General features: G+C 44.9%; 1 protein-coding gene across 3 annotated transcripts; it reads left to right on the forward strand.

Annotated features, from left to right (window-relative positions):
• Positions 1–25,414: 25,414 nt before the first annotated feature.
• dph5 (diphthamide biosynthesis 5) lies at positions 25,415–94,101 on the forward strand. 3 transcript variants are annotated; one of them, XM_079580977.1, is made up of 7 exons: positions 25,415–25,692; positions 29,544–29,668; positions 33,311–33,419; positions 37,990–38,110; positions 43,638–43,677; positions 45,397–45,500; positions 93,841–94,101. In XM_079580977.1, exons 1-7 carry the CDS (start codon positions 25,555–25,557, stop codon positions 94,071–94,073), a joined length of 870 nt encoding a protein of 289 aa, XP_079437103.1. In that variant the 5' UTR covers positions 25,415–25,554; the 3' UTR covers positions 94,074–94,101. The 3 variants fall into 3 exon arrangements, with proteins under 3 accessions (XP_079437103.1, XP_079437102.1, XP_079437101.1); XM_079580976.1 differs by lacking the exon at positions 93,841–94,101 and adding an exon at positions 76,620–76,880; XM_079580975.1 differs by lacking the exon at positions 93,841–94,101 and adding an exon at positions 45,919–46,179.
• Positions 94,102–112,500: the final 18,399 nt, after the last annotated feature.

Genomic DNA, 112,500 nt, shown 5'->3' on the forward strand with positions numbered 1-112,500 from the left:
GAGCTCAATAACAAATAAACATGAATCCACTGTTCCACATGAGCTCACTGTCACTTTAGAAACAAACATCTTAAACATGAACGTTTCTTTGCAGCTTTTTGACACATGACATATATGTGTGCACTTTAAAAGCTCAGTTAACTACAGACTTAGCCTAGTAAATCATATCAAACTAGTAGAACACGAGCAGAGCAGTCGAAGCTGACCGAGGTGCCCCCATTCAGGCAAACACAGCGCAGGTTTTACGCACAATTTCGCCCCAAAAGTGACCAAAAAGTGTGTGGAAAACATGGCGAAACACTGGAGGTGAGGGTTATTTCTCCTCCAGGTTTCAGCCGGGGTGAACGCGAGCTAAACCCCAGTGGTCAGCGGGAGACTGGTGGGTGAATGGATGAGGAAAAAGGCGAGAGTTCGGGGTTTGACAGAGAGGAACGCGCCGCTGGTGATGCCTCTGTCCGGGACCTGCAGCTCGCTCTGAACTGCGCTGAAAACCAGACCGACCTGACCGTGTTTTCAGAGAGCACGGACCCGGAGGCTGAACCGGGCGGGGAGAGGGGGAGAGTTTGCAGAAGTTAAGTTTAAAGGCAGAAAAACAGACTTACCTTGAGGGAGAGCGCGGAGACTGAGTGTGCCACAGCGGAGCGCAGGGGACTGGCTGAGGCGCATGCGCACTGGCGAAGGTCCCGTTACGATCCACAGTCAGGACTCATCCCGTTCAGAAGTGTCCTCAAAACGCCGACACTTGGATGGAAAGTAGCACAGGGGTATGCAACGTCAGGCCCGGGGGCCACAGAACCTCTGGCCCCCAGTAGAAATATTATTATGCAAATAAAGGGTCAAATACCTGTTTTTACTCTAACAATGTGAGAAATACTGTCTTTTTGTAGTGTGTTTTTCCCACTTGGTCATATATAATGTAAAACAGTGATTCTCAACTGGTGGGTCGTGAGCCAACAGGGAACGTTTTTTTTCTTCAATATTTTCCATCTGAGACACACTGGAGTCTGATAAAATGAATAATATTGGGTTATGTTGATCATAATTTCAGTCTTAAAATAAAATCTATGGCTTGTGCAATAAAAACACCTGTTAACGATATATGACAAATGATAGTTTTATTTGGGTCGCAGCTTGTCATTAAAGGGACTAAAAGGAGTTTAAAAATGTTAAAATTAAGTATTTTCCTCCCCCTACATGTTCCAGCCATGTCCTAATGTGTAGAATGAGCTCAGACCTGTTCACCACAACTGCCTCTAAAATCCTGTACGGTCACTCAAAAATGTGTCACTTCGGCCCGAATTGCCGTCATGCACAAGCTTAAAGGTCCTATATCATGCAAAATCGACTTTTTGGAGCTTTTAGCCATGTTGTTACGCTATTTCCTTATCAAAAACACCCCCAGAGTGGTTTGTGGCTTCATTCACGCAGCTCTCAGTAATCCTCCTGAATCCTGCTCTCTGAGGCTCCGCCCTCTCCTGGTGAACGACTGAGTGTTCAGTTGTGTCGTAACAACGGAACGGAAGTGCTCGACTTCTGTAATGTAATGTCTTAATTCAATGCTTACGGCCTGATTTTAATTTGTAAAACAGCGTTTTCATTATTTCTGTCGTAAGAGAGAAACAAAAAGAAAAAAAAAAAAAAGAAAAAAAAAGAAAAAAAAGGATGTGCCCGAGGTGCTTCCAGGTCAGCTGTGGCCAAAACAAACACATCGCGTCTGAACAGATCAGTCATGTTTGCGCTGCTGCTGTGAAGATGGAGCTCGTTACCTACTCTGGACACCTGTTTTTTATTCTTAACTAACGATAATGTCACGGACGGAGAAAAAGAAGCGCGTTTGGCTACGAGGACGAGGAGTTTATATTCAACCCTTTTCAGGAAGAGGCCACTCAGCTGTTTTTTTCTCCGGGATTCAGCGACTATCAGCCAAAATATTGTTTTTCTGTGACTGTCTCTGATGGATGTTTGGTGAACCTTCACCAGAACCAAAGTGGATTAACTTTTATAACCAACGCGAATCCCATAATGCAAACAGCGATGGAGCAGAGGGTGAGTCAGTCCAAACGCGGGTTAGCTTGTGTGTTAGCATATTAGCATGTGTGTTAGCCATTTATGAAGCTGTGTTGCAGATGTCAACTCCGTATAACTGCATCGTGAAGTGACTTCACTTATTGCTGTTTATTTATATTACGGTAAAGTTGTATGCGCGGAGAGAGGGGGCGGAGTTAACTGAATCGAAGCGTTGTGTCTTCCGGGTTTGAAAAATACCTCCAGAAAACACTTATATTTATCACAAAAATGAGTGCTCCATAATGGTAGAGGTACAATATATCATATACATGCCTATACTTAACTCTGGAATGGCTAAAATAGCATGATATAGCTCCTTTAAGATAGAAGCTGCAGTTACACATATGGCCTGAGGTGGCAGTAGTGAGTATAAAATGGCGAACTTGCTTCCAGCCCCTTTAAGGTAATGGTGTGTCTCGGAGCCGAACCTCTTTGAACCACTGATGTAAAACATTGGCATTTGTAGAAAATGGTTCTTAACTTTAGGCTACACTGGTGAGGTTTGGTCTTTGGTGTTTTGGCGATGATGGTGACGCAAACTTGCCTAACCCGGCCTTTCCACATCCGACCGGTCTCTGAGACCCGGGGACTTCACCTGGAGACTCGCCTCATCTCCAAGGGTCGTCTCTGAGACATCTCCGTGACCAGCAGCATCTCCAGTGAAATAATGTGAAAATCCTAATATTTAAAAAAAAAAAACAATTAACACATATAAAAAGTAACAAAATAAGAAATATTTTTTATGTCTCAAAATGAAAATGATTCCCTTCAGGATTCACTCAGAGGCAAAAAAAAAAATACTTTCAAAACTGTAGTTACTTCAAAAAGAGACAAGATGCAAGTTTGTCATTTTATGCTCACTACTGCCACCTCAGGTAATACATGAAACTGCAGTCTCTATATTAAGCTCGTGCATGACGGCAATTCGGACCCGAAGTAACAACTTTTGAGTGACAGGGCAGGATTTTAGAGGCAGTTTTGGTCATTCTACGATATGGCTGGAACATGTAGGAGGAAAGACTTCATTTTAACATTTTTAAACTCCGTATAGTCCCTGTAAGTACATGAGTGCTTGAGTAAATGTAACTAAGTACGACCCACTTTCTTGACATTTCTATAAAGGCTCCATTTATCCGTGTATTTGGTTCGTGTTCAAAGCCTAATAAATCACACTCCAGAACAGTAGGTGGCGCTGTGCAGATGTTCTGTCAAATTGGACTAGTCCATGACCAGTATGAAATGACCACAACTATTCAACAATATACTCGTTTTGGGCCTTTAAGTGTCGTCTAAACCAGGGACCAGACGAGCCACAGGCTCATCGAGCGTCTCTCCAGGGGCGCAGATGATTGATCGAATATATGTAATATATCAAATAGAAAAATCTGTCTCTAAATGGAGTCTAAACCGAGGGCCGAGCCGAGAGTCCAAGGTGCAGGACAGATTATGAAACAGATCATATCAATAAAGTATACGAGCGTCCGCGCGGCGTCTTCAGAGTAAACACACCTGACTGTGTTTGTGCTGATACAGAAGACGAGGATTTTCCTTATTGGAACCAAAGCCAAATATGGGCATTTCCTTTGTGGGAGACGGCAGCGGCTAAAGACAGCAGGAATATACACGCATGTGCTCCGATCCGATACTGGTTTTGGATATCGGAGCCGATACCAGTGGCACGGTGGCACAGCGCTTCACAGCAAGATGGTCCCAGGTTCGATTCCCACCTGGACAGGGCTTTGTGTGGAGTTTGCATGTTCTCCCCGTGTCTGTACAGGTCTCCTCCGGTTTCCCCTACCACTAAAAACATGTACAATAGGCCAGGATGAATGGGAGTGTGACTGTGGGACAACCAGGCACTGTCCCCACCAAATGAACCAATAAATATATAAAATACTGGAACAAATACGATATCGGGTATCGGCTACAAATATCCAACCCTGTTTTAAAAACACAACTTTCACCATCTAAATCCTAATCTGAAGCTCTGAACCTGGGCCAAATGCCGCCGCTAGCAACAGCATGCTAATGCTAATGTCATCAAAGCTTTGACAGAAATCATGATTGATCACAGAAAGTAATACAATAACCACAGCAAGAGCGGCCAAGTGTTTGTGGAACTGTTTTGGTTTATGAAATGCTGTTTGGAATAACTATAACATAGATATTTGTACTTTATAATGATCTGCTCACAGTTGTTAAATAGCACGTTACATAATATCATGTCACACATCATGACAAGAAAAGATAAGACATTATATTATTAAAAACCAGGACACGTTTTCATTTTTGCAGATTTTTTTCCTCTAATAACAAGTTATTTCAAACTAAAGAAAATCCTGCTGAGCAAATCTTTGTAATAAAACATTTAACAAAATGAAACCATGTACTTTAACCAGGCTCAAGCCATTTATCATTTTCCGTATCAAAATGTTTTGTTTTTCATATGAAAACATAAAAAAGAGAAAACCTGCAACACATTTTTCCTCATATTCATATTCATCATTACATTATTGCCCTGCAGCATCTCGCCTTCATTTAAACATGATCTAAGTGTTCCCCTCATCGCTGCTCATTTTCCCAGTCTTTATGAATGGCATGATGGGAGGGCATCTGACTGAGCGCATGAGTGCACGTGTGTGAGCTGGAACACCCTGTGCTGAACAGCCTGATAAATGTGCTGCTTTTGTTGTCGGGGGGCTGTTATTAGATAAATATTAGTGTCTTCCTGGTCCGGTCCCAGTGGGAACGTCCCAGATGCCCTCCCCCCGCGTGGCCTCTCACCCCCGCCTCCGGGGGGTTTAAAGCCGGGGGTCGGGGCTGGTTCGGGGTCAGATGAAGCAGGTGCGTCGTGTCTCATGGACCTTTAATAAAGATAATAAGAACAACATGGAGGAAACATCAGCCTGTGCTGAGTTCATGGGCTCCTCTGGAACGTGGGAGAACTTTTCCCCATGAACGCTCGCTCAACTTCAGCACCTGACGCGGATATCAGCTGATTCTTTTATCGTCTAATGTCTGCTTTTTACTCAAACACTGCTATTTCTTTAGTTTAGTGTGAACTGTCGTCCTTCGAAGTACATTAATGAGATAAATGCCCCACAACTACGTTTGGTATCCACGTGTAGCATGAAAGGCTGTGACCCAGATGACGCTGTAATCCAAATATGGTCATTTCCTTTGTGGGAGACAGCAGCGGCTAAAGACAGGACAAATATACACACGTGCAGACAAAGAGACTAACCTTGAGTCGCTCCATCAGACTCCACACTTTACAGGCTTTTCAAACATCCTGCCTGGTTTATTTTGCTGAAAAACTAAACAGAGACAAATGATCAAACTTCACAATGAACTGTCCCTGTTTTGTCATGGGGTTTTAGTCTGTCTAAAAGCTGCTAACCCTGTAGTTTAAAGCTCTACAAGCATGTTCTGAAATACACATGATCAGCTCATATTTCAGTCTTTATCAAACCGTAATGAAATAGAAATATCTCTGCAGTGTGGGGGTTTAAAGTCGGGGCCCGGGGCCGGTTTGAGGTCAGATGAAGCAGGTGCGTTGTGTCTCGTGACCTTTAATGCGTCTGTGCATAATAACAACATGATTACAGAGAGAGGGCGGGGCCACATGACCACGAAGCAGGCACTAGAAGAATGATAGTTATTACAATATTAGGAGACTCAATATCCATACGATACAGTTTAGAAATCACTGAGTTTATCCTTATGACAGAGATTCACACATGGGAACTAAGGAATCATTCAAAATGTGCAATGTTTCACTTTGATTTTCCTTGTTTTGTTTTGTCTGGCCGATATTGACATTTCTCCGTCAAACCAGCCCATGTTTTGGAAAGTATGATTTTTGCGGGGTATCTGGCACGCGACCTCACTTCCACACTGCGCACTGTGTCTCAAACGGGGGTGACCTGTTTCCACGGTAACAGAGGCCCCTCCTGACCCCGATCAGCTGATCACAGGGAGGTCATCACGGAGGCCGAGAGGAAAACAAACTGGAGCCACTTCATCAGCGTAATGCCCTTTTCAGCTGAGAAGCTCACTCTGCTTCAGAACCTCAGTGATGAACAGTGTCCTCTGAGCTAAAGGCTAGCTTAGTCTGTCTGTCTACTCGGCTCCCGTTAGTGCACTACATCGTGCTCATGTCATTGGTGTCTGAATCATTAGAAATAAAAAGGTGAAATTCCCTTGGTGACTTCGTTCCATTGTCGCAATACGGACAACGCGCCGCCATCTTGGTCCAGCCAATGTAATGTGATGGCACTGGCATAATGACTGTTAGCCTTTCTCTGATAAAACAACAACAAATGCACATTTGATCATAAGGATTAAGGGTTGCTACTAATCACGGCCGAAACAGGCTGTAGTTGACCCACACAAACAAACATGACTTACATCAACATCACATTCAATCATCATGTTAACCATTTTTTTTACATTAATCCATCCATCCATTTTCTTCCACTTGTCCGTTGCCGGGTCGTGGGGGCAGTAGTTGGAGCTGCCCAAATCACATTGCACCTGCCCCTTACGGCGCCCCCTGCAGGTGGTGGGTCCACAGAAGGACGGCCTCATGATCCAGACCGGGCCTGTTGGTCTCTCATAAGGGGCTTCTGAACCGCTCTATGTCTGACCCGTCGCTTAGGACCTGTTTGCCCTGGGAGACCCTACAGGGGCACGAAGACAACAGAGCTCCAGGATCATCATTCAGGTGCTCAAACCCTCCACCACGTGAAGGTGGCGGCTCCAGGAGGGATGCTTTATATGAATAATTATTCCTTTTTCCTAATTTTGATTATCAGTAAACATATCAGCGACACAAACTGCCGTTGATGTTTTGTCAAACGAATGTTAACCAAATTTGAGTGTAAGAAAGAACCTTTAAATGATAAGAAAGGTCATTCCCTGCTCTTTCGCAGTGACTGTCCCAAAGTGCACAGGATTACGAGGTCCGCGGTTAAACCGCAGAATTGGGTGTTTTTTTAAGCCATTCCATGGGTGAAAAAAAACGGTCCGCAGGTTTTTGCAAAGTAAAATTGGCTATTTCTGTGTTTTATTCTGTCTATTTTTTATGAAAATCACTATTTTTAATAATAAAATGGGCTCTGTTCACTAGTAAACAATATATGTCCACGGGTTTTCCGCGTTTTTTGGCTGCTCAGACCTGGCAACCCTGCTCCTGCTTCTAACCAGTTCAGTGAAGTTTCTGCTTTATGTGGGTCGGATACACATCCAATGACCACTGAACATCATCTAATAATATGTTCATGATAAAATAAACAAAACAAACTATAACTGCCATAAAACGGACATGTCATACTGGGCCATACTTTAAAATGGTGCCAGGCTTCTCCATTCATTTGTTTGGGAAGAGAACACTCAAGTCAAACAGCTCCGAGAACCAGATCACATTATAGGAGCAGAGAGCCAGACCGGTCCACAAAACCACAAAAACAGCGCCTCCATTTCCATTAACATGCAAGAATTTGGGACGAATACTTCCACATACAGTGAGAGGAGGGGGGGGGAGGGGTCAGGGGAGTTTGGGGAAAGTTGGGGGAGATTTGGGGGAGAGTTGGGGTTACAGGGGAGAGAGAGAATGAGCGGAGGACAAAAGCCTCTTTCCTTCGGCCCGAGGATCCACATAACTGAGCGTCTCCATGGTGACGCCCAGGGAAAAAACAGTGAACAGAACTTCCAGGCACTGACAGCACAGTTACGATTACTCCCATGTACTCGAGTAGCAGTGTGAAGTAACTGTGCTTCTAAGAGGAGTTCTTGTGTGAGGAAAAGTAACACAAACATGTCGCCCGCATTCAGCCTCAAAACCTTCTTTCTTGTTGTGAGTCAGTGGCATTGGACCTTACACCTGCACAGCGCCACCTCCTGTTCAGACAGTGAGCATTATTAGGCTTTTAAAACAAACACAACTCGTGGACAAATGGACTTTTTGCTTTGGATTCTTTACATGTACAGTCATTATATTAATCTTTTAAATGTAGTGGAGCCACAAAATAGAAGACAAATCAACTAACCTTACAAACATGGTTTATGTGGATAAGATCAACGGTCCTGAGACCTTCATCAGGCAAATTGCTGGAGAGCTCCAGGGCACCAGCATTGTAGGGTGTGGCTGGCACCCAAGGGTGACCATCTTAAAAGGACAGTGTGCTAAAAATGGCCAACCCATTTACACACACTAAACAGACAATAGAAAAAGTGAATGGAAAAACATATTTCTATTCTATAAACATTATATAAACAGCAGTTCATCTGATGACGGCTGCCTCCATCCTAACATGTAAACCACATGGTCCCAGTGCAAAGTGAAGTCCAGCACAGTCAGGTTACAGTCGTCATGGAGGACGTTTGTAAAGTGTGGATCCAAAAAGACTCTCTGAGCTTGAGCAGTTTGTCATGGTCTCCCTCTCTGAGTGGAGGGGGGACATGTTCAGTCCCATAGAACAGACATCATCATGGTCATCATTAAAATGTATTAGCAACTGGGTCATCCTGATCGTTCCTCTGGATGGAGTGCTTCTGCTATGTGGTTTTTATACACTGTCCTTTGAAGAAGGTCACCCTTAGGTGCAAACCAGATCCTACTTAAGGCTGGTCACCTGGAGCTCTTCAGCTATTTTCCTGATGAAGGTCTCAGGACTGAAACCTTGATTTTATCCAACCCTAGTGGAGTAAAAGTATAGCTGTTTAGCCAGACTCAAAGGTGTGCGATGTTTGTTTATCGGGCTGTGGTGCAGGTTGACGTCTGTGTTTGTAAGTTTTTGTTGCTTTGCCGTTTGATTTACGTGACGTGCGTGTGAACCATGTGATTGTTTCTATCGTTTGGGTTGAAGGTGCCTGATGTCCATGTTGCATAGAGATGCCTACAGCCCAACCTTTGACCTGATGTGGTGGTGACACTAAGGTACGTTATATGTAAATATCCTGGCTACATATATGCAATATAAATGTTAAGAGTGTGCTAATGGTGTATATTTTGATTTAGCAGTCAGCCACTATTGTGCTCTCAACATAACACATGTGCTCTAAACAAACTGTGTGTAGGCCAAAGGAAACAAATCTGATTATGGGCAAGTAGTGCACGTGTACTTAGTGTTGGCTTTAATAGCCTGGTGAGTTAGCCGGTAAAGTCAAAGTGCGAGTAGTATTGTAAATCAGCTGTCCATGACTCAAACTTTGTGTTGAGAACTTCTCTCAATCTACATCTCTCCAATTATAAGAAGTATTTTTAATATTGTGAAACTAAAATAAAATTGTAATCCTTTTCTACTTGTCTTGCCTTTGTACATGTTTTCAGCCAGACTTACCTGTTGCACAAATTAAAGGGGAGCCTTGACCGCTCGGTTACATAATGAAAGAACAACGACGAGAGACAGAAAACAGCTCCAAATCCAAACATAAAGCTGAGGAGACGATGGAGACGTGGTTTCACTTCACACTGGGGCTGTTTTTGAAGCCATATTTAATGGATTTGTACTTTCTACTTTGCCACAGCCACTATCACTTGCATTGAAGTAATATTTGGCCGGTGGCATCTGAACTTTTCCTCTTTGACCACCGCTGCTGTCGTTTTCCGGATGTGAGCGAGTTTTGGAGAATGCAGTGAGTAACAGGAAGTCATTATGTCCCTCTTCCTCCTCACTTCCTCCAAAACGACTCCTTTGTTCCACAGCTGGGCCCGAGCCAGGACTAAACAGGTTTTATTATCCTGTTTGGAATGGTAGTAAATGTCCCTCTCTCAGACGAAGCGCTGATGTCTGAGCTGTGGCGTGGTGTGGGGAATACGCAGCAGACTTTACTGTAAAGGCACAGATATGAGTCTAATCTGTTTTCACAACAACCCGGGGAAATCTGAAAGTCCCATCAGCCGCAGGTTGTTCTACAGCAGCGGCGCTCATCCCCGGCATACGTGGACTTTCGGCAACTCGACGACTCGGTATATTACTTTATGGAGGTTCATACCCTGAATAGAGAGGTGCAATTCTAAAGTATGGCCAGGTATGTGTTTGACCTTTTGTGGCGTCTTTATCATTAACATCTTATATAATGATGTTTAGTGGCCATAGACATGTTTCCGACCTACAAAAAGCAGAAATGTAACTGAATTTGGTTTAGCTTTTATCTCGGGGGACACTTGTAGACGCTTATTCCTATCTAAGGAAATTCTCCAAAGGTCTGTACATTCATTAATGATTTCAAACAAGGCGGTGACCTAAATGTGGTCGATGGTGGACACCTGAAAACATCTGGATCGTTCGTAATTGCAATGTTTGAGGCTAATGGTAACGGCTATAGGAAAAGTACATTAAGCAGGCTAATGCTAACGGACTCTGAAAGTCTCCTGGACTAGCCTGCTTGCAAATCTATACGTTATCTATACGTATTGATGATGGGACAGCGTGATCACTGTGTAAAGCCTTCTCCAGCACATGCCAAGGATTCTCAATGGGGTTAAGATGAACGCTCCCTGAACCACTCTTTCACAATCATATCATAACAATAATAATGCATTGGTTTTCTCACAGAGCTTTACATTGCATTATTCATTCACTCTGGACTTGGTGGAGGTAAGCTACTATTTTGGCCACTGCTGCCCTGGGGTAGACTGACAGAAGCGAGGCTTGCAATTCTACACCATGGGCCCCTCCCACCACCACCACTCACACACAACAGTCACCCAGGCTTCCAGGTCCAACAGGTATGGCATTGTCATCTTGGAATATGCCCGTGCATCATTGAAGAAGAAATCCACTGATGGAATAACCCGGTCATTCAAGATGTTCAGCTCGTTCTTTGGGCTCTTTAGTGTTTCTGAGCTTAGACCTGACCAACTGCAGCGCCCCCAGATCAGAACAGTCACATCCAGGCAAACCTTTTGTTCTCAGGTCTGCCCTGACCAAGACCCAATAGCAAGCAATGTTTCAATCTTTTACCATTTGTTTTCTTTGAGTGCCTCAGTTTTGCATCTTTATATTTAGGAGTCGTGTTTAAAGGAATAGGCCACCGTTTTTACATACCAAGATATGTTCTTACCTTAGTCGAGTTAATATATCCCCGTCTGGTCTTTGTCCGTGCGCTCTGTCACGCAAACGGAGCACATACGCAGCCTCTCCCACATGTCACATAGCTCCAAAAAAGCTCACGATAGAAGCTACCAAGCTCTTCCACGTGTTCCCTATTTAAATAAAGTTACGTGAAGTGTTTTCATGCGAAGTATATTTACACAGAAATGTAGCATGTCGATTTTATAAGCAAATAAAAAGGGGGACTATATTGTGAGGCGTAATGATACAGGAGCACAGCGTCCGCGCAGTAACTCCTAAAGACTTCCCCCGCTCACTTCCTTCAGTAGAAGCTGTGTGACTTGTAGAGAGCTATGAAATGGTGTGAAAAAATACCCTCATGGTTCCACTTTAAAGAATCTGATTTAAAAATGTATTTGGCCTCCCTTGAGAAAATGAATGTAAATAATAAAAAACTAATTAAATCCATCACTCTTCTTGAAAAATACAATCTTATTGTAAAGTAGCAGACCCCTGTGTGTTTTGTTGTTGTTGTTTTGTCTTATAGATTGTTTATTTGAACATGAACATGTTACATCTATGTGTAAGATGAATTTGATTGAAAATAACCATATTGTCGTAAATTGTCTAAATTTGCACTGATGTTAAATAAATAAAAAAATAAAATAAAATAAAAACTTGTAGAGAGCTCGCAGAGAACAGTTGAAGAAGCGTCGATAACTTGTGAACAATGCCTTTTACGTGCATCGTGCCGGGCTGTGATAACAAGCAGAAAGTATATAGTGTAGTAATGTTTCACAGATTTCCAACTCACCCCGGACGACGACACAGGACTCAGGAGCTCCACCATGAGGTAGGAATGCGAGAGCACTTTCCCAAAATATATTTTCTGCTTGTTGTAAAAGGCTCTCTACAAGTCACGCAGCTTCTATTGACGGAAGTGAGCGGGGAAGTCTTTAGGAGTTACTGCGCGGACGTTTTGCTCCTCGTATCATTACGCCTCACAATATAGTCCCCCTTTTTATCTGCTTATAAAATCGACACGCTACATTTCTGTGTAAATATACTTCGCATGAAAACACTTCACGTAACTTTATTTAAATAGGGAACACGTGGAAGAGCTTGGTAGCTTCAATCGTGAGCTTTTTTGGAGCTATGTGACATGTGGGAGAGGCTGCGTATGTGCTCCGTTTGCGTGACAGAGCGCACGGACAAAGACCAGACGGGGATATATTAACTCGACTAAGGTTAGGTAAGAACATATCTCAGTATGTGAAAACGGTGGCCTATTCCTTTAACTTTAACTTTATATCTTTGCTCTACTGAAGTAAAGGTGTGTAAAGGTGTGTTGCCAATACAGGAGTGCTCCTAATGAGCTGCAGAGGTTAATCACAGAATGGATTTAGCTGAGGACCTAACCTGTTTGAATCTCATATCTGGCATAAATCAAACCTGTAATTACAATGGTGACAGTGCAGTTAGAAAAGGCTCAGAGGAATCTTTATTCTCCTTCTACAGCGCATTAGCAGCTCCTGTCTCCAACTTTAAACCAGAGCCGTGATTCAGCGCGTCCACAAACCTCACGGAGCCTCACGATTGGACAACGAGCTCCCACGGCCGACTCTGATTGGACGAGAGCTCCAAGTCATTAAAGATTTATGAACTTCACGTGAGTCGGAGACAGGAAAGGCACTGATGGATCGGAGGAAGACGGTGCATTAGACCCACAGCTGCTGGTTCTCTGCTGAGGGCGGGTGTGTGGGTGTTCAGACGCCGCGGTGCCCCGCTCATGGGGCACATTCGGGGGGTTACAGTGCGGGTTTGGAGGAGGAGGGGGGGGGTCACATTCATCTCATTGAGCAGAGCCTCTGATGCCGCTCTCAATGAGGTCCTTTTGTGCAGTAATTGGAGACAACCCCCCCCCCTCCCTCCCACACACTCACCCACTTTCCCTTTCTCCATCCCGCTTTCCCGTTCATTACGCTCTCCTCAACCCAAAACATGTACAATAATCACCCCGTGAGCCAGGGAGCAGGACATTACAGCCACTACAATTTAAAGCCTTTTTGGTGCTTCTAGGTATAGGCAATATATCTTCTAGAAGTTCATATCTCGATGTCAGGAAATGTGGAAAAATGTTGGAAAAAAGAGAAAATATAACAAGAAAAAAATAAATAAAAATGAGATAAAAATGAAAAAATAAAATGGAAAAAAAAATGAAAATTGGGGGAAATTTGGGTTATGTTATTGTACAAAAAATTAAATAAAAAATGGGAAAAATGTGGATGTAAAAGTGTAAAAAGTTTGTTTTCTGTCCCTTGTCTCTGTTCTCTGTTCAGGACAGTGGCGTGTCCAGGGGTGTAATGAGGACTGGCCTTTTGAAGCACATGTTGAAGGACTTTTTATCTCTTTCTTTTAAGTGATGCACTATCATGCACAACATACAGTCTGAGGAACACCAAATGACAGATTTCAGGTTATTTTACAGCTTTGTTTGCTACAGGTATGTGCTGAATAAAAAGGGAAAAAGAAACAAGCAGCACAATAAAGATTGAAACAAATGCCACTTCATATTTCTGAGGTCAAATCTCCACTGGACCGACCCAAATCCAAGCAGGACAGTAACTGAGTAATGTGATTTTGTGACTGTCAGCATTAATATTTGCTTCGTAGTGTTCACTGGGCCTGATCTTGTGCCTGGTGCAAGAGCAGTGCAAACTCTAAAGGCTGTGGAGATCCTCCATGTGGTGAGGATGTTTCTAAAAGAGAGATGGTTTATTCCAGCAGCACTGAGAGCAGCAGCACTGAGAGCGCTCTGTGAAGTCAGCCTCACATTGATTTGCTCGTTTACTGTACATGGCGCTGCCTTTTGTTCTTCCTTAAAGGGACTATACAGAGTTTAAAAGTGTTAAAATTAAGTGTTTTCCTCCCCCTACATGTTCCTCCATGTCCTAATGTGTAGAATGAGCTCACCACAACTGCCTCTAAAATCCTGCACTGTCACTCACAAAGGTGTTAATTCGGGTCTGAAGTGCCGTCATGCACGAGCTTGATATAGAAGCTGCAGTTACAAGTATGACCTGAGGTGGCAGTAGTGAGCATAAAATGGCTAACTTGCATCTAGCCCCTTTAAAGCAGTACTAAGTATCGTGTTTACCTTAATAAATCCTCCCCGTAGTCCCTGTGGGGGTAATACAAGTGTTTATGGGATGATTGGAGGGTCTTTCATCGCCCCCTGGTGTCTCTGGCCAGAAAACCATGTTTGCAACTTCGCTGCCACCGGTGCGGAGAAAGCAATACACACTAATGGAATCACGAAGAAGTAGCTAACATGCTAACGGGCAAAGCTAACTGCAGGCTAACGTCACTTTAAACAGTATTTACTGCCAAGTTTGAGTGAAAAAAAATATTTCCATTGTATAATTGGATGCACAGTAACCCTCTCTGCCTTCGCCTTTCCTGTCAGCGTAGTATTTACTCTCCAAGACAATTAATAAGTTAAAAAATCGTAACTTGCTACAACACCTGCAGTTGCGCTTATGGCCTCTAGGGGGAAGAGTTACTTAGTACTGCTTTAAGCATTACAGGCTCTCACAGGTCAAACTAAAAACTTTATTAACCCCATTGTGGGATGTAGCTACGGTCGGCACTCGCTCGACATGAACAAACAAAAGCACATGGAGTTGTAACAGACTTGGTTTGTAGCTGAGTGTGGCAAAAAGGAATCCGAGGCTCTCTGATGGAGTCAAAAGTCCTTTAATAACAACGGGACGCGTTTCCACCATCAGACTGGGTTTCATGCTCTGACCTCACTCACCCACAACCCAAGGCACGCCTGTGATGACTCCATGTTCCCCTTCATCCTGGAAGACCCCCCGATTTAAACATTTGAAAACTTTTGCTGAGAGTGCCCAGTGCAGCACTCCCGACCCAGCCTCCTCTTGTTCATCCCCCACTCCTCCACAACCCCACTCCCTCTCCCTTCCCGGCCGCAGAGTCTGGTTGGAGGAAAAGGCACTACCAACGAGAAATGTGCCCCACTCAAAGTGCGCTCCTAAAATGTTAGGCTATGATCTGCTTTTAGAAACACAACATATTGTACTAAAGTATTAAGATGTTTTTATTTTGTATTCTGGTAAAGGTCATAGTTTAAACAATCAGTGATTAGCACACGTTAGCTGTGCGTAACAAAAGGCATCTTTGATCATTTTGTGGGTGGGGGAGGGGTGCGCTAACACAAATATTCTTCCTCTTGTGAGAAACGCCCCTGGTTCGGGACAATTGTCTTGTGACGATGTAGAGTTAGATGTTTGCAGCCCCACATGTCACAGCCATGTGGTCTGTGTCCTGTCCTGGAGGTGGGGCTTGAAGGATCTGAGAGCAGCAGAGGAGATGGTGCTTGTGGACGGGCTGCGGGACAGAGGGCTGGAGCGTGCAGCTTTGTTTGGTGATAAAATCAGTGAAAACCCAAAGAACAGATAAAGCAGCTTAATCTGATAAAGTCTGACCTCAAGATGAGCTGAATGTCAACAAGCCTGGGCTACAATAACTCAAAATAAAACAATTATAAAGGACGAGTTCCTCCCCCAAATGCAGAGCTACTGATCAATAAAGGAGCACCTTAGAGGAAAGGCCAGTCTCCAGAGTTATCAATGATCCTCAGACTCCGCCCACTCAGCCTCTACACACCGAGAAGGCTGTTTCAGACGTAAATGAGTTTTATTCACTTGTCAAGTATGAACAGGAGATGTTTCTGTAGCTTCAGATCATCCACAGAGATGTTAGTGAGCTGAACTCACTGTGATCATTACTTTTGTTGGTTTATGTAATCGCAGCTACAGCTTTGTTCTGTCCATTTTATATTGTTGTTAAATACCATGTATGCAGCGCCTACGAGTCATCTCAACAACTGCAACTGTCAGTATTACAAACATCTTATTATTATTTACACAGTGTTTTCATATGATTAAAGTTCTTTTTTTCCTTCTTTAATGTTGAAGGTTTTATGTGTGTCTTTAATGCCATGATGTTTCTTGACTCCTCTGTGTGTGAAATCAAAGAGTTTTCCAAACATCATTTCCTTCCACAGTGATACTTTGTTCCCAGTTGCTTTGCTTCTGAACTTTGTATTTCTCTAATTGGTTTTGTGTTGTTGCTGTAGAAAATACTACAATATTATGAATAGAAAGTACGGGGACACATTCTCTTCCTTGTTGTAAATGAGTGGCCTTTGACAGAGCACCTGCACAGCGCCACCTGCTGTTCATGGAGGCGTTTGCACACAGGGTTTACAGGCGGCAACAGCAGATTTAATGCCATCTTTAATGCACATGAGTCAATAAATACTGTGGTGCGATGGTGGTGCAGATGGCGTCCTTGGGCAAGACACTTCGCCCACCTTGCCTGTGAGAATGTAGTGAGAGAGTGAACATTCAGCTCCAGCAGTGCAGGAAGTCATGTCTAAGTTCAAATCACTTGAATTAAGAATATTTGACCCTAATCTGAGTAATTTTGACTTGCCAAGTAGACAAATCTACCCATGGAATTAGTATTATGCACTTGAACTAAGAAAAAGCATCTATTTCAAGTCAAGTTTTATGATTTAATTTTAAAGCTGGGATACCTGACCTTTTGTTGTAGAGTAAACGTATTTTTGCCTCACAGAGTGTGTTGTAAACACAGCAAAAAACAGATTTTGTTGCATTTTAATCACCTAATTTATTATTTTTTATTGAACGCTGGAAGGTAGAAGTAGAATGTAAATGAGGGCAGTTTGGTTTGGGGGTGGTCCTCACTTGGCCACTACTCAAATCTGTACACGAGCGTGAAACATGCATATCATTCATTTGGCAGGACAATTCAGATGTGCAGGAGGGATTATAAGAGCTAGAAATGAGTTTGGTCCAAAACCAAACATTTCACATTTTGAACAGGAAAACTCAGGTACCACAGCTTTAAGAACAGTCAGATCCTTTTTCTTGTTTCATGTGCAAAAATACTTGTTCCATAGTTTAACCCCCCCTCTCAAATCAATGGGAAATGTACTTATTTCAAGGAGATTTGACCAATTTTGTAGATTACTGTAGTGAGGGCAGCTGCAACAACAGTATCTTTGGAGTGACTGCATAATGCAATGGAGTGACTGCATAATGCAATATTGAGATCATTGTTTTTGGCCCACAGACACAAAGACAAAGTGTTGTCAGTCACTTTGAGTCTCTCTCTCTAAAACCAAAAAATCAGGTTAGAAATCTAGGAGTGATCATGGACTCAGACCTGAACTTAAACAGCCACATCAAAGCAATAACATCAGCAGCTTTTTACCATCTGAAAAACATTGAGATCAGAGGAATAGTGTCAAAACCAGACTTAGAGAGACTTATCCATGCATTTGTCTCCAGCAGGTTAGACGACTGTAGAGCTTCCGGTCTCTGCACTGGCTTCCTGTCACTCAGAGAATAGACTTTAAAACAGCTCTGCTTGTTACAAGTCTTTTCATGGTTTAGCACCGAAGTCCATCTCTGACATGTTAAAGGATCTGTATCCTGCTATTTTAGCCATTCCAAAGTTAAGTATAGGCATTTATATGATATATTGTACCTCTACCACTATATTTAGCAAACCCGGAAGACAAGACGCTTCGTTTCAGTTAACTCCGCCCCCTCTCTCCGAGCGGATCTGCCCATGCATTATTAGCAGTAAAATAAATATAAATATCACTGCTATAAGTGAAGTTACTTCACAATGCAGTTATAAGGACACACACGCTAACACACACGCTAACACACAAGCTAACACACACGCTAACACACACGCTAACACACACGCTAACACACAAGCTAACACACACGCTAACACACACGCTAACACACACGCTAACACACAAGCTAACACACACGCTAACACACAAGCTAACACACACGCTAACACACAAGCTAACACACACGCTAACACACACGCTAACACACACGCTAACACACAAGCTAACACACAAGCTAACACACAAGCTAACACACACACTAACACACGCGCTAACACATGCGCTAACACACAAGCTAACACACAAGCTAACACACAAGGTAACACACAAGCTAACACGCAAGCTAACACACACACTAACACACACGCTAACACACAAGCTAACACACAAGCTAACACACAAGGTAACACACAAGCTAACACGCAAGCTAACACACACACTAACACACACGCTAACACACAAGCTAACACACAAGCTAACACACACGCTAACACACAAGCTAACACACACGCTAACACACACGCTAACACACACGCTAACACACATGCTAACACACAAGCTAACACACACGCTAACACACACGCTAACACACACGCTAACACACAAGCTAACACACAAGCTAACATACACACTAACACACAAGCTAACACACACGCTAACACACAAGCTAACACACAAGCTAACACACAAGCTAACACACACTAACATACACGCTAACACACATGCTAACACACAGGCTAACACACACGCTAACACACAAGCTAACACACACGCTAACACACAAGCTAACACACACTAACATACACGCTAACACACATGCTAACACACAGGCTAACACACACGCTAACACACACGCTAACACACAAGCTAACACACACGCTAACACACAAGCTAACACACACGCTAACACACAAGCTAACACACACGCTATCACACACGCTAACACACACAATAACACACAAGCTAACACACACGCTAACACACAAGCTAACACGCAAGCTAACACACAAGCTAACACACACACTAACACACAAGCTAACACACACGCTAACACACAAGCTAACACACACGCTAACACACAAGCTAACACACACGCTAACACACAAGCTAACACGCACGCTAACACACAAGCTAACACAAAAGCTAACACACAAGCTAACACACAAGCTAACACACAGGCTAACACACACGCTAACACACAAGCTAACACACACGCTAACACACAAGCTAACACACACGTTAACACACAAGCTAACACACAAGCTAACACACAAGCTAACACACAAGGTAACACACAAGCTAACACGCAAGCTAACACACACACTAACACACACGCTAACACACACGCTAACACATACGCCAACACACAAGCTAACACACAAGCTAACACACACACTAACACACAAGCTAACACACACGCTAACACACAAGCTAACACACATGCTAACACACAAGCTAACACACATGCTAACACACAAGCTAACACACACGCTAACACACAAGCTAACACACAAGCTAACACACACGCTAACATACACGCTAACACACACGCTAACACACACGCTAACACACAAGCTAACACACAAGCTAACACACACTAACATACACGCTAACACACATGCTAACACACAGGCTAACACACAAGCTAACACACATGCTAACACACAAGCTAACACACAAGCTAACACACACTAACATACACGCTAACACACATGCTAACACACAGGCTAACACACAAGCTAACACACATGCTAACACACAAGCTAACACACAAGCTAACACACACTAACATACACGCTAACACACACACTAACACACACACTAACACACACGCTAACACACAAGCTAACACACATGCTAACACACATGCTAACACATACGCTAACACACAAGCTAACACACACGCTAACACACACATTAAAACACAGATGCTAACACACAAGCTAACACACACTAACATACACGCTAACACACATGCTAGCACACAGGCTAACACACAAGCTAACACACATGCTAACACACAAGCTAACACACAAGCTAACACACACTAACATACACGCTAACACACACACTAACACACAAGCTAACACACATGCTAACACACATGCTAACACACAAGCTAACACACAAGCTAACACACACTAACACACACGCTAACACACAAGCTAACACACAAGCTAACACACAAGCTAACACACACAATAACACACAAGCTAACACACAAGCTAACACACACACTAACACACAAGCTAACACACACGCTAACACACAAGCTAACACACATGCTAACACACAAGCTAACACACATGCTAACACACAAGCTAACGCACACGCTAACATACACGCTAACACACAAGCTAACACACACGCTAACATACACGCTAACACACACGCTAACACACACGCTAACACACAAGCTAACACACAAGCTAACACACACTAACATACACGCTAACACACATGCTAACACACAGGCTAACACACAAGCTAACACACATGCTAACACACAAGCTAACACACAAGCTAACACACACTAACATACACGCTAACACACACACTAACACACACACTAACACACACGCTAACACACAAGCTAACACACAAGCTAACACACATGCTAACACACATGCTAACACACAAGCTAACACACAAGCTAACACACACTAACACACATACTAACACACACGCTAACACACAAGCTAACACACAAGCTAACACACATGCTAACACACATGCTAACACACAAGCTAACACACACAATAACACACAAGCTAACACACGCTAACACACAATTATGTGCCAGTTATAAAAGTTAATCCAGTTTGAGAAGGTTCACAAACATCCATCAGAGACAGTCACAGAAAACACTATTTTGGTGAAAGTCGCCGAATCCCGGAAAGAAATTCCAACTTCTGGCGAGTGTCCTCTTCTTTAGATGGTTGAATAAAGTCCTGCACCTCTCGTAGCCAAACGCGCTTTTCTCCGTGACATTATCGTTAGGTAAGAAAAAAGAACAGGTGTGTGCAGAAAGAGCTCCATCTTCACATCCTGGAAGCGCTTCCTTTTTTTTAAAAATCTGTTTTATACATTAAAATCAGGCTGTAAGGCATTACATTACAGACGTCGGGCTCTTCCTGTTTAACACTATGACGTTAAAAACGTCAGAGTGGTTTTCCAGCAGAGGGCGGAGCCTCAGAGAGCAGGATTCAGGAGGATTACTGAGAACTGCGTGAATGAAGCCACAAACCACTCTGGGGGTGTTTTTGATAAGGAAATAGCAAAACAACATGGCTAAAAGCTCCAAAAAGTCGAGTTTGCATGATATAGGACTTTTAAAGCCGTGTGAACCATCTCGGGCCCTGAGATCTTCAGGGAGGGGCCTCCTGGTGGTTCCCAGAGTCAATAATAAACACGGTGATGCTGTGTTTCAGTTTCATGCAGCTAAAATGCGAAACAGTCTTCATGAGGATGTGAGACAGGCCTCGACTCTGACAATGTTCAAGCACTTTGAATTGCCTTGTGTTTGAATTGTGCTCTACAAATAAACTTAAAGAGTCTTTGAGTGTCCAGAAAAACAGTGTATCCAATGCATTATTATTAGTACTATATTTATAATGTCACAAATGCAAAAAATCTAGGCACATTCCATTTCGTAACATTTGAAAACATTTGGGACGATCCACTTTTGTCATGATACTCAGGGGCCAACCCGATACGTATTGTGATAGAAATGTATAAAACAAAGGCCATTAGACATTTATTGAAGTGTTAAGATTGAAAAATGCATTAACACAAAATATAACAAAGTTATATAAAAAAAAAAAATATTGTGTCAAATTTCAGCCAGAGCTGCAGCTGAATTTACTATTGACCATAGATGTTTGTGTTTAGTTGAACAACATCACTGAGAGAGTTCTGTCTTGAAGGAAAAACATGTATTCAAGACATTTCCAAGACTCTTCTGAGCCTTTTTCATAAATGTAATGAAGTAAAAGTAGCAAGTCCTCAACACAAATACTGCTCGAGTAAAGTAAAAAAAAAACTCGACTTGAGTGCAGTACTTGAGTAGATTTACTCTGTTACTGACCTCCTCTGGGTTTAGTGGCAGAGGAGAGGGTCAGGCAGAGCACAGGATTCACGGAGAGAAACTTTGGGAAACTTTCCTCTTCCTCTCTTTTATTCTTGTGTTTTTTGTGAAGTCGTAGCGAAACAGTTAAAGCTGGAGCGCGCGGTGATTCTCTGGATGAATGAAGCCGAACAAACCCAGGACAGAAAGGCCCCGTCCCGCCTCCCCCAAAAGCATCACCCCCAAAGTCCCCTCTGCAGCGGGGGAGAGACGGGGGAGGGGAGAGAGAAAGAGAGGGGGAGAGAGGGGGGAGAGAGGAGACTTACGCAACAGGCAGGAATCTCACCATCAACCATCTTTGTATTCGACCTGTGAAGTCCTATTCAGGAACACAGAGATAGAGAGGGGCCCCCAGACTCAGGGACTCAGAGAGAGAGCGAGAGAGAGAGAGAGAGACACACAGAGAGAGAGAGGGAGAGGGAGAGAGAGAGAGAGAGAGAGAGAGAGAGAGAGACAGAGAGAGAGACTCAGAGAGAGAGAGAGAGAGAGACTCAGAGAGAGAGAGAGAGAGACTCAGAGAGAGAGAGAGAGACTCAGAGAGAGAGAGAGAGAGAGAGAGAGAGAGAGAGAGAGAGAGAGGGTCCCAGACTCAGAGACACAGAGAGAGAGAGAGAAAGAAAGAGAGAGAGAGAGAGAGACTCAGAGAGAGAGAGAGAGAGACTCAGAGAGAGAGAGAGAGAGAGAGAGAGAGAGACTCAGAGAGAGAGAGAGAGAGACTCAGAGAGAGAGAGAGACTCAGAGAGAGAGAGAGAGAGAGAGAGAGAGAGAGAGAGACTCAGAGAGAGAGAGAGAGAGAGAGAGAGAGAGAGAGAGAGAGAGAGAGAGAGAGAGAGAGAGAGAGACACACAGAGAGAGGGTTTTCTGTTAGTTGCTGCTAAGTATTAAGATGAATGAAGATGGTTTCCTGATCCTTTGTTTGTACTTTGGTGACAGTGGAATGGGTAACTAGCCTACATTTCTCTGACACTTGACGTAAACCTGGCCTCTTTCCTCTCTACCTCTCTCTGATATTATTACAACAGGCTTCGTGTGGGTTTCAGTGTGTAGTACCTGTCTGTCCAGCGATCATGTCACGATGAAATCCCCTTTTAAATATGTTGTAACCCAGTGACTTGTTAAATGTCCCCACGTTCATGTTTCACAACTTTATTGAAGCGTTTGATTCCTCTGATCCGAATGCCTGAGCTCGGAAAAGGCATTTCAAACCACAGCTGCTGATAAACACTTCCTCTTTTCAGACTGTGTCTCCATTTCACTTGTGTCTTTATGACACAAGTGAAGAGGTGGTTATGTTGTTCCACATTCAGATAATCAATAAATGATTCCTGAATGTGTGTTTTTACTCCTTACTCATGCCTCTGAACAGCTGACACGCGTTGCTGCTGATTGACACCCCTGTGACGCACCTGCCGCCACGCCCACTCATCACCCGCACACGTGCACACACTTACATTGACAATGCACAGGAATCAACTGCCCCTGCCGCGTGCACGCACCTTTAGAGCAGTACATGAGACTCCTATGAACAGTGCATCAACAAGGACCGTGACGTCGCCCAGTATGGCGCAGTCAGGGCCCCACCCTGGAGCCAGGCCTGGGGTTGGGGCTCGTATTCAAGGCCCTGGTGGTCGGGCCTTTGACCACGGCTCAGCCAGAAGGGACAATGTGGGCCCGCCTTCCACCCGCAGAGGGAACTGTAGGGGTCGGGTGCAGAGAGGACAGGGTAGTTGAAAGCAGGTGCCTCGACCACCCGGTCTGCGTGCACAGCTTCTGGAAAGTTGATGCAATAAATGAATAAATAACATTTTATGGCAATTTGCTATAAATGTTGTGGTCAGAGTTGATTACTTTGTAAGTAACAGAGTAATGGAACAGGATTACAATCGGTTAGAAATGTGTGATGTCACTTTCGGGACTAGAGGCACCATGTTGGAGGATCACAGTGGGACATGTGGGATGCAGCCACACCGTGCTGCTTCTATTGTGTTGATGGGCCAAGATCTGAGTCATGCATCCTTTAGTTATCACATGTTATCACGTGTCTTTGTTGGCAGTGTTGAGCACGTTACTTCAAAATATGTTCTAGTAGTTACAACTTTAAGATCGTAGTATATTTGTATTATATATTACTGTTTCTAAAATGTAGTTGAGTTACACTTCGAGCAAAAGTGCAGATCTCCTTTTCCTTCATTTTGTTTTGACGCCGCTCCACATAAGTGCAGATCTTATTCACCAGTGTCCAACTTGATTTGGTGCTGCGTTGATTCAGGGGGAGTTTGGCATTTCTTCATTCAGATGTTTAAATGTACTTGTAACTGGAGTTACTTGAATTGCAATGACTAATACTGTATTCACGTGTTTTGTTTCAGTATTATGTTACTAAAAAAAGTAATATACTTTTGTAACTTGTTATTTTTGTAATACATTTCACACTGTTCACTTGACCGATTTTAAAACTAAGGTTAAGTTGACTGTATTTTGTCCATAGGGAATGTGTCAGAGAATAAAATGACATAGCCATTGATCATATCTGGGTCATGCTGCAGTCGTACCATCTCTGCTGGATTGTTATATCTGTAGCTCTCAGGCACTAATTGTTTTGGCTCGCATATCAGTGTGACGTACAGCAGAGGGTATTTAGCCCTCTTCATGTGGAAGCAGAGCCAGACTGGAATGGTTTAACAAGGGCAATGTCTCGAGGTCATGTCTCGGGGTCCTGCACTAAACTCCCCCTGCATAGGACGTGTCTATTCTTCAGCTATCCTCTCGGACACCACACTCTGCTTTTGACCCATCCATCTTTTGAAATAAAGTCATCAAATAAGTTTATTTAATTATGTATTTGCTTGTTTATTTATTTGGTCAGAACTGTGCATGTTAATGAACATACATGGGACACATGCATGTAAACCACGCCACAAGAAGTAACTACATTTCTTGCTCAGTAATTAGTTTATTTTTATGGAGTAATCCCAACCACACTGGTTGTAGTGTATTTCATGTTAATTGTACATGGCAATGTATAATAAATTATTAAATACAATAAATGCCAAAAAAACAAACTGAATGAATTTATGTTTAGGTGCATTTCAAACAAACAGGTAGATAAGCCCCACGTCAAATGCAACACAGTTCATTTGTGTTTTTATATGGGCAGGAAGGAGCAAAAGCGTGTGTATAAATAGTAGTAGTAGGAATAATAGTAATTTTGTTTCGACCGAATTCAATATAACATACTTTGCGATCAAAACCATTAAAAAACAACAGTATAACAGCCAAACTGTTCTTTAAATTTAAAGGTTAACACTAAATCCCCACTACTTTCAAAGTGGTTCGCTTTTCCTCCGCACATGACGTAACCCCGTCCTTCTTGTCGCGAAGGTAAACACTTCACGACAGCCGTATTCCGCTCCGCACCGTGAGGACCGCACGTGAAACCGCTCTCCTTCAAACCCTGCCTAAAAAGCTTAAACTGTTATTATTTTTGAACCTTTTTGGTTTCCTCCGTGCGTGTGGTCGTGCCCGCGCCGCTCGCCCCCGCCATGGTGCTATACGTCATCGGCCTGGGCCTCGGGGACGCGCAGGACATCACGGTGAAGGGACTGGAGGCGGTGAGGAAGAGCAGCCGGGTTTATCTGGAGGCCTACACGTCCATCCTCACCGTGGGGAAGGAGAAACTGGTGAGAGGAGAGTAAAGTCAAAAGTACTGTAGTAATGCACACAAAGACAAGAATGTACATGTTTGTGTTCTGGTAAACATAGAACATTAGTTATCTTGTAAACACAGACATTTGTGGGGAAAACACAGTGAATCTAATTACAAAGCATGTATGAAATGAATGAACTTACAGGTGACTTTTGGAGCATTTCTGTGACAGTGACCCTGTAAAGTGACCCTGAAAAGTGACCCTGTAAATTGTGAAATCTGCTAAGAAAGTCGTCCCTGAGAAGAATTAGGAGGACACAAAGACAATCCCCATCAAATGTTTAACCCCAGGCCGCTTTAACCATTGCATGCATTTCAGCTTTACCCACATCTGAAAGCTTCTTGACTGGAGCTTACAGCCTATAGGCCAGTGTAACTCCTCATTTGAAAGCTAAGACCTACAAAACTCATGTAAACATCACTTTTTCTGTAAATACATTTAAATAGCCTTTTTTTTGCTTTGTCTTTTTGTTTTGATCACTTTTTGTCACTTTTGTTGCTGTTTTCTGTTTTTTTTGTTGTGTCTCCAACTTGCATTTTCATCCTCGTCTTTTTACCAAGAAGCTTTTAGATTTGGGTAAAGCCACAAGAAGATGTGCTGGGTTCAGGTGGGGCTAAGAGCTCAAGACCAGTTGAAAAATTGTGAAAACAAAAAAAAAAAGCTTTTTTTGTTGTTTTTGAAAACAACAAAAACATTTTTTGCAGCTGATCAAAAGTTGAGGACCACATGCCTTTAAAGGCCCTTCATCATGCAAAACAACAACAAAGTTTTTGGAGCTTTTAGCCATGTTGTCATGCTATTTCCTCATCAAAATTTTCAGAGTGGTTTTTGCTGAATGAAGCCAGTGGAGCAATCCTCCTGAATCCTGCTCTCTCCTGGTCATTAGGTGTGTTTAGGATGAGCAAGGGTCTGCAGGCGGCTGCAGGCAGCTGCAGGCGAGCGGTGCATATCGGTCAGATTCGTGTCCAAGATGGCCCCGCCTCGCTCTGACGCCACCTGTGCGACGGTGCCGTATTCTCGTGAGACCGAGGCGGCTGGAGCGCCTTGGGTCGGCGAGCGAAGTTGCTTTTCTCCGCCTCGCTCGGCTGCCTGAACTACAAAGGGATTGTGGGAAATGAAGTGCTGTAAACACGTTCGCTGACAGAGGACTGACAGATGATTACATGAGTTGTGTTTAGATCAGAAACGTGTTGCCCTGACGCTCCGCAGCTCCTGTGCCATTTTTTCTCATCACCAAAATCTACTTAAATCTGCAGAAATGCTTCGTATTTGACAGAAAGTGCCGTGTGTTCAACATATGGCCTACATTTAGATAAGCATAAGTTTATTATTTTAATCCTAAACTGTAAGAGGAGAGTCTGTTATTTTAGCTGTAGTGATGGGGCGTCCGTCTGACGTCTGGAATCGAGACGAGGCACACTTCATCTTAAACACATCTAATGACTGAGTTGTGACCGTGTGACGTAATGTACGTCATAGTGTCAAACAGGAAGAGCCCGACGTCTGTAATGTAAGGCCTTACGGCCTGATTTTAGTTGATAAAACAGCTTTGTCATTATTTCTGTTGTAAGAAAGAAATAAGGAAAGAAAGAGAGAGAGAGATGAAAAAACGTGCCCGAGGTGTCCACGCCGGACTGCCCCTGCAGAGTAAACAAACACACCCCCTGAGCGTCTGAACTGATGTCATGTTTGCACTGGAAGCTGTGATGAAGGAGCTCTTTCTAACCTACTCTGGACACGCCTGTTCTTTTTTCTTACATAACGATAATGTGGCGAAAATATGCGTTTGGCTACGAGAGGAGACTTTACTTTATTCAACCTTCGTAAAGAAGAGGCCACTCATCAGAAGTTGTTTTTTTCTCCGGGATTCGGCGACTTTCACCAAAATAGTGTTTTCTGTGACTGTCTCTGATGGATGTTTGGTGAATCTTCACCAGAATCAAAGTGGATTCACTTTTATAACCAACGCGAGTCCCATAATATAAACACCCGATGAAGCTGCAAGGACAGAGCGGTGAGTCAATCAAAATGCGTGTTAGCCCGTGTGTTAGCGCGTTTGTTAGCGTGTGTGTTAGCATGTGTCTTAGCATGTGTGTTAGCGTGTGTCTTAGCGTGTGTGCTAGCCATTTATGAAGCTGTGTTGCAGATGTAAGCTCCTTATAACTGTATTGTAACTTCACTTATTGCTGTGATATTTATATTTCTTTTACTGCTAATGTTGCACTGGGGGATCAACTCGGAGAGAGGGGGCGGGCGGAGTTAACTGAATCAAGACGTCTTCCAGGTTGGAAAAATATCCCCAGAAAATACTTATATTTCTCACAAAAATGAGTACTCCATAGTGGGAGATGTACAATACAGTATATCATATAAATGCCTATAGTTTACTTTTCGAATGGCTAAAATAGCATGATACAGGTCCTTTAAAAGGCCAGATGCATAAATGTGGATTCATTGTCATTTTCTGTCAGGTATTCACACTGTCCTGACATCCTGATGCAAAGTCTAAAAAAAGTTGGGTCGGGTTGTTGAGCTGCATAAGCAGAGCCTCTCACAGAAGCACCTTTGCTGCTGAGGTACGTATTTGTAGTTCTTAAAAGATCCTGAGGGTTACTGAACAAAAACAGTCAAATAGAAGACCCAAAAAAATGTCACCAGCGCTCAGCCGGAGGATCCGAGACACTGGACAATCCTCGACCCAAATGAAGGCCTCGTCTCCTTGAGCCACAGAACTGTCCATTTGGACTTTGGAGAGAGACCAAACATGAGGCATTGAAAGGTGGAAGAAGGTCTTATTCTCTGACCTTGATGGTCCTGATGCTTTCCTACATTAATGGCATCACAAGTAGATCCACCTGAGATGTTTTCTATGAGCCACAGAGCGGGGCCGCCATAATGACCAGGGGCCAATGGGTGAGGAAAGTGGTTCTCTTTGGTCCTCATGGCGGGGAGCTGACATTACTGTAGTACCACCCCCAGTGGCGTAGCAAGGTTACCAAGGGGCCCCAAGCAAGAATGTCGGTAGGGGGCCCTCTGGTGGCCGCCCTGTGTGCTGTGCACTAAGAGAGAGGTCGTCTCGTGGGCAGGAGTTGGTCACCTGACAACTCCCATAATGTAGTTCTCTGCATAAGTTTCCCTCAGAACAGAAGATGAGGTTCTTTAGGTCATGAAGTGTTACAATAAACTAGTTTCACTTTAGAAATATAATCTGGTGTAGCCATGAGTAAAAAAAAAAGTCTTTCCACTGCTCATAAGTTAACATTTTAGGGAACCATAGCTCACAAAAGCAGCAGCAGGATGGGGATAAACAGCGCCACGGCGCTTTAGTGGAGACATGGTGTAATTGCAGCTCCTAAATCTTAGAAAGACTGTATTTCAAGTGTTTGATGCAAGTTTATAAAAAACTGGATCAGTTCACGGGGGCCCTTGCCTGTTGGGGGCCCCAGGCAGCTGCCTGCCTTGCCTAATGGCAAGCTACGCCTCTGACCACCCTGGTGTCACATGGCTTTTGTACATCAGCACTTAAAAGTGTGAGCCTAAATCTATGATTGACAGGCTCTGGAGCTCTGTGGAGGCTCGTAGCCGGTCCGCCCGCCCCCCGAGGGCAGGACTTCCTGCCCTTTTGCCCTTTTAAGGAACAGGCTTTGTAGGAGGAGATTGAGCAGCCATGTTACTTTCACAGACCAGTCGGGATCACATGAATGGGGCTGTATGGATTACCGGCTATCTCTTATATATTTGATGTATCTCTGGGACCTTATCCTTCAGTTTAACAATGGAGCTTCAGGTGAAGTTTCACCCTTTATTTCTGTGTGCCCATTTAGGAGGAGTTTTACGGGAAGCCACTGCTGCTGGCCGACAGGGACCTGGTGGAGCAGGGGGCGGACGAGATCCTCAGAGATGCAGCTCAAACCGATGTGGCGTTCCTCGTGGTCGGAGATCCTTTCGGGTGAGTCTGGACCACGCCCCAGTTCATACTGTCACCTGTCCCGAGGAGATTCTGCCCTGCCCAGGCCCAAGAACTGATTGTGGCTCGGGAGGCTGTTTGGGGATATATAGTGCCTCCCGAAAGTATTCATACACCTTGGACCTTTGCACATTTTGTCATGTTTACAGCCCTAAACATAAAGATTTTATTTTGATTTTTTTACTGAACGTTCACACACAAGTAACAGACAACTGTGAAGTGAAAGCAAAATGATACATGATTCTGTTATTTTTCAAAAAATAGAAAAGTGGGGCGTGCATAAGTATTCATACAGCATTTTCTGAGTGCATTAAATTTCCTTTATAACATTCCTAATGACTCCAGAATGTTCACACCTTGGCCTAACGGTTAAATAGAGCGGTAAATGTGTGTAATCTACTCTCAGTTTAATTTCAGCTGTTCTTTTAGGCCCTCAGAGCTGTGGTCGCAGTGTATTGGTCACTAAACAACATAATGAAGGTCAAGGAGCACCAGAGAGGTCAGGGATAAAGCTGTGGAGAAGTTTAAAGCAGCGTTAAGTTATACAAAGATTTCCCAAGATTTAAACATCTCACGGAGCAACTGTTCAATCCATCATTCAGAAATGGAAAGAGTAAAGCACCACTGCAGACTTACCAAGACGTGGACCTCCACATAAAATATTAGATCGAACAAGGAGAGCACTGGTAAGAAATACAACCAAGTGCTCCAAGATAACTCTGGAGGAGCTGTGAAGTCCTGCCGCTGAGCTTGGGGAATCTGTACATGGGACAACTATAAGTCGTATCTACACAAATCTGGCCTTCATGGACGAGTGGAAGAAGAAAGACATTATTGAAAGGAGGCCATAAGAAATCCCGTTTGAAGTTTGTAGAAGTCATATGGAGGACACAGCTCCATGTGGAAGAAGGAGCTTTGGTCAGATGAGACAAAAATTGAACTTTTTGGCCCAAATGCAAAACGTTATGTATGGAGCAAACCTGACACTGCTCATGGTCCTGAGTGCACCATCCCCAGTGTCAAATATACGGGGGGGAGCATCATGCTGTGGGGCTGCTTTTCCTCAGCGGGGACTGGGAATATTGTAAGAATAGTTGGGAAGATGGATGGAGCCAAATACAGAGACATTTTGGAGGAAAACCTGCTGGAGTCAGAAAGAGAACTGAGGCTGGGGCGGAGATTCACCTTCAGCAGGACAATGACCCGAAACACAAAGATAAATCTACAATGGAATGGTTCAATAAAAACATATTAATGTGTTAGAATGGCCCAGTCAAAGTCCTGACCTAAATCCTATTGAAAATCTGTGGAATAATGTGAAAACTGCTGTTCACAAACGCTCTCCTTCTAGAGCTTGGTTGTTTTGTAAAGAGGAATGGGCTAAAATGTCAGTCTCTACATGTGCAAATCTTGTAGAGTCAAACCCCAAAAGACTTTCTGCTGTTATTACAGCAAAAGGGGGTTCCACAAAGTATTCATTCATGCTGTATGAATACTTATGCACGCCGCACTTTTCACTTTTCTATTTTTTGAAAAATAACAGAATCATGTATCATTTTGCTTTCACTTCACAGTTTTCATAGTCTTGTTTTTTAGCCGTATTAGCTTTGTTTTCATTCATTCCCAGGGTTCAGTGGTTAGCACTCACTATATCATTGTCCGATGTTCAATAGTTGGATACAAATGTCAAATTTGATATGAATAGAAGTGAATGAATCGAAGTTTTTGAAAGAGGAAAATCCATGAACAAATGAAGCTTAAGTCTATGTCTCCTATAAAACAGAAATGACATTTGAAAAACTTTATTTTCTTGAAAGATACGACGAGGTCAGTCACAATTATCAGAATCATGAAATAACTCAAAATAGATCAAAAACAGTAACAAGGATAACATTGCACTGGGTTAGAAGAGCCAGGCACAAGATGGCCGCCAGAATCGCCATTTGTTCCAATGTATTACTATGGTCATGTCCAGGGGTTAAAGTGGGCAGGAAACCTCCAGAACTGAGTTCCGCCACCTTGGGTAGTGAAAAAAGTGCGTCTGACAGACAATCACCAATGCCAAATAAACTTTGGAGAAGAGTGCATGGAGATGATTGTTAATTTGCTGAAGCTGCGCTGGACAGAACTGGAATATTCCTGTGTAACATCTGCAGCAGCTCAGTCCGCTCCCCGTACCTGTCTCAATATAACAGTATTTATCATAAAATCATGAACTTTACAGACATAAACTAATCCATAAACGTCTCTCCCCAAGCTTTAACCCATATTTTATTTCTTAACAATCGGCCTTATATTTTCAGTTTTACAGATTCATTTAGGAAGCATAATGAAGAGAAAAGGCGATTAAACAGTGCGGGGTTACGCTGCGATGTCGGATTATTTTACACAATCTTTCCTCTCATCTGATCCTCTGAATCTGCCCGGTGTGTAAGGTTAGTCTTCACAGCTCAGCATGAGGAACAGGGGCGGAGCTGACACAGGCAGCACAGGCGCTGGGCCCCACAGCAGAGGGACTGAGGGGCCCCACTGGGAAACACTTACACAGGATTTTGACAGGACATAAAAAAACATAGGGCTGATTTAAACAGCATGTACTAAACTAACTAAAATACACAGGATTGCTCTAAATTTGATCTGATCAATTAAAGATTTCCTGAATAACTGTTGCTCTAACTTTCTGAGAGTATCTCAAACCAGAGCACACATAATGAAATGTTATTCTGTAAAATGGTTTAGAACTTATTTTAAAAATAAAGCAATTAAAAGACCTAAAGATAAAACACCTTCTGTTACATGTAATCTCTACAACCTTTCATATATCAACCTGATGTAGCGTTCTGAGTTTTTGAGATTAGAGTTCCACCACCTCCCAAAGTCCACTTTAACCGGCCACGTCCTGTCTAGACTTTTATTCAATATTTTTTGCTCTTTCTACTTCCATGGATGTTGTGGCTTTTTAAAGTGACTCTGGTGCGTTCTTAAGTAAAAGTGAGTGATGACATATTATTGACAGACCACTATTTGATAAGTATAAATGTGAGAAAGTTCACAACACGACATAATGTGTACAAAAGCCCCAGACAAACCGTGTGCAGGGTTTATTAAAGGTGATCTGTGGATGAAAAGTCCATCCCAGGGCAGCTGCAGCTACAGTAAGAAGGCTTTTTCAAACATTCTTTCCATGTGATGAAGAACGTGGCTCTGGAGCTGCTGCATTGTTTCAGTCGAATCATATCTTTGAGGTTTTGGAAAATTCCTGGAAAAAGTGCTGCATTTTGTCAGTCTCACTTCATCTGCAGCGAGAGCTCAGACCATGACCACTGACCACACGCTCCGCACAAGTAATGACAGGCTGAACTCTCTCCCTCCTCTCTCCATCTTCAGATCAGCCCACAATGTTTTTTCCTGATCTTATATTTCACAAAATAACAGGCGTCTTTAACCCCTGAGTGACCACAGTGATGCAGGTGGAGGTTTCTTCGAGCAGATTCTCACAGAAAGAAGCCGAAGAACCTCAGTTCAGTCACACTCTTGTTATTGTGGCGTAAAATATTACCGCGTGTAACTTTTACTCCACTACTTTGAAAGATAACATTTGAGTACTTTTATGTTGTTCTTCAGCGCGACGACCCACAGCGACCTGGTGCTGAGAGCGGTGCATGCTGGGATTCCGTACAAAGTCATCCACAACGCGTCCATCATGAACGCCATCGGCTGCTGCGGCCTTCAGGTACCTCCGAAAGATCAGGCAAACCAGAACCCTGGGACATACCAGAGGGACTGAAGCATGAGGGATCTGCATCACACATACAGAGAGGCCAGGACTCGATCAGGCGGATAGGGATCAAAAGTGAATGTTGAGAAATCCATTTGAAACTAGCTGTAGATTACTGATATGAATATGAGAACATGTATGGCATGTTTTCTGTCATTTTATGTCCAATCCTTTCTACATCAACTCGAATACCCGGAAGTGTAACTGTCTTGATTTAGCCTGGCCTTAGCCATCCGTAAACTCCGGTGAATTATAATTTCCCGACATGTTCGTCTGGGTCTGATCTCAGTGGCCGGCTGAATTTCAACTTATTAAACTTCAGTAGATCTGTGTCTCTTGGCTAAAAACATGAATTCCAAATGCTACTGACCCGCGCTGACTGACCAGCAGTGACTGGGTGGAGTGTTCGTTGTGTAAATCATGGCTATCTGTTGTTTATTTCTTTATTTGAGTTGACGCAGAAAAGACTTCAACGTAGTCAACAAAAGCTTAATTATTGTATTCTCTTTTTTAGCATAGTTGATAGTACAGAATATTTAAAAGTGCAAGTCTTGATTTTGCATTTCCCTTTTTCAATGGAAAATATAATGAACACAAAAGTACACGGACCGAGTGACTTAAAGAGTGGAATGAAAATGGCCCTAGTTTAGTCCTGTGTATATTTCTCCCATCTTAAAGGAATAGGCCACCGTTTTTACATACTGAGATATGTTCTTACAGGCCACCGTTTTTACATACTGAGATATGTTCTTACCTGAGCTTTGACGAGTTCTTTAGGACCTGTCTGATCTTCCCCAGTGCCTTCAGTCACGTAAACACAGCGCAGACGGCGTTAGCATTTAGCCTCTCCCTCTCTCCACTATAGCTCCAAAACAGGTCAAGATAGAAGCTACCAAGCTCTTCCACGTTTTCCCTATTTAAATATGGTTACGTGAAGTGTTCCACTACAAAGTATAATACACAAAATTAAACAATGTGGATTTTCTAAGCGGATAAAAGGGGGAACTATATTGTAAGGTGTAATAATACCAGGAGTAATTTGGCATCCGCACAGTGAAGTGAAGATTACTGTGCGGATTTCGAACTACTCCTGGTATCATTACGCCTTACAATATAGTCCCGTGGAAGAGCTTGGTAGCTTCTATCTTGACCTGTTTTGGAGCTATAGAGGAGAGAGGGAGAGGCTAAATGCTAACGCCGTCTGCGCTGTGTTTACGTGACTGAAGGCACGGGGGAAGATCAGACAGGTCCTAAAGAACTCGTCACAGCTCAGGTAAGAACATATCTCAGTATGGAAAAACGCTGGCCTGTTCCTTTAAGCCACTGCTGTCTCCCTCAAAGGAAATGATCATATTTGGATTACCACGTCATCTCGGTCACAGCCTTTCATGCTACACGTGGATACCAAACCAGTCAGTATTTGTGAATGAATGACAAAAAAACAGCATAAAATAAGCTTAGAAAAATGTATGTTTTCACCAGCCGTGTCTTCTTTAAAGAAACAAAAAATGATCAAAAAATTGCTTTGCTTAAATTTTACGTTATTGTTTATTTTGTTTAATGTTAATTTTACACATTTTTGCGCAAAATTGGCCATATTTGTTGAATTTACTTTAGTGAATCAACCTTTTACTTCATTGCTCTGCTAGATCTGTGTACAAATGTAAATATTGGTTGAGTGTGTGAAGGTAGACCAGAGGAGGCGGGGCGAGGGTCAGAGGGAACATGTTTGTCGCTCAAAGCCATTAAAAGTCTAATGATTATGCTGAATAGGTTTCCAAGTCCGGGCTGGTGTCCATCTGCTTCTGGGACGCGGCGTTTACAGAGTGACAGCGAACGCACCGCTGCCCCAGACCTCATCAATAACACGCTGTCAGCATCAGCCAATCACAGCGCGGCATTCAGGGGTCATTAACTCCAGACCGACCAATCACAGCGCGGCGTTAAGGCCTCATTAACATAAGCACACAAACAGATATAGTTAATATGCTAATGAGGAGGCAGTGCATGCAAATGAGCCTCCTCTGGGAGCCATAGGACCAGGATGCACTGCTGCTGCCCCCCCCCCCCCCCCCCCCGTATGAAGAGTCACAATTTAATTACAATAACAGTCATGTCTCACCTAATCGTTGAACCGGCTGATTCTGGATCACAGATTTACCTTTATGTCTGACATTCTGACTGAAAACAAACTAATCTAATCATCACATCGCCCTCTGACCTCTGGACCAGGACTGAACCAGGACTGAACCAGGACTGAACCAGGACTGAACCAGGACTGAACCAGGACTGACCCAGGACTGAACCAGGACTGAACCAGGGCTGAACCGGGACTGAACCAGGGCTGAACCAGGACTGAACCAGGACTGAACCAGGGCTGAACCAGGACTGAACCAGGGCTGAACCAGGGCTGAACCAGGACTGAACCAGGACTGAACCAGGACTGAACCAGGACTGAACCAGGACTGAACCAGGACTGAACCAGGACTGAACCAGGACTGAACCAGGGCTGAACCAGGGCTGAACCAGGGCTGAACCAGGACTGAACCAGGACTGAACCAGGGCTGAACCAGGGCTGAACCAGGGCTGAACCAGGACTGAACCAGGGCTGAACCAGGGCTGAACCAGGACTGAACCAGGACTGAACCAGGACTGAACCAGGGCTGAACCAGGACTGAACCAGGACTGAACCAGGACTGAACCAGGGCTGAACCAGGACTGAACCAGGGCTGAACCAGGGCTGAACCAGGGCTGAACCAGGACTGAACCAGGACTGAACCAGGACTGAACCAGGACTGAACCAGGACTGAACCAGGACTGAACCAGGACTGAACCAGGACTGAACCAGGACTGAACCAGGACTGACCCAGGACTGAACCAGGACTGACCCAGGACTGAACCAGGGCTCAATCAGGACTGAACCAGGACTGAACCAGGACTAAACCAGGACTGAACCAGGACTGACCCAGGACTGAACCAGGACTGACCCAGGACTGAACCAGGACTGACCCAGGACTGAACCAGGGCTCAATCAGGACTGAACCAGGACTGAACCAGGACTGAACCAGGACTGAACCAGGACTGAACCAGGACTGAACCAGGACTGAACCAGGACTGAACCAGGACTCAATCAGGACTGAACCAGGGCTGAACCAGGGCTGAACCAGGACTGAACCAGGACTGAACCAGGACTGAACCAGGACTGAACCAGGACTGAACCAGGACTCAATCAGGACTGAACCAGGACTGAACCAGGACTCAATCAGGACTGAACCAGGGCTGAACCAGGGCTGAACCAGGGCTGAACCAGGACTCAATCAGGACTGAACCAGGACTGAACCAGGACTGAACCAGGACTGAACCAGGACTGACCCAGGACTGAACCAGGACTGACCCAGGACTGAACCAGGACTGACCCAGGACTGAACCAGGGCTCAATCAGGACTGAACCAGGACTGAACCAGGACTGAACCAGGACTGAACCAGGACTGACCCAGGACTGAACCAGGACCGACCCAGGACTGAACCAGGACTGACCCAGGACTGAACCAGGACTGAACCAGGACTGACCCAGGACTGAACCAGGACTGAACCAGGGCTCAATCAGGACTGAACCAGGACTGAACCAGGACTGACCCAGGACTGAACCAGGACTGACCCAGGACTGAACCAGGACTGAACCAGGGCTCGATCAGGACTGAACCAGGGCTCGATCAGGACTGAACCAGGGCTGAACCAGGGCTCGATCAGGACTGAACCAGGACTGAACTAGGACTGAACCAGGCCTGAACCAGGACTGAACCAGGACTGAACCAGGACCGAACCAGGGCTCGATCAGGACTGAACCGGGCCGGTGTTTTCCCAGGTCTGGCCTTGGTGGTCTGGTCTGGGGCGAGCGGAGCGGGTGCAGGTAACGCCCAGGTCGCCCTTTGTGTTTCTTGAACATGAAGTTTAAATTGAGGAAATGCAAATAATAAGCTCCAATTTGCATTTGTAGAGGTCAAATAGGAGTCTTAATGTTGACGAATGCTCTGAATAAGTGGTCCTCCCATTGAGACTTTTACCCACGACTTTAACACATTTCTATTGCAAAATTGATTTAGTTTAGCTCCATTTATCCTGCGATGTCAGATCAATTCCTAAATAACTGAAGTAATATCGTCAACACCAAACAAAATGCATTAAATTAGTTATTATGGTTCTTATCCAAAAATCTGTGTCTGTGTAGGTTTCCCCTGCCACTAAAAACATGTACAATAGGCCAGGATGAATGAGAGTGTGTTTGAGAGTGCACATGGGGGACGACGGATGGAAATGAGCCCATTCATTAACTTGCACTGTCCCGACCAAATAAACCAATAAACTATAAACTGCCGCACAACATGGCCTATATTAACCCATCACTGTTTACTACTTTACTACTTCTCAGAATGCATCGGGAGGTATTTGAGTGCACTGTTTTTTTTCTCTGGACATTCAGACAAAATGGTGTGATGTGTGACCATGATCTTCTCTGTGTCTGCAGCTGTATAACTTTGGAGAAACCGTGTCCTTCGTGTTTTGGACCGAGACGTGGAAACCTGAGAGTTACTTCGACAAAATCTGCAAAAACAGAGCCATGGGACTGCACACGCTCTGCCTGCTCGGTGAGCCAGATGCCCTCCCAAATTATTATTATTATGATGTTCAACTGATATACAGGGATACGAATAAACGTTCAACTGACGACAATAAGAAGATATTTTAGCGCTGGGACAAATACAACAATTTCAGTCTTTTTGTCATTTAAGGCGAGACACTTTAGGTGAAAGTATTGATGTTTCACACAGTGGTCGAAGTGGAGATTTGTATCTATTTTCCTCCCTTCACATCTTAGTTTTCATGTCAGATATAAAAATGATGATGTTTATTTTATGATGTTTTGTCTGCGAGGTGGAGGTAACCAGGAAGTAGAAACGCCGTCTTTCCCGCGGGTTTTCATTCATAAATATTGACAGATTTGACATCCACGTGTCCTGCTAAGGGGCCCCGTGATGACGCTTTCACCCAAATATGGTGTTTTTCCTCCTACGAGACGCTGGAGCGGAAAAGTGGAAGAACGGGCCGAGCATGCGCACTCGCTACAAAACTTCAGGGCTGGTTTTCTCTGAATGAGAGAAGCCGCACTCGGGCAGAGCCTGAGCCCTTATAGAAGCTCCCACAGACTCCAAACTTTACAGGCTGAGACACAACAAGATTTAGAAGGTTTTTTCAGAGGGATTTTTTAATATCTAATTCCTAGCCTTTTTTTTTTTTTTTTTCGTTGCCCAAAATATTGGGAATTTTGGCAATTTAAAGCTCAAAATGCCTTATTTTTTTGTGAAAACATAAAATGACAGAAAAAGTGCAATACATTTTTTTCTCATATTTATATCTGTGATGTTCAGCAAAAGTTTCAAATTGATATCTCTACATTTATTTATTTTTCCCTATTCACCTGCAGTGTCTCGCCTTAAATTTTAAAAGTTCAGTGCCATCCAGTCCTTACTTCTTTGAGACATTTCCGCAATGTTCCAAAGTGATCAGTTTTTGTGTTGAGAGGCAGATATACTTGGACGTCGTCAGCAAAGCAGTGGAAAGCAACATTATGTTTCTCAAAGATTGATCCCAAAGGCTTCAAATATAATGTAAATGTGTAAATGTAAGTGGGCCTAAAATTGAGCCCTGAGGCACTCCACTTGCATGGTGTGCTTTCTCTGAATAAATAGTACCATGTTTGACAGAAAAATGTCCGTAATACTGAATCCACCTCCACATGCCTCTCGGTGGGTCATTGAAATATCGTGGTCAACTGTGTCAAATCCAAAAGCACAAGCCCAAAGGAAATGCGACTCATGAAAAGTGTCCTCCTTTAGGATGTCATCTTGGTCCCCCCTGCCCCCTCAGTCCTGACCCCGAGGGAGCGCTCAGGCCTCAGCTGCGTGGCTGAAATCCAAATGAACGAGGCGAGCGCGGGACAGTGAAGGCCTCGTTTGTCATGTGGGCATTAGTCTGATTACAGCAATAACTGGGACAATAGGAGCAGGATTCACAGACGACACGTGTTTCTGACCTCGCATTCGTCTTTTATCCACAAACACTCTGGGGTTGAGTCTAAATTAGCTCCAAATAAACAGCTGATGATCTTTTATTGATTCCTCGAGTTAGAAGTGGTTGAAATTTGTCCTAAAACCTCATGAACTTCTCAAAGGCTCACAGAATCAGGGAATCCTTCTGACGATTATTTCAAATGACAAAATCCGATAATTACACACCGGGGAGAACATGCAGACTCCACACAGAAAGGCCCCGTCCACTTGGGAATCAAACGCGGGACCTTCTGGGTGTGAAGCACGAGCGCTAACCACTGTGCTATTACATCGTCATGACAACGGGACGAGGGATTTCCAGAAAATACCATGTTTTTGTGAATGAAGTCAGCAAAATGTGGCAAACCTTTAGTGATTTCACGACAAATCCGAAGACACGAGTTGACAAAAACCCGTAAATAAAACTTTGTTTTTGGTTTATATTTCTAAATTTCACAATAAAACTAAGATGTTAAGGAGGATGCTAGTTAAAAATGTCAACATTGTTTTCACGCAGCGTCTCATCTTTAGTTGGTCTTTAAAACAGTCATTTTCCTGATGTAGTCCTGTTTTTGCTCAGGGTTTTTTGTAGACCTCATTGTTCCCCGTCTTCCCATTGACCCTGAAGGCCTCCCAGTGCTGCGTTTACTGCCTCCTGCTGTGTGTGTTTTTGCAGCGCTCAGACCTCCATCAATCACTGCGTCCCATTCACTCTCACTTTAAACGAGTCTCTATAGACACAGACCTCAGGGACTGGAGACCATAAACCAGGTCCCAGAGCAGCCCCCAGATTGAACCAGGACCAACACCCCAGGACCAACACTAGGACTGAACCAGGACTGAACCAGGACCAACACCCCAGGACCAACACTAGGACTGAACCAGGACTGAACCAGGACCAACACTCCAGGACCAACACTAGGACTGAACCAGCACCAACACCCCAGGACCAACACCCCAGGACCAACACTAGGACGGAACCAGGACCAACACCCCAGGACCAACACTAGGATTGAACCAGGACTGAACCAGGACCAACACTCCAGGACCAACACTAGGACTGAACCAGGACTGAACCAGCACCAACACCCCAGGACCAACACTAGGACTGAACCAGGACCAACACCCCAGGACCAACACCCCAGGACCAACACTAGGACTGAACCAGGACCAACACCCCAGGACCAACACCGCAGGACCAATACCCCAGGACCAACACTAGGACTGAACCAGGACTGAACCAGGACCAACACCCCAGGACCAACACCCCAGGACCAACACTAGGACTGAACCAGGACTGAACCAGGACCAACACCCCAGGACCAACACTAGGACTGAACCAGGACTGAACCAGGACCAACACCCCAGGACCAACACTAGGACTGAACCAGGACTGAACCAGGACCAACACCCCAGGACCAACACCCCAGGACCAACACTAGGACTGAACCAGGACCAACACCCCAGGACCAACACTAGGACTGAACCAGGACTGAACCAGGACCAACACCCCAGGACCAACACTAGGACTGAACCAGGACTGAACCAGGACCAACACCCCAGGACCAACACTAGGACTGAACCAGGACTGAACCAGGACCAACACTAGGACTGAACCGGGACTGAACCAGCACCAACACCCCAGACCAGGACTGAACCAGGACCGGGCTGGTTCACTTAATGACCCCACCCGCATCACCTTCATTTCAATTAAACAATACCGTTGAAAAACCCTCTCAGATATATTTTAAATCATATTTTGTAATATCCTATGTATTTTACTCTGTAAAATGCTAAAATCTCGTCACATCCGTCGCTGACTGTAAATCATAGTGGCTCAGGTGCAAAAACATCTCTATGAGCTTTTAGAAAAATCACTAAAATGAGTCTAATCAGATTAATGGACGAGTGTCAAAGGGACAAAGCAGGTCAGATCTACACTGGAAAATGGCTGCAGTGTCTTTGACAAAAATGAATTCTTGGGAGTTGTGCTGATTCTGAGCATGTTTGGACCGTCTCACTGCCAAAGGAGCGAGTGATGTGACGTCCATGACCGAGCCGCTCTTTCACGGTTTTACCCAGAAGTCCCTCAAACAAACCCAAGAATCAGAGAGCACAGCAGGGTGGGAGCACTTCACTGTTTTAAACTGTGGTAACTGTGGTAATCAAACTGTTTTCTTGTAGTTATTTGTGAAAGAAAAACCCGACCAAATAAACCCGTCTAAATATAGCGTGAACCAGGAAGTCAGAGGCTGTATTAGCACAGTGATAGGATAGCTAACTGAACCCTGGTGTTTTTCTCTCCTAGCGAGCCGGAGAAATAACCAGTTTCCCACGCTTATTCATTCACAAATGCTGACATGTTGGATTATGCTGTATTATGCTTATGATTATGCTTATCCAAATATGGTCATTTCCTTTGAAGGAGACAGCAGTGGCTAAAAAGGCAAATATATACACGCAAATGCGTTCTTGTAGCAAAACTTTAGGGACATTTTCCTTTAGTCGCTCCTACAGACTCCACACTTTACAGGTTTATATGTTTTAAGATTTTTAAATGTCCACTCCAGAAAATAAGGCCACATCTTTAAAGATTTTATTCAAAAACTAAACACGATCCAAAATCCCCTCTGAACAAGTCTTGGTAAATCATTTGTAAACAAAATAAAGCCTGGCCGGAAGTAGTTTCATTACTTATATGAAAATGTTAGTAAGTTTTAAAAAAAATGGATTGCGTTACTGACCACCCTAGGTCCAATCAGGAGGACAGGGCTTGGTTTTCACTTTTGAAATCTGTCTCTTTCTCTCTCCTCATTTTGCAACATTACTGACGATGACTTTAAAGGAACAGGCCACCGTTTCTCCATCCTGAGATATGTTCTTGCCTGAGCTTAGACGAGTTGATGTGTACCTGTCTGGTCTATGTGCATGCGCTCAGTCACGCAAAAAGACCAAAGATGTTGTTAGCATTTAGCCTCTGCTCCTCTCTCCGCGCAGACTATAGGAGTGAAGCCTTACAATATAGCACCCCTTTTTATCTGCTTAGAAAATCCACATGTTTATTTTTGTGTAACTATCCTTGGATCTTGGAACTTTTCACCTAACTGTATTTAAACAGGGAAAACTTGGAAGTGCTTTTTCGCTTCTAACTTCACTCCGTTTGAGAGAGAGGCTAAATGCTACCAACATCTGTGGTGTTTTGCGCGTAAAGACCAGACAGGTACCATCAACTCGCCTAAGCTCAGGTAAGAACATGTCTCAGTATGGAAGAACGGTGGCCTGTTCCTTTTAAATGAGAGAAAACGTGTAATTTTTCCTTCATGTCAGGAATCTACAGGAAAAATTTCAAATGTTAATGTCTAAATGTATTTAATGTTCATCCATTTCTCTTGTCTTAATAAAATGCAGAAACCTTAAAGGAATAGGCCACCGTTTTTCCATACTGAGATATGTTCTTACCTAAGCTTAGACGAGTTCTTTAGGACCTGTCTGATCTTCAGTCACGTAAACACAGCGCAGACGGCGTTAGCATTTAGCCTCTCCCTCTCTCCTCTATAGCTCCAAAACAGGTCAAGATAGAAGCTACCAAGCTCTTCCACGTTTTCCCTATTTAAATATGGTTACGTGAAGTGTTCCACTACAAAGTATAATTACACACAATTAAACAATGTGGATTTTCTAAGCGGATAAAAGGGGAACTATATTGTAAGGCGTAATAATACCAGGAGTAGTTTGGCATCCGCGCAGTAAAGTGAAGATATTACTGCGCGGATTTCGAACTACTCCTGGTATTATTACTTCACGTCACCATAAATGCTAGAGAGAGCTAAATGCTAACCTCGGCGAGAGGCTAAATGCTAACGCCGTCTGCGCTGTGTTTACATGACTGAAGGCACTGAGGAAGATCAGACAGGTCCTAAAGAACTCGTCAAAGCTAAGGTAAGAACATATCTCAGTATGTAAAAACGGTGGCCTATTCTTTTAAACCAGTTCAAGCTCCTAAACCAGGACAAACTAAAGACCTTAAAAGGATCCACATTTCTCTGACCTTTGTTTTCTGTGACAGACATAAAGGTGAAGGAGCAGTCCATCGAGAACATGATGAGGTGAGGCTTGTTTTATTTTTTTAGCTGTTTTTTGGTGGCGGTGATGTCACGATGATGTCACCGCAGTGATTGGGAGCGCGCTCAGTGAGGTTTTGAGGTGAGCCGCACTTAAACAGGAGCAGACTGCACTGGAACACCACACGCTGTAAGGTTTGTGTCCAGCCCAGATCAACATGAGGCGTTCTTATTCCTGCCTGGGCTGAATGATGAGGCAGGATTAACAGGCTCAGGCTGATCGGAAACGTGACGTGTTTGTGTTACAGTAAATCCAAACTACGGCTCGATGAATTCCTAATGACTAAAAGCTTGGTTTGTTTCCTTTGCGGAGATGGAAGCATTTTAAGAGTCACGCTTATGGCGAGACGCAGCAGGTGAAGAGAGAAAAAAAATAGAGACATATGTTATGGGGACACAAGACAAACACTGGGAAAAGAATCATCATTTGAAGGAAGAAATAACATAACTGTACTTGAGATTAAATCTGAAGTTTGAGTAGGTTTGGTCTGATCTTAGATGAAATAAAACCTTGTCCACATTCTCCTCTTTTACCATTGGTGATACATGTTTCCCTACCATTTTGTCACAATGACCTACCTTAAATTCTCTAATACTGGCCTGTATTCCATTAGAGGCCGGGTCTCTGACAGAGGCCGGGTCTCTGACAGAGGCCGGGTCTCTGACAGAGGCCGGGTTCGCGGCTGGCGGAGGCAAATTAAAGCCGGTCTCTAAAACAGGCCGGGGCTTTTATTAGAAACTATAACAGTAGAAATATTCCCCATGTTAGGAATTTGTCTCATACTGGTGTAAATGAAAACTCACGTGCAGGAAGTAACAAACGGGAACCCGGGCCGATGGGGGACACTGCGGAGGAGCTGATCCCAGCGTAACTTTGACACAGATTTAGCCACTTTTCAAACCTCCTGTGACGATATTTGGAAACAGGGCAAACAACAAATGTCGTGTGACCCTCCAGGGTTTTAATAAAGTCTCCATCACGTCTTCAAAGCACGTCCAGCTGCTCCGTGTGCAGGTCAGTCCCACGCCTCAAAATAACTCCTCCCATCAGCACGAGCGTCTCGTCTTCTCTCGGGTCAGTCTCATGATCGATCACAAACACAAACGCTCCGTCTAAACTTGCCTTTACACAAGATAACAACAAATAATCCGGTCCGCGGTAAAAACGAAACAGAAACCTGCAGTGACATTGATGTCAAAGCTCCGCTAACAGCAACGAAACACTTCCTGTTGTCCCGACAAAATAAAAGGCGTCAATGTTCCAGCCGCTGGGAGAGGGTTTGAAATTTTAATTAATAAATGAACCTAATATTTTAGGTGCAAATGGACACGAATCTCGTTTTTCTTCATTTTCCTGGTCGTCCGTTTTGCTCAAATAGAAATAAAGGCCTGTCTCTAATTGTGGCCTGGTTCCAATAAAGGCCTGGTCCTAGATGCCCTTGAGTAAATAAAGGCCCCGGCCTATATTAGAGCATTTATGGTATATTTTCAGCTACAAAATCAAAATAATTAATCGAGACAGCTATTTCAGAAAAACATTTTTACACAGCTTAATGTCAAACCCGAGTAAGGGATAAAGTATCTGACATATTTGACAAATAAACCAAAACATTTTCATAGTTAGATGTTCCACCCACAGGGGGCGCTACCCTCCTCAGTGACGTGGACGTTTCTCCTGTTTATTATTATTGTCTTGTGTTTCAGGGGGAAGAAGATCTTTGAGCCTCCGCGGTTCATGACGGTGTCGCAGGCGGCCGATCAGCTGCTGCAGATCATCCAGAGAAGAAGAGACGAGGGGGAGGAGCTAGGTATGACAGTGGTGTTCTAACCTGAGAGGGCGTGACTAGGGCTGTTGACAAAAACTGGGGAAGAAAAAAACACCTTGCATCTTTTTTTGTTCCCACCCATCTTTTCCCAATTATTTCTACCAAAAAAAAGATTAAATCAAAATCTTTACAAATATTTTCTTCCTTTTCCCCTTTTTTATCCCAATGTTTTCCCCATATATATATATATATATATTTTTTTTTTATTTCCTAATTTCTTGACTTTTACTTTTTCTCGCAGTTATTAGAGGATGAGGGTATGACAGTGATGAGGGTATGACAGTGATGTTCTCTCAGGTATGACAGTGATGAGGGTATGACAGTGATGTTCTCTCAGGTATGACAGTGATGAGGGTATGACAGTGATGTTCTCTCAGGTATGACAGTGATGTTCTCTCAGGTATGACGGAGGAGACGGTGTGTGTGGGCGTGGCCAGGCTTGGCTCTGATGACCAGATGATTTGCGCGGCTCCTCTGCGTGAGCTGGCGTCATGTGACCTGGGCGAGCCGCTCCATTCGTTGGTGGTCACGGGGAGGCTCCACCCTCTGGAGCTGGACATGCTGAAGATGAACGCTCAGGAGGGGGCGCTAGAGGGCGTGAAGATGCTGGACAGCTCCACATTTACCTCATGAAACCAGCAGCACTTAAATGGACTATTCCTTTTTCAATAAATTAAGAGAATACTCAATGTTTTTTCTTCATAGTTTTTGTTTATTAGAGAAACAGAAACACAAAAACAGTACTCTGCAGCATTTAAAAAAGTTTAAAGCAACAACATTGGGAATAAAAGGACCGTCTTAAATGAGACAAATGACTTAAAATCACTTGAATTAAGGTTTTTTATGTTGAATTTGAGTCGGTTTGAACTAATCTAAGATGAGATAAAAATGCTAATGCAAACAGAAATCCCACTTGAAACAAATTAACTTTTATATTTTAAAAATATTTATTTTTCACTTAAAAGGATACAAAATAATTTGAATTAAGAGAAATTGTACTTGTTCCATTAAAATGGTCATTCTTTTTCCAGTGAAGAGTCTTCATAGCTTTGGTTTGAAGAGGATTACCGGTTTATCAATTCTTTATATTGCATGGAATTCAGCTCCCACGGCGGCTCGCGGGCCACATATAGGCCTCATAGAGAACATGTTTCCAATAAATTAATAATAATAAGCCCTAACTTAACTGTAGCTTCATTAATAGAAACGGCTTCTACTTATATTGCACTTTACAAGCCTGTGTCACAAGTTCCTCAAAGTACTACATAGTAGTCATTATTCATTCACTCCACACTCCATGGTGGTAAGCTGTTATTGAAGCCACAGCCGCCCTCGGGCAGACCACGTGGCTATATAATGTGTTGTTCATATGCTGAGCTCTTATTATGTCAGTGCCCTCTGCTGGACACGTGTGGAACTCTTTCCTTTTCTTTAAAAATTCATAACTTCAGGAAGACGTCACGTGGGGAAACTGTGCATATAGTCCATTAGAATATCGTGAAAAAGTTCATTTATCTCTGTAACACACCTTAAAATGTGAAACTAATATATGATACAGGCTCAAAGCATGCAAAGTGACACATGTCAAGCCTTGTTATGATTTTGCTGATTGTGGCTCACAGCTCGTAAAAAACACAAATTCAAAATCTCATAAGATTAGAACATTGTGAAAAAGGACGATATAATCGGCTCAAAGCTGATGAATCCAAAACACCTGCAAAGGGTCCCTGAGACTTGAAATGGTCTCTCAGTCTGGTTCAGACTGCTGACCTGACAGCTGTGCAGAAAACCATCATTGACCAAAGCCTCAAAAGGTCAGAGCAAAAGAAGTTGTTCTCAAAGTGCTGGTTCAGAGCACATTCATAGAGAGTTAAGTGGAAGGAAAAAGTGTGGAAGGACAAGCCGCAGGGACATACCAAATTCTGCCTGTGAGATAAACCAACGCAATAAAAATACTAGGTCGGGCCTATTCAATATGCGTCCCGGGGCCAAACTATAAAAGCTGACCCTCGTCTCAGTTTCCGTAAAACTATATATAGCCTATATTTCGGCATTATCCGCGCCACATTCCGTTGGACGGACTGACTGCATCGTGTTTTGGGGGTTTTGCTCGGGTTATTCTCTTCGCGGTCCGCGGCAGATGCAGCGACTTTAAGGCAAGAGGACCTCAGTTCAGTTGTTTGTAAAGTGGACGATGAAGCTGATGGTGCGTGAGTTTTGGAAAACTACTCACACGTGTTCAACCGCTCAACACGCTAAACCTCGCTAAACCTCGCTAAATAACTAACACAGGAATCATTCATCTGGCAGGCACATTCTCCCCTGACTTCAAAGAGTAGTACATGATATAATTACTTAAACCATACCAAAGATTTGAGTGTATTTTTGAAAACGTGTAAATTGGATGAATCCCTCAAGCTCACAGGCAGCTTCTTCCACAGTTTTTAGCAGCAGACTTGTTCTAGGTCGATTTATCACCACGTCCTCACTGTGAGCACGCCGTGTGGAATAAGAGCGTGTCTGCTTCACATATTTAATGTTTACAAATAGTGCGATCGGTTTGCCAGTCAAAATTATTTTCTTTAGACATAATAATAAATTATAATGTAATTTATTTTGGAGCAATGGCCAGTTTAAAGGAATAGGCCACCGTTTTTACATACTAAGATATGCTCTTACCTCACTTTAGACGTGTTAATATATCCCCGTCTGGTCTTTGTCCGTGCGCTCACACATACGCAGCCTCTCCCACATGTCACATAGCTCCAAAAAAGCTCACGATAGAAGCTACCAAGCTCTTCCACGTGTTCCCTATTTAAATAAAGTTACGTGAAGTGTTTTCATAAAGGTTATTGACGGAAGTGAGCGGGGAAGTCTTTAGGAGTTACTGCGCGGACGTTTTACTCCTCGTATCATTACGCCTCACAATATAGTACCCCTTTTTATCTGCTTATAAAATCGACATGTTACATTTCTGGGTAAATATACTTCGCATGAAATCACTTCACGTAACTTTATTTAAATAGGGAACTCGTGGAAGAGCTTGGTAGCTTCTATCGTGAGCTTTTTTGGAGCTATATGACATGTGGGAGAGGCTGCGTATGTGCTCCGTTTGTGTGACAGAGCGCACGGACAAAGACCAGACGGGGATATATTAACACGTCTAAAGTGAGGTAAGAGCATATCTCAGTATGTAAAAACGGTGGCCTATTCCTTTAAGGTAGAATCTTCTGGACACTGGTGGAGTCTGGACACCTGACTCCAGGTGGGCGGAGCCTGGAGCCTTGCTATGTTAATTTTATTTGCAGCGGACCATAAAACAGAGCAATATTCCAGATGTGAGAACACAAAAGACTGAACTACTAGTTTTTTAATAGCTAAAGTTTAACTTTAGCTATTAAGTAAGGGATAATGTATAGAACGCTGGTCATTATCGGGAAAATAAGCACCGACAGGGCGAACCGGACCCCGACGCGAAGCGGAGGGGTCTTGTTTCGCCCTGAAGGTACTTATTTTCCCGATAATGACCAGCGTTCTATACATTATCCCGCTTATTATACGGCCATTTGCCAACTGAACACACACAACATAAACTTCGTACGCTTTTATGAAGGCCGAAAGGTTTATTTAATGACATCCGCGACAAATAGTTCCAAAAGTTTGCGCGTTGCGCTGCAGCGTTTGGCTAGGCTAGAAGCAGCAAGGCTAGCAGCTAGCCTAGCTGCTTAGTTGAAGGCGCAGTTGGAGGAATGGTGGTGAATCTTTGGGTAAATTGAAAGTCAGACTCACGCTAACTTCACGAGCAATTCCCCCAACTTCTCTCGCAGTGACGGGACAGATAGTGTCGCTACTACGTACGCGCGGAGTGATATGAAAGCACGAACTCCGTTGCCATGGGCAGCGGTCATTATTTTTTTCAGAGGTCCTTTATCAGAAAATAATGACCGGTAGAACGTTGGGAAATCCCATTCAAATCAACGGAGCTTCTACTTACGTTGTGAAGAGCCGTATAATAAAAAACGTTAAAAGTTATATAATATATGAGCACCTTCTGACCACAGCTCTACCTATTTTACTGATCACATGATCCACGTGAGGCGACCATGGCAGATGGTGATCCACTGTGACTCCCAGAAGTTTCATCTATAGCACTTGTTCCAACGTGGAGCTCTCAGTTCTCAGTATTAGCAGAGTATTACTATTTAGTTTGCGTTTACTCCCAATAAGCTACATCTAGTTTTGGAGACATTTAGAATCAGGTTGTTTTTTGTCTGGACTGAACAGCGGCTCAGGTGTTTGGTCAGCCCTTATTTATGTCTCTGGTCAGCCCAGCTGAGAGGAGCACTGGCTGAGCAGGAGGTAGTCCTGTTGTGTGAGATGTTGTTTTGAGGTTCAGTTGGTCCTCACATGAACTCACTCATTCTGTATTAGGCCTTAGTCCTGATATGACATGTTTTTGCCCTGGCTTAATCCTGGTTTAGCTCTGAGTAGTCCTAGTTCATTATGTTAGACCCAATATTATGTTTATATCCAATTCTATTCTATTCAAGCTGTGATGATAATGACATTTTTATTCATTTATCCCAAAAATATGAATATGTTTGGTGGTGGGAGGCTCACCCCTGACCGGCCCAGTGGCCAATGACAAACCACAAATCTCCCCCAGTGAAAAAAGTAATGCAAGAGCCCTGCTGTGCAGCACCTCTGACTGTGAAAGAGGATTTTCTCAAATGAACATAATAATAAGTCATGTTTCAGCACTCGTGTTCATTCTTTGGTCAGGCCTCCTTTGAATAAGTGGATCCTGACAAATATGTCAAGAAATGGGTTTCTCTTAGACGTAGGACTGCAGACCACATGCCTGCCCAGAGTTGTATTACTAGATACAGACGGCAATGCACACAGCAGATTGTCCAGTAGAAGTGAAACACCGACACAGGTTTTAATGCTTTTGAAAATGTGACTTATTTAGAAGGATAACATTGGTTGCATAATTATCATTTTACTTTAGTTAACAGCCATTTTAATAAAGAAATGTTTTGTAGAAAGTTACTTTTATTTGAATTTTGAAGCTGCTGACAGGACAGGACATAGTGTCCGAATGTCCACCCTGTCCCTGACCCCTCATTGAGACTGTATAGTCACTGATTCTGTTTGTGTTTCGGACAAGAAGCCACTATTTTCTCCTCGCTGAGTGACGTCACACGTGGCTGCAGAAACTTTAAAAAAAAATCCGAATTAATTTATTATTACAATTGTTTATTTTATGAAGGTTGACAGTCTAGGCACTTTTACAGACATTTTATTTGACATTTAAAATTAAAACTATCATCACCAAAAAACGTTAGAAAGGCGTGCAGAAAGTAGGTCAGCACGCCAGCAGAATGAGTGACTATGTCTACGTAAAGATGGCCAAACTCCGGAAATAATGTATTCCTGCGATAAAGACCGACCAAACTCAAGGTCAGTGTTAACATTAGCAACTTTTCATCGTCATCGTCTCTATTCAAGTGGTTTATTGGTGAGGAGTACGTCGTATTGTTTAGTTCAAAGACCTGTCTCTGTTCTCCTCTGACTCTCGCAGTGCATTGTGGTCTATATTGACCTGTGTAGTGACCACCGCTGCTCACTACTTTTCAGAATGCATTGTGGGAAATTCGGACGCCCCTACAGAATGGCCTGACCACTGTATAAGGAGCAGTGTGGACATTCGGACACAGCCAAAGATTCAGGTAAAGCAGTCATTTCCCATTGACTTCACATGGTCGGCACGGCAACAGTTTGAGATTATTTGCCTTCATCTATGTCACTACTGTCGGTGTCCAATAAGGAAGTGAATCTATAAACATCAGAAAACCTAAAGAAAGCTGAGTACAATCTTTAGCAAAACCTTAAATATAAGTGTGTTCTAACTGTTTTAGTAGAAATTGTGTTTAATGTGTCATATGCTGTAGCCTTAGAGCAGAACATGACCATATATGGGCAATTCCAGAGATTCTATTGGCACCAGCCCTCCACCTGAACAAAACCTATTTTGACCATTTAAAGATATAAGTACGGAATGCACCTCGTAACCAAGCAACAGTGGGCCGTGTTCTGTTGACATGTAGAGTTCTATCAGGACAGACCCTCATTAGCATATGGACCTTCTTCCAAGGCACATTCACCCAGGATCACTCAAACCGTTCGCAAAGGCACTTTTGACCAGACCGAGAGTTTGACAATTCACTCTGTTTCTTACGAACAAACTTCTGTTCAAATAGGAACTATGGAGAAAATCTTTGACGCACTCTTTGAGGCCAAGCGTGGCCTACGACAGGAGAGAGAGGTCAACTTAGCAGAATCTCTCCAGGACAGAGAGATGCAATGGGCAGAGGAGAGGCGTGTCTTACATGAGAGGGAGATACAGTCAGTACAGACCCTCCAGGACAGAGAGATGCAATGGGCAGAGGAGAGGCGTGTCCTACAAGAAAGGGAGATGCAGTCGGCACAGACCCTCCAGGACAGAGAGATGCAATGGACAGAGGAGAGGCGTGTCCTACAAGAGAGGGAGATGCAGTCAACACAGACCCTCCAGGAGAGAGAGATGCAATGGGCAGAGGAGAAGCGTGTCCTACAAGAGAGAGAGATGCAATGGGCAGAGGAGAAGCGTGTCCTACAAGAGAGAGAGATGCAGTCAGTACAGACCCTCCAGGACAGAGCGATGCAATGGGCAGAAGAGAAACGTGTCCTACAAGAGAGGGAGATGGAGTCGACACAGAAATTTGAAGAGCAGAAAAAAGCCACTCACGAGAAGCAACTAGAGTTTGCCAGAGCTGCTGAGGAGTGGAGCTCCAGGGAGCAGCTCTTGTTGCAACTGCTGAAAAAGAAGAAAAGTACTGAGCTTTTATTCAATATTGACGAAAGCTCCAGTGGTTTAATCCCTGAGCCTAAAATCACACGGGTGATCGGGGAGGACCAGATAGAGGTGACACAGATTGAACTGGGTATGCCTGCAGAAAGTGTCCAGTCTGGCGACAACTTCTACCACTGTATTGTGACGGTCCAGGTGGAGAATTCCTCTCAAGAGGGTCTGAATGATCCTTCTGAGACCGTGGGGAATATAAAAGAACCACAGCCGCCCCTTGAAGAACAGTCTACACCTCCCAACAGTAACAAAACAAAGAATATGATAACAGAGCAGGAAAAGCCAGCGGCTGAAGTAACAGATGTGGTCCAGGATACACAGGAGCATCCAGTAGAGAATCAGGACACAAATAATGACGTTCAAGTTAAGGTTGACAGCACGGCACTTCTCCAGATTGAGGACATGGTCATCTCCAGTGCCACAGCAGTGGACAGTGCTTCAGAGACTCAAGCAGACGTCCCCCATGTACAAGACACTACCACTGAGGGCCAAGGTGTTTTAATCATTGAGGATGTGATAAATGAGGTTCAGGTTCACAGGGAAGCTACAGAAACCAGTTTAGCGGAGCCCAAGGGAAAAATACCAGAACCAAAGAGAAAAAGGAGAAAAAGGCAGGCAAACAAGCAAGCCGGTGCCGTAACAGATACAAATGAGTGTCTAACAGAGAACCAAGACATGGCGAAAAACACTCAAGTTGAGGAGGAACACACTGCGATGCTCCAGACTGAAGACCAGATTGACTGCAGCGTCACAGAGTCCCAAGCAGACACAGCAGAGGATGAAGGTGGCATCACTGAAGTCCAAGGTGCTTTAGACATGGAGGCCCAAAGTACGGCGACTCCCCCCGAGACACCAGGAACTAATGTTCAGGAGAATGAGGTCCAGTCTTCGTGGGAGGCTACAGAGCACAGTTCATCAGAGCCCAGAACAAAAACAGAGGCTGAAGTTGAGGCGACCAACACTGCGCTGGTCCAGACTGAAAATCAGAGTGACAGCAGTACAGTACCAGCAGACAGTCCTTCAGATGCTCAAGCAGAAACTCCTGAGGTTCAAGACACCATAATTCAAGGTCAGGATGTTTTAAAAACGGAGGAAAATGGAAGAGAGATGCCTCCAGAGCCACTGGCAGCTTCACTGACTGAACCACAGGCCATTCCTGAAGCACCATCGGCTGCCGAGAGCGATTGTGCAATGGACAAGCTAACATCAAAGGTAGTGGAAACGCCTACTGACCCTTCTGAGGTAGAGAGGCAAGAGGTCAGTGAAGCTGCCCTGACTGAAACGTCCAGCGCCAACACAGGGAAGAGAAAAGGGAGAAAAAATCGGGCACTGAAGCAAGCTGCCGAAGTGCCTGATGAACAGGAGTTTTCAGCAGAGTTCCTGAGCGTTAGTATTGACACTCACGTGATGGAGGATAACACTGCACTGCTCCAGTCTGACGGCCAGGCTGACTATAGCAACACAGCAACCGCAGAGTCCCAAACAGAAGCTCCAAAAGATGAAGACGTCATCGCCGAAGACCAGAGGACAGCGATTCTTCCAGAAACACCAGCAGCTTCACCGACTGTGGTCGATAAAACAGAACCAGCTTCAGAGTCCCAAACAGAAGCTCCAAAACCTGAAGACACCATTGATGAGGACCAAGGACCAAGGTATGAGGACCCCAATACGGAGTCGTTATGGGACATTCCAGAGCACAGTTCACCAGAGCCTTTAGAAATAACAGTGGCTGAGGTGGCTTACGCTGCACATGTTCAGATTGACGAGCAAGATGCAGTATCGGAGTCCCATGAAGTACCTATAGTACAAGACAGTATCACTGAGGGGCAATGTGCTTTAAACATGAAGGATGTGACGAATGAGGTTCAGGACTGTAATGAGGCTTCAGGGGAGTCCACAGAATCCAGTGCAGCCAAGCCCAAGAAAACAACGGAGGATGAAACTCCCTGCCCCTGCAAAGGAAAGAAAAAGAGGAGAAGAAAGCCGGCAAACAAGGAAGCTGTGGATAATGTGGATAACACAGCTAAAGGGGCTGGATTTGAGGAGGATCACAGTGTAATACTCCAGTCTGATGTTCAGGGTGAGTCCCAAACAGAAGCTCCAAAAGACGCCACTGATGAGGAACAAGATGTTATAAACATGGAGGACCAGACTGCAGAGATCCTTCCCGAGACACCTACCAATAGCACGAAAAACAAGAAAAAGAAGCGACAAAACAAGCAGGGAGACGTTAAAGCGGTCGATGTTGACTTCAGAAGTGCTGAAGACGAACTGTCCAATGATCCAAAATCATCCAGGCCCAGGAATGATTATGACAACAGCGTCCCAGCAGAGGAGAAAGTGGCAACAAAGACCAACAACAAAGCTCAGAGACAGGCGAACAAACAACACACCAAAGCTGAGAAGAGGAGAGGCAAGAGACAGGGCAATTTTGAGTTTGCCCAGGAATCAGACGACGATGATTTTACCGACCAGAGCACCAACAAGAAGGGAAGGAGAAAAAAGCATTAAGGTGGAAAGGGAGTTTCTTAAAGGATCTGTATCCTGCTATTTTAGCCATCCCAAAGTAAAGTATAGGCATTTATATGATATATTGTACCCCTACCACTATGGAGTACTATTTTTTGTGAGAAATAAGTATTTTCTGGGGGGTATTTTGCAAACCCGGAAGACAAGACGCTTCGATTCAGTAACTCCGCCCCCTCTGTCTGAGCGGATCTGCCCATGCATTATTAGCAGTAAAAGAAATATAAATATCACAGTAATAAGTGAAGTTACTTCACGATGCAGTTATAAGGAGTTGACATCTGCAACACAGCTTCATAAATGGCTAACACACACGCTAACACACAGGCTAACACACACACGCTAACACACAGGCTAACACACACACGCTAACACACACGCTAACACACACACTAACACAAATGCTAACACACACGCTAACACACAAGCTAACACACACGCTAACACACAAGCTAACACACATGCTAACACACACGCTAACACACATGCTAACACACCCACACTAACACACACGCTAACACACATGCTAACACACACACGCTAACACACACACGCTAACACACATGCTAACACACATGCTAACACACACGCTAACACACATGCTAACACACAAGCTAACACACATGCTAACACACACACACTAACACACATGCTAACACACATGCTAACACACACACGCTAACACACACACACGCTAACACACACACGCTAACACACATGCTAACACACACGCTAACACACACAAGCTAACACACAAGCTAACACACATGCTAACACACACGCTAACACACATGCTAACACACATGCTAACACACTCTAACACACACGCTAACACACATGCTAACACACGCTAACACACATGCTAACACACGCTTACACACATACGCTAACACACAAAAGCTAACACACAAACTAACACTCAAGCTTGTGTGTGTGTTAGCTTGTGTGTGTTAGCGTGTGTGTGTTAGCGTGTGTATTAGCTTGTGTGTTAGCGTGTGTGTGTGTGTGTTAGCGTGTGTGTTAGCATGTGTGTTAGCTTGTGTGTTAGCGTGTGTGTGTTAGCGTGTGTGTTAGCATGTGTGCTAGCTTGTGTGTTAGCGTGTGTGTGTTAGCATGTGTGTTAGCTTGTGTGTTAGCTTGTGTGTTAGCGTGTGTGTTAGCTTGTGTGTTAGCGTATGTGTGTTAGCGTGTGTTAGCATGTGTGTTAGCATGTGTGTTAGAGTGTGTTAGCATGTGTGTTAGCTTGTGTGTTAGCGTGTGTGTGTTAGCATGTGTGTTAGCTTTTTTTTAAAGCTGTTTTATAAATTAAAATCAGGCTGTAAGGCATTACATTACAGAAGTTGTGCTCTTCCTGTTTGACACTATGACGTAAAAAATGTCAGAGTGTCACAACTCAGTGGTTTTCCAGCAGAGGGCGGAGCAGCTGCTCAGAGAGCAGGATTCAGGAGGATTACTGAATGAAGCTAAAAACACTCTGGGGCTGTTTTTGATAAGGAAATAGCAAAACAACACGGCTAAAAGCTCCAAAAGTCGATTTTGCATGATATAGGCCCTTTAAGGCAACACACTTAAAGCACCTTGCCTTCTCTTATCTTTCACCACTTGTGATGAGCCTCCTTCAGTTTAAAAATAAATAAAGTTATTAGTATCATATTAGAATATTGTTGGATTATTCATTGTGTAATTGAAAATGTCTGTCTCTTTCTTGTTGAGCCATCATCTGTACCTGGTAGGTTAAAGTTTCGCCTCTTGCCCAAGAAGCTTTGACTAATGATCAAACATGGATGAGAGCGTCCACAAAACGTTTACTACAAAGTACAGATGACAGCTTAAGAACATTTATCTGCAATGGAAAACTTCTTTTTAAGTGTATTTTGTTATGTTGAATGCTATTTTTGTAAGTAATAACTGGAGTAATAACTGTTAGCATCAGTGATGTGCACAGACATTAAAGGGCAGGTCCACAGAAGAGCAGCACCATTTGAAGCTGTTGAGCATTAGTCGTAGGCCAAATATTTATAGAAAAATAAAATAAATATATATATATAAGGGCACTTAAAGTGATACTGTGCAAGTTTGCAAAGTGAGGAGAGATAGAGTGAAATGAACAGAAAATTCCTCACCTCTTTAACCCTAACCCTTCTTGGTTTGCAAAATGCAGAGCGCAGGGAAAGCTCGTCTCATTGGTCAGCGCAGGAGGACACTAGACTCTGATTAGTGACCGAGATCTGGGAAGGAAAGACTTTACCAAAAATTGCATATTATTACTTACTTTACATCGAAATTCAAGACCAGGTGGTTGATTTTGCACATTTTCTAACACTTTAAAGGGCACAAGGTAGAGGGGCAGGTGCTTCAGGTCAGGCCGCCTTCACTCTGCCCCATCCTGTCAGACCTCAGGAAGGGCCTGGTCGGTGCTGGGATGGGAGACCGTTTGGGAACAGCAGGAAGCCTGGGTGAATGTAGTGTGTGAGTGGTTGGTGGTGGTCGGAGGGGCTGATGGTGCAGATTGGCAGCCTCACTTCCGTCAGTCTACCCCAGGGCAGCTGTGGCTACAATAGTAACTTACCATCACCAAATATGGAGTGAATGAAAAATGTACAAGGGGTTTGGTGGAGGGGTTTGAGCACCTGAATGATCCTGGAGCTCTGTTGTCGGGGGCTTCGTGCCCCTGTAGGGTCTCCCAGGGCAAACAGGTCCTATAGGTGACGGGTCAGACAGAGAGCGGTTCAGAAGCCCCTTATGAGAGACCGACAGGCCCGGTGAGAACCATGAGGCCGTCCTTCTGTGGACCCACCACCTGCAGGAGGAGCCACAGGGGCTGGAGCAGCTCCAACTACTGCCCCCACGACCCAGCAACGGACAAGTGGACGAAAATTGATGGAGTCAAAGGCTCAGGTTCACATGTTTTTAGCCCCTTCTTTTCATTCTTATCGACTTCTATTTTGAGTCGATCAAAAGATTTTAGTCACAGTTTTAATTTACTTTTAGTCTCATTTTCGTCGGCAGAATTGCACAGCCTCTGTCCCTCTGAACTTGGACCTGTGATCGTGAGTGCAGTTTGTGGGACAGGTTTCTGGTTCCCATGCCCCTCCCCCTCTCTCAGGTATGACAGTGATGTTCTCTCAGGTATGACAGTGATGTTCTCTCAGGTATGACAGTGATGTTCTCTCAGGTATGACAGTGATGTTCTCTCAGGTATGACAGTGATGTTCTCTCAGGTATGACAGTGATGTTCTCTCAGGTATGACAGTGATGTTCTCTCAGGTATGACAGTGATGTTCTCTCAGGTGTGACAGTGATGTTCTCTCAGGTATGACAGTGATGTTCTCTCAGGTGTGACAGTGATGTTCTCTCAGGTATGACAGTGATGTTCTCTCAGGTATGACAGTGATGTTCTCTCAGGTATGACAGTGATGTTCTCTCAGGTATGACAGTGATGTTCTCTCAGGTATGACAGTGATGTTCTCTCAGGTATGACAGTGATGTTCTCTCAGGTGTGACAGTGATGTTCTCTCAGGTGTGACAGTGATGAGGGTATGACAGTGATGTTGTATGACAGTGATGTTCTCTCAGGTGTGACAGTGATGTTCTCTCAGGTATGACAGTGATGTTCTCTCAGGTATGACAGTGATGTTCTCTCAGGTGTGACAGTGATGTTCTCTCAGGTATGACAGTGATGTTCTCTCAGGTATGACAGTGATGTTCTCTCAGGTATGACAGTGATGTTCTCTCAGGTATGACAGTGATGAGGGTATGACAGTGATGTTCTCTCAGGTATGACAGTGATGTTCTCTCAGGTATGACAGTGATGTTCTCTCAGGTATGACAGTGATGTTCTCTCAGGTATGACAGTGATGTTCTCTCAGGTATGACAGTGATGTTCTCTCAGGTATGACAGCGATGTTCTCTCAGGTATGACAGTGATGTTCTCTCAGGTATGACAGTGATGTTCTCTCAGGTATGACAGTGATGAGGGTATGACAGTGATGTTCTCTCAGGTATGACAGTGATGTTCTCTCAGGTATGACAGTGATGTTCTCTCAGGTGTGACAGTGATGTTCTCTCAGGTATGACAGTGATGTTCTCTCAGGTATGACAGTGATGTTCTCTCAGGTATGACAGTGATGTTCTCTCAGGTATGACAGTGATGTTCTCTCAGGTATGACAGTGATGTTCTCTCAGGTATGACAGTGATGTTCTCTCAGGTATGACAGTGATGTTCTCTCAGGTATGACAGTGATGTTCTCTCAGGTATGACAGTGATGTTCTCTCAGGTATGACAGTGATGTTCTCTCAGGTGTGACAGTGATGTTCTCTCAGGTGTGACAGTGATGTTCTCTCAGGTATGACAGCGATGTTCTCTCAGGTATGACAGTGATGTTCTCTCAGGTATGACAGTGATGTTCTCTCAGGTATGACAGTGATGTTCTCTCAGGTATGACAGTGATGTTCTCTCAGGTATGACAGTGATGTTCTCTCAGGTATGACAGTGATGTTCTCTCAGGTATGACAGTGATGTTCTCTCAGGTGTGACAGTGATGAGGGTATGACAGTGATGTTCTCTCAGGTATGACAGTGATGTTCTCTCAGGTGTGACAGTGATGTTCTCTCAGGTATGACAGTGATGTTCTCTCAGGTGTGACAGTGATGTTCTCTCAGGTATGACAGTGATGTTCTCTCAGGTGTGACAGTGATGTTCTCTCAGGTATGACAGTGATGTTCTCTCAGGTGTGACAGTGATGTTCTCTCAGGTATGACAGTGATGTTCTCTCAGGTGTGACAGTGATGTTCTCTCAGGTATGACAGTGATGTTCTCTCAGGTATGACAGTGATGTTCCCTCAGGTATGACAGTGATGTTCTCTCAGGTATGACAGTGATGAGGGTGTGACAGTGATGTTCTCTCAGGTATGACAGTGATGTTCTCTCAGGTATGACAGTGATGTTCTCTCAGGTATGACAGTGATGTTCTCTCAGGTATGACAGTGATGTTCCCTCAGGTATGACAGTGATGTTCCCTCAGGTATGACAGTGATGTTCTCTCAGGTGTGACAGTGATGTTCTCTCAGGTATGACAGTGATGTTCTCTCAGGTGTGACAGTGATGTTCTCTCAGGTATGACAGTGATGTTCTCTCAGGTGTGACAGTGATGTTCTCTCAGGTGTGACAGTGATGAGGGTATGACAGTGATGTTCTCTCAGGTGTGACAGTGATGAGGGTATGACAGTGATGTTCTCTCAGGTATGACAGTGATGTTCTCTCAGGTATGACAGTGATGTTCTCTCAGGTATGACAGTGATGTTCTCTCAGGTGTGACAGTGATGTTCTCTCAGGTGTGACAGTGATGTTCTCTCAGGTATGACAGTGATGTTCTCTCAGGTATGACAGTGATGTTCTCTCAGGTATGACAGTGATGTTCTCTCAGGTATGACAGTGATGTTCTCTCAGGTATGACAGTGATGTTCTCTCAGGTATGACAGTGATGTTCTCTCAGGTGTGACAGTGATGTTCTCTCAGGTATGACAGTGATGTTCTCTCAGGTATGACAGTGATGTTCTCTCAGGTATGACAGTGATGTTCTCTCAGGTATGGCAGTGATGTTCTCTCAGGTGTGACAGTGATGTTCTCTCAGGTATGACAGTGATGTTCTCTCAGGTATGACAGTGATGTTCTCTCAGGTATGACAGTGATGTTCTCTCAGGTATGACAGTGATGAGGGTATGACAGTGATGTTCTCTCAGGTGTGACAGTGATGAGGGTATGACAGTGATGTTCTCTCAGGTATGACAGTGATGTTTTCTCAGGTATGACAGTGATGAGGGTATGACAGTGATGTTCTCTCAGGTATGACAGTGATGTTCTCTCAGGTATGACAGTGATGTTCTCTCAGGTATGACAGTGATGTTCTCTCAGGTATGACAGTGATGTTCTCTCAGGTATGACAGTGATGTTCTCTCAGGTATGACAGTGATGTTCTCTCAGGTATGACAGTGATGTTCTCTCAGGTATGACAGTGATGTTCTCTCAGGTATGACAGTGATGAGGGTATGACAGTGATGTTCTCTCAGGTGTGACAGTGATGAGGGTATGACAGTGATGTTCTCTCAGGTATGACGGAGGAGACGGTGTGTGTGGGCGTGGCCAGGCTTGGCTCTGATGACCAGATGATTTGCGCGGCTCCTCTGCGTGAGCTGGCGTCATGTGACCTGGGCGAGCCGCTCCATTCGTTGGTGGTCACCGGGAGGCTCCACCCTCTGGAGCTGGACATGCTGAAGATGAACGCTCAGGAGGGGGCGCTAGAGGGCGTGAAGATGCTGGACAGCTCCACCTTTACCTCATGAAACCAGCAGGACTGAAATGGACTATTCCTTTTTCAATAAATTAAGAGAATACTCAATGTTTTTTCTTCATAGTTTTGTTTATTAGAGAAACAGAAACACAAAAACAGTACTCTGCAGCATTTAAAAAAGTTTAAAGCAACAACATTGGGAATAAAAGGACCGTCTTAAATGAGACAAATGACTTAAAATCACTTGAATTAAGGTTTTTTTATGTTGAATTTGAGTCGGTTTGAACTGATCTAAGATGAGATAAAAATGCTAATGCAAACAGAAATCCCACTTGAAACAAATTAACTTTTATATTTTAAAAATATTTATTTTTCACTTAAAAGGATACAAAATAATTTGAATTAAGAGAAATTGTACTTGTTCCATTAAAATGGTCATTCTTTTTCCAGTGAAGAGTCTTCATAGCTTTGGTTTGAAGAGGATTACCGGTTTATCAATTCTTTATATTGCATGTAATTCAGCTCCCACGGCGGGTCGCGGGCCACATATAGGCCTCATAGAGAACATGTTTCCAATAAATTAATAATAATAAGCCCTAACTTAACTGTAGCTTCATTAATAGAAACGGCTTCTACTTATATTGCACTTTACAAGCCTGTGTCACAAGTTCCTCAAAGTACTACATAGTAGTCATTATTCATTCACTCCACACTCCATGGTGGTAAGCTGTTATTGAAGCCACAGCCGCCCTCGGGCAGACCACGTGGCTATATAATGTGTAGTTCATATGCTGAGCTCTTACTAATAAAACTAATATATGATGCAGGCTCAAAGCATGCAAAGTGACACATGTCAAGCCTTGTTATGATTTTGCTGATTGTGGCTCACAGCTCGTAAAAAACACAAATTCAAAATCTCATAAGATTAGAACATTGTGAAAAAGGACGATATAATCGGCTCAAAGCTGATGAATCCAAAACATCTGCAAAGGGTCCCTGAGACTTGAAATGGTCTCAGTCTGGTTCAGACTGCTGACCTGACAGTTGTGCAGAAAACCATCATTGACCAAAGCCTCAAAAGGTCAGAGCAAAAGAAGTTGTTCTCAAAGTGCTGGATCAGAGCACATTCATAGAAAGTTAAGTGGAAGGAAAAAGTGTGGAAGGACAAGCCGCAGGGACATACCAAATTCTGCCTGTGAGATAAACCAATGCAATAAAAATACTAGGTCGGGCCTATTCAATATGCGTCCCGGGGCCAAACTATAAAAGCTGACCCTCGTCTCAGTTTCCGTAAAACTATATATAGCCTATATTTTGGCATTATCCGCGCCACATTCTGTTGGACGGACTGACTGCATCGTGTTTTGGGGGTTTTGCTCGGGTTATTCTCTTCGCGGTCCGCGGCAGATGCAGCGACTTTAAGGCAAGAGGACCTCAGTTCAGTTGTGGATGTTTGTAAAGTGGACGATGAAGCTGATGGTGCGTGAGTTTTGGAAAACTACTCACTTGTGTTCAACCGCTCAACACGCTAAACCTCGCTAAATAACTAACACAGGAATCATTCATCTGGCAGGCGCATTCTCCCCTGACTTCAAAGAGTAATACATGATATAATTACTTAAACCATACCAAAGATTTGAGTGTATTTTTGAAAACGTGTAAATTGTTTTTAGCAGCAGACTTGTTCTAGGTCGATTTATCACCACGTCCTCACTGTGAGCACGCCGTGTGGAATAAGAGTGCGTCTGCTTCACATATTTAATGTTTACAAATAGTGCGATCGGTTTGCCAGTTAAAATTATTTTCTTTAGACATAATAATAAATTATAATGTAATTTATTTTGGAGCAATGGCCAGTTTAAGGTAGAATCTTCTGGACACTGGTGGAGTGTGGACACCTGATCACCAGGCGGGCGGAGCCTGGAGCCTTGCTATGTTAGTTTTATTTGCAGCGGACCATAAAACGGAGCAATATTCCAGATGTGAGAACACAAAAGACTGAACTACTAGTTTTTTAATAGTTAAAGTTATGTAATATATGAGCACCTTCTGACCACAGCTGTAGCTCTACCTATTTTACTGATCACATGATCCACGTGAGGCGACCATGGCAGATGGTGATCCACTGTGACTCCCAGAAGTTTCATCTATAGCACTTGTTCCAACGTGGAGCTCTCAGTTCTCAGTATTAGCAGAGTATTATTATTTAGTTTGTGTTTACTCCCAATAAGCTACATCTAGTTTTGGAGACATTTAGAATCAGGTTGTTTTTTGTCTGGACTGAACAGCGGCTCAGGTGTTTGGTCAGCCCTTATTTATGTCTGGTCAGCCCAGCTGAGAGGAGCACTGGCTGAGCAGGAGGTAGTCCTGTTGTGTGAGATGTTGTTTTGAGGTTCAGTTGGTCCTCACATGAACTCACTCATTCTGTATTAGGCCTTAGTCCTGATATTACATGTTTTTGCCCTGGCTTAATCCTGGTTTAGCTCTGAGTAGTCCTAGTTTATTATGTTAGACCCAATATTATGTTTAGACCCAATTCTATTCTATTCAAGCTGTGATGATAATGACATTTTTATTCATTTATCCCAAAAATATGAATATGTTTGGTGGTGGGAGGCTCACCCCTGACCGGCCCAGTGGCCAATGACAAACCACAAATCTCCCCCAGTGAAAAAAGTAATGCAAGAGTCCTGCTGTGCAGCACCTCTGACTGTGAAAGAGGATTTTCTCAAATGAACATAATAATAAGTCATGTTTCAGCACTCGTGTTCATCTCTTTGGTCAGGCCTCCTTTGAATAAGTGGATCAAATATGTCAAGAAATGGGTTTCTCTTAGACGTAGGACTGCAGACCACATGCCTGCCCAGAGTTGTATTATTAGATACAGACGGCAATGCGACATACAACATCTTTTAGCTGTTTTCTGGCAGACCATAAACATACACTGCTCACAAAAACTTAGGGCACACTCAAAAAACACATCCTAGATGTGTAGAGAACAAAATAACATAAGAATGATAAATGGAAATCAAATTCTCAGCCCCTGGAGGTCTGGATCCAAAATTATAGTCAAAATCAAAGTGACAAATCAGGTCACTGGTTGATCCAAATTCTGTAGAAATTCCTCCAAACGAGTCTGTATCATCCTCAGTCGTGTGTGTGGCCTCCACGTGCCTGAATGCACTCCCTACAACGCCTGGGCATGCTCCTGATGAGACCACGGATGTCCTCCTGAGGGATCTCCTCCCAGACCTGGATTAGAGCATCAGTCAGCTCCTGGACAGGCTGTGGTGCCACGTGGCGTTGATGGATGGACCGAGACATGATGTCCCAGATGTGCTCTATTGGATTTAAGTCTGGGGAACGGGCAGGCCAGTCCAGAACATCAATACCTTCATCATGCAGGACCTGCTGACACACTCTTGCCACATGTGGCCTGGCATTATCAGGCATCAGAAGGAACCAGGGCCCACAGCACCAGCATATGGTCTTACAATAGGTCTGAGGATCTCATCCCGGTCCCCAATGCCAGTCAGGGAACCTCTGGCTCGCACATGGAGGGCTGTGCGGCCCTCCAATGAAATGCCTCCCCAGACCATCACTGACCCACCACCAAACCGGTCATGCTGGATGATGTTGCAGCAGCAGAACGTTCTGGCGTCTCCAGACTCTGTCACGTCTGTCACATGTGCTCAGGGTGAACCTGCTCTCATCCGTGAAGAGCACAGGGCACCATTGGCCGATCTGCCAATCGCTGTGTTCTCGGGCAAATGCCAATCGTGCTGCACGGTGTTGGGCAGTAAGCACCAGCCCAACGCCCTCATACCCCCCTCATACCCCCCCCCTCATACCCCCCTCATACCCCCTCATACCACCCTCATACCCCCCTCAAACCCCCCTCATACCCCCCTCATACCGCCCTCATACCCCCCTCATACCCCCCTCATACCCCCCTCATACCACCCTCATACCACCCTCATACCACCCTCATACCCCCCTCATACCACCCTCATGGAGTCGGTTTCTGACCGTTTGAGGACCAACCTCTGGAGGTCATTTTGTAGGGCTCGGGCAGTGCTTCTCCTGTTGCACAAATGAGCAGATAGCGGTCCTGCTGCTGGGTTGTTGACCTCGGTCGGCCCCCCCCAGGTCTCCTGGTGTACTGGCCTGTCTCCTGGTATCTCCTCCATGCTCTGGACACTGCGCTGGGAGACACAGCAAACCTTCTTGCCACAGCACAAATGGACGCGCCATTTTGGATGAGCATCACTCCCTGAGCAGCTTCTGTGGGTTGTAGATGCTCCTCATGATACCTCTAGTGGTGAGAACACTGGACAAATGCAAAAGTGTTCCAAAAATACGGTTCAAAGGATGAAGACAGGGAAATGGTCTGTGGTTCCTCTTTTGGAGTGATCTTGCTAATTGCCTCTCATTACCACCTAATTAATTTCCACAACACCAAGTGAAACTGATTCACAATAAGCGTGGCTTCCTAACTGGACAGTCTGATATCCCAGAAATGTGACTGACTTGGAGTTACATTGTTTTTTTTGAGTGTGCCCTAAGTTTTTGTGAGCAGTGTATTCCTCACAAGCAAATAAAGTCAAGTCAAAATTGGATCCTTATGGGTGTTTTTCACAGCAGATTGTCGTAGAAGTGAAAAACCGACACAGGTTTTCATGCTTCTGAAAATATGACTTATTTAGAAGGATAACATTGGTTGCATAATTAGCATTATACTTTAGTTAACAGCCATTTTAATAAAGAAATGTTTTGTAGAAAGTTATTTTTATTTGAATTTTGAAGCTGCTGACAGGACAGGACATAGTGCCCGAATGTCCACCCTGTCCCTGACCCCTCATTGAGACTGTATAGTCACTGATTCTGTTTGTGTTTCAGACAAGAAGCAACACTATTTTCTCCTCGCTGAGTGACGTCACACGTGGCTGCAGAAACTTTAAAAAAAAATCTGAATTAATTTATTATTACAATTGTTTATTTTATGAAGGTTGACAGTCTAGGCACTTTTACAGACATTTTATTTGACATTTAAAATTAAAACTATCATCACCAAAAAAAACACATCACCCCAGTGTTAGAAAGGCGTGCAGAAAGTAGGTCAGCACGCCAGCAGAATGAGTGACTACGTCTACTTAAAGATGGCCAAACTCCGGAAATAATAAAGACCGACCAAACTCAAGGTCAGTGTTAACATTAGCAACTTTTCATCTTCATCGTCTCTATTCAAGTGGTTTATTGGTGAGAAATACGTCGTATTGTTTAGTTCAAAGACCTGTCTCTGTTCTCCTCTGACTCTCGCAGTGCATTGTGGTCTATATTGACCTGTGTAGTGACCACCGCTGCTCACTTTTTTTTTGCCTCTGGACATTCGGACACCCCTACAGAATGGCCTGACCACTGTATAGGGAGTAGTGTGGACATTCGGACACAGCCAAAGATTCAGGTAAAGCAGTCATTTCCCATTGACTTCACATGGTCGGCACGGCAACAGTTTGAAATTATTTGCCTTCATCTATGTCACTTCCTGTCGGTGTCCAATAAGGAAGTGAATCTATAAACATCAGAAAACCTAAAGAAAGCTGAGTACAATCTTTAGCAAAACCTTAAATATAAGTGTGTTCTAACTGTTTTAGTAGAAATTGTGTTTAATGTGTCATATTCTGTAGCCTTAGAGCAGAACATGACCATATATGGGCAATTCCAGAGATTCTGTCGGCACCAGCCCTCCAGCTGAACGAAACCTATTTTGACCATTTTAAGATATAAGTACGGAATGCACCTCGTAACCAAGCAACAGTGGGCCGTGTTCTGTTGACATGTAGAGTTCTATCAGGACAGACCCTCATTAGCATATGGACCTTCTTCCAAGGCACATTCACCCAGGATCACTCAAACCGTTCGCAAAGGCACTTTTGACCAGACCGAGAGTTTGACAATTCACTCTGTTTCTTACAAACAAACTTCTGTTCAAGTAGGAACTATGGAGAAAATCTTTGACGCACTCTTTGAGGCCAAGCGCGGCCTACGACAGGAGAGAGAGGTCCACCTAGCAGAATCTCTCCAGGACAGAGAGATGCAATGGGCAGAAGAGAGGCGTGTCCTACATGAGAGGGAGAAGCAGTCAGTACAGACCCTCCAGGACAGAGAGACGCAATGGGCAGAAGAGAGGCGTGTCCTACAAGAGAGGGAGATGCAGTCGGCACAGACCCTCCAGGACAGAGAGATGCAGTCGGCACAGACCCTCCAGGACAGAGAGATGCAGTCGGCACAGACCCTCCAGGACAGAGAGATGCAATGGGCAGAGGAGAGGCGTGTCCTACAAGAGAGGGAGATGCAGTCGGCACAGACCCTCCAGGACAGAGAGATGCAATGGGCAGAGGAGAGGCGTGTCCTACAAGAGAGAGAGATGGAGTCGGCACAGACCCTCCAGGACAGAGAGATGCAGTCGGCACAGACCCTCCAGGACAGAGAGATGCAATGGGCAGAGGAGAGGCGTGTCCTACAAGAGAGAGAGATGGAGTCGGCACAGACCCTCCAGGACAGAGAGATGCAATGGGCAGAGGAGAGGCGTGTCCTACAAGAGAGAGAGATGGAGTCGGCACAGACCCTCCAGGACAGAGAGATGCAATGGGCAGAAGAGAGGCGTGTCCTACAAGAGAGGGAGATGCAGTCGACACAGACCCTCCAGGACAGAGAGATGCAATGGGCAGAGGAGAGGCGTGTCCTACAAGAGAGAGAGATGGAGTCGACACAGACCCTCCAGGACAGAGAGATGCAATGGGCAGAGGAGAGGCGTGTCCTACAAGAGAGAGAGATGGAGTCGGCACAGACCCTCCAGGACAGAGAGATGCAATGGGCAGAAGAGAGGCGTGTCCTACAAGAGAGGGAGATGCAGTCGACACAGAAATTTGAAGAACAGAAAAAAGCCACTCACGAGAAGCAACTAGAGTTTGCCAGAGCTGCTGAGGAGTGGAGCTCCAGGGAGCAGCTCTTGTTGCAACTGCTGAAAAAGAAGAAAAATACTGAGCTTTTATTCAATATTGACGAAAGCTCCAGTGGTTTAATCCCTGAGCCTAAAATCACACGGGTGATCGGGGAGGATCAGATAGAGGTGACCCAGATTGAACTGGGTATGCCAGCAGAAAGTGTCCAGTCTGGCGACAACTTCTACCACTGTATTGTGACGGTCCAGGTGGGGAATTCCTCTCAAGAGGGTCTGAATGATCCTTCTGAGACCGTGGGGAACATAAAAGAACCACAGCCGCCCCTTGAAGAACAGTCTACACCTCCCAACAGTAACAAAACAAAGAATATGATAACAGAGCAGGAAAAGCCAGCGGCTGAAGTAACAGATGTGGTCCAGGATACACAGGAGCATCCAGCAGAGAATCAGGACACAAATAAAGACGTTCAAGTTAAGGTTGACAACACGGCACTTCTCCAGATTGAGGACATGGTCATCTCCAGTGCCACAGCAGTGGACAGTGCTTCAGAGACTCAAGCAGACGTCCCCCATGTACAAGACACTACCACTGAGGGCCAAGGTGTTTTAATCATGGAGGTTCAGGTTCAGAGAGAAGCTACAGAAACCAGTTTAGCGGAGCCCAAGGGAAAAATACCAGAACCAAAGAGAAAAAGGAGAAAAAGGCAGGCAAACAAGCAAGCTGGTGCAGTAATGGATACAAATGAGTGTCTAACAGAGAACCAAGACATGGCGAAAAACACTCAAGTTGAGGAGGAACACACTGCGATGCTCCAGACTGAAGACCGGATTGACTGCAGCGTCACAGAGTCCCAAGCAGACACAGCAGAGGATGAAGGTGGTATCACTGAAGTCCAAGGTGCTTTCGACATGGAGGCCCAAAGTACGGCGACTCCCCCAGAGACAGCAGGAACTAATGTTCAGGAGAATGAGGTCCAGTCTTCGTGGGAGGCTACAGAGCACAGTTCATCAGAGCCCAGAACAAAAACAGAGGCTGAAGTTGAGGCGACCAACACTGCGCTGGTCCAGACTGAAAATCAGAGTGACAGCAGTACAGTACCAGCAGACAGTCCTTCAGATGCTCAAGCAGAAACTCCTGAGGTTCAAGACACCATAATTCAAGGTCAGGATGTTTTAAAAACGGAGGAAAATGGAAGAGAGATGCCTCCAGAGCCACCGGCAGCTTCACTGACTGAACCACAGGCCATTCCTGAAGCCCCATCGGCTGCCGAGAGCGATTGTGCAATGGACAAGCTAACATCAAAGGTAGTGGAAACGCCTACTGACCCTTCTGAGGTAGAGAGGCAAGAGGTCAGTGAAGCTGCCCTGGCTGAAACGTCCAGCGCCAACACCGGGAAGAGAAAAGGGAGAAAAAATCGGGCACTGAAGCAAGCTGCCGAAGTGCCTGATGAACAGGAGTTTTCAGCAGAGTCCCAGAGTGTTAGTATTGACACTCAAGCGATGGAGGATAACACTGCACTGCTCCAGTCTGACGGCCAGGCGGACTATCGCAACACAGCAACCGCAGAGTCCCAAACAGAAGCTCCAAAAGATGAAGACGTCATCGCCGAAGACCAGACACCAGACACCATTGATGAGGATCAAGGACCAAGGTATGAGGACCCCAATACGGAGTTGTTATGGGACGTTCCAGAGCACAGTTCACCAGAGCCTTTAGAAACAACAGTGGCTGAGGTGGCTTACGCTGCACATGTTCAGATTGACGAGCAAGATGCAGTATCGGAGTCCCATGAAGTACCTATAGTACAAGACAGTATCACTGAGGGGCAATGTGCTTTAAACATGAAGGATGTGACGAATGAGGTTCAGGACCGTAATGAGGCTTCAGGGGAGTCCACAGAATCCAGTGCAGCCAAGCCCAAGAAAACAACGGAGGATGAAACTCCCTGCCCCTACAAAGGAAAGAAAAAGAGGAGAAGAAAGCCGGCAAACAAGGAAGCTGTGGATAATGTGGATAACACAGCGAAAGGGGCTGGATTTGAGGAGGAACACAGTGTAATACTCCAGTCTGATGTTCAGGGTGAGTCCCAAACAGAAGCTCCAAAAGACGCCACTGATGAGGACCAAGATGTTATAAACATGGAGGACCAGACTGCAGAGATCCTTCCCAAGACACCTACCAAGAGTACGAAAAACAAGAAAAAGAAGCGACAAAACAAGCAGGGAGACGTTAAAGCGGTCGATGTTGACTTCAGAAGTGCTGAATACGAACTGTCCAATGATCCAAAATCATCCAGGCCCAGGAATGATTATGACAACAGCGTCCCAGCAGAGGAGAAAGTGGCAACAAAGACCAACAACAAAGCTCAGAGACAGGCGAACAAACAACACACCAAAGCTGAGAAGAGGAGAGGCAAGAGACAGGGCAATTTTGAGTTTGCCCAGGAATCAGACGACGATGATTTTACCGACCAGAGCACCAACAAGAAGGGAAGAAGAAAAAAGCATTAAGGTGGAAAGGGAGTTTCTTAAGAAGAAGAAGAAGAAGAAGATCTTTATTTATATAGCGCCTTTCACAGACATGGTCACAAAGCGCTTTACATGAGACAATTAAAGGATCTGTATCCTGCTATTTTAGCCATCCCAAAGTAAAGTATAGGCATTGATATGATATATTGTACCCCTACCACTATGGAGTAATATTTTTTGTGAGAAATATAAGTATTTTCTGGGGGGTATTTTGCAAACCCGGAAAACAAGACGCTTCGATTCAGTTAACTCCGCCCCCTCTCTCCGAGCGGATCTGCCCATGCATTATTAGCAGTAAAAGAAATATAAATATCACAGTAATAAGTGAAGTTACTTCACGATGCAGTTATAAGGAGTTGACATCTGCAACACAGCTTCATAAATGGCTAACACACACGCTAACACACAAGCTAACACACACACGCTAACACACATGCTAACACACACGCTAACACACACAAGCTAACACACACTCTAACACACAAGCTAACACACATGCTAACACACACGCTAACACACATGCTAACACACGCTAACACACATGCTAATACACTCTAACACACACACTAACACACACACGCTAACACACGCTAACACACATACGCAAACACACAAGCTAACACACAAACTAACTCTCAAGCTTGTGTGTGTGTTAGCTTGTGTGTGTTAGCGTGTGTGTTAGCTTGTGTGTGTTAGCGTGTGTGTGTATTAGCTTGTGTGTTAGCGTGTGTGTTAGCTTGTGTGTTAGCGTGTGTTAGCATATGTGTTAGCTTGTGTTTTAGCGTGTGTGTGTTAGCGTGTGTTAGCATGTGTGTTAGCGTGTTTGTTAGCATGTGTGTTAGCTTGTGTGTTAGCGTGTGTGTTAGCATGTGTGTTAGCTTGTGTGTTAGCTGTTTTATAAATTAAAATCAGGCTGTAAGGCATTACATTACAGAAGTTGTGCTGTTCCTGTTTGACACTATGACGTAAAAAACGTCAGAGTGTCACAACTCAGTGGTTTTCCAGCAGAGGGCGGAGCAGCTGCTCAGAGAGCAGGATTCAGGAGGATTACTGAATGAAGCTAAAAACACTCTGGGGCTGTTTTTGATAAGGAAATAGCAAAACAAACGATTTTGCATGATATAGGCCCTTTAAGGCAATACACTTAAAGCACCTTGCCTTCTCTTATCTTTCACCACTTGTGATGAGCCTCCTTCAGTTTAAAAATAAATAGTTATTAGTATCATATTAGAATATTGTTGGATTATTCATTGCGTAATTGAAAATGTCTGTCTCTTTCTTGTTAAGCCATCATCTGTACCTGGTAGGTTAAAGTGTCGCCTCTTGCCCAAGAAGCTTTGACTAATGATCAAACATGGATGAGAGCGTCCACAAAACATTTACTACAAAGTACAGATGACAGCTTAAGAACATTTATCTGCAATGGAAAACTTCTTTTTAAGTGTCTTTTGTTATGTTGAATGCTATTTTTGTAAGTAATAACTGGAGTAATAACTGTTAGCATCAGTGATGTGCACAGACATTAAAGGGCAGGTCCACAAAAGAGCAGCACCATTTGAAGCTGTTGAGCATTAGTAGTAGGCCAAATATTTATAGAAAAATAAAATAAATATATATATATAAGGGCACTTAAAGTGATACTGTGCAAGTTTGCAAAGTGAGGAGAGATAGAGTGAAATGAACAGAAAATTCCTCACCTCTTTAACCCTAACCCTTCTTGGTTTGCAAAATGCAGAGCGCAGGGAAAGCTCGTCTCATTGGTCAGCGCAGGAGGACACTAGACTCTGATTAGTGACCGAGATCTGGGAAGGAAAGACTTTACCAAAAATTGCATATTATTACTTACTTTACATCGAAATTCAAGACCAGGTGGTCGATTTGGCACATTCTAACACTTTAAAGGGCACAAGGTAAAGGGGCAGGTGCTTCAGGTCAGGCCGCCTTCACTCTGCCCCATCCTGTCAGACCTCAGGAAGGGCCTGGTCGGTGCTTGGATGGGAGACCGTTTGGGAACAGCAGGAAGCCTGGGTGAATGTAGTGTGTGAGTGGTTGGTGGTGGTCGGAGGGGCTGATGGTGCAGATTGGCAGCCTCACTTCCGTCAGTCTACCCCAGGGCAGCTGTGGCTACAATAGTAACTAACCATCACCAAATATGGAGTGAATGAAAAATGTACAAGGGGTTTGGTGGAGGGGTTTGAGCCCCTGAATGATCCTGGGGCTCTGTTGTCGGGGGCTTCGTGCCCCTGTAGGGTCTCCCAGGGCAAACAGGTCCTATAGGTGACGGGTCAGACACAGAGCGGTTCAGAAGCCCCTCATGAGAGACCGACAGGCCCGGTGAGAACCATGAGGCCGTCCTTCTGTGGACCCACCACCTGCAGGAGGAGCCACAGGGGCTGGTGCAGCTCCAACTACTGCCCCCACGACCCAGCAACGGACAAGTGGACGAAAATTGATGGATGGATGGATGGATGGATGGATGGATTGTAAATCAACTTTGAGCGTCTGGAAAAGCGCTCTTTCTATTGCATTATTCATTATTATTATCTGTGCTCGCCCCTGTATGTTTGTTTGAACTATAAGAGCGACTTCTGTTTCTCCGGCAGCAGCTGGTCTTACAGACAGACTGTACGTACTGTTTCTTTGGCTGTGGATTTAAAGGCTCAGGTTCACATGTTTTTAGCCCCTTCTTTTCATTTTTATCGACTTCTATTTTGAGTCAATCAAAAGATTTTAGTCACAGTTTTAATTTACTTTTAGTCTCATTTTCGTCGGCAGAATTGCACAGCCTCTGTCCCTCTAAACTTGGACCTGTGATCGTGAGTGCAGTTTGTGGGACAGGTTTCTGGTTCCCATGCCCCTCCCCCTCTCTCAGGTATGACAGTGATGTTCTCTCAGGTATGACAGTGATGTTCTCTCAGGTATGACAGTGATGTTCTCTCAGGTGTGACAGTGATGTTCTCTCAGGTGTGACAGTGATGTTCTCTCAGGTATGACAGTGATGTTCTCTCAGGTATGACAGTGATGTTCTCTCAGGTGTGACAGTGATGTTCTCTCAGGTGTGACAGTGATGTTCTCTCAGGTGTGACAGTGATGTTCTCTCAGGTATGACAGTGATGAGGGTATGACAGTGATGTTCTCTCAGGTATGACAGTGATGTTCTCTCAGGTATGACAGTGATGTTCTCTCAGGTATGACAGTGATGTTCTCTCAGGTATGACAGTGATGTTCTCTCAGGTATGACAGTGATGAGGGTATGACAGTGATGTTCTCTCAGGTATGACAGTGATGTTCTCTCAGGTATGACAATGATGAGGGTATGACAGTGATGTTCTCTCAGGTATGACAGTGATGTTCTCTCAGGTATGACAGTGATGTTCTCTCAGGTATGACAGTGATGTTCTCTCAGGTATGACAGTGATGAGGGTATGACAGTGATGTTCTCTCAGGTATGACAATGATGAGGGTATGCACTGTCATACCCTCATCATTGTCATACCTGAGAGAACATCACTGTCATACCCTCATCACTGTCATACCTGAGAGAACATGTTCTCTCAGGTGTGACAGTGATGAGGGTATGACAGTGATGTTCTCTCAGGTATGACAGTGATGTTCTCTCAGGTATGACAGTGATGTTCTCTCAGGTATGACAGTGATGTTCTCTCAGGTATGACAGTGATGTTCTCTCAGGTATGACAGTGATGTTCTCTCAGGTATGACAGTGATGTTCTCTCAGGTATGACAATGATGAGGGTATGACAGTGATGTTCTCTCAGGTATGACAGTGATGTTCTCTCAGGTATGACAGTGATGAGGGTATGACAGTGATGTTCTCTCAGGTATGGCAGTGATGTTCTCTCAGGTGTGACAGTGATGTTCTCTCAGGTATGACAGTGATGAGGGTATGACAGTGATGTTCTCTCAGGTGTGACAGTGATGTTCTCTCAGGTGTGACAGTGATGTTCTCTCAGGTATGACAGTGATGTTCTCTCAGGTATGACAGTGATGTTCTCTCAGGTATGACAGTGATGTTCTCTCAGGTGTGACAGTGATGTTCTCTCAGGTATGACAGTGATGTTCTCTCAGGTATGACAGTGATGTTCTCTCAGGTATGACAGTGATGTTCTCTCAGGTGTGACAGTGATGTTCTCTCAGGTGTGACAGTGATGTTCTCTCAGGTATGACAGTGATGTTCTCTCAGGTATGACAGTGATGTTCTCTCAGGTATGACAGTGATGAGGGTATGACAGTGATGTTCTCTCAGGTATGACAGTGATGTTCTCTCAGGTATGACAGTGATGAGGGTATGACAGTGATGTTCTCTCAGGTATGACAGTGATGTTCTCTCAGGTATGACAGTGATGTTCTCTCAGGTATGACAGCGATGTTCTCTCAGGTATGACAGTGATGTTCTCTCAGGTATGACAGTGATGTTCTCTAAGGTATGACAGTGATGAGGGTATGACAGTGATGTTCTCTCAGGTATGACAGTGATGAGGGTATGACAGTGATGTTCTCTCAGGTATGACAGTGATGTTCTCTCAGGTATGACAGTGATGTTCTCTCAGGTATGACAGTGATGTTCTCTCAGGTATGACAGTGATGTTCAGGTATGACAGTGATGTTCTCTCAGGTATGACAGTGATGTTCTCTCAGGTATGACAGTGATGTTCTCTCAGGTATGACAGTGATGTTCTCTCAGGTATGACAGTGATGTTCTCTCAGGTATGACAGTGATGTTCTCTCAGGTGTGACAGTGATGTTCTCTCAGGTATGACAGTGATGTTCTCTCAGGTATGACAGTGATGTTCTCTCAGGTATGACAGTGATGTTCTCTCAGGTATGACAGTGATGTTCTCTCAGGTATGACAGTGATGAGGGTATGACAGTGATGTTCTCTCAGGTATGACAGTGATGTTCTCTCAGGTATGACAGTGATGTTCTCTCAGGTGTGACAGTGATGTTCTCTCAGGTATGACAGTGATGTTCTCTCAGGTATGACAGTGATGTTCTCTCAGGTATGACAGTGATGTTCTCTCAGGTATGACAGTGATGTTCTCTCAGGTATGACAGTGATGTTCTCTCAGGTATGACAGTGATGTTCTCTCGGGTATGACAGTGATGTTCTCTCAGGTATGACAGTGATGAGGGTATGACAGTGATGTTCTCTCAGGTATGACAGTGATGTTCTCTCAGGTATGACAGTGATGTTCTCTCAGGTATGACAGTGATGTTCTCTCAGGTATGACAGTGATGTTCTCTCAGGTGTGACAGTGATGTTCTCTCAGGTATGACAGTGATGTTCTCTCAGGTATGACAGTGATGTTCTCTCAGGTATGACAGTGATGTTCTCTCAGGTGTGACAGTGATGAGGGTATGACAGTGATGTTCTCTCAGGTATGACAGTGATGTTCTCTCAGGTATGACAGTGATGTTCTCTCAGGTATGACAGTGATGTTCTCTCAGGTATGACAGTGATGTTCTCTCAGGTATGACAGTGATGTTCTCTCAGGTATGACAGTGATGAGGGTATGACAGTGATGTTCTCTCAGGTATGACAGTGATGTTCTCTCAGGTATGACAGTGATGTTCTCTCAGGTATGACAGTGATGTTCTCTCAGGTATGACAGTGATGAGGGTATGACAGTGATGTTCTCTCAGGTATGACAGTGATGTTCTCTCAGGTATGACAGTGATGTTCTCTCAGGTATGACAGTGATGTTCTCTCAGGTATGACAGTGATGTTCTCTCAGGTATGACAGTGATGTTCTCTCAGGTATGACAGTGATGTTCTCTCAGGTATGACAGTGATGTTCTCTCAGGTATGACAGTGATGTTCTCTCAGGTATGACAGTGATGAGGGTATGACAGTGATGTTCTCTCAGGTATGACGGAGGAGACGGTGTGTGTGGGCGTGGCCAGGCTTGGCTCTGACGACCAGATGATTTGCGCGGCTCCTCTGCGGGAGCTGGCGTCATGTGACCTGGGCGAGCCGCTCCATTCGTTGGTGGTCACCGGGAGGCTCCACCCTCTGGAGCTGGACATGCTGAAGATGAACGCTCAGGAGGGGGCGCTAGAGGGCGTGAAGATGCTGGACAGCTCCACCTTTACCTCATGAAACCAGCAGCACTTAAATGGACTATTCCTTTTTCAATAAATTAAGAGAATACTCAATGTTTTTTCTTCATAGTTTTTGTTTATTAGAAAAACAGAAACACAAAAACAGTACTCTGCAGCATTTAAAAAAGTTTAAAGCAACAACATTGGGAATAAAAGGACCGTCTTAAATGAGACAAATGACAAAAATCACTTGAATTAAGGTTTTTTATGTTGAATGAGAGTCGGTTTGAACTAATCTAAGATGAGATAAAAATGCTAATGCAAACAGAAATCCCACTTGAAACAAATTAACTTTTATATTTTAAAAATATTTATTTTTCACTTAAAAGGATACAAAATAATTTGAATTAAGAGAAATTGCACTTGTTCCATTAAAATGGTCATTCTTTTTCCAGTGAAGAGTCTTCATAGCTTTGGTTTGAAGAGGATTACCGGTTTATCAATTCTTTATATTGCATTGAATTCAGCTCCCACGGCGGCTCGCGGGCCACATATAGGCCTCATAGAGAACATGTTTACAATAAATTAATAATAATAAGCCCTAACTTAACTGTAGCTTCATTAATAGAAACAGCTTCTACTTAAATTGCACTTTACAAGCCTGTGTCACAAGTTCCTCAAAGTACTACATAGTAGTCATTATTCATTCACTCCACACTCCATGGTGGTAAGCTGTTATTGAAGCCACAGCCGCCCTTGGGCAGACCACGTGGCTATATAATGTGTAGTTCATATGCTGAGCTCTTACTAATAAAACTAATATATGATACAGGCTCAAAGCATGCAAAGTGACACATGTCAAGCCTTGTTATGATTTTGCTGATTGTGGCTCACAGCTCGTAAAAAACACAAATTCAAAATCTCATAAGATTAGAACATTGTGAAAAAGGACGATATAATCGGCTCAAAGCTGATGAATCCAAAACACCTGCAAAGGGTCCCTGAGACTTGAAATGGTCTCAGTCTGGTTCAGACTGCTGACCTGACAGTTGTGCAGAAAACCATCATTGACCAAAGCCTCAAAAGGTCAGAGCAAAAGAAGTTGTTCTCAAAGTGCTGGTTCAGAGCACATTCATAGAAAGTTAAGTGGAAGGAAAAAGTGTGGAAGAAAAAGGAGCACAAGCCGCAGGGACATACCAAATTCTGCCTGTGAGGTAAACCAATGCAATAAAAATACTAGGTCGGGCCTATTCAATATGCGTCCCGGGGCCAAACTATAAAAGCTGACCCTCGTCTCAGTTTCCGTAAAACTATATATAGCCTATATTTCGGCATTATCCGCGCCACATTCCGTTGGACGGACTGACTGCATCGTGTTTTGGGGGTTTTGCTCGGGTTATTCTCTTTGCGGTCCGCGGCAGATGCAGCGACTTTAAGGCAAGAGGACCTCAGTTCAGTTGTGGATGTTTGTAAAGTGGACGATGAAGCTGATGGTGCGTGAGTTTTGGAAAACTACTCACACGTGTTCAACCGCTCAACATGCTAAACCTCGCTAAATAACTAACACAGGAATCATTCATCTCCCCTGACTTCAAAGAGTAATACATGATATAATTACTTAAACCATACCAAAGATTTGAGTGTATTTTTGAAAACGTGTAAATTGAATGAATCCCTCAAGTTCACAGGCAGCTTCTTCCACAGTTTTTAGCAGCAGACTTGTTCTAGGTCGATTTATCACCACGTCATCACTGTAAGCATGGCGTGTGGAATAAGAGTGTGTCTGCTTCACATATTTAATGTTTACAAATAGTTCAAATCGGTTTGCCAGTCAAAATTATTTTCTTTAGACATAATAATAAATTATAATGTAATTTATTTTGGAGCAATGGCCAGTTTAAGGTAGAATCTTCTGGACACTGGTGGAGTCTGGACACCTGATCACCAGGCGGGCGGAGCCTGGAGCCTTGCTATGTTAGTTTTATTTGCAGCGGACCTTAAAACGGAGCAACATTCCAGATGTGAGAACACAAAAGACTGAACTACTAGTTTTTTAATAGTTAAAGTTATGTAATATATGAGCACCTTCTGACCACAGCTGTAGCTCTACCTATTTTACTGATCACATGATCCACGTGAGGCGACCATGACAGATGGTGATCCACTGTGACTCCCAGAAGTTTCATCTATAGCACTTGTTCCAACGTGGAGCTATCAGTTCTCAGTATTAGCAGAGTATTACTATTTAGTTTGTGTTTACTCCCAATAAGCTACATCTAGTTTTGGAGACATTTAGAATCATGTTGTTTTTTTGTCTGGACTGAACAGCGGCTCAGGTGTTTGGTCAGCCCTTATTTATGTCTCTGGTCAGCCCAGCTGAGAGGAGCACTGGCTGAGCAGGAGGTAGTCCTGTTGTGTGAGATGTTGTTTTGAGGTTCAGTTGGTCCTCACATGAACTCGCTCATTCTGTATTAAGCCTTAGTCCTGATATGACATGTTTTTGCCCTGGCTTAATCCTGGTTTAGCTCTGAGTAGTCCTAGTTTATTATGTTAGACCCAATATTATGTTTAGACCCAATTCTATTCTATTCAAGCTGTGATGATAATGACATTTTTATTCATTTATCCCAAAAATATGAATATGTTTGGTGGTGGGAGGCTCACCCCTGACCGGCCCAGTGGCCAATGACAAACCACAAATCTCCCCCAGTGAAAAAAGTAATGCAAGAGTCCTGCTGTGCAGCACCTCTGACTGTGAAAGAGGATTTTCTCAAATGAACATAATAATAAGTCATGTTTCAGCACTCGTGTTCATATCTTTGGTCAGGCCTCCTTTGAATAAGTGGATCCTGACAAATATGTCAAGAAATGGGTTTCTCTTAGACGTAGGACTGCAGACCACATGCCTGCCCAGAGTTGTATTATTAGATACAGACGGCAATGCGACATACAACATCTTTTAGCTGTTTCTGGCAGACCATAAACATACACTGTTCACAAAAACTTAGGGCACACTCAAAAAACACATCCTAGATGTCAGTCAATTCTATTTATTTATTTATTTATTTAGCACTTTAGCACAACTAGTCAAAAAGAACACAAAAAGCATCCATTCGGATGTATGAATATACAACAAAATAATGAATAATAATAATAGCATGTGCATGGGAGAGGTAGAAGCCATTAGGCTTATAACAACACCACTCCCAAGTAAACAATGAAATAAGAATCAGAGTCATGTAAAACCACACTAAGTCACTACATAGTACAAAAATACAGAGTCAAATACAAATACAACGTGTCAAATATACAATACTCATACAATCATTTCCTTTATGAGTCTCTGCTCTGTACTCAAGACAAATACTCAGCCATTAATTTTTGTTTTAGTTTGTTTTTATACATGTATAATGAGGTGGAGGAATCCAGAAGATGGATATGTCTGTTCCAGACTTTAACTCCATCATATCTAATTGACCGTTGATCACGAGATGTTTTATATAACGGCAGATGAAGGTGCCGTTTTATAGCCTGCCTTGTAGAATAACAGTGAACCTGATGGTTATGCATAAAATAATGTTTTATATACGAAGGCCAGTCCTCATCATACAGTGATCTAAATACAAAGGTACAAGTCATTAAAGTATTTATATCAAAAATGTTCAAGAGTTTCATTTCAAAAAACAAAGGTGCACTTGGAGCATCAGGTTTGGAAAGAGTAGCTATACGGACAAACTTCTTTTGTAGAATGAAAATTTTGTTTAAGTAAGTGGTGAAAGTATTTCCCCAAACAATATTACCATAATTTAAATAGGGATAAACAAGACTGTAGTAAAGTGTTAACAGACATTTACGATTTACTAGGTTTCTAACTTTACTTATGATTCCAATAGACTTAGTTATCTTTTTGCAAACTTTTTCGACCTGTTCCTTCCAGCACAGTTTATCGTCAATCTGAACTCCTAAAAAACATGTCGATGACACACTGTTTATTTCTTCATTATTAATATAGATTTTAATTTGATCTTTATCATATGTTTTATTACCAGCAAACAACATAAAATTAGATTTATTAACATTTAATGACAATTTATTCGCTCTGAACCATTCTGAATAATTTTGAAGATCATGATTTAAATTTTTAATCAGAGCCTTTAAATCCCTGTCAGAAATAAATAGATTGGTATCATCAGCAAAAAGAACTGGAAAGGTGGTCGTAGAAACAGAAGCAAAATCATTAATATAGATAATAAATAACAATGGTCCCAAAATTGAACCTTGTGGTACACCATACTCCACGGAATTCCTTTTAGATTCATAGTTTTTCATGCAGACATACTGTTCTCTGTTAGTTAAATAATTATAGAGCCAGATATAGACATTGTCCCTGAATCCGTATTTATGCAGTTTTTGAAGCAGAATATCGTGGTTTACGGTGTCGAAAGCTTTAGATAGATCTAAAAATACACCAATTGCAAATTCCTTTTTATCCAAAGCCCTATGAATTCTATCCACTAGTTCAGTCAGGGCCATGTGTGATGAATGATATTTGCGAAATCCGAACTGGTAATTATATAATATATTGTTCTTAATTAAGTGTTGATGAAGTCTTCGATAAACAAGCTTTTCCAAGATTTTTGAAAAACATGGCAATATGGAAATAGGACGATAAATTGAGAAGGATGCATTTTCACCATTTTTATACAAAGGTACAACTTTAGCTATTTTTAATTCAGAAGGTACAATGCCAGTTTTCATAGATAATGCAAAAATATAAGAAAGGGGTTCAGAAATAGTAGATGCAACATCTTTAATAATAGAAGCACTTATTCCATCATGGCCGGGGGCAGATGTTTTTAGGCCTGCAATGATTTCCTGAACCTCACTAGAATTAGGCGGTTCAAACTCACTAAAAGAAGAAAATGTCCCTTTAATGTAGTCTAGTGGATTGATATTTGTGGCGCAAATTCTCTTAGCCAGAGTAGCACCAACATTTGAGAAATAATTATTAAACTTACATGCAATATCTAAAGGATTATGAAAGGTACTACTTCCATCTCTAAAAGTTGAAGGATAGTTTAAAGGAGCTCTTTTTCTTTGAAGTAGTTCATTTATTGTTTTCCACGTACCTTTAATATTGTTCACTGATTTTTGAAAGTGATCACTAAAGTATTTTTTCTTTGTTATCCTAAGAAGATGAGTGTATTGATTTTTATACAACTTATATGTAGCTAAATTTAATGGGGAAGGGGAGGAAAGATACTTTTTATACAGCTTATTTTTAATGCGTGAAGATTTTAGGAGTCCACTTGTAAACCATTGATCCGAAAAAAACTATTTTTCGGATGAAAATCTTTATTCATAGTGTAGGGCAATGTGTTGAGAACAAAATAACATAAGAATGATAAATGGAAATCAAATTCTCAGCCCCTGGAGGTCTGGATCCAAAATTATAGTCAAAATCAAAGTGACAAATCAGGTCACTGGTTGATCCAAATTCTGTAGAAATTCCTCCAAACGAGTCTGTATCATCCTCAGTAGTGTGTGTGGCCTCCACGTGCCTGAATGCACTCCCTACAACGCCTGGGCATGCTCCTGATGAGACCACGGATGTCCTCCTGAGGGATCTCCTCCCAGACCTGGATTAGAGCATCAGTCAGCTCCTGGACAGTCTGTGGTGCCACGTGGCGTTGATGGATGGACCGAGACATGATGTCCCAGATGTGCTCTATTGGATTTAAGTCTGGGGAACGGGCAGGCCAGTCCAGAACATCAATACCTTCATCATGCAGGAGCTGCTGACACACTCTTGCCACATGTGGCCTGGCATTATCAGGCATCAGGAGGAACCCAGGGCCCACAGCACCAGCATATGGTCTTACAATAGGTCTGAGGATCTCATCCCGGTCCCCAATGCCAGTCAGGGAACCTCTGGCTCGCACATGGAGGGCTGTGCGGCCCTCCAATGAAACGCCTCCCCAGACCATCACTGACCCACCACCAAACCGGTCATGCTGGATGATGTTGCAGCAGCAGAACGTTCTCCAGGGCGTCTCCAGACTCTGTCACGTCTGTCACATGTGCTCAGGGTGAACCTGCTCTCATCCGTGAAGAGCACAGGGCACCATTGGCCGATCTGCCAATCGCTGTGTTCTGGGGCAAATGCCAATCGGGCTGCACGGTGTCGGGCAGTAAGCACCGGCCCAACGCCCTCATACCCCCCTCATACCCCCCTCATACCCCCCCCTCATACCCCCCTCATACCGCCCTCATACCACCCTCATACCCCCCTCATACCCCCCTCATGGAGTCGGTTTCTGACCGTTTGAGGACCAACATGCACATTTGTGGCCCTCTGGAGGTCATTTTGTAGGGCTCGGGCAGTGCTTCTCCTGTTTCTCCGTGCACAAATGAGCAGAGAGCGGTCCTGCTGCTGGGTTGTGGACCTCGGTCGGCCCCCCCAGGTCTCCTGGTGTACTGGCCTGTCTCCTGGTATCTCCTCCATGCTCTGGACACTGCGCTGGGAGACACAGCAAACCTTCTTGCCACAGCAAGCATCACTCCCTGAGCGACTTCTGTGGGTTGTAGATGCTCCTCATGATGCCTCTAGTGGTGAGAACACTGGACAAATGCAAAAATACGGTCCAAAGGATGAAGACAGGGTAATGGTCTGTGGTTCCTCTTTTGGAGTGATCTTGCTAATTGCCTCTCATTTCCACCTGTGTCTGTTTAATTTCCACAACACCAAGTGAAACTGATTCACAATAAGCGTGGCTTCCTAACTGGACAGTCTGATATCCCAGAAATGTGACTGACTTGGAGTTACATTGTGTTTTTTGAGTGTGCCCTAAGTTTTTGTGAGCAGTGTATTTATCACATGCAAATAAAGTCAAGTCAAAATTGGGTCCTTATGGGTGTTTTTCACAGCAGATTGTCCAGTAGAAGTGAAAAACCGACACAGGTTTTAATGCTTTTGAAAATATGACTTATTTAGAAGGATAACATTGGTTGCATAATTATCATTTTACTTTAGTTAACAGCCATTTTAATAAAGAAATGTTTTGTAGAAAGTTATTTCTATTTGAATTTTGAAGCTGCTGACAGGACAGGACATAGTGTCCGAATGTCCACCCCTGTCCCTGACCCCTCATTCGCGACACAGGCCTGCACTATATAGGAGACTGTATAGTCACTGATTCTGTTTGTGTTTTCTCCTCACTGAGTGACGTCACACGTGGCTGCAGAAACTTTAAAAAAAAATCTGAATTAATTTATTATTACAATTGTTTATTTTATGAAGGTTGACAGTCTAGGCACTTTTACAGACATTTTATTTGACATTTAAAATTAAAACTATCATCACCAAAAAAAAAACACATCACCCCAGTGTTAAAAAGGCGTGCAGAAAGTAGGCCAGCAGAATGAGTGACTACGTCTACGTAAAGATGGCCAAACTCCGGAAATAATAAAGACCGACCAAACTCAAGGTCAGTGTTAACATGAGCAACTTTTCATCTTCATCGTCTCTATTCAAGTCGTTTATTGGTGAGAAGTACGTCGTATTGTTTAGTTCAAAGACCTGTCTCTGTTCTCCTCTGACTCTCGCAGTGCATTGTGGTCTATATTGACCTGTGAAGTGACCACCGCTGCTCACTACTTTTCAGAATGCATTGTGGGAAATTTTGAGTGCACTATTTTTTTTTGCCTCTGGACATTCGGACACCCCTACAGAATGGCCTGACCACTGTATAGGGAGTAGTGTGGACATTCGGACACAGCCAAAGATTCAGGTAAAGCAGTCATTTCCCATTGACTTCACATGGTCGGCACGGCAACAGTTTGAAATGATTTGCCTTCATCTATGTCACTTCCTGTCGGTGTCCAATAAGGAAGTGAATCTATAAACATCAGAAAACCTAAAGAAAGCTGAGTACAATCTTTAGCTAAACCTTAAATATAAGTGTGTTATAACTGTTTTAGTAAAAATGGTGTTTAATGTGTCATATGCTGTAGCCTTAGAGCAGAACATGACCATATATGGGCAATTCCAGAGATTCTATTGGCACCAGCCCTCCACCTGAACAAAACCTATTTTGACCATTTTAAGATATAAGTACGGAATGCACCTCGTAACCAAGCAACAGTGGGCTGTGTTCTGTTGACATGTAGAGTTCTATCAGGACAGACCCTCATTAGCATATGGACCTTCTTCCAAGGCACATTCACCCAGGATCACTCAAACCGTTCGCAAAGGCACTTTTGACCAGACCGAGAGTTTGACAATTCACTCTGTTTCTTACGAACTAACTTCTGTTCAAGTAGGAACTATGGAGAAAATCTTTGACGCACTCTTTGAGGCCAAGCGTGGCCTACGACAGGAGAGAGAGGTCCACCTAGCAGAATCTCTCTAGGACAGAGAGATGCAATGGGCAGAGGAGAGGCGTGTCCTACAACAGAGGGAGATACAGTCGGCACAGACCCTCCAGGACAGAGAGATGCAATGGGCAGAAGAGAGGCGTGTCCTACAAGAGAGGGAGATGCAGTCGGCACAGACCCTCCAGGACAGAGAGATGCAATGGACAGAAGAGAGGCGTGTCCTACAAGAGAGGGAGATGCAATGGGCAGAGGAGAAGCGTGTCCTACAAGAGAGGGAGATACAGTCGGTACAGACCCTCCAGGACAGAGAGATGCAGTCGGTACAGACCCTCCAGGACAGAGAGATGCAATGGGCAGAAGAGAGGCGTGTCCTACAAGAGAGGGAGATGCAGTCGGCACAGAAATTTGAAGAACAGAAAAAAGCCACTCACGAGAAGCAACTAGAGTTTGCCAGAGCTGCTGAGGAGTGGAGCTCCAGGGAGCAGCTCTTGTTGCAACTGCTGAAAAAGAAGAGAAGTACTGAGCTTTTATTCAATATCGATGAAAGCTCCAGTGGTTTAATCCCTGAGCCTAAAATCACACGGGTGATCGGGGAGGATCAGATAGAGGTGACCCAGATTGAACTGGGTATGCCTGCAGAAAGTGTCCAGTCTGGCGACAACTTCTACCACTGTATTGTGACGGTCCAGGTGGAGAATTCCTCTCAAGAGGGTCTGAATGATCCTTCTGAGACCGTGGGGAATATAAAAGAACCACAGCCGCCCCTTGAAGAACAGTCTACACCTCCCAACAGTAACAAAACAAAGAATATGATAACAGAGCAGGAAAAGCCAGCGGCTGAAGTAACAGATGTGGTCCAGGATACACAGGAGCATCCAGCAGAGAATCAGGACACAAATAAAGACGTTCAAGTTAAGGTTGACAGCACGGCACTTCTCCAGATTGAGGACATGGTCATCTCCAGTGCCACAGCAGTGGACAGTGCTTCAGAGACTCAAGCAGACGTCCCCCGTGTGCAAGACACTACCACTGAGGGCCAAGGTGTTTTAATCATGGAGGTTCAGGTTCAGAGGGAAGCTACAGAAACCAGTTTAGCGGAGCCCAAGGGAAAAATACCAGAACCAAAGAGAAAAAGGAGAAAAAGGCAGGCAAACAAGCAAGCTGGTGCAGTAATGGATACAAATGAGTGTCTAACAGAGAACCAAGACATGGCGAAAAACACTCAAGTTGAGGAGGAACACACTGTGATGCTCCAGACTGAAGACCAGATTGACTGCAGCGTCACAGAGTCCCAAGCAGACACAGCAGAGGATGAAGGTGGTATCACTGAAGTCCAAGGTGCTTTAGACATGGAGACCAAAGTACGGCGACTCCCCCAGAGACACCAGGAACTAATGTTCAGGAGAATGAGGTCCAGTCTTCATGGGAGGCTACAGAGCACAGTTCATCAGAGCCCAGAACAAAAACAGAGGCTGAAGTTGAGGCGACCAACACTGCGCTGGTCCAGACTGAAAATCAGAGTGACAGCAGTACAGTACCAGCAGACAATCCTTCAGATGCTCAAGCAGAAACTCCTGAGGTTCAAGACACCATAATTCAAGGTCAGGATGTTTTAAAAACGGAGGAAAAGGGAACAGAGGTGCCTCCAGAGCCGCCGGCAGCTTCACTGACTGAACCACAGGCCATTCCTGAAGCACCAACGGCTGCCGAGAGCGATTGTGCAATGGACAAGCTAACATCAAAGGTAGTGGAAACGCCTACTGACCCTTCTGAGGTAGAGAGGCAAGAGGTCAGTGAAGCTGCCCTGGCTGAAACGTCCAGCGCCAACACAGGGAAGAGAAAAGGGAGAAAAAATCGGGCACAGAAGCAAGCTGCCGAAGTGCCTGATGAGCAGGAGTTTTCAGCAGAGTTCCTGAGCGTTAGTAATGATACTCAAGTGATGGAGGATAACACTGCACTGCTCCAGTCTGACGGCCAGGCTGACTATAGCAACACAGCAACCGCAGAGTCCCAAACAGAAGCTCCAAAAGATGAAGACGTCATCGCCGAAGACCAGAGGACAGCGATTCTTCCAGAAACACCAGCAGCTTCACCGACTGCGGTCGATAAAACAGAACCAGCTTCAGAGTCCCAAACAGAAGCTCCAAAACCTGAAGACACCATTGATGAGGACCAAGGACCAAGGTATGAGGACCCCAATACGGAGTCGTTATGGGACGTTCCAGAGCACAGTTCACCAGAGCCTTTAGAAATAACAGTGGCTGAGGTGGCTTACGCTGCACATGTTCAGATTGACGAGCAAGATGCAGTATCGGAGTCCCATGAAGTACCTATAGTACAGGACAGTATCACTGAGGGGCAATGTGCTTTAAACATGAAGGATGTGATGAATGAGGTTCAGGAGTGTAATGAGGCTTCAGGGGAGCCCACAGAATCCAGTGCAGCAAAGCCCAAGAAAACAACAGAGGATGAAACTCCCTGCCCCTGCAAAGGAAAGAAAAAGAGGAGAAGAAAGCCGGCACACAAGGAAGCTGTGGATAATGTGGATAACACAGCTAAAGGGGCTGGATTTGAGGAGGATCCCAGTGTAATACTCCAGTCTGATGTTCAGGGTGAGTCCCAAACAGAAGCTCCAAAAGACGCCACTGATGAGGAACAAGATGTTATAAACATGGAGGACCAGACTGCAGAGATCCTTCCCGAGACACCTACCAAAAACAAGAAAAAGAAGCGACAAAACAAGCAGGGAGACGTTAAAGCGGTCGATGTTGAGTTCAGAAGTGCTGAACATGAACTGTCCAATGATCCAAAATCATCCAGGCCCAGGAATGATCATGACAACAGCGTCCCAGCAGAGGAGAACGTGGCAACAAAGACCAACGCTAAAGCTCAGAGACAGGCGAACAAACAACACACCAAAGCTGAGAAGAGGAGAGGCAAGAGACAGGGCAATTTTGAGTTTGCCCAGGAATCAGACGACGATGATTTTACCGACCAGAGCACCAACAAGAAGGGAAGGAGAAAAAAGCATTAAGGTGGAAAGGGAGTTTCTTAAAGGATCTGTATCCTGCTATTTTAGCCATCCCAAAGTAAAGTATAGGCATTTATATGATATATTGTACCTCTACCACTATGGAGTAATATTTTTTGTGAGAAATATAAGTATTTTCCGGGGGGTATTTTGCAAACCCGGAAGACAAGACGCTTCGATTCAGTTAACTCCGCCCCCTCTGTCTGAGCGGATCTGCCTATGCATTATTAGCAGTAAAAGAAAAATAAATATCACAGTAATAAGTGAAGTTACTTCACGATGCAGTTATAAGGAGTCGACATCTGCAACACAGCTTCATAAATGGCTAACACACAAGCTAACACACATGCTAACACACAGGCTAACACACATGCTAACACACACGCTAACACACACGCTAACACACACACGCTAACACACATGCTAACACACACGCTAACACACACAAGCTAACACACACGCTAACACACAAGCTAACACACACACGCTAACACACACACGCTAAAACACACATGCTAACACACACACGCTAACACACAAGCTAACACACATGCTAACACACTCTAACACACACGCTAACACACATGCTAACACACGCTAACACACATACGCTAACACACAAGCTAACACACAAACTAACACTCAAGCTTGTGTGTGTGTTATCGTGTGTGTTAGCGTGTGTATTAGCTTGTGTGTTAGCGTGTGTGTGTGTTAGCTTGTGTGTTAGCATGTGTGTTAGCTTGTGTGTTAGCTTGTGTGTTAGCGTGTGTGTTAGCATGTGTGTTAGCGTGTGTGTGTTAGCTTGTGTGTTAGCGTGTGTTAGCATGTGTGTTAGCATGTGTGTTAGCATGTGTGTTAGCTTGTGTGTTAGCGTGTGTGTGTTAGCATGTGTGTTAGCTTGTGTGTTAGCTGTTTTATAAATTAAAATCAGGCTGTAAGGCATTACATTACAGAAGTTGTGCTCTTCCTGTTTGACACTATGACGTAAAAAATGTCAGAGTGTCACAACTCAGTGGTTTTCCAGCAGAGGGCGGAGCAGCTGCTCAGAGAGCAGGATTCAGGAGGATTACTGAATGAAGCTAAAAACACTCTGGGGCTGTTTTTGAGAAGGAAATAGCAAAACAACACGGCTAAAAGCTCCAAAAAGTCGATTTTGCATGATATAGGACTTTTAAGGCAACACACTTAAAGCACCTTGCCTTCTCTTATCTTTCACCACTTGTGATGAGCCTCCTTCAGTTTAAAAATAAATAAAGTTATTAGTATCATATTAGAATATTGTTGGATTATTCATTGCGTAATTGAAAATGTCTGTCTCTTTCTTGTTAAGCCATCATCTGTACCTGGTAGGTTAAAGTTTCGCCTCTTGCCCAAGAAGCTTTGACTAATGATCAAACATGGATGAGAGCGTCCACAAAACGTTTACTACAAAGTACAGATGACAGCTTAAGAACATTTATCTGCAATGGAAAACTTCTTTTTAAGTGTATTTTGTTATGTTGAATGCTATTTTTGTAAGTAATAACTGGAGTAATAACTGTTAGCATCAGTGATGTGCACAGACATTAAAGGGCAGGTCCACAGAAGAGCAGCACCATTTGAAGCTGTTGAGCATTAGTAGTAGGCCAAATATTTATAGAAAAATAAAATAAATATATATATATAAGGGCACTTAAAGTGATACTGTGCAAGTTTGCAAAGTGAGGAGAGATAGAGTGAAATGAACAGAAAATCCCTCACCTCTTTAACCCTAACCCTTCTTGGTTTGCAAAATGCAGAGCGCAGGGAAAGCTCGTCTCATTGGTTAGCGCAGGAGGACACTAGACTCTGATTAGTGACCGAGATCTGGGAAGGAAAGACTTTACCAAAAATTGCATATTATTACTTACTTTACATCGAAATTCAAGACCAGGTGGTTGATTTTGCACATTCTAACACTTTAAAGGGCACAAGGTAAAGGGGCAGGTGCTTCAGGTCAGGCCGCCTTCACTCTGCCCCATCCTGTCAGACCTCAGGAGGGGCCTGGTCGGTGCTGGGATGGGAGACCGTTTGGGAACAGCAGGAAGCCTGGGTGAATGTAGTGTGTGAGTGGTTGGTGGTGGTCGGAGGGGCTGATGGTGCAGATTGGCAGCCTCACTTCCGTCAGTCTACCCCAGGGCAGCTGTGGCTACAATAGTAACTTACCATCACCAAATATGGAGTGAATGAAAAATGTACAAGGGGTTTGGTGGAGGGGTTTGAGCACCTGAATGATCCTGGAGCTCTGTTGTCGGGGGCTTCGTGCCCCTGTAGGGTCTCCCAGGGCAAACAGGTCCTATAGGTGACGGGTCAGACAGAGAGCGGTTCAGAAGCCCCTTATGAGAGACCAGCAGGCCCGGTGAGAACCATGAGGCCGTCCTTCTGTGGACCCCCCCACCTGCAGGAGGAGCCACAGGGGCTGGAGCAGCTCCAACTACTGCCCCCACGACCCAGCAACGGACAAGTGGACGAAAATGGATGGATTCAAAGGCTCAGGTTCACATGTTTTTAGCCCCTTCTTTTCATTTTTATCGACTTCTATTTTGAGTCGATCTAAAGATTTTAGTCACAGTTTTAATTTACTTTTAGTCTCATTTTCGTCGGCAGAATTGCACAGCCTCTTTCCCTCTGAACTTGGACCTGTGATCGTGAGTGCAGTTTGTGGGACAGGTTTCTGGTTCCCATGCCCCTCCCCCTCTCTCAGGTATGACAGTGATGTTCTCTCAGGTATGACAGTGATGTTCTCTCAGGTATGACAGTGATGTTCTCTCAGGTATGACAGTGATGTTCAGGTATGACAGTGATGTTCTCTCAGGTGTGACAGTGATGTTCTCTCAGGTATGACAGTGATGTTCTCTCAGGTACGACAGTGATGTTCTCTCAGGTATGACAGTGATGAGGGTATGACAGTGATGTTCTCTCAGGTATGACAGTGATGTTCTCTCAGGTATGACAGTGATGTTCTCTCAGGTACGACAGTGATGTTCTCTCAGGTGTGACAGTGATGTTCTCTCAGGTATGACAGTGATGTTCTCTCAGGTATGACAGTGATGTTCTCTCAGGTGTGACAGTGATGTTCTCTCAGGTATGACAGTGATGTTCTCTCAGGTATGACAGTGATGTTCTCTCAGGTACGACAGTGATGTTCTCTCAGGTGTGACAGTGATGTTCTCTCAGGTATGACAGTGATGTTCTCTCAGGTATGACAGTGATGTTCTCTCAGGTATGACAGTGATGTTCTCTCAGGTATGACAGTGATGTTCTCTCAGGTACGACAGTGATGTTCTCTCAGGTATGACAGTGATGTTCTCTCAGGTATGACAGTGATGAGGGTATGACAGTGATGTTCTCTCAGGTATGACAGTGATGTTCTCTCAGGTGTGACAGTGATGTTCTCTCAGGTATGACAGTGATGTTCTCTCAGGTATGACAGTGATGTTCTCTCCGGTATGACAGTGATGTTCTCTCAGGTATGACAGTGATGTTCTCTCAGGTATGACAGTGATGAGGGTATGACAGTGATGTTCTCTCAGGTATGACAGTGATGTTCTCTCAGGTATGACAGTGATGTTCTCTCAGGTGTGACAGTGATGTTCTCTCAGGTATGACAGTGATGTTCTCTCAGGTATGACAGTGATGTTCTCTCAGGTATGACAGTGATGTTCTCTCAGGTATGACAGTGATGTTCTCTCAGGTATGACAGTGATGTTCTCTCAGGTATGACAGTGATGTTCTCTCAGGTGTGACAGTGATGTTCTCTCAGGTATGACAGTGATGTTCTCTCAGGTATGACAGTGATGTTCTCTCAGGTATGACAGTGATGTTCTCTCAGGTGTGACAGTGATGTTCTCTCAGGTATGACAGTGTTGTTCTCTCAGGTATGACAGTGATGTTCTCTCAGGTATGACAGTGATGTTCTCTCAGGTATGACAGTGATGTTCTCTCAGGTATGACAGTGATGTTCTCTCAGGTATGACAGTGATGTTCTCTCAGGTATGACAGTGATGTTCTCTCAGGTATGACAGTGATGTTCTCTCAGGTATGACAGTGATGTTCTCTCAGGTATGACAGTGATGTTCTCTCAGGTATGACAGTGATGAGGGTATGACAGTGATGTTCTCTCAGGTATGACAGTGATGTTCTCTCAGGTATGACAGTGATGTTCAGGTATGACAGTGATGTTCTCTCAGGTATGACAGTGATGTTCTCTCAGGTATGACAGTGATGTTCTCTCAGGTATGACAGTGATGTTCTCTCAGGTGTGACAGTGATGTTCTCTCAGGTATGACAGTGATGAGGGTATGACAGTGATGTTCTCTCAGGTATGACAGTGATGTTCTCTCAGGTATGACAGTGATGTTCTCTCAGGTATGACAGTGATGTTCTCTCAGGTGTGACAGTGATGTTCTCTCAGGTATGACAGTGATGAGGGTGTGACAGTGATGTTCTCTCAGGTATGACAGTGATGTTCTCTCAGGTATGACAGTGATGTTCTCTCAGGTATGACAGTGATGTTCTCTCAGGTGTGACAGTGATGTTCTCTCAGGTATGACAGTGATGTTCTCTCAGGTATGACAGTGATGTTCTCTCAGGTATGACAGTGATGTTCTCTCAGGTATGACAGTGATGTTCTCTCAGGTATGACAGTGATGTTCTCTCAGGTATGACAGTGATGTTCTCTCAGGTGTGACAGTGATGTTCTCTCAGGTATGACAGTGATGAGGGTATGACAGTGATGTTCTCTCAGGTATGACAGTGATGTTCTCTCAGGTATGACAGTGATGTTCTCTCAGGTGTGACAGTGATGTTCTCTCAGGTATGACAGTGATGAGGGTATGACAGTGATGTTCTCTCAGGTGTGACAGTGATGTTCTCTCAGGTATGACAGTGATGTTCTCTCAGGTATGACAGTGATGAGGGTGTGACAGTGATGTTCTCTCAGGTGTGACAGTGATGTTCTCTCAGGTATGACAGTGATGTTCTCTCAGGTATGACAGTGATGTTCTCTCAGGTATGACAGTGATGTTCTCTCAGGTGTGACAGTGATGTTCTCTCAGGTATGACAGTGATGTTCTCTCAGGTATGACAGTGATGAGGGTATGACAGTGATGTTCTCTCAGGTGTGACAGTGATGTTCTCTCAGGTATGACAGTGATGTTCTCTCAGGTATGACAGTGATGAGGGTATGACAGTGATGTTCTCTCAGGTATGACAGTGATGTTCTCTCAGGTATGACAGTGATGAGGGTATGACAGTGATGTTCTCTCAGGTATGACAGTGATGTTCTCTCAGGTATGACAGTGATGTTCTCTCAGGTATGACAGTGATGTTCTCTCAGGTATGACAGTGATGTTCTCTCAGGTATGACAGTGATGTTCTCTCAGGTATGACAGTGATGTTCAGGTATGACAGTGATGTTCTCTCAGGTATGACAGTGATGTTCTCTCAGGTATGACAGTGATGTTCTCTCAGGTATGACAGTGATGTTCTCTCAGGTATGACAGTGATGTTCTCTCAGGTATGACAGTGATGTTCTCTCAGGTATGACAGTGATGAGGGTATGACAGTGATGTTCTCTCAGGTGTGACAGTGATGAGGGTATGACAGTGATGTTCTCTCAGGTATGACGGAGGAGACGGTGTGTGTGGGCGTGGCCAGGCTTGGCTCTGACGACCAGATGATTTGCGCGGCTCCTCTGCGTGAGCTGGCGTCATGTGACCTGGGCGAGCCGCTCCATTCGTTGGTGGTCACCGGGAGGCTCCACCCTCTGGAGCTGGACATGCTGAAGATGAACGCTCAGGAGGGGGCGCTAGAGGGCGTGAAGATGCTGGACAGCTCCACCTTTACCTCATGAAACCAGCAGGACTTAAATGGACTATTCCTTTTTCAATAAATTAAGAGAATACTCAATGTTTTTTCTACATAGTTTTGTTTATTAGAGAAACAGAAACACAAAAACAGTACTCTGCAGCATTTAAAAAAGTTTAAAGCAACAACATTGGGAATAAAAGGACCGTCTTAAATGAGACAAATGACTTAAAATCACTTGAATTAAGGTTTTTTATGTTGAATTTGAGTCGGTTTGAACTAATCTAAGATGAGATAAAAATGCTAATGCAAACAGAAATCCCACTTGAAACAAATTAACTTTTATATTTTAAAAATATTTATTTTTCACTTAAAAGGATACAAAATAATTTGAATTAAGAGAAATTGTACTTGTTCCATTAAAATGGTCATTCTTTTTCCAGTGAAGAGTCTTCATAGCTTTGGTTTGAAGAGGATTACCGGTTAATCAATTCTTTATATTGCATGTAATTCAGCTCCCACGGCGGGTCGCGGGCCACATATAGGCCTCATAGAACATTTTTCCAATAAATTAATAATAATAAGCCCTAACTTAACTGTAGCTTCATTAATAGAAACGGCTTCTACTTAAATTGCACTTTACAAGCCTGTGTCACAAGTTCCTGAAAGGACTACATAGTAGTCATTATTCATTCACTCCACACTCCATGGTGGTAAGCTGTTATTGAAGCCACAGCCGCCCTCGGGCAGACCACGTGGCTATATAATGTGTTGTTCATATGCTGAGCTCTTAATATGTCAGTGCCCTCTGCTGGACACGTGTGGAACTCTTTCCTTTTCTTTAAAAATTCATAACTTCAGGAAGACGTCACGTGGGGAAACTGTGCATATAGTCCATTAGAATATTGTGCAAAAGTTCATTTATCTCTGTAGCACAATTTAAAATGTGAAACTAATATATGATACAGGCTCAAAGCATGCAAAGTGACACATGTCAAGCCTTGTTATGATTTTGCTGATTGTGGCTCACAGCTCGTAAAAAACACAAATTCAAAATCTCATAAGATTAGAACATTGTGAAAAAGGACGATATAATCGGCTCAAAGCTGATGAATCCAAAACACCTGCAAAGGGTCCCTGAGACTTGAAATGGTCTCTCAGTCTGGTTCAGACTGCTGACCTGACAGTTGTGCAGAAAACCATCATTGACCAAAGCCTCAAAAGGTCACAGCAAAAGAAGTTGATGTTCTCGAAGTGCTGGTTCAGAGCACATTCATAGAGAGTTAAGTGGAAGGAAAAAGTGTGGAAAGACAAGCCGCAGGGACATACCAAATTCTGCCTGTGAGATAAACCAATGCAATAAAAATACTAGGTCGGGCCTATTCAATATGCGTCCCGGGGCCAAACTATAAAAGCTGACCCTCGTCTCAGTTTCCGTAAAACTATATATAGCCTATATTTCGGCATTATCCGCGCCACATTCCGTTGGACGGACTGACTGCATCGTGTTTTGGGGGTTTTGCTCGGGTTATTCTCTTCGCGGCCCGCGGCAGATGCAGCGACTTTAAGGCAAGAGGACCTCAGTTCAGTTGTGGATGTTTGTAAAGTGGACGATGAAGCTGATGGTGCAGCACTCGTGTTCAACCGCTCAACATGCTAAACCTCGCTAAATAACTAACACAGGAATCATTCATCTCCCCTGACTTCAAAGAGTAATACATGATATAATTACTTAAACCATACCAAAGATTTGAGTGTATTTTTGAAAACGTGTAAATTGGATGAATCCCTCAAGTTCACAGGCCGCTTCTTCCACAGTTTTTAGCAGCAGACTTGTTCTAGGTCGATTTATCACCACGTCCTCACTGTGAGCACGCCGTGTGGAATAAGAGCGTGTCTGCTTCACATATTTAATGTTTACAAATAGTTCAAATCGGTTTGCCAGTCAAAATTATTTTCTTTAGACATAATAATAAATTATAATGTAATTTATTTTGGAGCAATGGCCAGTTTAAGGTAGAATCTTCTGGACACTGATGGAGTGTGGACACCTGATCACCAGACGGGCGGAGCCTGGAGCCTTGCTATGTTAGTTTTATTTGCAGCGGACCATAAAACGGAGCAATATTCCAGATGTGAGAACACAAAAGACCGAACTACTAGTTTTTTAAGTTAAAGTTATGTAATATATGAGCACATTCTGACCACAGCTGTAGCTCTACCTATTTTACTGATCACATGATCCACGTGAGGCGACCATGACAGATGGTGATCCACTGTGACTCCCAGAAGTTTCATCTATAGCACTTGTTCCAACGTGGAGCTCTCAGTTCTCAGTATTAGCAGAGTATTACTATTTAGTTTGTGTTTACTCCCAATAAGCTACATCTAGTTTTGGAGACATTTAGAATCAGGTTGTTTTTTGTCTGGACTGAACAGCGGCTCAGGTGTTTGGTCAGCCCTTATTTATGTCTCTGGTCAGCCCAGCTGAGAGGAGCACTGGCTGAGCAGGAGGTAGTCCTGTTGTGTGAGATGTTGTTTTGAGGTTCAGTTGGTCCTCACATGAACTCGCTCATTCTGTATTAAGCCTTAGTCCTGATATGACATGTTTTTGCCCTGGCTTAATCCTGGTTTAGCTCTGAGTAGTCCTAGTTTATTATGTTAGACCCAATATTATGTTTAGACCCAATTCTATTCTATTCAAGCTGTGATGATAATGACATTTTTATTCATTTATCCCAAAAATATGAATATGTTTGGTGGTGGGAGGCTCACCCCTGACCGGCCCAGTGGCCAATGACAAACCACAAATCTCCCCCAGTGAAAAAAGTAATGCAAGAGCCCTGCTGTGCAGCACCTCTGACTGTGAAAGAGGATTTTCTCAAATGAATATAATAATAAGTCATGTTTCAGCACTCGTGTTCATCTCTTTGATCAGGCCTCCTTTGAATAAGTGGATCAAATATGTCAAGAAATGGGTTTCTCTTAGACGTATACTGCCGACCACATGCCTGCCCAGAGTTGTATTATTAGATACAGACGGCAATGCGACATACAACATCTTTTAGCTGTTTCTGGCAGACCATAAACATACACTGCTCACAAAAACTTAGGGCACACTCAAAAAACACATCCTAGATGTCAGTCAATTCGATTTTCCGGATCCATCCATCCATCCATCCATCCATTTTCTTCCGCTTTATCCGGGGCCGGGTCACGGGGGCAGCAGTCTCAGCAGAGATGCCCAAACTTCCCGATCCACACACACCTCCTCCAGCTGTTCTGGGGGGACCCCGAGGCGACACCAGGCCAGCTCGGAGACATAGTCCCACCAGCGTGTCCTGGGTCTTCCACGAGGCCTTGTCCCACTAGGACATACCTGGAACACCTCCCGCGGGAGGCGACCAGGAGGCATCCGGAACAGATGCCCTAGCCACCTCAGCTGGCTCCTTTCGACGTGAAGGAGCAGCGACTCTACTCCGAGCTCCTCCCGGGTAACTGAGCTTCTCACCCGATCTCGGAGGGTGCGCCCAGCCACCCTGCGAAGGAAACTCATTTCGGCCGCTTGTATTCGCGATCTTGTCCTTTCGGTCATTACCCAAATCTCATGACCATAGGTGAGGGTGGGAACGTAGATCGATCGGTAAATCGAGAGCTTTGCCCCCCGACTCAGCTCCCTCTTCACCACGACAGACCGATACAGCGACCGCATCACTGCTGACGCTGCACCGATCCGTCTGTCGATCTCACGCTCCATCCGTCCCTCACTCGTGAACAAGACCCCGAGATACTTGAACTCCTCCACTTGAGGCAAGGACTCCCCACCGACCTGAAGAGGGGAAGCCACCTTTTTCCGGTGGAGAACCATGGCCTCAGATTTGGAGGTGCTGATCCTCATCCCGGCCACTGCACACTCGGCTGCAAACCGCCCCAGAGCGTGCTGGAGGTCCTGGTTCGTTGAAGCCATCAGAACAACATCGTCCGCAAACAGCAGAGATGAGACTCTGAGGCTCCCAAACCGGACACCCTCCGGCCCCTGGCTGCGCCTAGAAATTCTGTCCATAAAAGTAATGAACAGAACCGGTGACAAAGGGCAGCCCTGGCGGAGACCAACACGCACCGGGAACAGGTCTGACTTACTGCCGGCAATGCGAACCAAGCTCCTGCTGCGGTCATACAGGGAACGGACAGCCCTTAGCAGAGGGCCCCGGACCCCATACTCCCGGAGCACCCCCCACACGGCACCATGAGGGCCCCGGACCCCATACTCCCGGAGCACCCCCCACAGGGCACCACGAGGGACACGGTCGAACGCCTTCTCCAGGTCCACAAAACACATGTGGACTGGTTGGGCGAACTCCCATGAACCCTCAAGCACCCGACGGAGGGTATAGAGCTGGTCCAGTGTGCCACGACCAGGACGAAAACCGCATTGTTCCTCCTGGATCCAAGGTTCAACTATCGGCCGGATCCTCCTCTCCAGCACCCTGGAGTAGACCTTACCGGGGAGGCTAAGGAGGGTGATTCCTCTGTAATTGGAACACACCCTCCGGTCCCCCTTCTTAAAGAGAGGGACCACCACCCCGGTCTGCCAATCCAGAGGCACTGTCCCCGACCGCCACGCGATGTTGCAGAGACGTGTCAGCCAAGACAGTCCTACAACATCCAGAGACTTAAGGTACTCAGGGCGAATCTCATCCACCCCCGGAGCCTTGCCACCGAGGAGCTTTCTCACCACCTCGGTGACTTCAGCCCCGGTGATGGGCGAGCCCACCTCCGAGTCCCCAGCCTCTGCTTCCTCATTGGAAGACGTGACGACGGGATTGAGGAGGTCCTCGAAGTACTCCTTCCACCGCCCGACGACATCCCCAGTCGAGGTCAGCAGCCCCCCACCCGCACTGTAAACAGTGTTGGTGAAGCACTGCTTCCCCCTCCTGAGGCGCCGGATGGTTTGCCAGAATCTCTTCGAGGCCGACCGATAGTCTTCCTCCATGGCTTCTCCGAACTCCTCCCAGACCCGAGTTTTTGCCTCTGCGACCGCCCGAGCCGCAGCACGCTTGGCCTGCCGGTACCTCTCAGCTGCCTCAGGAGTCCCACAAGCCAACAAGGCCAGGTAGGACTCCTTCTTCAGCTTGACGGCATCCCTTACTTCCGGGCGCCACCACCGGGTTCGGGGATTGCCGCCGCGACAGGCACCAGAGACCTTACGGCCACAACTACGAGCAGCCGCATCGACAATGGAGGAGGAGAACAGAGTCCACTCGGACTCCATGTCTCCAACCTCCCTCGGAATCTGGGTGAAGCTCTTCCGGAGGTGGGAGCTGAAGACCCCACTGACAGAGGGATCCGCCAGACGTTCCCAGCAGACCCTCACAACACGCTTGGGCCTGCCAGGTCTGACCGGCTTCCTCCCCTGCCAGCGGATCCAGCTCACCACCAGGTGGTGATCGGTTGACAGCTCAGCCCCTCTCTTCACCCGAGTGTCCGAGACACGCGGCCGGAGGTCAGACGACACAACTACAAAGTCGATCATCGACCTCCTGCCTAGGGTGTCCTGGTGCCACGTGCACTTATGGACACCCTTGTGCTCGAACATGGTGTTCGTTATGGACAAACCGTGACTAGCACAGAAGTCCAATAACAGAACACCACTCGGGTTCAGATCGGGGAGGCCGTTCCTCCCAATCACTCCCTCCCAGGTCTCACTGTCGTTACCCACGTGGGCGTTGAAGTCCCCCAGTAGAACAATGGAGTCCCCAGTCGGAGCACCATCAAGTACCCCTCCCAGGGACTCCAAGACGGCCGGGTACTCTGCACCGATGTTGGGCCCGTAGGCCGAGACAACGGTGAGAGACCTGTCCCCGACCCGAAGGCGTAGGGACGCGACCCTCTCGTCCACCGGGGTGAACTCCAACACGTGGCGGCTGAGCTGGGGGGATATGAGCAAACCCACCCCAGCCCGCCGCCTCTCCCCGCGGGCAACTCCAGAAAAATGGAGAGTCCAGCCTCTCTCCAGGAGTTGGGATCCGGAACCCAAGCTGTGCGTGGAGGTGAGCCCGACTATATCTAGCCGGTATCTCTCAACCTCCCGCACAAGCTCAGGCTCCTTCCCCCCCAGCGAGGTGACGTTCCATGTCCCGAACGCCAGAAGCTGCGCATGTGGACCAGGTCGTCGAGGCACCCGGCCTCGACTGCAACCCAGTCCTCTCTGCACCCGACCCCTACGGATCCCTCTGCGGGTGGTGAGTCCACAGGAGGGCGGGCCCACGCCGTCTCTTCGGGCTGTACCCGGCCGGGCCCCGTGGGCAAAGGCCCGGCCACCAGGCGCTCGATTTCGAGCCCCAACCCCAGGCCTGGCTCCAGGGTGGGGCCCCGGCTGCGCCATGCCGGGCGGCGTCACGGTCCTTGTTCTTTCATTTCATTTCGATTTTCCGGATGGAAATCTTTATTCATAGCGTAGGGCAATGTGTTGAGAACAAAATAACATAAGAATGATAAATGGAAATCAAATTCTCAGCCCCTGGAGGTCTGGATCCAAAATTATAGTCAAAATCAAAGTGGCAAATCAGGTCACTGGTTGATCCATATTCTGTAGAAATTCCTCCAAACGAGTCTGTATCATCCTCAGTCGTGTGTGTGGCCTCCACGTGCCTGAATGCACTCCCTACAACGCCTGGGCATGCTCCTGATGAGACCACGGATGTCCTCCTGAGGGATCTCCTCCCAGACCTGGATTAGAGCATCAGTCAGCTCCTGGACAGTCTGTGGTGCGACGTGGCGTTGATGGATGGACCGAGACATGATGTCCCAGATGTGCTCTATTGGATTTAAGTCTGGGGAACGGGCAGGCCAGTCCAGAACATCAAAACCTTCATCATGCAGGACCTGCTGACACACTCTTGCCTCATGTGGCCTGGCATTATCAGGCATCAGAAGGAACCCAGGGCCCACAGCACCAGCATATGGTCTTACAATAGGTCTGAGGATCTCATCCCGGTCCCCAATGCCAGTCAGGGAACCTCTGGCTCGCACATGGAGGGCTGTGTGGCCCTCCAATGAAATGCCTCCCCAGACCATCACTGACCCACCACCAAACCGGTCATGCTGGATGATGTTGCAGCAGCAGAACGTTCTCCAGGGCGTCTCCAGACTCTGTCACGTCTGTCACATGTGCTCAGGGTGAACCTGCTCTCATCCGTGAAGAGCACAGGGCACCATTGGCCAATCTGCCAATCGCTGTGTTCTCGGGCAAATGCCAATCGGGCTGCACGGTGTTGGGCAGTAAGCACCGGCCCAACGCCCTCATACCCCCCTCATACCCCCCTCATACCCCCCTCATACCCCCTCATACCCTCCTCATACCCCCCTCATACCGCCCTCATACCACCCTCATACCCCCCTCATACCCCCCTCATACCCCCCTCATACCACCCTCATACCCCCCTCATACCGCCCTCATACCCCCCTCATACCCCCCTCATACCCCCCTCATACCCCCCTCATACCCCCCTCATGGAGTCGGTTTCTGACCGTTTGAGGACCAACATGCACATTTGTGGCCCTCTGGAGGTCATTTTGTAGGGCTCGGGCAGTGCTTCTCCTGTTCCTCCGTGCACACATGAGCAGATAGCGGTCCTGCTGCTGGGTTGTTGACCTCGGTCGCCCCCCCCAGGTCTCCTGGTGTACCTGCCTGTCTCCTGGTATCTCCTCAATGCTCTGGACACTGCGCTGGGAGACACAGCAAACCTTCTTGCCACAGCATGAATGGACGTGCCATTTTGGATGAGCATCACTCCCTGAGCAGCTTCTGTGGGTTGTAGATGCTCCTCATGATACCTCTAGTGGTGAGAACACTGGACAAATGCAAAAGTGTTCCAAAAATACGGTCCAAAGGATGAAGACAGGGAAATGGTCTGTGGTTCCTCTTTTGGAGTGATCTTGCTAATTGCCTCTCGTTTCCACCTGTGTCTGTTTAATTTCCACAACACCAAGTGAAACTGATTCACAATAAGCGTGGCTTCCTCACTGGACAGTCTGATATCCCAGAAATTTGACTGACTTGGAGTTACATTGTGTTTTTTGAGTGTGCCCTAAGTTTTTGTGAGCAGTGTATTTATCACATGCAAATAAAGTCAAGTCAAAATTGGATCCTTATGGGTGTTTTTCACAGCAGATTGTCCAGTAGAAGTGAAACACCGACACAGGTTTTAATGCTTTTGAAAATATGACTTATTTAGAAGGATAACATTGGTTGCATAATTATCATTTTACTTTAGTTAACAGCCATTTTAATTAAGAAATGTTTTGTAGAAAGTTATTTTTATTTGAATTTTGAAGCTGCTGACAGGACAGGACATAGTGTCCGAATGTCCACCCTGTCCCTGACCCCTCATTGAGACTGTATAGTCACTGATTCTGTTTGTGTTTCGGACAAGAAGCCACTGTTTTCTCCTCGCTGAGTGACGTCACACGTGGCTGCAGAAACTTTTAAAAAAATCAGAATTAATTTATTATTACAATTGTTTATTTTATGAAGGTTGACAGTCTAGGCACTTTTACAGACATTTTATTTGACATTTAAAATTAAAACTATCATCACCAAAAAAAAACACATCAGCCCAGTGTTAGAAAGGCATGCAGAAAGTAGGTCAGCACGCCAGCAGAATGAGTGACTACGTCTACGTAAAGATGGCCAAACTCCGGAAATAATAAAGCCCGACCAAACTCAAGGTCAGTGTTAACATTAGCAACTTTTCATCGTCATCGTCTCTATTCAAGTGGTTTATTGGTGAGAAGTACGTCGTATTGTTTAGTTCAAAGACCTGTCTCTGTTCTCCTCTGACTCTCGCAGTGCATTGTGGTCTATATTGACCTGTGTAGTGACCACCGCTGCTCACTTTTTTTTTGCCTCTGGACATTCGGACACCCCTACAGAATGGCCTGACCACTGTATAGGGAGTAGTGTGGACATTCGGACACAGCCAAAGATTCAGGTAAAGCAGTCATTTCCCATTGACTTCACATGGTCGGCACGGCAACAGTTTGAAATTATTTGCCTTCATCTATGTCACTTCCTGTCGGTGTCCAATAAGGAAGTGAATCTATAAACATCAGAAAACCTAAAGAAAGCTGAGTACAATCTTTAGCAAAACCTTAAATATAAGTGTCTTATAACTGTTTTAGTAAAAATTGTGTTTAATGTGTCATATGCTGTAGCCTTAGAGCAGAACATGACCATATATGGGCAATTCCAGAGATTCTATTGGCACCAGCCCTCCAGCTGAACGTAACCTATTTTGACCATTTAAAGATATAAGTACGGAATGCACCTTGTAACCAAGCAACAGTGGGCCGTGTTCTGTTGACATGTAGAGTTCTATCAGGACAGACCCTCATTAGCATATGGACCTTCTTCCAAGGCACATTCACCCAGGATCACTCAAACCGTTCGCAAAGGCACTTTTGACCAGACCGAGAGTTTGACAATTCACTCTGTTTCTTACAAACAAACTTCTGTTCAAGTAGGAACTATGGAGAAAATCTTTGACGCATTGTTTGAGGCCAAGCGTGGCCTACGACAGGAGAGAGAGGTCCACCTAGCAGAATCTCTCCAGGACAGAGAGATGCAATGGGCAGAGGAGAGGCGTGTCCTACAAGAGCGGGAGATACAGTCAACACAGACCCTCCAGGACAGAGAGATGCAATGGGCAGAAGAGAGGCGTGTCCTACAAGAGAGGGAGATGCAGTCGGCACAGACCCTCCAGGACAGAGAGATGCAATGGGCAGAAGAGAGGCGTGTCCTACAAGAGAGGGAGATGCAGTCGACACAGACCCTCCAGGACAGAGAGATGCAATGGGCAGAAGAGAGGCGTGTCCTACAAGAGAGGGAGATGCAGTCGGCACAGACCCTCCAGGACAGAGAGATGCAATGGGCAGAAGAGAGGCGTGTCCTACAAGAGAGGGAGATGCAGTCAGTACAGACCCTCCAGGACAGAGAGATGCAATGGACAGAGGAGAGGCGTGTCCTACAAGAGAAGGAGATATTGTCGGCACAGACCCTCCAGGACAGAGAGATGCAATGGGGAGAAGAGAGGCGTGTCCTACAAGAGAGGGAGATGCAGTCAGTACAGACCCTCCAGGACAGAGAGATGCAATGGGCAGAGGAGAGGCGTGTCCTACAAGAGAGGGAGAAGCAGTCAGTACAGACCCTCCAGGACAGAGAGATGCAATGGGCAGAAGAGAGGCGTGTCCTACAAGAGAGGGAGATGCAGTCAGTACAGACCCTCCAGGACAGAGAGATGCAATGGGCAGAAGAGAGGCGTGTCCTACAAGAGAGGGAGATACAGTCGGTACAGACCCTCCAGGACAGAGAGATGCAGTCGGTACAGACCCTCCAGGACAGAGAGATGCAATGGGCAGAAGAGAGGCGTGTCCTACAAGAGAGGGAGATGCAGTCGACACAGAAATTTGAAGAACAGAAAAAGGCCACTCACGAGAAGCAACTAGAGTTTGCCAGAGCTGCTGAGGAGTGGAGCTCCAGGGAGCAGCTCTTGTTGCAACTGCTGAAAAAGAAGAGAAGTACTGAGCTTTTATTCAATATCGATGAAAGCTCCAGCGGTTTAATCCCTGAGCCTAAAATCACACGGGTGACCGGGGAGGATCAGATAGAGGTGACCCAGATTGAACTGGGTATGCCTGCAGAAAGTGTCCAGTCTGGCGACAACTTCTACCACTGTATTGTGACGGTCCAGGTGGAGAATTCCTCTCAAAAGGGTCTGAATGATCCTTCTGAGACCATGGGGAATATAAAAGAACCACAGCAGCCCCTTGAAGAACAGTCTACACCTCCCAACAGTAACAAAACAAAGAATATGATAACAGAGCAGGAAAAGCCAGCGGCTGAAGTAACAGATGTGGTCCAGGATACACAGGAGCATCCAGTAGAGAATCAGGACACAAATAAAGACGTTCAAGTTAAGGTTGACAACACGGCACTTCTCCAGATTGAGGACATGGTCATCTCCAGTGCCACAGCAGTGGACAGTGCTTCAGAGACTCAAGCAGACGTCCCCCATGTACAAGACACTACCACTGAGGGCCAAGGTGTTTTAATCATGGAGGTTCAGGTTCAGAGGGAAGCTACAGAAACCAGTTTAGCGGAGCCCAAGGGAAAAATACCAGAACCAAAGAGAAAAAGGAGAAAAAGGCAGGCAAACAAGCAAGCTGGTGCAGTAATGGATACAAATGAGTGTCTAACAGAGAACCAAGACATGGCGAAAAACACTCAAGTTGAGGAGGAACACACTGCGATGCTCCAGACTGAAGACCGGATTGACTGCAGCGTCACAGAGTCCCAAGCAGACACAGCAGAGGATGAAGGTGGCATCACTGAAGTCCAAGGTGCTTTCGACATGGAGGCCCAAAGTACGGCGACTCCCCCAGAGACACCAGGAACTAATGTTCAGGAGAATGAGGTCCAGTCTTCGTGGGAGGCTACAGAGCACAGTTCATCAGAGCCCAGAACAAAAACAGAGGCTGAAGTTGAGGCGACCAACACTGCGCTGGTCCAGACTGAAAATCAGAGTGACAGCAGTACAGTACCAGGAGACAATCCTTCAGATGTTCAAGCAGAAACTCCTGAGGTTCAAGACACCATAATTCAAGGTCAGGATGTTTTAAAAACGGAGGAAAATGGAAGAGAGATGCCTCCAGAGCCGCCGGCAGCTTCACTGACTGAACCACAGGCCATTCCTGAAGCACCAACGGCTGCCGAGAGCGATTGTGCAATGGACGAGCTAACATCAAAGGTAGTGGAAACGCCTACTGACCCTTCTGAGGTAGAGAGGCAAGAGGTCAGTGAAGCTGCCCTGGCTGAAACGTCCAGCGCCAACACAGGGAAGAGAAAAGGGAGAAAAAATCGGGCACAGAAGCAAGCTGCCGAAGTGCCTGATGAACAGGAGTTTTCAGCAGAGTCCCTGAGCGTTAGTAATGATACTCACATGATGGAGGATAACACTGCACTGCTCCAGTCTGACGGCCAGGCGGACTATAGCAACACAGCAACCGCAGAGTCCCAAACAGAAGCTCCAAAAGATGAAGACGTCATCGCCGAAGACCAGAGGACAGCGATTCTTCCAGAAACACCAGCAGCTTCACCGACTGCGGTCGATAAAACAGAACCAGCTTCAGAGTCCCAAACAGAAGCTCCAAAACCTGAAGACACCATTGATGAGGACCAAGGACCAAGGTATGAGGACCCCAATACGGAGTCGTTATGGGACGTTCCAGAGCACAGTTCACCAGAGCCTTTAGAAACAACAGTGGCTGAGGTGGCTTACGCTGCACATGTTCAGATTGACGAGCAAGATGCAGTATCGGAGTCCCATGAAGTACCTATAGTACAGGACAGTATCACTGAGGGGCAATGTGCTTTAAACATGAAGGATGTGACGAATGAGGTTCAGGACTGTAATGAGGCTTCAGGGGAGTCCACAGAATCCAGTGCAGCAAAGCCCAAGAAAACAACGGAGGATGAAACTCCCTGCCCCTACAAAGGAAAGAAAAAGAGGAGAAGAAAGCCGGCAAACAAGGAAGCTGTGGATAATGTGGATAACACAGCTAAAGGGGCTGGATTTGAGGAGGATCCCAGTGTAATACTCCAGTCTGATGTTCAGGGTGAGTCCCAAACAGAAGCTCCAAAAGACGCCATTGATGAGGACCAAGATGTTATAAACATGGAGGACCAGACTGCAGAGATCCTTCCCGAGACACCTACCAATAGTACGAAAAACAAGAAAAAGAAGCGACAAAACAAGCAGGGAGACGTTAAAGCGGTCGATGTTGAGTTCAGAAGTGCTGAATACGAACTGTCCATTGATCCAAAATCATCCAGGCCCAGGAATGATCATGACAACAGCGTCCCAGCAGAGGAGAACGTGGCAACAAAGACCAACGCTAAAGCTCAGAGACAGGCGAACAAACAACACACCAAAGCTGAGAAGAGGAGAGGCAAGAGACAGGGCAATTTTGAGTTTGCCCAGGAATCAGACGACGATGATTTTACCGACCAGAGCACCAACAAGAAGGGAAGGAGAAAAAAGCATTAAGGTGGAAAGGGAGTTTCTTAAAGGATCGGTATCCTGCTATTTTAGCCATCCCAAAGTAAAGTATAGGCATTGATATGATATATTGTACCTCTACCACTATGGAGTACTATTTTTTGTGAGAATTATAAGTATTTTCTGGGGGGTATTTTGCAAACCCGGAAGACAAGACGCTTCGATTCAGTTAACTCCGCCCCCTCTCTCCGAGCGGATTTGCCCATGCATTATTAGCAGTAAAAGAAATATAAATATCACTGCTATAAGTGAAGTTACTTCACGATGCAGTTATAAGGAGTCGACATCTGCAACACAGCTTCATAAATGGCTAACACACAAGCTAACACACAAGCTAACACACACACGCTAACACACACGCTAACACACACACGCTAACACACACGCTAACACACACACGCTAACACACACACGCTAACACACACAAGCTAACACACACGCTAACACACATGCTAACACACATGCTAACACACACGCTAACACACACGCTAACACACACACGCTAACACACACACGCTAACACACACAAGCTAACACACAAGCTAACACACACACGCTAACACACAAGCTAACACACACACGCTAACACACATGCTAACACACATGCTAACACACATGCTAACACACATGCTAACACACATGCTAACACACACGCTAACACACAAGCTTGTGTGTGTTAGCGTGTGTTAGCTTGTGTGCTAGCGTGTGTGTGTTTGCGTGTGTGTGTTAGCATGTGTGTTTGCGTGTGTGTGTTAGCTTGTGTGTTAGCATGTGTGTGTTTGCGTGTGTGTTAGCTTGTGTGTTAGCGTGTGTGTGTTTGCGTGCGTATGTTAGCTTGTGTGATAGCGTGTGTGTATTTGCGTGCGTGTGTTAGCTTGTGTGTTAGTGTGTGTGTTAGCTTGTGTGTGTTAGCGTGCGTGTGTTAGCTTGTGTGTTAGTGTGTGTGTTAGCTTGTGTGATAGCGTGTGTGTATTTGCGTGTGTGTTAGCGTGTGTGTGTTAGTGTGTGTGCTATAAATTAAAATCAGGCTGTAAGGCATTACATTACAGAAGTTGTGCACTTCCTGTTTGACACTATGACGTAAAAAACGTCAGAGTGTCACAACTCAGTGGTTTTCCAGCAGAGGGCGGAGCAGCTGCTCAGAGAGCAGGATTCAGGAGGATTACTGAATGAAGCTAAAAACACTCTGGGGCTGTTTTTGAGAAGGAAATAGCAAAACAACACGGCTAAAAGCTCCAAAAAGTCGATTTTGCATGATATAGGACTTTTAAGGCAACACACTTAAAGCACCTTGCCTTCTCTTATCTTTCACCACTTGTGATGAGCCTCCTTCAGTTTAAAAATAAATAAAGTTATTAGTATCATATTAGAATATTGTTGGATTATTCATTGTGTAATTGAAAATGTCTGTCTCTTTCTTGTTGAGCCATCATCTGTACCTGGTAGGTTAAAGTTTCGCCTCTTGCCCAAGAAGCTTTGACTAATGATCAAACATGGATGAGAGCGTCCACAAAACGTTGACTACAAAGTACAGATGACAGCTTAAGAACATTTATCTGCAATGGAAAACTTCTTTTTAAGTGTATTTTGTTATGTTGAATGCTATTTTTGTAAGTAATAACTGGAGTAATAACTGTTAGCATCAGTGATGTGCACAGACATTAAAGGGCAGGTCCACAGAAGAGCAGCACCATTTGAACCTGTTGAGCATTAGTCGTAGGCCAAATATTTATAGAAAAATAAAATAAATATATATATATAAGGGCACTTAAAGTGATACTGTGCAAGTTTGCAAAGTGAGGAGAGATAGAGTGAAATGAACAGAAAATTCCTCACCTCTTTAACCCTAACCCTTCTTGGTTTGCAAAATGCAGAGCGCAGGGAAAGCTCGTCTCATTGGTTAGCGCAGGAGGACACTAGACTCTGATTAGTGACCGAGATCTGGGAAGGAAAGACTTTACCAAAAAATGCATATTATTACTGACTTTACATCGAAATTCAAGACCAGGTGGTTGATTTTGCACATTCTAACACTTTAAAGGGCACAAGGTAAAGGGGCAGGTGCTTCAGGTCAGGCCGCCTTCACTCTGCCCCATCCTGTCAGACCTCAGGAGGGGCCTGGTCGGTGCTGGGATGGGAGACCGTTTGGGAACAGCAGGAAGCCTGGGTGAATGTAGTGTGTGAGTGGTTGGTGGTGGTCGGAGGGGCTGATGGTGCAGATTGGCAGCCTCACTTCCGTCAGTCTACCCCAGGGCAGCTGTGGCTACAATAGTAACTTACCATCACCAAATATGGAGTGAATGAAAAATGTACAAGGGGTTTGGTGGAGGGGTTTGAGCACCCGAATGATCCTGGAGCTCTGTTGTCGGGGGCTTCGTGCTCCTGTAGGGTCTCCCAGGGCAAACAGGTCCTATAGGTGACGGGTCAGACACAGAGCGGTTCAGAAGCCCCTCATGAGAGACCAACAGGCCCGGTGAGAACCATGAGGCCGTCCTTCTGTGGACCCACCACCTGCAGGAGGAGCCACAGGGGCTGGTGCAGCTCCAACTACTGCCCCCACGACCCAGCAACGGACAAGTGGACGAAAATTGATGGATGGATGGATGGATGGATGGATTGTAAATCAACTTTGAGCGTCTGGAAAAGCGCTCTTTATATTGCATTATTCATTATTAATATCTGTGCATCTGTGGATTTAAAGGCTCAGGTTCACATGTTTTTAGCCCCTTCTTTTCATTTTTATCGACTTCTATTTTGAGTCGATCTAAGGATTTTAGTCACAGTTTTAATTTACTTTTAGTCTCATTTTCGTCAGCAGAATTGCACAGCCTCTGTCCCTCTGAACTTGGACCTGTGATCGTGAGTGCAGTTTGTGGGACAGGTTTCTGGTTCCCATGCCCCTCCCCCGCTCTCCCCGCCCTCCCCTCTCTCCCCCGCCCCTCCCTCTCTCCCCGCCCCTCCTCTCTCCCCCGCCCCTCCCCTCTCCTCTCCTCTCTCCCCCGCCCCTCCCTCTCTCCCCGCCCCTCCCTCTCTCCCCCGCCCCTCCCCTCTCTCCCCCGCCCCTCCCCTCTCCTCTCTCTCTCCGCAGACTCACAGCAGCAGCAGTTGTCGTGGCCGAGTGGTTAAGGCGATGGACTAGAAATCCATTGGGGTCTCCCCGCGCAGGTTCGAATCCTGCCGACAACGTCACAGTTTTACCGCTGCCTCTGAGCAAGACACGGGTCAAGGTTCAACAGGTTTGAAAAAGATCATGAAAACAATACAAGAAGTCAAAGAGAACGAGAAGATAACTCAGAATAAGGAACATAAGGAAACATAAAGTCATGAATGTGTAAATGAAGATAAATAATGTGTGTCATCGTGTCAACCAATATAAGGACCACAACAAAACAAAACAAACAAAGCACAATTTTAGACGTAAATTTCAATTTGTTGCACGACACATTAGACACCATTTTTAAAACACAGTTAACACAATTATACGCAACATAATTATACTTAAAAACTTGACCCAGTTTTCATTAGTCTGACATTTCTTTGTGATGTTTTTGTGTGTGTGATTTTCATTGTTTCACTTCCTTATTGGACAGACAGGAAGTGACACGCGTAGAGGTAAAGCAGAGGAGATGTGTCTTTTATTCCTGTGGGGAGTCATCCATGTCCTCATTGTAAAAATAAACAATCTTTACTCAGGATGTAAATACTTCACCGGAGGAGACTTCTGTGTTTGTAAGTGTTTTAGCCCTGAAGCTAAAGGCTAGCGCTAATGTGACGCTAACAAATGGTACGTTAGCTCCACAATCTGTTTTAATGAAACCCGCTCAGCATGATTATTCAAGATTTCTTCTTTAAATCATAAACAATTTTTTATTTTATTTAAAATGACAGGAAGTATTAACCCGCACTGGTTGGTTGCTGGCTGGTTATATTCGTGGGTATATCAGGGATTCAGATGGAAACTGTGGAAGAAAAACTACTGATTGAATATTTCCAATGTATCGAACGCTACTTTTTGACCCGATCTGACGAGTTTTGCCGGTTTGACTTTTCAAAAACATTCTTATCCCTCTGGCAGTGAAAGCAGCTGAACGTTGAGTTTTAATAATTGATTTAGTGATTATATCCAAACTATTTTGATCAGTCTTTCTTTTCTTTTTAGCTGTTCTAGTAATTATTTGAGCAAATTTATGTTGAAACTGATGTCAATGATGTCCCCCTTTCCCCCTCTCTCCCCCCTCTCCCCCTCTCTCCCCCCTCTCCCCCTCTCTCCCCCTCCCTCCCCACTCTCCTCCTCTCGCTCTCTCCTCACTCTCCTCCTCCCCCTCTCTCCCCACTCTCCTCCTCCCCCTCCCTCCCCATTCTCCTCCTCTCGCTCTCTCCCCCTCCCGCCCCACTCTCCTCCTCTCGCTCTCTCCTCACTCTCCTCCTCTCTCCCTCTCCCCCTCCCTCCCCATTCTCCTCCTCTCGCTCTCACCCCCTCCCGCCCCACTCTCCTCCTCTCGCTCTCTCCTCACTCTCCTCCTCCCCCTCTCTCCCCACTCTCCTCCTCCCCCTGCCTCCCCATTCTCCTCCTCTCGCTCTCTCCCCCTCTCTCCCCACTCTCCTCCTCTCGCTCTCTCCTCACTCTCCTCTCCCTCTCTCCCGCTCTCCCCCACTCTCCTCCTCTCGCTCTCTCCTCACTCTCCTCCTCCCCCTCCCTCCCTCCCCACTCTCCTCCTCTCGCTCTCTCCCCCTCACTCCCCCCTCACTCCCCCCTCACTCCCCCCTCTCTCCTCCCCTCTCCTCCCCTCTCCTCTCCTCTCTCTCTCCGCAGACTCACAGCAGCAGCAGTTGTCGTGGCCGAGTGGTTAAGGCGATGGACTAGAAATCCATTGGGGTCTCCCCGCGCAGGTTCGAATCCTGCCGACAACGTCACAGTTTTACTGCTGCCTCTGAGCAAGACACGGGTCAAGGTTCAACAGGTTTGAAAGTTACAACACAAGGAGAAAAGTGAACGTGACGATAACACAGAATAATGAACAGGGTTTAGATAAATATCAATAAATATGTGAATCAAATGTTGTTCCAGAGAACTGGACACAAAAGCTTCATAGATTTTGATTTATTTTATTTTATTTGAAATGAAATGGTTCAAATAAGCATTTTACAATTTATTTATGTTTTATGATATGTCCACCTGGTGGTGAGCTGGATCCGCTGGCAGGGGAGGAAGCCGGTCAGACCTGGCAGGCCCAAGCGTGTTGTGAGGGTCTGCTGGGCACGTCTGGCGGATCCCTCTGTCAGTGGGGTCTTCAACTCCCACCTCCGGAAGAGCTTCATCCAGATTCCGAGGGAGGCGGGGGACATGGAGTCCGA

Source organism: Gobius niger, assembly GCF_951799975.1.
Source record: "Gobius niger genome assembly, chromosome: 22".
Classification (NCBI taxonomy): Eukaryota; Metazoa; Chordata; class Actinopteri; order Gobiiformes; family Gobiidae; genus Gobius; species Gobius niger.

Bases quoted from the DNA above. Each gene is read 5' to 3' on its own strand.
- dph5 (XM_079580977.1), top strand. From the start codon at position 25,555: ATGGTGCTATACGTCATCGGCCTGGGCCTCGGGGACGCGCAGGACATC. The intron at 43,678-45,396 runs GTGAGGCTTGTT...CTTGTGTTTCAG, and splicing joins TCCATCGAGAACATGATGAG to GGGGAAGAAGATCTTTGAGC. The intron at 45,501-93,840 runs GTATGACAGTGG...ATGTTCTCTCAG, and splicing joins AGACGAGGGGGAGGAGCTAG to GTATGACGGAGGAGACGGTG.